The sequence below is a fragment of the Gymnoscopelus braueri genome, assembly GCF_963280865.1.
Source record: "Gymnoscopelus braueri genome assembly, chromosome: 17".
In the NCBI taxonomy this organism is placed as follows: domain Eukaryota; kingdom Metazoa; phylum Chordata; class Actinopteri; order Myctophiformes; family Myctophidae; genus Gymnoscopelus; species Gymnoscopelus braueri.
The window spans coordinates 23390156-23492655 of NC_137617.1; the positions used below are offsets into that span (position 1 = coordinate 23390156).

General features: G+C 40.8%; 5 protein-coding genes across 7 annotated transcripts; 3 read left to right on the plus strand and 2 right to left on the minus strand.

The window, feature by feature from the left end:
- Positions 1 to 11254: 11254 nt before the first annotated feature.
- LOC308104249 (uncharacterized protein) lies at positions 11255 to 12586 on the plus strand (the record flags this gene model as incomplete). Its single annotated transcript, XM_080454632.1, has 5 exons — positions 11255 to 11605; positions 11864 to 11957; positions 12061 to 12093; positions 12272 to 12325; positions 12489 to 12586. Exons 1-5 carry the CDS (start codon positions 11495 to 11497, stop codon positions 12584 to 12586), a joined length of 390 nt encoding a protein of 129 aa, XP_080310758.1. The 5' UTR covers positions 11255 to 11494.
- Positions 12348 to 23363, minus strand: kat7b (K(lysine) acetyltransferase 7b). Of its 2 annotated transcripts, none has more exons than XM_080455868.1 (14): positions 23185 to 23363; positions 22631 to 22784; positions 22101 to 22349; positions 21889 to 21971; positions 20246 to 20329; positions 19537 to 19635; positions 19226 to 19336; positions 18413 to 18604; positions 17935 to 18024; positions 17223 to 17363; positions 16879 to 16972; positions 16002 to 16148; positions 15204 to 15310; positions 12348 to 13462 (listed from the first exon to the last, which is right to left on the minus strand). In XM_080455868.1, the coding sequence occupies exons 1-14, from the start codon at positions 23200 to 23202 to the stop codon at positions 13361 to 13363; spliced, it is 1671 nt and encodes a 556-aa protein (XP_080311994.1). In that variant the 5' UTR covers positions 23203 to 23363; the 3' UTR covers positions 12348 to 13360. The 2 variants fall into 2 exon arrangements, with proteins under 2 accessions (XP_080311994.1, XP_080311995.1); XM_080455869.1 differs by having other exon boundaries at positions 23174 to 23363.
- Positions 23364 to 24410: 1047 nt separating this feature from the next.
- Positions 24411 to 27106, plus strand: ptges3l (prostaglandin E synthase 3 like). Its single transcript, XM_080454999.1, has 7 exons — positions 24411 to 24543; positions 24786 to 24899; positions 25053 to 25119; positions 25503 to 25601; positions 25878 to 25967; positions 26487 to 26549; positions 26851 to 27106. The coding sequence occupies exons 1-7, from the start codon at positions 24479 to 24481 to the stop codon at positions 26857 to 26859; spliced, it is 507 nt and encodes a 168-aa protein (XP_080311125.1). The 5' UTR covers positions 24411 to 24478; the 3' UTR covers positions 26860 to 27106.
- Positions 27107 to 27526: 420 nt separating this feature from the next.
- On the plus strand, positions 27527 to 36006 carry aarsd1 (alanyl-tRNA synthetase domain containing 1). Its single transcript, XM_080454691.1, has 12 exons — positions 27527 to 27637; positions 28390 to 28518; positions 28904 to 29063; positions 30675 to 30732; positions 31248 to 31404; positions 31633 to 31749; positions 32496 to 32626; positions 33006 to 33072; positions 33181 to 33272; positions 33364 to 33418; positions 33510 to 33604; positions 34149 to 36006. Exons 1-12 carry the CDS (start codon positions 27599 to 27601, stop codon positions 34285 to 34287), a joined length of 1239 nt encoding a protein of 412 aa, XP_080310817.1. The 5' UTR covers positions 27527 to 27598; the 3' UTR covers positions 34288 to 36006.
- Positions 36007 to 36907: 901 nt separating this feature from the next.
- LOC308104002 (myoferlin-like) lies at positions 36908 to 75862 on the minus strand. Of its 2 annotated transcripts, XM_080454247.1 has the most exons (54): positions 75643 to 75862; positions 74704 to 74759; positions 73877 to 73968; positions 67335 to 67443; positions 67122 to 67215; positions 66559 to 66719; positions 65861 to 65989; positions 65629 to 65691; positions 64679 to 64729; positions 64505 to 64535; positions 64086 to 64201; positions 63764 to 63890; positions 61804 to 61907; positions 61588 to 61656; positions 61425 to 61468; positions 60135 to 60217; positions 59804 to 59842; positions 58921 to 59045; positions 58569 to 58682; positions 57795 to 57972; positions 57436 to 57560; positions 56723 to 56832; positions 55985 to 56177; positions 53707 to 53862; positions 52630 to 52761; positions 52280 to 52443; positions 50961 to 51075; positions 50735 to 50837; positions 50163 to 50296; positions 49576 to 49746; positions 48311 to 48389; positions 48019 to 48096; positions 47657 to 47838; positions 46993 to 47151; positions 46737 to 46838; positions 46286 to 46447; positions 45964 to 46129; positions 45513 to 45589; positions 44534 to 44545; positions 44349 to 44447; positions 43652 to 43780; positions 43282 to 43437; positions 42936 to 43027; positions 41899 to 42069; positions 41556 to 41704; positions 41241 to 41380; positions 40922 to 41010; positions 40719 to 40814; positions 39792 to 39933; positions 39550 to 39649; positions 39056 to 39249; positions 38830 to 38939; positions 37658 to 37805; positions 36908 to 37304 (listed from the first exon to the last, which is right to left on the minus strand). In XM_080454247.1, the coding sequence occupies exons 1-54, from the start codon at positions 75728 to 75730 to the stop codon at positions 37266 to 37268; spliced, it is 6147 nt and encodes a 2048-aa protein (XP_080310373.1). In that variant the 5' UTR covers positions 75731 to 75862; the 3' UTR covers positions 36908 to 37265. The 2 variants fall into 2 exon arrangements, with proteins under 2 accessions (XP_080310373.1, XP_080310374.1); XM_080454248.1 differs by lacking the exon at positions 59804 to 59842.
- Between the last annotated feature and the right edge of the window lie 26638 nt (positions 75863 to 102500).

Here is a 102500-nt window from a genome sequence, read left to right on the forward strand (position 1 = left end):
AACACATACCATGGACGGCCATTGCTTGTGAATAGATGACTCCGGGCCAACTGTTTGCTGCTCGGATACCACGAAATTTGCAGATTGATTTAAGGGGCAATTATGCACTTGGCTTTTGAACCCCTGAGGCTTTGGGAATGAATTGGCGATTGGCTCATGGACAAAGTAAGCACATCTGACCAAACGAGGCCGTGCCATATAGGCTCAAAGTGTCGGAGAACCCACATGAGCCTAGCCAGTAAGCACATCTCTAGCGGGGCCATTTATGGGCCTCGCGGGACCCGTGGGTTCTGACCCAAGTGGCTGCTGGGAGAATCAGAAGAAACAAGGAACAATTACTGTGATGGAGAGAGGATTCCACTGACGTTAGAGATATATAAAGACTAAATGTCACATCAGGTCCATAGCTGAGCATTGTCAACTGGCACCGATTAGAGTTGAGGAACAAGGATTTGTATTTGTCATTCCAACAATGTGCTTTTATTTATTTTTATCACTGTGTGTTTGTCATTCCGTTTTGTTATATGGACCCTGAGTCTGAAATAAAGATTGAATTGAATGTAGGAACATGAAAAGGGGTAAAACAGGTCCCTCAGGTCCCAGTACATAAAATCAAATATAAAAAAAATATATATATACAATATAGACACATGCAACATCCCACATTGAATAGGCAAATATTAATACATTTGAAAAGAAAATACTGAGAGAGAGCTGGACATGCCCTGAAGTGACTATAAAAAATAAAGTAAAATGACAGCAGTAGAAAAGTTAAGTGCAAAATTTTGGGAGGGGTTCATAGTTTGTTATGAATGTGCTATGAATGTGATATGTGATACAACCTTTATGCACTTTGTATGGTTTCATTTCTTGTTTGCATTTCTTTTTAATTGGGGTTCTTTGCACACATAAAACATAACTTCAATTTATGTCAAATCAATGTTAACATAAAGCATTTTTAATAAGCCGTCAGTAAATGGTTGCAGTATGATTTTTACCAGTATTATTACTATAATACGCAGTAAGACTGCATGTTATTACATAATCATTTAGTGGTTACAAAATAATTACAGCGTAACCAAGTAATGTAAATACAGATCCTGGCAACACAAGTAGGAAGTAGTGAAAGGCATGACTCATGTTAATTCTGTACATCAAAGAAGAAACTCTTGTACAAGTTGTACATAAGGAGAAAGAAAAGGTATTTATTAGCTTGGACTGAATGAAGCCTTGGCTGAGATTCAATCTTTCAGTGTAGGCCTATTATGTCATTGCTACTGAGATGCATCAAAGACATACACTTACAGTACATGAAAAGGCCACAATAACAAGAATAATGTCTGATTTATACTTAGTTGCACTGTGACGCATTGTGAACTTGTGAGCTATTTTCTGTGTGCAACATGAGGCACAACCAAGTGTAAATCAGACATTACATTTCGTTCGAGTTTAGGTGTTGTGTGTTGATAAATAACATCACAGGCATAACTTTCCATGAATTAAAATTCATGGAAGTTATGGAATACCACTATGCATTTTCGGACGACTTCTCTGGCCGCCTCCCGTCCTCTCTCTGGCCGCCTCCTGTCCCGGTCCCACCCGGCCGTTTGTGTTTGTGGACGCTCCAGTGAACCTGTACCACCTGGCTGCACCTCTGTAAAGTGGAACCACGCAGATAAGGCCTCCAACAGAGGCCTGCCCACGTCTGAGTGAGGAGCCGGTATAGAATGCCATTGGTGATGACATGCGATCTTTACAGCGTGTTTGCACTGTGCCGTGCTAGCTGTGTAAAACAGTGCTGTCATGCGTGACCAAGCACCTGCATTTCCGGCAGAGAAAGTCAACAGCGAAGGCTGCCTAGAAAAACATGATCGGTATTAAGGTATATGAATAGTGCAATGGGTAATGCGCACGGGGGCAGTTGGCTGTTAGTTTGCATGTGCATGTGTTTGTTAACAAACTACAAGAACGTGTGCATACATTGTGTACAGCAGTGGTTGTCAAAGTGGGGTCCAGGGGTCCTTGGGGGGGGGGGGGTTCCAGGGGGACACAAGCACATGCGTACGTAGAGACACAAGCACATGCAGGCCCGCATATGCACGCAAATACTGTACCATTCCAGATCAGCGCTTCTAACCCAGCCTCTTTCATAGTTCCTGACTGGCGTGGCACATTCCCATGCCACCAGCCTGTCTGGCATTGCCACATACATAGAAACAGCAGCGCCACGGTACCGGCCCAAACCCCCCTCCAAGTCTGGCCCAGCCTGCAATGGCAGTCAGCAGGACTTCACTCTCAAACAGAGAGCCTCAAAGCGACCCAAGTTTTACAGCTCTCTGGAGGAACCACTGCAAAGTGCCACAGGACACCAAACAGGAAAAACAACTTGAGGGACGAGCGAGTAAAAGCATTAAGACCAAATTCAACCGTGCAAACTCTGATGATAATTTATAGCTCAAATGCAGACTGGGCTTGTGTACGCCTACCATTGTATAGACGCAGACTCCTCCGAATGAGTGTCTCCTGTTGCGGTGCGGGTTGCTGCAATGTTTGGTGACTGCCCTGAAGATTAACAAAACCTGGTAATGGCCTATTTCTGATAAGTGATTTCAATAGATTAGACAAGCACAGATTGATAGGTGCTCACAAAGACACAAGCCATAAAGTAGTGCTTAAAAGACACATATGACTTATCACCATTAATTGTGCCATGTGCACATGTCGTAGTCGTCTTAAGTGCTCAGTAAATAGGCATTAGACAAAGGGCATAATTCAACTGACAGAGATGACACACAGAGGATGTTCTAAAATTCATAGCATGTGTTGTCGTGTGAAGCCCGTGTGATTCCATTCTGGGGTTTGTAATTTTTCTGCTTGATTTAAAACATTAAATGTCTGTTTACAATTTTGAGTGAATTTCATTTCTCAGACACCCAGAACAATCTACACAAGCCTTGAGCATGGCAGTCAATAATATATTAGTCGCTTTCTTTTATTCATTCCTGCAAAACTGGAATTGTGGAAAAGCAAGGCTTTAATCTACAAGTGGTTTTAATTCAGCCACTGAGAACTACAGAAGGTCATAGTGTGAAACAAATGTTTCATTTCTTTGTTGGCAGAAACATGCTGAGACCTGAATGCCTTTACTTAAAAGCTTACCAATAACAGAATGGACAAAACCACAAAAATCTAAAACAAATATTATTCCATGTCACATTCCCACCGACCATGGCATTACGGTACGTGCACATTGCTTTAGTTTTGGTAACTTTGTTCACCACAAACAGGGGAAAAACAAGGTAATGGATTGTGAGACATTTACAATGCATTGTCCTGTTCCTTAGAATGCAGACACCCAAGGGCAACATAAATTTATTTAGAGCACTTGTATGACTCCTCAAAATTACTCCAATGAGGCAGCAGCAATAGCTTGGCATTGAGCCAGCAGTGATACTGCTTCTGGCCTTTGCTAGTTTAAATGTTAGACAATACTGCCCCCTGCTGTTTGGATATCACCTGTTAAATTAACATCAACAGCCTATTGTACATAAAAACCGAAGGTGAGTGAATTCAAATGTATATCAAAATCCAGATAAATTATATTATTGGCTTGTCTAATCAAAAAGGGAACAGCAATTTGTCAAACACTGTTTCATCATAGGGCATAGAGTTCAAACCTCACCTCATAATAATAACCATTGCCATTACAAACTCACACATTATTACTGTGAGGTGAAACTCATTCAGGTCCAGGTTCCTGTATATATTCCTTCATGTGCTGAGAAAGCAACACAGTACTATGACAAAGTAGGCTTTATGATATCAGGATAACAAAACCCAAATCCCATTTTGTTTACAGAAGTTGAATGTGAATGTTATTGTAAATAGCCTATTCAAAGGGATTTCAAGCTGTTGAACCAACACGTATCATACTGTAGGCCTAGTGTGCACAGGCATGTGTTGTGGGTTGTAATAATGACAGAATTACATTTTCATAAATATTATGGAGCTATGGGAAAGGGAATACAATCTCAAGTGACTGATGATTGGCCTGAACTAATAAAAACTGCTGAAATATATCATTTTGAATTGAACTGTATACAAAATATTTTACGGGGATGTTGTTGTCAAGTGCAATGATCTGAGCAATACATACATCGGAGAATTAGGAGACACAAGGGGCCCTGGACACGGATGGATGCATTAAAAGCAAACCCCCAACCGGATTTACAGTTAACATACACACAATTAAGGGCAACAGCAAATACTAGGACATACATTCAACTGGCTTCTCAACAGGATTTACAGCATCCAGTACGTACACACAATTACGCACACAGCGTACTAAAACATACATTCACCTGCATCTCAACAGGATTTACAGAATATGTACATGTACACACAATTAAGCCAACAGCATATGAACAGAGACATACATTCACCTGCATCTCAGCAGGACGTACACTCAAAGCCAACAGCACAATAACAAATAAGCAGACAGGCAGACAGCTTCTCAAGCTATTTTGCACTTGTGTTTTGGATTTCTCCCAACAGACCTGAAGGGTCCATATTGAATGGAGTACCCAGCCTTTAAATCCTACAGATTAACTTGCTTCAAAGGTATCATGATGTTTCATTCCAAGTGAATTGACGTGAAAGACTACTGTAAGCCTTTTGACTATGAGACAAGAAATGCAAAGTTAAACACCCTATCTTGAACCCTAGAAAGGTTTAAGTGGTAGCAGGAGCAACTCACACAGAGGCTGTGAGGGTCCCTGGGCTGCAGTGGGCTGGCCTTGGCCCGGTCAGTCTGTTCAATAATCCACAATGGTCATAACTAAAATAACACATAACAAAGTAACACACTGCATTCTAATGTATAGCCACAAATGAAGCCTGACCAAAAATATATATATATATATATAATACTCCTGGCAGTCAATTTACATTAATTCCTGAATCTTGTCTTTTACCAAAATCAGATGAATGAATCTAGACTAACAGCATTCATGGTATTCCTATGAATGCTAGGAATACCATTCCTAGATTAATCAGGAACAGTACTGGCGGAGACCTGTGCTCCGAGGAGCACATTTTCTAGTCTAGTATTGTTAATGTACTGCACAGGCTAAATATGAGCTGCTGTAGGAACCAATTTGTCATCTCTCATATGATGCCAGAAGTAATGTCATGGGGGCAACAACTTGGAAAAGTCAAACAAATTTGATCTTCTACAGACAGAAGATGAAGTGTGTACGATACAATTTAGACTATTGCAAATACAATGCACTATAATGCACTCTCCAATGCTCAGTAGTCAGTGCTTTGAAGTGCCATTTCTTTAAATTCATGATTCAGATGACAATGTTTTGAATCTTAGCCTAGCCTTGCTTAGCCTGAGGATGTAGCCTGAAATATCAGTTATCAAATACAGTTGTAATACTACTTCTTTTCATACCTTGTATTGTTGTGAGTCATCTTCTCCCATCACGTTATTTCTCCACTTAATTGCCTCACCGTCTCATCCTCTAGTCATCTTCATCATCCTCATCATCGTCAGATCAGTCTGTACTCTCACCATGCACACACAGCATAGGAGATCTCCATTCTCCACCAAGCCTAATTGAATTACAAACAATGACATACCCTCTTGTCAATTATCAACATAATTGTAAGATTAGGGTCTATATCTTAACGCAGTAGCCTATGGCTAGGCCACAGTCAGCCTCTGACTCTTGGCAAATAGCCGTTGACATTGCATTAATGCATTTGGTTCTTTTCTTTTTTTGTACTTTGTGACAAACCTGTTAAATGCTTGACATAAAACTGACATGCCCAACCTCCTAGGCCTAATTGTTAATATAGTAGCCAAGGCTCATATGTCATATCACTCCTATGCCCTCCCGTGAGGAGGAGGACTTATTGCGGTGGGACTGGCGGCATTAACGTTGCAGCGCTCCGTTTGTAGCCTGTCCTACTCACCCAGAGTCAGCTATTATCATCTAGTTTCAGATCCATTTGAAGGTTCTGGCAGAAAACGTGTATTTAGTCAAATATCTCCACTTTTACACGCGTTTTACACGGACCACATTTCCTCCAGTGAGTACATGCGAATGGCACACAGTGACAGGTGCGTTGCGGTTAATTAATGGCACCTGTCTGTATAAGTTATTATAGTAGGCCTAGGTTTAGGCTAGCTAGACAGTTGTTGGCGATAACAATAACAATCCAATTAGTAACATAAAGGTAACCTACTGAAAGTCCTACTATATTTCAATGTAGGAGTTGTAGACCTACTTAAAAAACTCCACTAAAGCCCACTTAGTTCCATGAATGGACTAATTTGTCCATGTTAAGATGGATCACAGATTGTGACGAGATAGTGGGCAGGCAGCAGGTCTAGCAGCCCAGCCTCAGGACCCATTAAAGCAGCTCTGTCAGACCTATACGTGACGATAGGAGGCCCTTGTGACTAAACTCATCACGTTTCAGTATTTGTGGACCTCTGCCCATCTGATAACATACAATATCTGTCAACAGGAGATTACAGGCCCTGGCTCAAGCAGTGGGTGTCCTATTACAAAGACTGAGGAAAAGATGTTTCTAAGCAGTCTCTGACAGATGCAATTTGGATGAGGTGCCCCTGTTTTGGTCACATGGCGCGCCCCTGTGGCAACTCCTTGTATGAACAGCATGTAGCCCTTTTGATCTCAAGAAAACATGAGTTTAAAACATACAGGGTGACCTAGGCTAGGCATTATAAAGACCATCTCATAACCCCCACAAGATTTGCAACAGGCTATGTGTCCATCAGCATCCTTGAACAAGACATAGATTTTGTGTGTGCCTAAACACCTTGCAGGTTGCTCTGTAATTGCACAATAGAATGCCTTAAAATAAAATGTCCTGTGTTAGGTTAAGCAGGGTATGAAAATAACAAATCTTCCAGGATGGTGGTATTTAGAAACGGTCACATGATTTCAATTAGGGGAGGAAAAGAAGAGATGATGGCTTTTATTAACGCAGACCACAAAACAAACGATGCACAGATGAGGCTGCTGTGTCCAATTTCTCTGCCTGTTGATCAGTATTATACAGTAGGCCCGATTTCAGTTTCTATAAGTGATAACTGCCGTTACAATAGTGTTGTTAGAACATTCAAAGTGCGATCGAGGCAATAAGAATGACAATCAAATGACAACCCTTTGTGTGATCCATGAAGGCTGTTAAGGAACCATTTAGGGGAATCTAACAAATGAATTAAATTATTTCCCTGGATACTGTGAGCATATAATTTCATCCCTGAATCATGGCCTAAATCTTACCAGCTGTGAAATGGGTCTGAAACGGTACATTTGTACACTCCCAGAGTTAAACGAATACCCAGTGGTTTTACAGTGTACAGAGTCAGGACACCCTGTTCTCAGTCATATTAAGAACTGCAGCAGATACTAGAATAGGTTCTGTCCTCCCCAAACCTCCAGCATGTATGGCTCTTTTATACCCATCCAAGGACATAGTGATGCAATTTCAAAATTTTCCAAAGTCACTATAAAAACCATTATAATATCAAACTGAGGACACATTCCAGATGGGGCTCAATAAGGCAAGGGAGAGTCAAGCTGTCCCTGTGGTACTGAATGAATAGTGTAAAGCCACTCATGGGGTTTCATTGATGCTACTCCAGTGGCCATTTGGGAAATTCAATAGTCCTTACAGACAGGGGGGTGCAGCTGTTACAGACACTTAATTTGTGTCTTTCTGTTCCCACGCATATGATTCATGCACATGATTCCCGTGATGATCCACCTGTGTGAAGTGATGAATATGGCACGCATCTGGGGTCATCAGGGTTTAACAATATTGTATAGACTAGATAAGACAAAAAAATATGCCATTTTGGTCAATGTTGATGAAATCTGTATAAAGCTAGTATAAAATCTGTTGACAAAAAATTCAAGCACTAGCTGCTGGATATCCCTGTGTCCTGAATGGCTGAGAGGGCACACAAGAAAAACGTAACATTTTTACAAAGATTTAAATGTGATCAAAATCAATTTCACATCAATCACTTGGGATACAAAGAATCTACACATAATGTTGGTGTTACCTTCATTTGTTAGCCTACTCTGTCTGTAAATTAAAAAAAATGAAAAATAAAATAAATAAGTGTGTGTGTGCATGTGTGTGTCATGTGTATATATATACCCAGCGTTGCCCAGGTTATTGTGGGGGAGAAATAGGACAAAGTAGGACAAAGAGGCTAGTCGTCAGTACAGCACGTAGCTGTGATGCACCAACTGCGGACTGTTGGGGGATCTCCATATTTGGGCATATCTGTACAAACAGACAACTTCAACTTTATTATATTATCCTACTGTATATTAAAATTGGCTTATGGGAGGGCCGGCCGGCAGACCACGGCCATGTCACTCTGACTCAGTCATAACCATAAACAAACCCAATACTCCCATAGACAGGACCACAGGCACGTCACTCTGACTCAGACATAACCATAAACAAACCAAATACGCCCATATATAGTCATGTCACTATGACTCAGGCATAACCATAAACAAACCAGATATGCCTATATATAGGCATTTATGGAGGTCCGGTTGTCCAGAGCCACAGATCCGACCACTATGCCCATACAGTATATGGTCATGTGCATATATGGGACTGAACGACTCGGCGACTCAAACTCGGCGCAGGCATCGGCAAGGACTTGAGGGAGTGCGGTTCCCGCCGCCAAGTCGTTCGGATATGTGGTTGTCCAGGACCGCCGATCCGACTGATATGTCCATATATGGGCATATTTGGATATCCAGTTGTCCAGAACCGCCAATCCAACCAATATGAATATGCCAATATACAGGGTTTGGGCATAATGCTAATGACATCACGGATCTCCATATATGAGCACAAAAGGGACACAGACAGGCGGATACACCGGCTACTCTGACAAAGCCTCCGACACTGACTCGGACATATTGGTCGGATCGGTGGTGCAACGTAGGTGTGAGGGCCGTGTAGCAGCCCGAACCTCCAGTATAAATAAATAGCTGGGGTACCTAGCGTTGCACAGGTTATTGCGTGGGTGAAATAGACATAAAGTACATGGTGGCCAGTCTCTGACATCATTTATCTATGACGTCATTGCCCGTTGTCAGAGTACTTCGAATCCTAAGAAGCTATCAATCAATCATGCATCATAAACTTATGAAAAGGCCTGTTGGGCTGTGACTGTGCTTAATAACATGGAAATACAGCGTTCTGCCATTACACAGGCTCTTTGTGCAGGGGACATTTAAAATGCAAATTCTTGGCCCTTCGAACCCTTTTTGATTCACTACTCCATGTTAGCTGTGGGCTGTGCACACACAAAGGCTGTTCAGGGGTAATTGCCTTTCAAGCCAAATTGTCCTGGGCTTTTTCTGCTTCGAGAAGCACCTGTAGAGGGATCAAAGCGTGTGTCAGGCCTGTTTCGAGGGGGTGTCCTTAGAGAGCCCACCGATTGACAAGTAATTGCCTCTCCACAACTTTCTATAGCCGGAGTGTGTTGTGGAAAAGAAAAATTGGCGAAGGTTTCAGCCCGATCAGAGACCCATTGTATTGTATTCCATTATGAAATTAATGTTAGATATTTCCAAAAAGTTAAAAACATAATGTGAAATGTGGATCTCTGCATCCACACAGAAATGGCAATGTAACCAGCCAGTGACATCAGTAATCTATGACATCAGTCGTCTATGACGTTCCTGTGACATATGACTCCAAATTTAGGCAAGGTTTCAGCGTGATTCCCATTGACTTCCATAATAAAATGAAGTATTTAAGTAATTAAGTAATTAAGTATAAACATACGGTTTGTGAGATTAGCTCCATCCAGACAAACACACACACACACACACACACACACACACACACACACACACACACACACACACACAACCCCTCCACGCCGTAAAAAGTAAAACAGAGCATTTAAATAGTTACGAAAATAAAGATCAAAATGATTTATAATAACAAAATACCCAGTGGTGATTGAAAATAAATGTGTTTATTACAGTACTACCACTTTAGTGAATTTGTGCAAATATTTGAATAACTTTAAATATCACTGTCAGTAATGCAGACTGAATTACATATACAATACACATCATAAAAGGATGATAGCACTTCCTCATATACTGTAGGTCTATTTTATGCTGTTTAACAATACTAAGTACTTTTTATTTTCTTCATAATCCTTAAAGTCCATCATTCTGTGCTGAACACCGACATATAGGCCTACAGTATTTGACAGCAACAATAGAATATATGAAAAAACACCAATGTAAGCTATTGCTATGCTATTGCTATGCTATGATGACAGGCTAATTATTTGGTACTAGAAATGAGGTTCCTCTATAAATAGCGGTGAAAGTACGGGAGGTTTGCTGAAGCCTTTAAAGTTGACCAATATCCACTTATTACAAAACCAAGAGTGCCTGCTTTCCAAAAACATCAACATCACTTTTCCCCTCATCTTCACAGGGTCACATCACAACACGGTACGCAATGGAAAGCAATCACATAGTATTGAATAATGCTTCACATATCTCTCGGTCAACTATAGAACCTATAGGTCATTACTGGGCTTGCCCTGCTTTAATAAGGTTAGTTTGTAGTTCACTAAGTCAATTGGCTGACTATTAAAGCGTGAACCTCAAAGCAGAAGGCTGTATTTACAAAGCATTGTTCAAAGACCTGAGGCGCCTGCTGTCCTGGGTGATATCAAAGAAACCCATACACATCACAATGATAAAAGAGGCAGGAAAGGGGTATATTTTCTGACCAATAGTCCACCGGGCATCTAATAAACATGGAATTGAATTACGCTTGTGAATGGTCAATATTTAAGACAGGCTGAATGCTATATACTGTAGCCTCTGTGCGTACTATTTGCTAAGGGGAATCTCTGAAACTCCCACATATTATTGTGAGAAAAACTTGAGCAGCAGGAAACTGGTTGAACAAAACTGTATTTTTTTATGACTGGAATATGGTGTGATTTTGCTTTCATAACAGACGTGATGTGATATTTAACTAAAAAAGTAAAAGTGAGTGTTTACATGAGTAATGGTCATGACATTGTAAAATTTGTGAGGCTCAATAACAAAAGTTGGCTTGAGTAAATCATTGTAGCTAGCTACTACATATCCTTTTGCTCTGGATGAGTAATGTGGAAAACGTTCCAGCCTGCCTTCAGATCAAAAGAAAAAGCAGAGGGTCTCTAATAATTTGAGCATGTTTAAAGGGGGAGGGGACTAGCAGCATGGAGTATGGGGGTATAAATGGACCTTGGATACAGTTTGATCAGGCAGTATGAGTAAGGACATTGCATTGCATCGCATCTATCGGGAAAGTTTATTTTTTAAATATATTCTTCTTGGTCCATACCACTGATAGAAAACTAGGCGCTTTACTACAAGTAAACTAGAAGCCCTAAATGGATAACTGGAAGCTACAGCTTGTAGTCGTCTTCTGTGCCTTGGTGCAAGCCTGTCAGGGACTCTCTTTCAATATAAATAAGGAGAAATGGCTTTCCAAAGACTGGCAGGTGAGTGTCAACAATCTACTGTTAGCTTTCAAGGAATTATATCGAAATGCTAGTCTTACAGATGTATTGTACTTTTTAAAGGATATTATTTCTGTTCATGTATTATTTAAAGCAATAACACTGCATCAATGGATTACTTGATAAATCTTTAAATCTGATATTTAAAATATCAATGAATAAATGAAGTGATTTATTGACATTTAATATTGATATTATAGATCATAGATAAATGACATGTGCTATTTTTGTTCCCTACAGGATGACTCACTGGAGGCGAGACTGGACAGCTGGACAGCTAATGGAAAGCGATCTAAAGTACCCCACTTTTATGGACTCATGGGCAAACGCTCAGGTAGTCACAAGCATTTTTTATAACTTACATGATATTTCTTGTTTAATGTTATAGAATATAGTACTGTACATACAGTCCAATAATTAGGCTTTCTGTATCACAGGTACAGGACAACCTATTAAAATGGGCAGACGAAGTAAGTGGAGTGTGATTGAAGCCAGAATGGTCTAAAAATATCCCATATTCAGTTGTTCACTGTTCTAAAATTAATTTTCTGTAATTGCCATTATATTAAAAAGTTGCAATTGTGTCAGGCTAATAAAAGTATGAGTTAGTGTATGGTGAATTAATGACTATGCTTTCTGCACCTTTAGGACATAAAGGAGAGGTGTTTGTCGGCCTGATGGGGAGAAGCATTACTAGCGGTGGTAAGAACAAATAAAACCAAGATAAATCTCAAGGCAACTTTATTAATAGTAAAAAAAAAAGAGAAGAAAAATAATAAAGCACCACTACACATTAACAACTATCATTACAGCCAAGTTAAAACCGTCCTATTAAAATGTTGATAAAACGTTTTGTTTATTGCAGAGTCTTTAACCAGAATAATTCCAGTTGCAACCAGCAGTGCACTTGATGTATCACAGGAAACACATAAGCAAGGTATCTTTGTAGATAGAAAAACCTGAGGCTGTTTTATTCCTTTGTGCAATTTGTCAGAGTAATAGTTAGGACACATCAATGACATCCCAAAAAAAACTCTAAAATATCAGAATGATTTTATGAATATTTTTCTTGTTCTTCTTTATTTGGCAGATTCACAACAAGAGGAATGGGCCCAACTCAGTTATTACTGAAACTTGACCAGGAATTATACATTTACATGATCTTAAAACATCTTTATGCCAACCAAAAAGAGCCACTGCAATACATAAAAAATATCACTCCTCAGAGAACATTCTGTTCGGTCCGGATTCAAAGGTCATGCTGATGATATTGTATAGCCCAAACTAAACTTCAAAATGCACTTTTGAATAAAAAGCTGCTGCAAATGCTGCCATGTATTTTTTTTTGTCTGTGTGACTGGGAAAAGCAAAACATTCATGTCATCTGCCATATTGGATTAAAAAAAGAAAGAAAGTCAGCAAGTAGAAAGACATTCAAAGCTAACAAGAGAAAGGTCAATTCAATTCAAATTCTCTCCAACCTTCATTGTTTGACAATATTTCAAGTCAGGAACACTTTGAATTGTTACTCATGGCGCTTAAAACATAAATATGCGTTCAAATATGAAATAACAAATAAAAAACTTTTTAACATGTAATGAGAGGGCTACTGGGATATTTCCGGACTTAAAGACGGAAACAGAGAACACTGATAATTATTGATAGACTGGTAGGTTCATAGGCTACTTGTGGCTGGTGGGGTAGAGTTCATTCAGCAGCCTGCCTGCGGTTTGGAACCTATGTCCCTTTGGGTGGGGTCCATTTTAGTGAGCTGGGGTCGATGGTTTTGTTGTTATTGCCTCGCTTAGTCTCCTTTGCCTTCCACTCATCAATCAGGTCCTAGGATGAAAATAACCACGGTGAAGGTTACCTTGTTAATTTATGAGACACCGAATGACATCAGTTTAATTACCCTTGTGCTCTGCATATTCTTACCCTGTATTATGTTATGGTTTAAAAAAAGGGGTGGAAAACTTTGATGATGGAGAGGGCCACTAAATTGCATAATGCATACCTGCACTCTCACCAGTAGAATACTGTAAACCCTATCACTCAAATAAACCATAATGGTAACACATGTATTAATGAAGGGATATTAAAAGGTAGGGCAAGTGATCTTTTTTGGTTAAAACAAAAGGGGAAAAAAGGTTAAAGCACTGAATAATAATATTCTGAATAAGTAATCATTGCTATCGAGTGTTTGTTCAGTAACAGGGGTCTCCCTGTCTCTCCAACTCTTTGATAAAATACATTTGCAGGTGGGTTGCCAATTTCAACCAATCAGGAGAGAGAACCATTTATCAGCTTCAATTTATAGTGTTTCAGTTCCAATTTTGTCTGCTCATTTCTCTGTGTCATCACTTCCAATTTCACTTGTTTATCCTGTGAGAGTTTGCTCTCCTGGTTGGATATAATTGGTATCCCGAATTGATATTTTTGTTCTGTTTAATAAAGAGCTGGAGAGACGGGGAGACTCATGTTACTGAACAAACACGCATAGCAGTGGCATTTTGTGGTTCCACAGATATAAACCCCATTCATTTTTCCCATAGAGATTTCCGAAAATATCTATTTTCATTATTTTAAGCCTGGAACTAAGCCATCCAAGCTCCTAGTGAATCATGACCTTAAAACATTTGATTCTGTGTCGCGGAATCAAATGGGAAGTCTCTATGGGGGAAATGAATGGGGTTTCTATGTGTGGAACCACAAAATGGCTGCCACAGCTATGCCCTGTAGCAATGAGTACCATCAGAATATAGAGCGATTTAACATTTATTTTAACAAACAAAATTCACTCACCCTACCGTTAATTATTCAGTGTAAAAGTTAGTAATACTTATATTAACTTTGTGAACTTAAATACAAATACATTGGACATAAAAAAATACAAAACAATTGAATACAATCACTGTACTGTAATTAAAACAGGTCCTGTAAACTTGCATGTTTTGAATTGGAACAGCTGAAATCAATAATATATCAGTATTTGGATGTTGACCAGGTTTAAAAATGTTTTAGACCTCTACCGTAATGACTACGCCCCAGTAATCCAACAGACTAGTGGTTCTCACCACATGGGAATTCAAAGACCTCGTTGTTGTCCTTCTAGCCATCTAATCAGAGACTGTCTGTGCTCTTTAGGGCACACCTCCTATAATCCTATAACAATAGCTAACGTATCTGTCTGTCTGCATCGGCACTTTTTGGGTTCCAACATTACCGGTGTTCCCTTTTAAACTCTCAGGAAACACGGCTCTCTGCCGACCCTGGGGACCCAGAGGTATACAGGTGTTTTCATTCTATTTAAAAGAGAGGAGTTGGTTTCTTTTCAAATTAAAAAGGTTTTGAATCGTGACTATGAGCTGTACGACCTCTCTTTTAAACAGTTATAAATCTCCCGTGGTCAGCACCTCTTCACTACTCGTGTGTTCTCCTGTTCCAGTATTTGACTGACAATTGCGGTTTTCATTCTAACCATCAATCGGGGGACTAACTTAGACCTGGGATGCTGGGTGAGTGCAAGGGTCCTAAGCCGTATTGAGACATGTTAACATAGATCAACTTATTAGTATCTTACCTGTCTCTTCAATACCAGGTGCTTTCCCTTCCAGTACTTGAGCATTTGAAGAGACTGCAGGGTGCTGACGATGTCCACTGGATTGACCGCGGTTTCCTGACTTATTTCTGTATACACCATGCAAATATTACAATAGTGAATCATTCTGGCATATGACTATGACACTGGGTGAACAGAATGAGCAACTGTATATATTAAACAGTTGGCGATTCAATGTAAAATCCTTCTACATAGTCATTTTGGTCCAAAGGTGCGAAGAGAATGCCTTATTTTTAGATTATGTATATACTTGGACATAGATGTATGAATTCATCCACACAGGTTGTTTTAAGTGTCAAACTAGACCTTGGGGAACAGATCGCTCCACATAAATACTGGATGACAGTGTAAAACAATAACACAGTCTATGCCAAATAGACAATTCGTCCCATTTGTCAACCTGCTACCATTATTCTGCTACACTTTTCGGTGAATTGTGGTGGATAATGCATCGACAGACTTCAACTTCCTTATTAGCTCTAGGGCTATCACGATCATGACATTTTACTTGACGATTGATTGTCATACAAATAATTGCAATTAATGATTTTTTTGGCATTGAACATCAGAAAATATGAATACATATTTATTTTAGCCTTTTAGGCTTTGTAAACAAAAAATGGATGAACATTTTTCAACATGGAAACGATTATGCAACTATTATGCAAAATAAATTATGCGATTATTTAAAATACTACGCAAATATGCAATAATTGTGCCATGCCTTATTAGCTCTACACAGTGTTGCTTCTCACAAACCTTTGATGGAGATCTCCTTGCCCTGGAAATTATACATGTATCTGAGCAGCACTTCCTTCCAGTAGCTACGGTAGCTGATGAGGCCCAAGTCAGACAGAGGCCTCTCTGGAGAGCCAACCTTCTCCTCAACTTTGGACAGCAGATAGCCTGAACACAGCAAGGAGAGAACAGTCAAAAGAGGATCACTTAAAGGGGGATAGTGTTCAACTTAATTAGTGTCGTCTACACAGAGCAAAACAACAAGCACACCTTGAGTACTGACTGGAAAAATCTACTGAAATAAAAGAATACTGCCACACACGCTAGTTCCGATTGCAAAGTTAACTTAGATAAAAATTAGGTTTGCTGCTGATATGTTGACATCACATGATGACTTTTTCAGCGTCTAATATTAAAGTAATTTTATATTACACGCTGAAGAAGGCATCATGTGATGTCAAAACTTTAGTTCCAAATGGAACAAAAGCCTGACAGTAAGAGTGAATAATTCGTGCTGGCCAGCAGAATGCACCCACTTCGTAGGGAGTCTTATTATACACATTTATATTGTAGTTGAGCAGCACCCAATCTACCTTTTTTTGTTTGATGTAGCATGAAGGCACACATGAACTCTTATAGGTTATAAATAAACTTTGCATGGGAGCTAGAGGATGTCACAGTATTCAGTAAACCAGAAAGCAAGCAACTCTTTCCTGTAACCAGAAAACGGATAACCTAGATTGTTCTTGACAAAACTAATATTGCATGCCAAACTATCCCCCTTGGGAGATGGAGCCGCGGTCCAAACAACAGTTCAGTAAGCCTTCAGTGAGATGCAGTTATTTTCCTACAATGACAGCATCTGTAAAAAAAGAACTAAGGACATGTTTTTACTTACTGAAGTCGATGAGCATCTTGCCATAGCCCTGCCTCATGTACTGTGGCATGGTCAAGATACAGGACACGTTATAGTTGAGGAAAGAGTTCTTCTCCTGGACACGGGGGAAATAGGATACATTAGTTGTTTCTTCCAATAAAACTATATTTCACAATGGAAAATGTTTTATTTAATACATTTGTATCAATAGTTGATTGCTGTATCTCATACAATATTTTTTACAAAAAAGTTACTTAGTAGAACTAAGTTCTTGTTAACCATGTGCTAAACCTCATCATAGTGCCCTGGCAGAAGGTAAAAAATTAAACAAACAACAAAAAGCAAACAAAAAGTTCTGTCTTTACCTTGGAGAAGTAGCCCACTAGATGACAGCCAGTATTATCTGCCTCCGTCATGACATAGAAGAGGAAAGGTTCCACGTCATAATATAGTGTCTTGTGGTCCAGGAAGAGCTTGGCAAGCAGACAGAGGTTTTGGCAGTATATCTGGGGACAAAGCATCATTTACACATTGGCCTCTAGTTTGAGGGTGATAAACTAGTACCATGTTTTCACAGGGCTCCACTTACACACAAACTGAAATTGCATCCCTCTTCACCTTTATTAGGAAAACCAGATCAACTGGATAGGGAAAATAAAACAAATGTTCTTGTCCTTTTTCAAAAAGGCCCAGCTTTTTCAGAGACAGCTGTTCCAATTCCACTGCTGTCAAACTTGCGAACCATCAGTAACATTACTTCCCTCAAAATAGAAGGCATTGTTTTTCAATAGTTTATTATTTACTTTTCATGAAATAAACTTCAATCCATACTGTACATCACAGTCAGAATTATAACGCTTAGACAATATCACAATGTTCCAATGAGATCACATAAGAACAGTGGTGTTAGAACAGCGACTGGAGCAGGACAGAAGAGGATCATTTTTATTCCATACAGGTCTCACTCTCAACAAGGTCTACCTGTCCTGAACACCACCAACACATTGTCTTTGAGACCAGAATGTATCTAGCCATGGACAATTTAGACAAGACACAATGTCATCGCATCACACCAACCTTATTCTTTTTACCGTCGACCTCAAACACAGATATGGCTCCCTTTCTGTAGACCTCATCTCCAGGTGGATGTTTCCATACACACTTGGCCTGGAAACACATTAATACAGCCAACATATTATATAAACAAATGCATTAAATATACATGATATAAATAACAAATGTTTCACATACATAAAAACAACTATAAAACAGGATCGGATAATATTAGCAGCAACAGGTATTAGATTTTGGACATAATTTATTTTATTCTTTTAGCTAATAAAGTTTATTCTTTATGTTTCCCCCCACGTAAAGTGACTGACCCTTATAATGCTATATACATCTTAAGTATTATTATTGGGATTTTTTATGGCTGGCTATGAGGACCAAATACAACAGGAAGGAATTGATGCTCTTAATGGTCCTGCAAAACTGTCCGTGTATATATCCTTGAAATGTCAGCTGTGTATGGTGAGTTGGTGACCCTAGCTCTTACCATATGTCTCCTGAGGATGGTCTGGCTCTTCATGTACTTGAGGCAGAACTCACAGACGTAGAGGCGGCCCAGGCGTGCATACTCCTCAGGGTAGGGAGAGTGGTACCAGGTGTCCAGCTCGTAGCGGCCGAACAGAATGGTCTTGATCATGTTACTACCCTCTGTGATCTGTCCCTGGATACGCAGCTTCTCCTGTTGAAGGGTTAACGTGGGGTAGAAGAAGCTTTACACCTGGAATAAGTCTGTGCTTTTCAAACACAAGCATTAAGAGGAAAACCTTTTTCTTTTTTTTTTCATTTAGAGTAGCCAATTATTTTTACCCCTTTTATCACCCCAACTTAGTCATTATGCCAATTGATTCCTCCCCAAACAGCCAACTGTGTTTATATAAACGCTCGGCCAAGTCGGATGCACCACGGTGGATTCAACCTGCTAGACTCTGCTGTGATGGGCAGGTATTTTACAGCTGTGCCACCTTAGCAACTCTGCTCACTTTCACAAAATAACAAAGAAGAAGGCAAAAAAATATTAATGAACACAGAAAGCAGCTGAAAAAGTGTAACAAAACACTGCTAATCAAAAACGACATTTTGGTAAAACACTACCAGCTGTTTGATCTACATCAGCAACAGGTGTCACAGTCATTCATTGAAGCCCATAAGTAGTGTTCCACAAGTGTTTACAATTGTCCAGCTGGGTGGAAATAGTAGCCAGCCGGGGACCCAAAATCGTAATAACCACTCACTTCAGTCTAGAAAAATATTTTACAAAAGGTGTTGTAGACAGAGATATTGATAAGTAACAGTCTATTACCAGGTCCTCAGAAGCTCGGGCCTGGGCTTTCCTGAAGAGCTCCAGGTCATATTCACTGGTGATGTTCTCTAACAGAGGCTCTCTGGTGTTGCCGTGTGTCTGGCGGTGCTCCTGAGGACCACACAGAAACAGGGGCAGAGATTGAGTTACAGTACATGCCCACTGGGAAACCCCTCTTCACAGTGCCAGAGAGTTATCCCACCCATCATTGTTTTCAAAGGAAAGGACACACAGTTGTGCGTTCTCAACCAGCAATAGGAGGTTAGCGTGTGTTCACACGCAAAGCAAAAGGAGTGTTGATGTACATGTACCGTGTGCTTCTCCTTCTGCTCCTTTTGCAGTCCAGAGTTTCTCCCCTTCCGCATCTCAGTAACCTGCTCTTTGCATCTGCTCTGCTTTGATGTGGGGGTCTGAGAGACGTGATACAAACACATCAATCATTGACATTCATTTATGAATGAAACACGTTCACGACACTCCCTATCAGCAAGTCAATTGGTATTTAGCAGACACTGTTATCCAGGACAACATACTCTAAATGCAACAGTAGAATAAGTTTCAATACCAACATCATCCACATCACGAGCATTCAACAATGACAAGAACAAGAGTCTGACCATAGTAACCAGACAACATTAGTTAAAGGGGTACTATCACATTCTTTTTGTAATTTCATTAAATTATTGATAGTCATCATAGTCGATAGAAACATGTCCATACGGTCTATGGTCGACATTACATCAACCTCACTCGTATTTTCTTTTGTCAAGATCGCTAATAAGGACAATATCACAGCCACTGACGGTAGCAGCATAAAACCAAGATGTTACGTTTCTTTTGCTCATTCATGGATTTGACCTCAATGACATCACTGGAATAACATGTCAGCACAACTTTGACAGGGTTTCAGAGACATACAGAAAACTCCTTATGGATTTTTAGCCCTACTAATATGTAGATGATGTTAAATTCTGATAATGTCCCTTCAAGTTGGTGGCAATCACTTAAAGATGAGAATACCTGGTGCCGGGTGGCGTGGCGTGTGTTGCCCTCATCCTGTCCCTTTATGTCCTCTTCCTGTTTCTCACGGCTGACAGCTTTCACCTGGGGATGAATATGAATAAAAAGATTGGAATTTATGCACGCAAAAGAAAATCTGTACCTGAAATTAATGTATAGAACAGACATTTCATTTACAGCAACGCTGTGCTAAATGTGTTAAATACAGAGAAAAAATTATCAATCTACGGGGGCCTTCATGATGCATTTGTTCAATATTAAGATGCATTGTCACATCAAGGTTTACAAATGTAAAGATGAAAGAAGTGGGTGAAATTCAATTTTGTGCAAGCTCCATCATTCTTGTTGTTTTCAGTAAGAGGACAGAAAAAGAAGACAAGGAGCAAGGAGGAAAAACAAAGTGGTAAAGGCAAACATGTCAAGGATAGGCAAAAATCTAAGATATCTACATAATAACACATAGCACATCCAGCTGGTACAGTAGGTAGACATAAGGTGCATAAGGTTTGACACAAAGGTGGTGGCAGAGGCACTTCGGTTAAGTTTGGTAGGTCCACATAGCAGCAGGTACGTACATCAGATTAGACATTAAAGTGTGAGAGTATCAGCGCATTGTCAGGTTCAACCATGTAGTCCACAAGGGCTGTGACTTTCACAGGTAAAATCCACACAATAGATCCACAAGGAAAAGTAAAGTCCATGGCCAGCCTGTTGACAGGCTCACATAGAGCGGAAACTTTCACAGGTCAAATTCACATGGTACATCCACAAGGAAAAGTTAAGTCCAAGGCCAGCCTGAAGAAAGGCGGTGGTCAGGCCTTGTTCAGCAGTCTGACGGTAGCCAGGTGGAAGCTGTTCAGAAACCTGGTGGCCCTTGATACTGCAGTAGGCTCCTTGCCTGGCCGCGGTCATAGGGGTGTGAACAGTTTGTGGCTGGGGTGGTGCCTGTCCTTGTCCTTCCTTGATGATGTGCTGAGCTTTGACTACACAGCCAGGTTGGTTGTGGTATTCACTGTAACAAGTGTCATCGGATGCTCCAGGAAATACAGTGACTGAACACAGCCATGCCGGAGGCATAATGCTTTAGAGTCGTCTGTCCGTCCCAACGTTGTGGACGCAAAATTGCGCAAATCTTAGGAGATCCTGAGGGAACTTCCACGTGGACTCAAGGATGAACTCTGGTCACTGTGACGTTCATTAAATTCCTACAGACTTTTTTATACTATATTAGTCACTAGTCAGTGGACAAACTCATAGACAAACAGCAACTGGCTAATCTGGACTAAGCAGTGCTACAGACTATATTTTTATCTACCACCACCATCCAATGTTATTGAGGCATTCTGCAATGTGACGTCTCTGAGGAAGAGTTTACTGTATGGTTTCAATCACCAGATTACACTGTATGTTTCTATAGACTCATACTTACTGCTTAGACTATCATGGGGGCACAATCTGTCCATGGCATGCATAACAGCTTGTGTTAAAGATAAAGCAATACTCATGCTAGTAAACTAATATACCCCAACACTATGTAATAATAGAACTGAGGCCAATTTTGGCCTCAGCATGGGTGACACACTTAAATGCATGAATTGTTACCATTCCAATTCATGAACATAACAAAGAGGTTTCAGATTCACCTTGCATTCGTCAGCAGAGAGGTTGTGGTAAAGAGGGCATCCGGATACAGCAAAATGACGTTCATGTTTCCCTGTAAGGTGACCTGGAACGAAAAAAAGTGCAGATCAACATCAAGCTTAGAACAGGGGGATTAACGTCAATAACATTCACTTCATCCAAATGGTGTCAGTCTAGTTGAGTGGTTGTACCAAGAGTGGCACTTGATTTTTACCAAGGGAGTTACACCCCGGCGTGGGGCATTTCATGTTGAAGTTGTAGGTCTCATGGCAGCGGCGGCGCTTAGGGCGATGGGAGAGGTCCTTGTCCGAGTCCCTGCTGGCTGCGTCTTTGGCCTGGCTCTCATCATGAGAGGCATTGGGGCTGGAGATGTCCAGCTCAGACTCTGAGGAAGGGGCATTCCCTGTGGGCGTCAACGGTGGAGACTCGTCATGGTCTCCAGCTCGTTTCAAATCTGGGGTATCTGAAAGGAGAGTGGAGAAAACACCATTAAACCCTCTATTCTTAGTCAAAATGGACCAGAGTACTTTTCCGTTTACACGTGCAACTGTACTTTTCCGACGATTTTTTCCGTCTACACCAAAATCCTTCACCAAAAAATCCTTCACCCATCTACAAGCTCACGGCGCATGGCAACGCAACATGTTGTGAGCTTGTAGATCTGCTATTTTTGACCCCATAGTAGGGATGCTGGGGTTCAAGTGGTTAAGCGGATGGTAACATTTGACAGATAAATGGGCTGACCCTGAGAGCTTTGGCTAAGGCGTGTGGATGCTCTGGTGAGGCGCTGTCTCTTGGACATCATGGTCCCATCGCTTTCTGAACTGTTGGTCTGCTCCCTCTCAGCAGAGGAGTCAGAGTCCTCGGTCCCATCTGAACCACTGCCAGCCACATGTCTCTGTCAGGGAGACAAATCACAAAACAAAGCATGACATTCCAATACGACCATTCAACAGCACATGATGACATATTGAACGCAGCCAGACAGCTGCTGTCTGTCACTCTGTGCCACTGCAAGACATGTCAACAATGAATGACAACAGCATGCTAATTATGCTGAATTCCCTGCGGACGATTATGAGTGAGCAGTTAAGATGACAGATACAACTTATAACTTGTATTGTTTATGTTGGTAATTGTATTGCAAATCTACCACTGTCGTTGTGACCAAACCCACAGCAGGCCAAATGTTAAGATAGCTCCTGTTAGCAGGCTAAGCGACTTAGCAACCCTTTATTAGTTAGCTGAGCATCTAAGCTAAGCTAACCTATGTTGGGTGCGACCTACATTTTTCTTACCTGTCGCCTACGGGGCATATTTTCCTCTAAGAGAGTTAGTTTTTATATCCCTGATTTTGCGAACAATATACGTTCCCAAAGGGTGTGACAGCGGCTGAAAAGAGAGTGTGTCAAGGCTCGATTTTGATCTTCAAAAGTTTGTATCTACAGAGCATAGGATACAGGGCTCTCGCGCCACAGCTTCCACACACAACATTGCTTTTCCGGTCTGACTTCCACAGTATCACCACTAGGGGGCGATTTGAGTCTTCCTGCCCTACAGAGACACTTAGTGGCTGTTTGCTATTACTGGACTGTTCGAGAAAAATACATGCACTTATGTCATGTGCATCCAATCAACATTCGACAATTAAGGTCTAATATTTGTTTTACAATTGCTACAAATTACTACAAAACCTGTATATTCCTAAAACCTAATTGCTCACAGGCCCTCATTGGAAACAAGACCGCAAGGACTTTCATGAACGGACCTGTTAAAGGAATTATCCTTATTATCCTTATTCAATCATTTTCGGCATAATCAAGAAGTTGAAGGACACATTTAGGTCGGATAATCATGTACTTTAAATATTTTATTTTTTAACAATTTTGGACAAAATAGGCAATTTTACACCTGTATTCCTTATTTTTTTATGTGAGTTATAATTTATGTTTCTATATTTTAGGCTTGTTCAGTTGTTGAAATCCAACTACCTTCCAGGTTCAAGGTTTGTCTGGGTCTTTACAGGACAGTTACATACGCTTAAAGAGTAAATTACTTTTGCTCAGACATCCTTGGCAATCCAGCCTGGTTCCAAACATTAATTAATGCAATCATGTAGGCCTATGTAAAACCATAAATGGCATAAATAAAATGAAAGGTTGCCTCTAAAATTCACACAAAACAATGTGGGGCTCTGATCATCCAGCATCAACCTGTGAGAATGCCATCTGTTGTTGTTGTTTGTTTGTTTGTTTGTTTGTTTGTCTATTTGTTGACCTGAGCTGAGCCCCTTTAACACATTCCCCCAACCCTCTTCAACCCCCTCCCATCCAAATGGGGGTGATCCTGGAAACCAGCAGATTCCTCAGCTTTCCCGAGAGTTCCACAGCCAACCCCCAAAGGGTTGAGGGCGGGGTTGAGGGAGTCATGTGTGTCCCCCAAGCAGCTGAGTGGCACAACTGGTCTAAAAATAGTGCCAGAGAGAGATACCAGGCGGTTTGTACCACCTCTCTGTTCTCAGTTCAAGCACTCTCAGCAAAGAGGGAATACCATACAAAAAGCTTCTACCTTCTGAATTGTCCACAGAACGAAATGGCTAGTTCTGTACAACCAATGAAAAAAAACAAGGCTCCATTGATTGCCAGGCCAGAGGAGAGGTAAGTGTTGTGAGTTAGTTTGTCACTATGTAATGTTAAATCTTGGTTTGGCGTCTCTGTGTCAAGAGACACCATGTGCCTCTAATGTGAGTAAATCCTCATGAGTAAGCATACTATAGTCTCTCTTGAATACGGTCATAGAGTGCTCTTGAATAAACTTTCATGAAGATCATCATTGACCTAATACTTGAGCTTGAGTAGGCTATACCACCAATAATAACAGTGTTTTTGTTTCCTAATAGCCAACCAGCAAAGTTTATATGGTTTGACAGGAAAAAGTATGTCACTGTCAACATCTTGGTGCAGAGACCAAAGAATGTCCTGCTTGATATTCAGAAGGAAAAAATTACTCTATGGTGAGTCAAGAATAATTGTTTCTCTCCCTTTTTCTTTCTCACTCAAATCTATTGTAGCCTATCCTCTGTGTGTATTGCAATCTCTGTGTGTAATAATATTATTGTATCCTCTGTGTGTAATAATCTGTTGTATCTTCTGTGTACCCACAACAGTTGCAAAAATGATGATGATGACGTCATCTACAACGAGTTGAACCTCTATGACAAACTCATGATCGGGGTAAGCATCCACTTTTTTGTATTATTCACTTAAACCCCGGGATCCATATTCTGAGGGAAAACATTCGCAGAAAATAGCAGATCAACAAGCTCACAACGCGTTGCAGCGCGACGCGTTGTGAGCTTGTCGATCTGCTATTTTCAGCAAATGTCAATGTTGAGCGAAAACAGAAAAGACACTATACTAGCATAGAGCCCTGAGGGACTCCCCTCAACCATATGGGGTTTAAGTGGTTATGTGATCCTAAAGCAAATGTTTAGGTCAGGTGACACATCTTCTTATTATACATACATTGTATCAAAATATTAATATAATAAAGAATATTAATGAAAAATGTAAAAGGTAGCTATATTTCCAGCTAATCCCCCCCTCTTGCTCAAAAGGATTGCAGTACGAAGGTGTATGATCGTTGCATCCGTATGTTGCTAAGGAAGCACACGCCTAATGTCGGATGGCCTCGACTCCAGAAAGATGAGGCCAGGGTATGTGCTTTGAAAAATCAACAAGACATACAGTAAAACTTGCTTTGAAATATATTCATTTACTATATGTGTTGTCCTGTAGTCCTGTACTTGTACTGTCAGTGTTTGCTGTTTGCGGATCTACAAGCTCACAATGCGATGAGTTGTGAGCTTTTAGATTGGTATTTTTTTTGTTATTTTTTGCTATTTGTCACATCATATGGTGACTTATATAGGGCTTCATTGGTTAATAGCCAACACATTCATCACGTGGTCTTTCTCCATGTTTCTCTGTAGCCCAGTTGGATCGCTACGGACTATGACAATTGGAGAGACTGGACAAATGAGGATGATGATGGAGAGGAAGAGTGCAAAAATTATCTGGATGTGAGTTGAGCTTAAGGGCTTATCTGTAAGATCAGCTGGATCTCAATGTACTATAGCTACAGTAAATCACAGTTGATCTCAAAGTACTGTTAGTGGCTATCTCAGTTGGATCTCAATGCACTGTAGCTCACTTGATCTCAATGTACTGTAGCTATATCTCAGTTGATCTCAATCCATTGTATCTCAGTTTATCTCTGTGCTGTAGCTATATAATATCTGACTTGATCTCAGTGGGCTGTAGCTATATAGCCTGGTAAACCCTCCCTCCGGAAATCTCATTTCTATTTCCTGGAATCAAATAGAAATGAGATTTCCGGAGGGAGGGTTTACCAGGCTAGTAGCTATAGTATATCTCAGTTGATCTCACTGTACTGTAGATATATCTCAGTTGATCTCAATGTGCTGTTTCTCTCACATTTTGTCTAAAGTTGAAGTGGAAGTAAAACAGCAAAATACTCATTGTAAAAAAAAAAAAAATCAGTATTTTACAGTGTATAAAGGTTTGGTCTTCCTTTTCAGATGATAGCTGACATGGGCAACAAAAACGTAGGACCAAAACCTTCTATGGATGATTTCAGTGATGTAAGTGTAGTAATCTATAATATAACCCCTCCCATCACAGTACTCCAGCCTTATCATTGTTTATTTCCTTATATTACTAATAATAATAATAATACATTTGATTTACAGTTTCTGAAATAAATACTTGACATAGCAACTGTAATAATATTACCCAATTTGTAAAATGAATGATATGATCATGATAGTAATATTATTACATTATTCATACTTATGTTATGCTTTACCCCCAACACAAATTATATATTCCAATATTATCCTAACATGAAATAATGACTGTGATCACCTTCTTCTTCTCCCTCAGTCTGACTGATCGTTGTTTCCCATGGTTGTTTCTGGATCTGCACGTGGCTGGATCTTTGTTGACTGCCATGAAAAGTGCACTGATTATGTCTCACCTAGATCATGTACTAAAAAGTGAACAAACTGTACATTTGTGTTCACTTTTGTGCTGACTTTTAAATGTGTTGGCTTGTCCAAAAAATCAGTTTTTACTAATGTGACATTTTGTATGACATACATTATTGCTTTGTGCATCTGCATAGAGTTGAAATAAAATGATTTTAACCAACTTCTGTGTGAGAGAAAATGTATTGGTTTTGGTGAAATACAGTCATTTAGGCAAACCAGAGACATGAACTATAGACATTGATTGGCCTTGCACAGGGTAGAGCTTGGCCCTCCATAATGGTTCCTAAGATGCTGTGAGAATTCATAATACATGACAGACAGACAGACAGACAGACAGACAGACAAGATTTGCATAGTTTAATTTCTCAGCTGAGCTTAACCCAAAGACAGGCCTAATTTACATTAGACTATAGTCTATATAACATTAACAACAGTCAACAGGCTAGAAGGCCATATAGTTATAATACATACTACTAATACATTTTATGCGGTTACAGTGGCGAAGTGGGCCCAGCGTATAACTTCGCCACTCTAGCCGCATAAAATGTGTCCTAACTTGCCCTCCGTACTTGCAGGCAGCTGTCCAGTAAGGACTGGAGTGAGTGACTGTGGTCTGGTGGTTTGACTGTCTTCATTTAAACATGGCTTTCCAGTGTCAGCGGGATTGCTATATGAAAGAGGTATGGAATTGTTAGCTGCATGCGATTATTCCACGTTGCAAGACCAGAAGCTTGATTGAAGCTGGAGAACCTGACAGCTCTTTCATCCATACAAGCTAACAGTAGCTAGCGTTAGCACGGTGCTAGTTTATAGTTTTATGGAAAACACGTGTTTTACTGTCCAGTGACATACCTTACTTGTACATTGTAGCCTGTTAGTAAATGAATGCAGCGCACAGCCTAATGACTGTATTAATAATAATCCTATCATAGTCTTGGATCAAGTCTATCATAGATGTATTTAATCGAGTCGAGTGACTTTTACTTTCGTATCTATGATAGATATGCAAATGTCAAAATCGATTAAATACATCTGTTTTTGATTGATTGAATACTTTATTTACAGTTTGCAAAGACAAGCACAGCCACAGGGATGTACAGTTCAATAGAAGGTCTGCTAAGAGGATTTTAAACCCAAGAAAGCACTATGGCTTGGAATCTATGATGGTCTTGATCCAAGGCTAATCCTATCATATAGTAACACTTGCTTAAAGCAATAGGTGTATAGCATGTTAATAACGCTGTTATTACTTACTTTTATGCACACACATTAAGCCAGCTTTGAAGTAAAAGCCCTCATGCACCTGATGCTTAAGCATAACAGACACACAAAGCTTGGCCAAATTTAACTAAGAATCGCAATCCACTGTAAGGACACACAGCAGTTGCATGTCAGCCTTTGTCTTGCATTAAGTTATATTATTCCGTTGTAGTTTGTTACCTCAGTGGTGTCCTGCTGCCCTGCCGAACTGAAGCAAGAAGTCAATGGAAAGAAAGAAACCCTGAAGGGATTTAATGTCAAACTCCAAGACACCATCTTGTTTCCTGAGGGAGGTGGTCAAGTAAGCAGAATTTGCAGTAATAACAATATGTGTATCATTCAATTTCAGTACAGGTAATTAAGCCCAAGTTGTAATTGGTTATGTTTTAACCACTAAACCCTCTATTATTCAAAAAAACAAACCTGAGCTGAGTTACAACTGTACATGGACTGCTTTTTTTCTGTCTTAAAACCAAATCTCTTTGCCAAAAATAGCCGATCTACAAGCTCACTTGTAGATCGGCTATTTTTTGGCAAATGTTCCCCCCAGAATAGGCATGCTGGGGTTCAAGTGTTTAAATAACACACACACACACACACACACACACACACACACACACACATTTGGATGAATTCAATTTACAGTATAGTTGGCACTTTTCATGCCCTGCTTTGTGCTTCCTCAGCCAGATGACCATGGGCTGATAGGAGACGTGTCAGTGTTGAGGGTGACCAGGCAGGGGGCTGAGGCCGTGCACTTTGTGCGCTCTGCTCTGGAGGAGGGGCAGGAGGTGCAGCTGAAGGTGGACTGGGACCGCAGGTTTGACCACATGCAGCAGCACTCGGGTGAGCTGAAATTAGGCCAGGCGTTTATTCATATCTATAACTTATTATGCCATGGTTCATTGTCTCCGCCAGGCCGAAAGGCATGGCGAGAGAGTATGTTTTTCCCCCTGTCCGTCCGTCCGTGTGTCCGTGTGTGTGTCCGTCCGTCCGTCCGTCCGTCTGTGCACACAGACGTGTGCACACACACTCCCTGGATGCCAATTCAGAACCTCTGCCCCACATTTTTCTCATGGGCCTTTTATAGCGCCACCAGGAGAACGATTTGTGCAAAACATCTTTTTTGACAGTACTCCTACAGATTTTGTACAAAAAATACGCAAATCGGTACACAGTATCTCTATAGTCATTAAACGAAACGGGTCTTTCAGATTTTTCATATTCCATCCTGATTGGCTAAAAATATCTTCCAAAGTTTGCAGGAGTGCTCCATTTTGAACAAAATGCCTCAAATCATGAACATAGCATGCAATTTCCGTCAAGTTTTGCACGCACATTCCCATTAGGCCGAGAAAGAAATACCATTTGACATTTTTCAAATCAGCCTCATGGTGGCGCTATAACAGGCCGATTCGTGTTTTTACCTATAACTGCACCAATATGTGTAAAACTTTTTATGCACACTCCCTAGAGGTCATGGAAAAACCTTTGCCCTGCATTTTTCACATCTGCCTTTTATAGCGCCACCAGGAGGCCGACTTATGTAAAACACATTATTTTATTCTACAACTTCCAATTTTATCCAAATTTCACGCAAATCGGTACACATGATCTCTATAGTCATGTGATCAAGACAGATGTGTTTGATTCTTCATATTCCATCCTGATTGGCTAAGATTGACAGCTAAAGTTTGCATTATTGGCTTGCTTTTAATAAAATTCCACAAATCATGAACGATTGCGGTCAAACTTTGCACGCACATTCACACTATGTTGAGGAACAAATGCTACCCTTTTAACATTGGCCTGTTATAGCGCCACCAGCAGGTCTAATTTAGAAAAACTAATGTTTTTAACAAAATGCCTCAAATCATGAATGTAGTCAGTGTCCGATTGTCGTGCAAGGCCTAAGAAGAAATGGCACCCTTTTCACATTGGCCTATTATAGCGCCACCAGGAGGCCACAATAGCGTACCTGACCTGTCGGAGACCTGTGCTCCGAGGAGCACTTTTTCTAGTTCCTCATGAAACACAGAATAGTTATAATAATACTTATTATTAATAATATATTATTAATTTGTATAGCGCTTTTATAAACAGTGTTACAAAGTGCTTCACAAAACAAATACAAAACCAATCAAGATAACAAGAAAAAGATAAAATAAATAAGCACAGATAAATTACGTTATAAAATACACACTATCAAAAGACCTTGACATAAAAGAACGTTTTCAGAAGTGATTTAAAAGATGATACTGACTTTGCTAGCCGTGTATCCTCAAGCCTAAATGCACAGGCCGCAAAAGCCCAATCGCTCCAGGTAATAGTAGTGAAATATTCTCTCAGAATTTCCCAATTTCTGTGTATGTATTGCACTGAAACCCTGTTGTTTTGGCTGTTAGTACAGTTTGGATAAAAGCGTCTGATAAATACTATTGTTTTCTTTTCAATTAGGTCAACACCTGATCACTGCATTGGCAGATGGCATGTTTGGATACAAGACCACATCCTGGTATGTTCTTGATTTCACTTTAATGACACAAACGCAGGTTTAAGGGATTGTTCACCCCAAAAAAATGACTTATTTTCTATTAATTACACACCCCATGAATGGAGATCTTTTTAGTTTTTGTCGCATTCCTAAGCCAATAATTTGATGACCGGCAGAAAGATGCTGATGTCTCCCGTAGGAGACTCAAAGTTGACACTTTGAGTCTCCTACCGGAGCCGCCGCCGGTCATCAAATTATTGGCTTAGGAATGCGACAAAAACAAAAAAATCTCCATGGAGTGAGTAATAGAATAAGTATTTAAGTATTTTAAGGGTTAAATGCTATCGCTGCTATATCAAACTATATCAAAAATTAGAACATTTCCCACTTGATCAATCAAGTTCTCTCATCTTTCCGTTTGTCACTCCAGCAACTTGGACGCAAAACCTTAATTATCATCAGTATCAACTCTCCAGATCATTGTCAGACAGACACTCCTCTTTTGACCGCTGTCTCTGTGGTCTGGGCTGTTGCAGGGAGTTGGGGCGTCAGCGAAGCTCCATAGAGCTGGACACTCCGTGTATGAAGCCTGCCCAGCTCCAGGCCCTGGAGGAAGCTGTCAATGACAAGATCAGAGCCCAGGTCCCTGTCAATGTACAGCTTCTCTCTATAGACGACCCCGCTGTGGAAAAGGTAAGCACTCTGTAGCTCTGCCATAGCATTTTCTTTTATTTATTTATTTATTCATTCACTCACTCTTTTTCATTCACAAAAAACACAACATAGACAAAAAAAATAGTTTTGGTGCCGATTTATTTATTTTGTATAATTGTAATTTTATGACTAAAAGACAATACGTATATGGATTAGCCCAGCATGCTACCTGTTTTATATGACCAATAAGGGTACATCTTTACACAGGTGAGGAGCAGAGGTCTGCCAGATGATCATGCAGGACCTATTCGGATCGTTGATATCGAGGGTGTTGATGCCAACATGTGCTGTGGAACCCATGTGTCTAATCTCAGTCACTTACAGGTGGAACAACAGACTAACATGCACGGGCACACTGAAACACAAACACAAAAATTGTTAACTTATTAAACAAAGTTACAACAGACAACGACGAGTTATAATCACATATTAGTTTATTTAAATAGTCAGCCATGCATAGCCAATATACAAGAGCTTACCGCGGCAGGTCTGCTGAGAATCTTACAAGATCCTCAGGGTCTTTATACATGAGATGAATGTCGTCACAGTGTAATCCAGTACATTCATTAACGTTATTCGTAGAACAATTTACCCATCTGAGAGCTTTGACCTTTCCAAGTCCATGTCACATTGACTGGTCAAACCGGGAACCCCTGTCTTACATTTGCCAGTTCTTGTCTATAAGTAACCTGTTGACTTTAGGCTGGGATATCCTAAGGTGCTGTCTCACCATTCATGCATCTTAACTCGTGTGTTTAGGTTCTTATTACTGTGGTGGTCCGTGTATTTTGCAATGAGTCTTTCACAACTCCAGGTATGATATTACATTAGCTTGCTCAGAAGGTGAAAGTTCAGACTGACCAATGTCTCCTCTTCATACTGTTTTGCTGTGTCACTGTACCTCTACTAGTTAGCCTAGTAGTGCAGGGCCTTCCTTACTATTATGGCATATTGAGGGCCAATTATCAGATAATCAATATATATAATACATAAGTCTATAACAAAATCTATATAATTGATTAATTATAATATGTTTTCACCTTATAACACTTTCAAATAATTCCTTTTAGGTAATAAAGCTGCTCGGGACGGAGAAGGGGAAGAAGAATAAAACCAGCTTGATTTTCCTGGCAGGGAACAGGGTTCTGAAGTATGCTGAGAAAAGCTACAGCACAGAACGGTCGCTGGTTTCTCTGTTGAAGTGAGTTACTCTCTAGTCTACAGTACATGTCTACACGATCATAATCCCAAATGAGTGATTCCAAATAGGATTGCACAACCATCTGAAAAACAGTAGGCCAGTTAATCGCTGTAGTTTTCTACATTTAATGCTTGGCATACGAGCAAACATGCAAGTTCAAAGAAAACTCACATACTCAGAGTAAACCCAGAGCATGATCTAATTTCTCTCTTAAATTGTTCTCTCAAAGGGATAAAAGCCATTTTATGTTGCGAAGCTCTGTCAACACGTATCTCACTGAAGAACATCAACTTTCAGTAATGTGCAGAGTGCAGACCTAATTCCAAGACCTTGTGAAACAACTCGATCTGAGAAAATTCTCTTTCTGTCTTTTCAACAGAACTGGGCCTGACGAGCATGTAGAGGCAGTAGACAAACTCCAGAAGTCTGTTAAGCTGCTACAGAAAGTAAGCCAGAAAATCCTTTGAATATACCCTGGATTTCCTTTGTAAACGTACAGTAATCTCACATTACACTTATCGTAACTGCTAACAAACAATGGCTTCATCTGGCAGAGTAACCTGAGCCTCCTGCGAGACATGGCTGTCCTCATTGCAGAGAACTTCAAGAGCAACCCACAGAGAGGAAACTTCTTCAGCTTGCACAAGTGAGTGAGTCTCTTGAACAGCATATCCAACAGAATTCCCATTTCTTTTGGAATGGAAACTGTTATCGCTTATGTCATTTTCTGCCCATAGAAAAGAAGGTGATAACGAGTTCATGAACACCATTGCCAAAGAAATAGGCACAGAGGTAAGATTTCATCTTAACACAGTCTGAGTTTCTGTTTCTCTTACCAATAAGACCTTTTTGTCAACACTGACTTCTTACGGTCTGCTCGTAGGAAACATTGGTATTCCTGACCGTTGGAGAAGAGAAGGGACCTGGGCTGTTTCTGCTTGCCGGGCCCAGTGGAACAGTGACCAAGATGGGACCACGGTAAGACATACCACCAGATCTGCATACATGCAGTAGTACACAGGAGGTAGTGTTATAACATGAGAAATTATATATTATACTAGTGTGCTGCAGTTGGACCTCAGCCTCATGCCGTAGATCAGCACACCAGTGCAAATCTCAAGATTATTATTGCGATTATGCCACAGTTTCATTATCAATATTTATGATGAGAAAGCAAACATGAACCATTTTGTTACTAAAAGCGTCTGTTGCTGCTACATTACAAGTAAGGTACAAAAAAGGTGGATGGTATTGACACTCAATAAAATGAATTTCTGCCAGTCAACAATGCAAGATGAGAACTAACTGGGGATATGATTGAATTTGGCACGTCAATGAAAAGGTGTGGGACGTACAGTGCTTAACTTTCTTAATGTCCTTTACTTTGCGGGTGGAGTGGGTTAATAATTGTGCACACAATACACATGATTATACTTAAAATGTTAGAACTCAAGTGACTGTACCCCCCCCCCCCCCCTTTATTGTCCTCTGAATGCTGCTGTACTGCGTCTGCCCTCTGCAGGGTGCTTGAGATACTCCAGGGGAAGGGAGCAGGGAAGAACGGGCGCTTCCAAGGTAAAGCTAACAGCCTGGCACAGAGAGCAGAGGTGGAGCTCCTACTACAGCACTGCTGCAACCATCACACTTCAGAGGAGGAATAAACCCTGCACTGACTAACACACTGTCAAATCCTCAGTGTTCATTTGTCTCTGAGAGTGTACAAATGTAACCAAATGGATCCATAAGGTCCATTTGGTTACATTTGTACTACAAAATGGATACAAATGGATAAATAAACACTGAGAATTTTACTGTGTATGGTCTACAATTCAGAAAATCTCAAACTAATGAACAATGTCTGACAAGAGCGCACCGTTATTGGAGATGTGACTAGATTACCTCAGATTTTTCATTTTTGTTTTTTGTGGTAACACACATGTACAGATGTGGTTAATGTGATGATTTTGCCTTTTTAAATGTACATGATTAGGCATCTGCATAATACATCTTTAATAACAATCAGCCTTTTTCTTTGTCCAGGTTTTTCTAGATATGTGATCTCAGAATCACCTGCTTTATGTGTACAGATGCACACACTAGCTATTGGGAGCTGACAAGTCATTGTTGAGAAATAGGATTTCATGTTGTTCGGTAAAAGCACACTTATCCCAGGAAACTGACTTGTTTTCAGCTACAAAATATGGTCATATTTCAAACAGAACTAAATGCAACAAGGAGAAATATGCATGAAAATATGGGTTCCCAACCTGAGCACTTGAGTGTATTATTTGGTGCAATTAACAACTTGAACCCTAGCGTCCCAAATTCTGGGACGAACATTTGGTGAAAATAGCTCATGTACAAGCTCACGTGTTGCAACGCTTGTAGATAGACTAATTTCGGTGAAGAGATTTGGTGTAGATTATGTAAAGGAGCAGATCTAGTATAAAACCCTTGGGGACCCCCGTGAACTTAGTATCCAGGGTTTAAGTGGTTAATAACGCAAAACAAGGCCATTTGTTAATCAACACCCATGAAATGAGGCAAAAACATACAGTAGTTATATTCCTTCCTACTCACTGCATCAAAGATGATTTCAATGCCAAGGTGCTTCTGGGAAGGCTAGTCCAGAACTATACAATAAAAAAACGCATATATTTCTATGACATACTGTATGTCAACATATTGCTGATGAACATGATCAGACCAAAGCTTTGGTCTTATGGAAGTAACCTACACAAAAACAAAACACACCACCACAGTCCAGACCAGCACCATGCATCCTCCTCATCTCGTAGTCAATACATTGTCATTTCTTTAAATCAGTACAGTGAACAGTATTTATCTAATTATTTTCCTCAGTGCTGCTTCATGACAACAGGGGGCGGCCTATTGGGGATCTCTTCTCAATCCTATCACTTCCTGCTGTGAGTGTTTTGGTTTCAGAGCCAGTATCTTCCAGTGGCAAGGAGATGGTAATGTCACACAGGAAGTTAAAGTTGACTATTCTGTCTGCTGTTTATAAAGGAGGTGGATGTACTGCAAGTCAGTTTGTTGTCATTGGGAAAGGTGTCATTGGCAGACAGCCACCTGCCCTACCCACTCCAACACAGATCGGTGCTTTGAACGCAGCAGCTGAATGTGTGACAGCTGCATGCATTTCTAATAGTGAGCAGCTTCAAGGTTAATTTCGACAACTCTCGCTTGACAAAAATGGTGCATTTCCAACTGAATACAGTATCAATGCAACATCTACTGGTGTCGTGCTAGAAAGTATAAATTGTTTTGCAGCTCAAGCTGGGATTAAATGGTTGTTCCCCTGTCATAAACTTGCTACTCTGAATCTGTGGAGAGATTTATTATTGCTTATTCTAATGTCATAGAATAAAGAAAAAAAGCTGAATAGAGATGAATGGTTTCTTCAAAGATATTCTAAAATGGCCTCAACACATTTGTTGGTACTCCTTTGAAAATATAACAGATTTAAAACTAATTACTTCAAAAAGGTGCAGTAATGTTTTGTGGGTGTGTGTGTTTAAAAGTGTTAAATAACTCTTTGATAGCAATCCTTGTTAATGAGTGTTTGTTCAGCACTATGGTCTCCCAGTCTCTCCAGCTCTTGCATTTTCAGGTCGGAATACCAAATTCTTACTAATTATTACCAACAGACAATAGAGCTCTAACTTTAACAAACAAAAACGTAGTTTTAGTTTTTCAAGCTTCAAGTGCAGACATTTTTATCGTTGAGCCAATAGAGCCGGCCTGCTTGCTCGGGGGATAAATAATCTTGACCATCATGTCAAACTTTGTGTCTGATCCTGTGTCTAGGTGAGACATGACCTTTGACATCTAAATGTCTCAATAGAAGAGCAGGGAGAAGAGCAGGGAGACAAAATACAACCACCCCAATTGTTTTTAAATTATATTGTATTAACATACTCTACCATACAGATTGGACAAACTGACATTCTATTCATTTAAAAAAAAAAAGGTACTTAGTGAGGCTTTAGGGCTATTTAAATATTGTGAGTGCACGTGATGTCACTACACTGAACATGGACCAGAAAGAGGAGATCATTAAGAAAATAATTGACACTCTTGGTAAAGGTAAAGGCAACAAGACCATCTCCAAACAACTTGATGTTCCTGTGACAACAGCTGCAAACCGATCAAACCTGAGACAGCTGGAGCAGTCTGGGGCCAAACTACATGTTAACAGCTGCAGAAGTCTCAGAGCTACAGAAATGTTTTGATTGTCCAAAATAATAATGGTCCCATCACTTTTGTCCATTCATTTTATTTATTTTGGTTTTATTTAAAATACATTTAATACAAAATCAAGAGATTTTCAGAGAAAATTGTGCATTGAAGTGCAAATGTGTAGATTTGTGCGAGTAAGAAAAATGGAACATAGTGGGGGAGTGAGCAAATATGAGCATGTCTGTATGCTTATGAAAGGACTGAAAAGTGTGCAGAATGTGTTTTGCTAATGTGCAAAGGTGCATTAAGTTTCTCCCATTAAAAGTGAAAAATATATTAAGAAAATGTAGTTTAACGCTGTTAATTTATTTTGAAGGTGTATCCAGTGGCCGTGGTCTCGTGAGAGGTTTAAATTAGCCTTTGGCTCCATTGCATCTCGTCACTGATATGGCTTCACTATCTTCATTGAGATGTAGTTCTGGAATTAACAAAACAAAAACAAAAACAATCAAATCAGTACTTCTTCAGATCACTGTCATTATTAAACACTCCAGTGTCTGTGTGTTAAGTGAGTAAGAAAACATGTAATGGACAATCCCATTACAATATAAGTTGTTTATAGTTCCTCGATCATCAATACTTACATTAGGTATAATTAATAAAGAATGAAGATGACACGAATTACTCTGAATGACAACGCACGTAAAAGTATTGAGCCTCATGCATGCTTTTTTGCAGAGCAGTGGCTCAACCAGTGAGTCAGGACCCAAAAATGGGTCACAAGATGGTCTGACAGGGTCATGGATGTGACACCAACTTTGCCATCCTTACCGGTAAAGAGTAGAGGAGGATGCCGATGAAGAGGAGCAGTAAAATCAGAAGAATGAGTCCGATGAAGAGGCACCTGAACCTTCTCCACACGATGAACTTGCAGGTTTTAAAGGGGCTGGTGAACCAGAAGAAGGATGTGTCTGGACGTCTGGTGGTTATTTGGGTAAAAAAAAAACGGGCAAATATTTATTTTGACGTGCAAAAACAGTTATGAGAGTATGTATTGTGCCATACAAAAAACATGTTTTATAGATTTATTTATAGTCAAACATTCATACTATGAAGCAAACCTCATAGCCTTGCATCTTCTAGATCAGTTGTTTTCAAACTTTTAGTGCTCAACATCCACTAGTAACAAGCAAGTCAGAATCTCAAGGGACACCAGTATTCAAAGTGAAAATAGCAGATCTACAGGATCGTGTAGATGTGCTATTTTCACTATGTATGTTTGAAACTAAAATACAAATTAAATACAAAAATAACAAAAACAAATTAATTATAGAATTTGCCTCTGTATTGGGAAATGAGTGCGCACTAGGGGTGTGCCGATATATCGTCCCGCGATATATCGCGATACGTTTTCGTGACGATATGTATCGTTTTGAAGGAAAAAAAATCGTAAAAAAAAAAAAAAAAAACTTTTTTTTTTTTTTTTTTACAATAATAATAATCAGGCATGCAAACAGCCCCGAGGTGAAAAGAGTGACAACATGCTGTTTTTTTCGGGTCAGGTGTCACACTATTGCCCTATTTGGATTCAAAACGGCTATTGTTGCTGAAAAGCTACAAGTTTGCGTCTGAATAATGCAAAAACAGAATTATTTGTTTGCAATTTTTCTCCCCCATATATTTTCATAATAAAAAAGTGCGTATCGTATCGTATCGAAATCGTATCGAAGTTGTGAGCCAAATATCGTATCGTATCGTTTGGTGAAATTAGTGTATCGGCACACCCCTAGTGCGCACAAAGTACTGTATGGTAAATTAAACTTTTTGTACAGTTGTACATGTTGCAATAATGTGTAGTCGTCCCAAAATCCCAAGGCACACCTGGACTTGTCTCACAGCACACCAGTGTGCCTTGGCACACCGCTTGGGAACCACTGTTAGATGGACTGGAATTATTGTACCGCTCCAGTGAATACTGAAGTGAATATATTGGGCTTTCTTACTTTGGTGGGTCAAGCTTGGGGTTCATGTTGGGTTCATCCCTGCCTCTCCCTGCAGGTTTCTCATCGGAATCCTGTTCACTTACAATCTCCAGTGTCATCTCCACCTTGCCCTATAAAACAGGGTCAAACAGATAAATAGACCCAAAATAAAATGATAACATAATAACAGTAAGGAGTCCTGTATTATTAGCACAGTTATGGAAAGGCCATGTTTGCCTCTACTTACACCCAGAACCTTTTTACCATCCTGTTCTATTCCACAGGGCCACCAGCCTCTCACAGACTGCTGTGCAAACAGAGACTTGGATTGATCAGCCTTCCGTGGTACTTCAATATCCAGACACTCCATCATTTCCAGTTTGCACTTCTGTGCACTCTTGGCTGGAGGAGTCAGGTTACGCAAGTCAAGTTCCACTGTACCTGTGGATGCCATTACAATGTTGTCAGATCACAATCAACCTATGGCAAAGTGATAGTTTAACTCAAGAGTGTAAAAATGGGGGGTCATTTCAAACTAACACTTTTGCTTTAGCTGTTCAGCATTTATAAAGGATATGTTCTGCACCCTCCTCTGTGCGCTTCATTCAATTTATTACTGAAAGTAAATTATTACAGGACTTGATGCTTGGTAATAACACATTTGGACAGTTGTGGAAACGAGTAGGTAAATAAATTCAGACCATGAAGTGTATTTGGTTATCATTTATAAGAAAGCCTCACCTAAATAATCATCCAAAGAGAACTTGTCATTGTCCCAGATTTGAACAATCAGCTTAGGGGGGGTCCTGAACTCCGAATTGTCAAGACTCCAAAAATGTTCCTGAAGAGAAAACGCATGAAATTTTACCAAATTACATCAATATAATTAGAATGACATTTATACACATCCAGTCTTATCTGTAAACTTCTTCAAGAAAAGTCTTTTTAAAGTAGTTTTTTTGCCTACTCCAGCTGACACTCACCTTCTTGGACACCAGGCAGAGCTGTTCAGCAGGCAGGTAGTCAAACTCGTAGATAAACCTCCAGTTGAAGTTGCCATCTCCGTCCAGAGACCTGTAGTGGACATCAGTCTTCTGCTTGTCCTCCTCCATGCCAGGCATCCAGCTGGTAGAGCGAATTATAGATTTTACTTGTATTTGGTCCATATAAGTAAGTAATAAACTCTTAAAGTGACAATGAAATGAAAGATTTCCACAACAACAATAAAGAAATCACACATTTAGAGCAGATCAGTAGTCATAATGAAGACATACAGTACCAAACCAAACAATAGATGCCTTTTAGAACATATCAGTGGTGATAATGAGGACATACCAAACAATAGGAGCCAAAATCATTGGAGAAATCAATTATTTTCTATTTGTATCCCTCAAAAGTCCCTAAAAAGGGACCAATCTTAATGACTTCCTGGCAAACACAAACATACTGCATGATTGCATCAGCAAGCCCTTAACAATAAATATGAATCATGATTTTATTCACCCGTGTTATTCCCATAGCCCCTCCAAACAGACCTGCTTTTAATTATACAGGGATGCTACATTTTGAATTTCATTCAAGATGACAGTGCATTACTCGTATTAAACTTAAACAGTATTAAAATATGTATCTATAAACATTGGAGGTGAGAAATAAGTAATGCAGTTCATAAATGGGCATCAGCAGTGCCTCTCTGTACAACGAGATACAAAGAGTCAGCTGCGCTCCGAGCCGTGTTGTGTGTAGAGCCCTTCATCCCATAGCCCGAGGGAACGGGACCGTCGGCTGAGACTGATTGATTAAGCCAAAACACGCCTCCGTTTCTGAGCTAAGCTTAGCAAAAGGTTTGCATAGAGCCATTTCATGACGTCTTTAATTTGCAACATTAGGTGTGTTGTCCATCACCCTACCCTTTGACGTAGATGTCACTCATGTGTTCTCCAGTGATGCTCGTCTCATCCAAAGTGACATCTTGGGTGTTCCAAATAACCACTCGCAGAATATTCCTGAGAAATTCAGAAGCAATCTTTGTTTATCCGATGGCATATAAAAGCACTCAGGTGACCCAGGCAGAGAATGACTATACAAGGTAAAATAACAAAATACAGCATACTTCTTAGCCTTGCGTGGTGTGATGTCAAAGGGAGCTCCAGGGACTCCGATTCTTTTTGGAAAAACATCCACCCACATCTGAAGCCTCCCCTAAAATGAGACAATGTATGTATGTTGTGAGCTTATAGATCTGCCATTTCCCAAAAATCTTGGAAGAATGTTAAACATTTGATAGTATATGAAACATTTTAACAACAAAAATCTTGTATGCTGTGGTCCCTGGCATAAAGTATTTTCAGATAGTGGTCCATGGCCATATATGTTAATTTGGGGGTCCTTGACATAAAAATGTTTGAGACTGTCATGTCATGACCTCTGACCTGAGAGAGGGTGGGCTGGAAACTGCTGTACAGAGTTCTGGTCTCAACATGTTCAGGGACCAGACCCTGTGTTCTGAGGACATGCAGGCAGACGCGTTCCCGAGCTTCACCCAGATGATGATGCACCTCTTTGTTCAACTCTGCATGTGAACAGACATTACACACAACACAACATTATGACAAACTGTATGCTTTATTTTGTCAATGATCATAAATATTTGTATAATTGACTGTCAAAAACAAACACCAGCACCCTCTTACCACAGCATTGTACTGTATAAATTAAAGTTTTGAAGGTTTTTATATTGACATTACCAAACTGAGCCAGCGTGTAATCTTTGCCGTTGAAGGTGAGCGAGGTGCCATTGGCTTCAATCCTGGGTTTGGACAGGCCTTTGAGTCGAGCCAAGTTCTCCAGCATCAGAGACGGCTTCAGCTGGTCCCTCCACTGGTTGACACCAGAACTACATCAACAGAAACCAAGAACATTTATTAATGGCATTACAGCACCCAATCAACATGAACTTAACTGCCAATAACAGCAGTTGACATTCTATTCATTCTATTTTTTATATCATTTAATGTTTCATATTTTGACTTTTTCAAAAATAAGAATTCCCTCAACGTTGCATATTACATGCCAGCACGGTTTCCTCACATGCAGTAAGTCTGTGGCACGCCGCAGTAGGAGTTATATCGGGACAAGAAACGGTTCTCCAGGTCAATCACCGTCTCACCGACCTTCTCATCGAGAGTCATTACGTCGTAGTCATACACAGAGATCTTCAGGTCCTTGTCCTGAGGTAGGAAACACGTCATCTCAAACATCCTGTCCGACAGAAACAAAATGTTATTCATTTAGTGGCACACTTGTAGAACATATGTAGGAGAAAGATGGTGAAAACAAATTTATAAAAACATGCAGGAACTTAAAGGTAGGGTAAGTGATTTGCTTTGGTTAAAATAAGTGTTAAATAGCTCTATATTCTGATAGTACTCATTGCCATAGAGTGTTTGTTCAGTATTAGGAGTCTCCTTGTCTCTCCACCTCTTTATTAAACAGAAAATGCATTTTCGTTTCAGTTTCAGTTTCATTTCCAATTTTATCCAACCAGGACAGAGAACTCAATCAGGATACAGATTAAACAAGTGAAATTGGAAGTGATGACACTAAGAAATGAGCAGACAAAATTGGAACTGGAACACTGTACAAATTAAGCTTAAAAATGGGTACTTTCTCCTGATTGGCTGAGATTTTGACACCTACCGAAAAATTTATTTTCTGTTTATTAAAGAGCTGGAGAGACAGGGAGACATCTGTTACTGAAAAAACACTCTATAGCAATGATTACTATCAGAATATAGTATTTTAACCTTTTAACAAAATACTTTTTGTTTTAACCAAAAAATATCACTTACCCTACCTTTAAGATGAGAAACAAATGACTAACAAAATAAATAAAACAATTACTTTTGATTTCAAAACAGAAAGAAAAAAGACAAGAAACAGGTAAAGATGTGGTATTAGGTAAATATGTGGTGTCAAGATACAGGATGTTGTGATCCTTAATTAACACTACAATTTTATTGTAAGCCATCAGGACACCGTATGGGTGCTGTATTTTCAAAAAGGACTGCATGAAAGTGATTAATTTCTTCATAGTTTATTCATTGGCACTGTATAATGTACAGTACCTTCCAAACACGGGGTTGATAGTGTTGGGTATGTAATGGTCTCGGTCTTCAATGGATTTCTTTCCCAGTGATATCTTGATGTATGGATCACACTGAGAAGGGTAGAGACAGTACGTTTTTAAAAAAGCGTGTGGGCACTTGTATGTTTGCTTAATTGCCACCCAATGCTTACTGTATACCAATCAGCGAGCATCTCATACCTTTGGTTAGTTTTACTCACACAAAAATGAACACGATTAATAAAATATAGTAGTAAAATGTGACCATGATAAAATACAATGATTTAAAAAATCTGGGTAGGTGAGATGGAAAAAAACAAAACAAAAAAGAGAAATAAAACTGATACCTTGCCATTGTTGTCTTTGGGCTGCAGCTCGAGGGCTCGGACCACGTAGATTCTGACCAGACACTCCTGGGGTCCGCTCTCTGGCAGCTCTCTGAACTGACGGGGCGGGGCTGTCACGCCTGGGTCATCTGGCAGAGGGTACACCCTAAATGAACCCTGTGATAGCATACAGTACATGAAGAACAGAGCGTCAGAATATTTGTTATGTCCACACGGGTTGGTCATCTGGGCCCAGATGATTCATTCTATGGAATAGAATAGTGTAGTACGCTGTAAAATCTTGAGTGTTCATTTAATTGCGGTAGAACGTGGTGATTTTACAGTTTATATAATGGTGTGAAAAGGGGAGAACCCGAACAGGAACCTTTACCTTGAACTCTCCGACCACCGTGGGGTCGTCGTCTCCGTGTTCGTTTTTGCCTCGCTGCAGTTTGAATGTGTCACAGAAGTCGGTCAGCCCGTGGAACTCTGGGACATCCTCCAGTTCAGTGTTGTACACCTGACAACACATTGTCAGATTCAGTTGATGTATAGTTGTGCAACAGAAGGCCTACTTCACAAGCCAAAATGTCAATGCTTTAGTTTTTTAGTTTTTTTTTAACCATCATACCTTTGCATAGAGGGACAGAGAGGGAGATCACATTGTGTTTCATTCCAAAATTAGATATAGAAATGTAAGACTTAATTCAACATTTTTTGTAGATAATATTTTGACTGGTGTTAGCGTTTTGTAAGAGAAGGACTCCTAGGACTCCTCCTCCACTTAAGCTCCATTTTATAGTTTATGGAACGACGGTATTGCACAATAATAGCAAAAAAAGCTATAAACTCATTATCTACATACAAGCTTACAAGGTGTTTAGCTTGTAGATCGGCTACTTTTAGAAAATAATAATATAATATGCCCACAGTATGGGATGCCAGGTTGAAAACAATAAATGATAAAACAAAGCAAAACATTATTTGAAAGATATAATGTATTTGTAGCCAGTTTGTGAAAGCAGGAAATAAAGGCATTCGCCTTTACCTTTAGTGTGTCATATCTACCTTTAGTGTGTCATATCTACCTTTAGTGTGTCATATCCTTTCTTCAGGTATGGACCACATTTCTCCTGATCTCCCACAGAGGCATAGAACTTACTCCACCAATCAACCGTCTCCTTTTCCTGATGAACAGGTTTAATCCCTTTAACATTTGTGCATACATTATGTTGTATTTGATTTAATATAGTTTTATCATCATGAATCTTACCTTCTCTACAAGCTTTTGAGAAGAAGGATGGGATGCAACATAAAACAGATAAAAAGGTCAGTAGTCAATAAACAGTAAAGCATGAACAGTATTACTGTGAATGTAGGTATAAGTAAGGATTAGACAGCTTCAGAGCAAAATTGATGAGTTGCAGATTAAAGTGATCCCGTGATTGTGATTGGAAAGAAACAAATTATTTGTGTAAAGTGTACTCAAGTGCAATCACAACCACCAGGCTAAATATTCAGTGTCTGTAAATAACCAAGTGATTTTGCATTGTGGAGCTAATGAAGCCAATGTGGAACTACTGAAGCCATTGTGGAAATATTGAAGCCATTGTCGAGCTGTCACTGTGAATTAAGCAATCTTAAGTCTCTGGAGAGAGGATATCTTTTCATTAGGTGTGTCATTAGTCAGCCCTTTGGTGTCATTGGTGCCCAGCTGTGTGCATTAGCAAGCCATAAAAGTAACCATACATACAGGTAAGGAAGGGGAGGCCATTTTGTTGACTGCAGTTGACATACTGTACATAAACTGCAAGTCAGAGTGACAGGAGCATCAGATTTGACCAGAGGGTCAAATTCTGCCCTTCTTAGTAAATTGAACAAAGCTATGCAAATTAAAAATAGCTGTAAAATGTGATCATCAGCGAGTCATTCAGTGAGTGAAACTATGATTGGTCTGCATTTTATTAGATAATCTGCATCTGATTGGTCTACATTTCATTAGATAATCTGATTAGATGGTTAATGTTTAACATGTTAAATATATTTAACTTTAAATATATTTAACATAAGTTAAATATGTGTAAGCTTTGAGTCAGAATTATATTAAAACAGTTAGGCATTTATTCAACAAATGTTAAATATTATTTAACATTGTTGTTTTTTAATACAAGCTTAATACAGGGAAATGCTGTACATACATGTATTGAATAATCAAGATGAGGATTTACAATAGTACAGATTCATTAATCTACCTGAGTTTCTAGTAGTGGTCTGCTCTCCTCCATGTCAATAGCAACGTGTCCGGCTGGAGAAGCCATCATCAAAGACACTGTCAATGGTGGGAACACATGATTACTTTCAGCGTGTGTGAGTGGGGACTACTTTCAAATGTATGCCAGTGTTATGTACTGTACACATGTGCATGTTGTGAGCATGCAAATGTCTGATTTCCTTCTCATGTGTGAGTATGCATCAGTTTATCCGTCTCTTTAAGGATGTGTATATAAGACTATTACTACATGAACATACAATACAGTATTACTTAATCACACAATGATATTGCTCGCTGAAAATAACAGACCTCAAGCTAACAATGCAATGACGTACAAATTAGGTTCAAGGCTGGTTTCTTGCTGTGTGCGTGCGTGTGCGTGCATGCGCGCGCGCGCGTCCGTGCGTGCGTGTGTGTGTGTGTTTCCTTACTCTTGGAGGCCATGGCCCCCTCTGCAGTGATGACATAGGGGTCGCATCTGAACTGCTCCAGAGAGGTGATTGTACACTGACCCACCACAGGCTTCCTGCCGAAAGGACGGTGGTCAATCACCTTCAGCACGATGGGAGGAGTGTACATCTCATCCTTAGGCAGCAGCTAACAACAGGGGACAAATTGAGAAGAACATAATCGTGAATCAACGGAATGACCACATCTCAGGAAGAGAACAGCTTGAACCATGTACTTTTATCCCATCCCAAATCCTGTTTAAATGTTTATCCCATCCCACCTCAAACCCCCCCTTCACTTTACCACTTTGATGAAGAGCACAGAGGTGGTGAAGTTGGGGCTCTTCTTCATGCTCTTAATGACAGCCGACTCTACCCTCTGTCCCCCGCACTCCACCACCAGGCTGGGAGACGTCACACCGGCCAGCTGGTACGGCTTCATGTTCCTCAAGCCCCACGCAAGGATCTGGATGTGGAAATGCACACACACAGATTCAGAGAAAGTGTGCTCGTCTGCTTCTAGAACTACACATTTCGCTGCAGGATCACGTAGGATCGAAGTCTACCAGGCTCGTTCCTCCCCGATGCTACTGCCCTACTGCATCTGCTATTTTTGACATTTGTTTTACCTAGGACATGCCACAAATACGGACGACAGGTTGGAAAGTGGTCAAAACTACAGAAGGTGAACTGCTGACGGTACATTTTATAAATACATTTCTCTTTTGTGTGTACTGCATGTCAAATAGTTTTACCTCCACAGCCGTGAGCTGCACCACAGGCCGGATCCCCTGAGGAACCATGTAGAGGTTCTCCGCTCTCTTTGAAGGAACAAGAGGAAGGTCTGATTCACCCGCCTGGAGAGACGGGACAAAAGTGTGAGTGAGAGAGACAAATGTTTTCAATTCAATGTACAATTCCTTAAGATCCAGTATTATCTTGTGTACATTACACTGCTGACAAAACATTGTGATTCTTGATCCACTCATATAGATATTCATAATCAAAAACCTGGGTTTTAAGGATGAGTTCAGCTGCCACCAGTGCCTCTCCTGCCCTCTGTCCCCTCTGGATGATGGGACACCACTGCAGCTTGGGGGTCTGGTCCACCCCTGCGTTGAGCTTCACCAGAGGAACACAAACACTCCGTCCCAGCATCTCATCCTTACCCTGAGAAAGAGGAACATTTACAATCATTCCCTGGCGTGGTAAGCCTGAGTGAGTATGTTAAAACACCTAAATGAGTGTTCAAGGCCTTTAACGGATGCGGATTTACAAAAAGTGCAACAGTAGGATAAGCTTAGATGTTGGCCTAATGTTGATGGTTCAAAGTGTTTGTCACATGCACGTACAATACAGCAGTTAGCAACATTAAAATCAATGTTACAACCAATCAGCATGGATGGCGTGCAAGGGGTTAAGTCTACAGTCAAGATCTACCTAATACTATTTTATGAATAATTATAAGGTAACTGTGAATTAATAGGAAAAGAAATGAAGAGTTTTCTGGAACAAAACATGAAACGCATCACAGCCACTCATTACTATGCAACTCCTGGACATCTGCATTTACTAAGAGAATCCAACAGAGGGTGCTATAGATTGCAACAATGCAGCCTGGCAGCACAACTACTTTGAATACTTCAATAGAGAACTCATCTACCAAGAGACCTACCACTTGGTCCATGTCATAGAACTCCAGGATAACGTCAGGGGGGCGGCGAGCGAGGTTCTGGGGGTCTCCGTAGATCTGCACGTCATCGAAAATCAGAGTCTGGTCCCAGGTTGGGTTGAGTGTCGCTCGCAGCTTCTCTGTTGTCTTACTGACATGCAGGAAGGACACGTGTGCATATGGATCTGTGAGGACAAGTAGAGGGTCATACATTTTGTTACGCTTTCTTTTTAAAATATCAATTGATTCCTTTGTCCGCATTCATCCCTTCATCCAGAAAAAACTAATATTTGCACAGTACATACATTATTCGATTGCATTTCAATCCTTTTGAAGAAGTATTTGATCACCGTTTAGGAGCTTACCAGAAAAGCTATCTTTGTCCATGGACACCATGTTCCTGGCCTGATATACGTAGACACGTAGATGGTACATGTGTGATTCTAAAGAGAGAAAACACAATCAACATGACTTTCTGTGGTGGTGCGTTGCATATAATCGCCTATATTAACCACTTAAGCCCTATTTTTTTTATAAAGATTTATAAGGACATGCCCAAAATAGGGATGCCAGGTTGAAAGTGTGAGAAAGAAAAGACAGTTTGTGTGAGTGTATGTGTTGTTGCATACACACATACACTGTGCTTCCGTCACTTACTGTCAAATGAGCAGGACACCATGGGTGTGTTGGCCCCAAACAGCTTGGTGGCATCATCCTTGCCATCTGTATCAACGCCCTGCACAGTGAACCAAGATGACATTATCGTTATAACTATCTAAAGCCGTAATCTGTACGTTTCACTTTATACATCGTTTCCCTCTCGTGACAAAGAGAGGTAATTACAACGATGTCTGAACAATAAAGAGGGCAGTGCATCTAATGGCACACACCGGTGATGTAGCCTTATCCAAGTAACAAATCCAGAGTAATTTCCAGCAATCCAGCAGAGTAAATGTTAACAATAACATTAGATCGCTTAACACTAGACATTAGTCCTATAATAAGCTAATTGCCTGTGATCTTCTTACCAGAAAGTAACTGTTTAGCTATTGCAACGTTAGCTGTTAGATAAGAGCAGTGGCTAAAGTTAGCAGCATGATCTACTACAGTATGGAGACCATCTCTACCCACTGCAGATGTGCTAGTTATATTGTATTAACATATTGGAGCGACAGGAAACTGAGGGCAGAGAGGGGGACAGACATAATGAACAAACAAGTAAGACGCGCGAACACTGGAAGCGAACGCAGCTCGAACATATTGTGTATTTACGGACTTGTAATCCGTGTTATTTCACCGTGATGGGGAGAGAACATTGACATTGTGTGTGTGTGTGTGTGTGTGTGTGTGTGTGTGTGTGTGTGTGTGTGTGTGTGTGTGTGTGTGTGTGTGTGTGTGTGTGTGTGTGTGTGTGTGTGTGTGTGTGTGTGTGTGTGTGTGTGTGTGTGTGTGTGTGTGTGTGTGTGTGTGTGTGTGGGGCAGGCTGCTGTGCATTTTAATCAGAGCATTGTCTAAATTCCTGCACTCTGGCGCACTCTGGCGGCTGCACACAGGCAGTGCAGCTACTATATTTCAGCACAGAGTTTCCAGTCACATGGGGGCGCGAGCCAATGAGAGCGCGGCTGCACACAGACACACACACACACACACACACACACACAACCCGAGCATGGTTACATAGTAAGCTCCACTTGGTCGGAGGCGCGGCTTTGCCGCGCCTCCTTCCACGTTCGCAACAAGATCTTCAGCCAGGATCAAACCAGAGACGTTCGCGCAATTACAGTATGTGGTCTACGCACTATCCTGTCTGCATAATTAAACAAAATAAAAATATATGCCAAACTGGCGCCCCAGTGTGAAAAACAATATTGCAGATTGTTTGTTCACAGTCTTAAAGGAGAAAAGAGATGACTGTCACTCACCAACGCCCCCTCCAGTTTGAAGATGGCTGAGGCTCCAAGGCGGTCTTCTGGCGCCATCTTCCTCCTCCAGCGCCTGCGACGGAAGGTGTCTGATGACCGCTCCTTCCTGTGGAATTTCCAGCCAATCAGGGAAGAGAACTCCCAGCCCTCTACATCACCATGCTCCTGCCGCTGTGATCAAAGATTATCATGCATCAATGAGAAGCTCAAAACTGGTTACTTGGAGCAATTAAAACAATTCAATCAAATGTGTGTAATGAATTGTCATCAAGCATATCTGACACACTGTTGAGTTTGCTTTTACAAAAAAAAAAACCTCATTTTAGACATACCAAGCAATTACAATGTATTGACCAAATTCCTCCTCTTGGACCATTCAGGTTGATCTCATCTTTGTTTTTAACAGATTTTGTGCACAGTTTTTGCTTTTAGTCGTAGAGACAGGAAACTGAGGACAGAGGGGACGGACATGCATGTTTCCAGCCACAGTTGAACCAGGGATGTAGCAATTATGTGGTGGACACACTATCCGGTCAGCTGCTAGCATGCCTTTATCTTTTCTTACAGTACTGTCCCCATGTGCTGACCTCCATAGTAGGCAAGGCAGATCTCTTGCGGGGCCGGACTAGCCTCCTCCTGCGGTGGACATGATACATCTTCTCTGCAGGCACCCAGGACTTGGGCTTGTCATCTGGAGGAATGGTCACCCCATACTCCCACCCTGGAGCACAGATAGATAACACACACATACAGTAACCGAAATCACACATCCATTATTGAAACAATAACCATTGCAAAACGATATTGTTGACTCGAAAGCATTATGGGTTATTGTCAGCTTGTAATAAGCAACGGTTTGATAATAGAATAATGTATGTTAAACATGAATGCATGTTAAACATTGACTGATTAACTACAGTTAACAAAAATGAACTACAGTAAACAAAAAAAACAACAACAAAAGGACAGGCATCAATAATAGCTCATCTTTACAGATTACCAGTTATTATGATTGCAGACATTTCATCACTCAACATTTACAAATACACAGATCTGATTAACTACGCCATGTAACCATTTATGTTGAGCAACGGTACAGAGACCTAGTTGAGATGTTAAAATAGGGGATTTGATAAGGTATTTAGTAGCATGTGCAGACCTTGGTCATCTACAGCTCTGTTGTCATCTACAGTCCACACATCCTCCCAGTTCCAACCTGGAGGACAATCAAACTCCTTAGGACTTTGGCTCTTCTCCCCGTTCTGTCAACAACAACAAGAACTCAGCTGTAGTGGATATTAGGATATTTTAGAACTGATCAACAGGTTGAGGGCATGTGAAAGTGAGTGAGTGAGTGAGTGTGTGTGCGCGAGCGTGCGCCTCACCACATCAGTGTATGACTCGGAGGCAGGTTTCCACTCCCCACCAGGGAAGCAAGTCTCATTCTGGAACACCTCGTCCAAAAAGTCAGTGTGTCCTGCATCTGCCTCAGTCAACAGACTGATAACAACAAAGCATGTTTATTTGTAGCACATTCCAACAACAAGGCAATTCAAAACATTAAGCATCAGGGCGCTCGGTGGTCACAGTGGTAAAGTAGCTATCCACCACCACGGAGTCTGGGGGTTCGAATCCACCGTGGTGCATACAGCTTTGTCGAGCGTCTATACGAACACAATTGGCCCGTGTGTGTTCGGGCTGGGGCGGCACCTGTCAGCGGGGAGTATTGGGCAGAAGGAGTAGGACGAAGGCTCTACAACTACGTCACTGGTAGGTCAGTAGGATACAACAGCAGTGACAACACACAGCAATGTGTGAGGGGAGGAATCAATTGTCATAACGACTAGATTGGGGATAAAATAGTGGTAAAAAGCTAAAGAATACACTCACAAAAACTAAAAACATTAAGCATCAAGACATTAAGACCTAGAGCAGTAAAAGCTAAAGAACACAAAGCCATACAATGAGAATCTGAGAAGAGGGCTGCATTAATATTTTACATTTAAAAAAATCTGAGCAACAGCAGCAATTCTAAAATTAAAAGCTCCAGCTTCATGATCAGATGCAAAAAAAAAGGGGGGGGGGCTACAGGGAGGGCTGGCAAGACGTGGTATTTTGCCAGTAACTTAGTCAGAAGAATGTTAACAGTGAAGCCAGCCAGTGCCTCATGGGAGGCCTTGATCGTTTCCTCTGTTTGTATTCAGAGAAAGAATTAACTGCGTTCTGCTGGGAAGAATAATATTCAACTGATATCACAACCTCTAAAATTACACTGCTGTCCTATTAGAAGACTGATTTATGCTGTAATGGCTAAACCATGAATTTGACTTTCCCGTTTTCGTATTTAGGGCAGTAGAGATCTATGGATCTAAAACTCACTCACTTGTGGTAAATAACCATATTCATATGGCGGCCATTTTGCTCTTATGTCATACTTGGGGGGGAAATGACACAAGAGCAAAATCGCTGGCATGTGAATATGGTCAATATAGTCTCAACCACCAACAAGTGTTTGATCTTTTGTACGGATGTATAAATTGATGATAAATTGTTCTTTTGTTATGCCATCAATCAAATTCTGACAGCAGCAGCAAGCAAATTTCCCCTTGAGATCTTACACTAAATTTTAATCTTAAATGTTCTCATCCCGACTCAAACATCCCAACTCTTGTCAAATGGATCTGTCATGATCCTCGGCTCTCACCCTTTCTCTGGGTCAATGAACCAGTCGCCCTCCCACTCCCATCCAGTGGGGGGCATGAAGTACTCTTTCTTCAGCTTAAGCTTGCCCGTCACGTCTGAGAACTTGTGCTTCCCAACCAGTCCAGTAGTCCCCCACTTCCCAAACATCTCAGCCTGGTTCTCATACTACAACACAAATGATTATTATTATTACAAACTTTAGTGCTCAAACACAAGCAGCAATGTTTGTAAATATGAAGACAACGAAGATTGTACGTGGCAGAAAGCAAAATATATAGTATATGTCCATAAAACAACAACCGGGAGGAATGAATCGATGGAAAGTCCGTTTCTGCTCTAGCAGCTACCTACCAGCTCAGCAAAGACGCTGAAAGTTCCTTCAGAGAAGGAGTTGAACTTCTTCTCGTGTGTGGACAGACCCAGCCACATGTTGACTCTGATTTTCACCGGCACCTTCAGCCCCTTGTTCTGGTCCATGGGGTACTGGGACAGACCATATAAAAATCATTAGACATTATGGTTTCAGAGAGATGGGGGACAATACAAGTTGGTCTAAATCCCAGCTGACCCAAAAAGGACTACAGTAAGTGCCATAAATATGCTCAACCGCAAAGCCTAATTCTAACTTTGTTACCATGTCGCTCACCAAAAATAACTGAAAATGTATACTCAGTATGACAAAGTATAAAAATTAAGACTTAACTGTTCACCATACCATGAACTTAAGGTATCTTGATGTTTATATTTTATGTCTGATACGTTTTCTATGTATTTGATCTATCGTTACAGCAATCTGGGAACCCATTGTCAAATAAAAAAGGAAAAACAGCGCCCTCTGCTGTTTATCACTTTTGCATTTGACTCTGGGGGGGGAATTAACTAGACACATGCTCACTGGAAACCTGGGTTTGGACATGCCTTCAGCCCTCTACTTCCGGTGGTGCGCCTATGTTTTCATTCCCACTAACAATATTTGTCCACGGAACACTAACACCATTTCTCCCAAAGAACATGGATCGTTTTGGTTATAAGCCGACTTGTTTCTATGATGAAAGAACAAGTTAAAATGTGAATATCTTTCCGTGGTTTTGTCGGCTTTGAGGATGCTATTGTTAAATGAGTTTCGGTTTGTTTTCAGTGGGAAGCGAGCACAGTAGCACACAGATGCAAATCCCGCACCTGAAAACTGAAAGCAGAACAAAACAGTTCCTCTTGCAGATGGGAGCCAGTGTCTCACGTTACTTACATATTTTAGTACTTAAGCTATTGGGGGAAAAAAGCTCACAATCACAAACCATCGTAATGTGACGTGTAGTGAGCTTGTAGTGCTACGTTCGAGAGATAGTGAAACATTTGGACAAACCTTTTCAAACGTTTTGATTAAAATAAGAACTCCAGGTTGAAAGTGGTTAAGGGTTACATCTGCACCTGCATGAAGATGGTCTGTGTCTTTCCGCAGTGCTGACCACAGGCCTGCTCACTGTATGTGGAGTAGAGCAGCTGGTGGGCTGGGATGCGACTGTAGGCTATCCTCTTCTCTCCTCTCAGCATCCAGATGATCACGTCTGGCATGCTGTTCTGGGGCTGGACACACAGATGTAAATACAGAATAAATTAACTGGATGTGACACAGTGCAGTACTATACAACTTAACATGGACCAGGACAGATGATTTACTGCAGGGGTTTTCAACAGGTGGTCCATGGACCACTGGTGGTCCGTGAAGGTATTGCATGTGGTCCCTGACCATGCATTTAGAAATGTACTGTAGGAAAGTGACAGGTCAGAGGTCAAGAAATTCAACAGGCAAGGGAGTTCAAGAAGGGGAAGTGTACCGGATTGCCTGATTGAGGAAATGTGCCCATATAATCAGTGATTATTAAACGGAGTAGTGTCACCGAGTGGTCTCAATGTTTGTTGTCAAAGGACTATGTTTATTAAGATGTAAGCAGCTGTTATGTACTGAATGTTTTATTCCTTGAATTATTTATTTAAGGGAAGATTATTTGCCGTTTTGCCGTAAATTCAGTTTACAGTATATATTTGGCCCCAATGCTGCCCAGACAGGCTTTTATATTTATTATTGTCATTTTCAGTCGAAAGAAGTACAACACTACTGCCCTGGGTAAATAGATTTTCTTTTTAAAGGAAAAAGAATGCAGCTTACTGTATTATTCACAAATGGATCAACTGTTGGAATAAAGGAGAGGATGTTACTCTCCGTCTTAAATTGACTAAGACACAAAAGTAACTTTTGTTAAATAAACATTTGACCTCTTATTTTTTACCATTTTGGAACCAAAATAGGGAACCGTTAGGAACCGGAATCGATAAGCAGAACCGGAATTGGACACATAAAAATCGTAACGATACCCATCCCTAATTATTACATGTGTCTGCTCACTCATACATAAGATACAAATCAGAAATATCAGTTAACGTGCGTTTAATGGAATGTTGGATTAAGTAAGAGGAATAATGGAATAAAGGTAACCGTGGGAATAGATCAGTGGTTCTCAACCTTTTTTGAGCTCTGGACCACTAGCATATTTCAGTTAAATAGACTTATGAAATATTATTTAAACATATTTTGACAAAAAAGGTATTTTATTTATGTATTTACATTTTAAAACATTTCCCCATGGACCACCTGCAGGTCTAATTATGCCATGGACCACTGGTAGTCTCGTGGACCATTGGTTGAGTAACAGTGGGATGTAGACATGGATGCATTGCAAGTGTTGCCAAAGCACTAATCTTATCCCAACACAACAGTGGTCCCTAGGTTGATTCTTAGTCAGGGTGGTGGTCCCTCGTTCACAATCAGTTGAAAACCCCTGATTTACTGCATGCAAGGCATCCTAATACTATTCAGTCAGCATCGATGGTGTTTCATTCTCTATATTCAATGATTATCAAAACATTCACTGGTGTCTTGATGTACTGACTAAATAATCACAAGTCTTTGGAATCATATCCCGCTATGCTCACAATGTTACCTCTCTGTCTACTAGTTTCTATCATCTTATATAGCAGCAATGGCTTGAAAAAAATAAAACATTAGGTGGATCTCGGGATTCACATAGGAATGGCTTCAATGTGGATCTCAGACTTCATGTGGCCAGCCAGTGACGTCAGATGTCTATGATGCATCTATGTCATGACTTTGGGCAAGGTTTCAACCTGATCTTAGCCCCATTGACATTCATTATACTGTAGTTAAATAAGTTCCATATTTTAAGTATAAACAAGGGAACCAGGAGACCTGGTACTGCCAGACCCCTAGTGGTTGAAATCTGAATGGCCGGGCTTCACATGACGTGTGTCCCTTCTATGCCCATGTATGGACAGACTTTTTTGGGGGACAGACTTTTTTTTGGCTGGGGCCGGAGGACAAAGTGACAGACTTTTTTTTGGCTGGGGCCGGAGGACAAAGTGACCATGCCCATGTATGGACGAAACAGGTACAAAGCCTCATGTAAGCCCGACCCCTTGGGTCTGGCAAACATAATGTGAAAGAAGGTACGGTACTAAGTTTGCCTACTGACAGTGTGCACAAGAAATATGGCGCAGATCGGTACAGCGGTTTGTGAGATTAGCTCCGGACAAACAGACACACAGACCAACCCTCTTATCCTATCCTGCCGAGATCATATTGACTGACAGAGTGCTTAGCAGTCCATTTCTGTATGTGTCATCACTCTACCTCCTCAGCCAGCAGCAGGAGTTTGTCCACCCATGTCTCTATGTCTGCCAGTGTGTCTTTGATCTCTCTGGCCTGCTCCCTCATGTTTCTGGCTCCGTCCCGGATGGTCGCCAGGGCACCGTCTCGCAGCTTCTTGATCTGGATGTCCAGAGCCGTCAGGTTGGGTTGCCCTTCTATCTCTGGAATGGGTAAACTGGAAGACAACAAAGACAGGGGTTTAATTATGTACTGTATGGTGTAATTTCTAATGATAAAGCATGCATTTATCTTTGGATGCAAGATCATCAAGCAGGGATCTACTGAAAATAAATGCTTTCAAATAATCATTTTTCATTACAGCTTGGTTGTTGGAGAGTGAAAGACATTTTGTTTTCAACTTAAATTTACCATGACCAAATATGAACCATTTAAAATCTTTCCTCACACTTATCTAACATTTATTTATCCAGGGAAAGTTGAGCTATGTCAACAAAACATGCTCTTATTTCTGATAACACCCTGTTTGACATTTACACGGATACACACAGCGATACCCAGGACCTTTCCAGTGCTAGCACAGCATGGTGAGACTGAGGAAACTGTGAGGAACCTACAGTACAGTGTAGGACATTTAAAGTCCTTGGATTGTGAAGGCTAGCACTTTTAACTGCAATGGCTAAAAAAAACATCCGCATTTTTATTTTCCATTTTCTAACATTGATCACGGTGTCGCCTGGTACCACATCCTAGTAACTTTACCTCTCTAGGTCCTCGATGAGCTGGTCGAGCAGCCTCAGCCAAACATCGGTCACCTGCTTGGCAGACACCTTGGCCAAGATGCCGGTTTTAAACAGTTTGAGGTTGGATTGCTACAAGATGGGAGAATAATTTCCCGTTATTCCCCAGCAAGTACACACTTGTATCATGACTGACTAATATTACTTCATAGACAAACCCTCCAGGTATTACTGTTACAATAATAAAACAAAGGCCTGTCTTGATATGTTTGTGTTGCCAATGCTTGTAAGAGGCGATTCACCATGGACAAACAGTGGCAAGGAAAATACTTCAACGTCATGTTCCTGATTGTTTATCCTCTTTTCTAATACATTTTATATCTGTGTGCTACTGTATATTCTTTGTTTTGCAAAATGGGGGAAAGGGGAAAAGTTGAACAATTTCCTTTTTTGTATCAATAAAGCATTCATCTAATCTTCCTGTCAGGATCATTATAGCAAGCATCCATCTTCTGTCCCTCGCTCTCTCTTTCTCATTCAATAAAGCAAGCATGCATATTTTCTCTCCGTCTCTCTCCCCCCTCAGTTAAAGGATTAAACCTTTAAATTCGATTGCGTCGCAGTTTGCCAGTTAATTCTGTTGGATCAGACCTTAAACCTGGTTTTACTAAACCCACGATTACAGCTAATCTTAAATTAAATTATGCAATGATGTTACAATCCAAGTCATCATACCAGGCGGTGAGTAATGTAGAGTATGATGTTGACAGCGATGAGGCGGTGGCTGATGTCCTCCCAGAACGACGTGACCACCACCACTGGCTTAGTGTCAGCCCACGGCAGGTAATAGTAGTGGTTACCTGGTCACATTATGCACCCATTGTAATTCATCATGATAATAACAATATTGATATATTACAGCGCTTACAACACTTTACAACACTTCGCATGCATGTAGCTTTACCAAGTGTCACAAAAAAAATAAGGAAGAGAGTAAAAAGCAAACATAAATCATATAAATTGACACTCACAGTAATTCCTGAATATTCATTTAACACTCACAGTGCTGCATGTCAGATTTAAGCACCACTCACCATCAAAAACAGCACAGCTGTACTGGGTGGTGGAGGACAGCGGCTTGCAGGTGGTGTCCAATTTGTTTCCATAGTTACCGATGCTGACCTCAAACTGAATTGGCTCACCGGGTTCCTGTAGCATGCTGGCGCTGTGGAAGACTGCACACAGACAGTATTTCCTCCTCCGCTGGTATTTCTGGTTGGAGGACAAGAAAAAGGTGGAAGAAAGGAGAGACAGGAAGAGAGAGCGAGAGAGATTGGAGTTGATAGGTGGAGTCAAGACACACTTCAGCTTTTGACCTTCTTCAATGAAACAATTCATTTCAAAAACATAGAGATACACAACTTAACTCTTTAACTGCCAGAGTAATAGTGTAATAGTGTGACGCTACTGCCAGCGAAAACGAGCGATTTTACCGCGATAAGCTTTTCGCACGGGGGAAAATTATCCGGTCGCGGTAATCCGTTGCAGAGCTGTGGCCAGTTAAATGTGTCTTATTTTTTCCAAAAGACAACAGGAACGGAGATAAAGCCATTTTCCCACAACAATAGTAACAAGCGTTTTTTTTTTATTACGCCAATTCCGGGTCTGTCGTCATCTGGCAGTGAAAGCATCATTCATATGGTAGCGAACAGCGCCATCTGGTGGAAAACCACAGAAAAAGCGATTGAAAAAAAGGCTGTGCCATGGCAGAATCTGACGAGTTCCCTCGTCCCTCGTGGCAGGCAAAGAGTTAATACCTGACCACATCATGTTAAATCAACATCACAGATGTAGCTGCAGCACCATACCTGGGCCACCAGGATGTCATCACTGTGGATGCTGTCTACAGTCTTGTCTGCTTTCTTATCAGCCTTAGTGGATAACTCAACCAAGACCCTGCCCCTGTATGCCACCCCTTCTCCCTATCCAAACAAAACAAAAAAGTGGGTTATCATATGCATAGAAAAATCATTAAATTAAGTGAGTCAGCTAGAAGAAAACAAGGCTGTTCAAATTAGCTGACCAGATGACCTAGTAAAACCAGGAAAAGCCTGAAAACACTTTGCCATACAATATTACCACGAGCAGAGTCTTCAAACATATTTACGTAATTTTCAATCTACCACCACAGAAGCAATACAATACACTGCATCTAATTACCTTGCCGAAGTTAAGGTCCTGATAAGGGTCTATCAGGCCAGAGAACTCTCTGGGACTGCCATACAGGTTGATGTAGCAGGGACCAAATGCAGGCAGAAAACCCGGCTCAGACTCCCCTGTGATAACTGGAGTACGAGATATGAAAGCAGAGTTAACCTGTCAATCATGAAAACGAAGCTAAGCTAAGCAGATTGCCGGTTGGGGAGGGTTATGATTAGGGAGGCACGATATTGAAATTTTGGCCGAAATCTGATTACCGATTAATAGTCAAATCGACTATTAAGGATACCGGTATTGCTAAATGTTTCCAGTAGGGTTTACCTTACACCTGTTATACAATAACTGTGTGGGTGCAGACTTCTAAAAAACTAATTTCTAAAACTCCTACAACTTAATGTAGTAATTATACTTGTTGACCCTTTTGAAAGGTTACCCAGAAAACACCGATCAGATCTGCAGCCTTCATCATCACAAAAAGCATTCAAACGTGTTTTGGCTCGATACCGATATTGCGGTTTTAAGGCAGATATTGCTGATACCAATATAATGCCAGATTAATCATGCATCCCTAGTTGTATGTTAGAAGATTGTGAGGGACGGACAGCTGCAAGAATGGTGGATGCAAATCATAGGATGGGTATTAAGCAAGTGGAAGTGGCAGATGCAACTCAAACAACATGACGACATCACAGTTAGTGGGACTTAAAAACACTTAAGGCTCACGTCAAAACAGCGCAGACAGTAGCATTATTGGCAATGCTCACATGCGGTAGGCTTACACATTGTGTTACACACGCAGATATACAAGCTCATAGCCAACATGCACGTCACTTCACATGTACATGTACATGCTACACAGAGCAATAAAGAGCACATGTTGAACCTTCAAATGATGGATTTTCCCCATTTTCTGCATGTTCCTCTATACCAGGAGAAAAAGGACAATTCAAGTACCATTTGTGAGTAAGTGAAATTAGGTTCACAACTTTGAATATAGAAATACACACAATTCATCCTTTCACCCAGAATGTTTTATGTAAAAAGAACAGCTTATATCTTATATCTAAGGGATACAAAAGCTAATCAAATTGCAGTATTTGGCATAAATGGGCTCTTGCTGTATTAAGCGCATTACTGTAGATGCACCAACTATATTAATGTAGGTATTATAATTCCAATGATTATTGTTAAAAAATGGCTTAAAATATTTATACCTTCTACTTCTCCACCAGAAGAAGCAATCTTGGCCAAGTTCAGGTACGTGGTGCCAATAGCATCATTGTTTGTCAGACGATCCCTGCAATTAGACAACACAACCTTTACCATTTTTACTGATGTGACCCTCCTACAGCATGTTCAACTGTTAGACAACAATGACCTGACATTGTGTGTTGGTGCACTTACTGTGCCACTCTCTAAATAAGTAAATAATAGTGCTACAATCAGATTCAGTGGGTTATTTCATCACCTTCTGTGGAACACCCAGTTTTCCTAACCTTTCCCTTGCACTCGTTTCCCTTCAGCCTTCCTGGATGTGAATGATTACGCTCTTAGTGCAAAGGCAAGGGTGACTGTGCCTTTACTATCAGGGGTCCTAGACTCTGGAAAAACCCCTCTTAAATGTCTTTTTAGTCAAAAACCTTTTTTGCAAACCAAAGTGAACAGCCAACAGATGAAAGAAAAAAGAAATCCCAAACATTGTCTCCACTTAAAACAGCTCTTTAATGTAGAAAATACAAAGTTTAGGTCACACTAACCTTCATCAGGTAGCACACCAGATTCCTGATGAAGGTTAGTGTGACTGAAACTTTGTATGTTCTGCATTAAAGAGCTGCTTTAAGTGAAGACAGTGTGCGGGATAATTTTTTGTCCTTTCAATGCACTTTTTAAAATGTATTAATACACATGTATTCATGCACTGATTATCCAGGACGACGGACACAATTTTGCTAGCATGGACTATTAACTTTAATCTTTTTTCAAATGACTTTTCCATACTTTCCATAATAATGTTGACATTTCATCTTTGGATTCTCAATGTTTTTTCACACTGCACATTTTGCACACATGTTTTTGTTCAGTTGCTCATTTGATTAGATTTATCTTCAGATGTATGTAAAGCAGTTATTATTAATGCAGTGCATACGTAATACTGAAGTTTGTTTATGCCATGGCTGTGCCAGCAGGATCTCAGCAACACGCTAGGAGGGGAAGGGAGTGGCCAGTTTAATTTGAGTCATAGGCAATGGCAATACTCTCATGAGGTTGTTAGTGGGACATGGGTGGATGAATTACACACACACACACACACACACACACACACACACACACACACAAGTGACCACACTCCAGTGAACTGAGGGAAAGATTTCCAGTCATCTATTGTACTGAGCCAACCCTCAAATAACTCCGCTACAGCTGCAGAAACAGCACTCTCAAAACAGAACTGAGTGAAGAAGACTCCCAGTGTTGTAAAACTAAAATAGTCAGTATGTTTCACTTACCAGTCAAAGACAGTCAGTTTGATGCGCTCACACATGGAGGGGAACTAGAGCAGAAGACAAAGAAGAATGAGTGAATGCAAAATTAAATTTGACAGGAATTTTATTTGTTGAATCATTTATTTCAGCAATTCAGAACACAGTCGGGCGTCCTGTGATCAGTTACCTTGACTTGGAGGTTCAGAAGCTGGTTCCATTCAGGGTTGGCATTCTTTTCAATGACCGGCGTACAAAGCTAGACAGAGGGGGGGGGCATTAAAAAAAATGTTTTGAATGTAATGCTACCTACGGTACGTACCAACTACATATAACCATCCAACTGTTCTTAATCAAAATTGTTCCTGGAATATGAAAGTTTAAAAAAAACTAAATTAAAAAAAACCTTTTTGCCAGCAAAGCAAGCCTCCAGGAAGGGATCCACCAGGTTCTTCTTGTTCCCATCCTTTCCAAAGATTTCTTTCACAGACTGGATGAACGCATCGTCCACTGAAATGGGTGATTCACAAGATAAACACAGAACAGATTGAGGAAACACAAGCCAAGCACAGATTGAGGAAACACAAGCCAAGCAATGTTTAGCTTAACTGTTTTCTGCAATCACAAGCCTCAACATGAGATATGTCATGAGATCATGAGACATTAAGACAACATAACAAAAAACAAAACAATGTGGGGGTCAATAAGCTAGCATAATTAAAACATTCATATGCAGGTCATTCCCAATTTCATGAAACCTTTAAAATGGTCAAGGAGTCCGTGAATGCCCTGATTTGATCCATTGTCAACAACAGACTATCAATATCTTTGACAATATTGTACATTTCATATTAATTACATTGAAATAGTCATCCATCCATTTATAGACTGCCAATAATGTTACGGTTTAGCTTTTTCCAATTCAGGAGTATCATTCTTTTAGCCACCAGCAGATCTAATGACATTAAATGAAATATTGCTTTGGAATGAATGTGGTCTGGTCTAAAATACTGAGCAAAGGGCAGGCGAGGACATCGATATGGAATATTTCACTGAGAGCTGCTACAATTGCAGTCCAAAAGGGTTGGATCTTGGGACACTCAGTGGCTCCTTTTCCACCAGTATTTCCACAGAGTGTTTCCACTGAAAATGTATTGGTTCGGAACCCTAAAAGTTGGTTCGGAACTGGAACCAATTTTTTTTTTTTTTCTTGACCTGAACTGGGAACCAAAGTGGGGGTGTCACTATTCTACAGGTTGGAAGATGCAGATGTGATATAAACAATGGCAAAAGCAAGCGAAAAATCATCATAAAAAAAAAAGAAAAGGGAAACTGTAACTGCCACTGACAATTGAATTTTCCCAGTGAAATGGAGACTTCAACCAGTCATATTCGACACATTGCTGAAAAACTGGTGGAAACACAAGCCTGTCCGCGGCCGGTACCGCAAAAGCACCAAGGTTCCAAGAATCTAGAACGTAACCATTTCTAGAACCAAAGTTATTTTGGTGGAAAAGGGGCCACAGAAATGTGGCAAAAGTGACACGTCGTGCGATCGGAGTCTAAATTAAGCTGAAGGCATTAAGCATCGTACAATGTTTTGTATGTTGTGGATGGTGCTCCATTGCCGTTAATAATCAAACTAAACAACATCTAAATATTGCTTAACTTAAACCTTTTTGCTCTTTGGGGAGCGTAGGTCATTCATTAACTTTTTCTAGCTGGTTCAGTGTTGTGCAATCATCCAAGACATCCAAGATGTTCCTTATTCCTCGAGTTCTGCCTCGACAGACCTTCTCCAGCTGTTACTGGGTCTTCCTGGCTTTCTTTTCCCCTATCGGTTCCAGGTTAAGGCCTGTCTGGACGTGTAGGAGGGTGGTGTGCCCAATCAGCCCCAATTCCTGCATTGCATTTGTGTTTCAATTTGTTCTTGTTGTGTGGTATAACAGAGCTAATATAATCTGGTTCGTATAAAAGGGGTACCATTTATAATGGTTGTTTTAAGCACTACAGATTTGATTACTAAATATTACAGAAACCGTGGTAAGCTAAAGGCCTCTTTCACAGTGCCGAAAATGACAATATTGTCTTTATAAACTTGCCCTAGAACGCTATACTGTAGGTGAGGTGACTCTCTCCAAATGTTATCACTTAATGTGTCATCAACACGGAGTGTTTGTGAGTGAAGGCTAGGTGTACAGTATGAGAAGCTAGGTGTACAGTATGAGAAATATATTGTTTCAAGAAAAAATAGCATTCCAAAACAAGTAGTTCACTATTAGAATAAACAGAACTCACAATCTTGAATCATTATTATTAGGAATTGTATATGCCCAGCAATTCTCATTGTGATAAACTGGTCTTACTCTGGGGAATGTCCTCTGCCCTGAAGACCTTGAGTGACAAGGTGACCCATCGCAGAGTTACACCTGCTGGCATGAGAATGTTACTCTCTATATCATCGTGGTCATCATTAGCCTCCCTTTTCTCTGCCTGTGTGTGAGAGAGAAAGAAAGAGAGACAGACTAAGGGTGAGAGAAAAATATAGCCAGGCATACAGCATTCAACTTATTTCTATGAGAGTCGACCATATCCACATGGCAGACATTTGGCCGTAGCTTGAATACAGTATGTTCATTGAGAAAGCAGGTACTGTAGGATCATTAGTCAGAGTGAGGGCATCCTTACTGGAGGCTCGTCCCCTGTTCCCACCACGAACAGGCTGACTTTGAGGTAACCCTTGGCCCCCTGGCTGGAGTCATCTGGGTCATTCAGCAACAGCCATTTTCTCATGATACAATGGGCTGCAATGGAAAACACACACAGTACACTCAAACACAGGTAGTATGTAGATGCAGAATATTTAAGCACATGACACTTACCTACACAGCATTGCACGCACGCACACACACACACACACACACACACACACACACACACACACACAGTGAAGTAAGAGAAAAACTATAGTGTGTAGGAGTAGTGCAAAGTAAACACACGCTTTCGCACACAGTCTCACTCCCTCACAATAACCTCCATTGACCAAATGTAAATGACACCGTGCATGCAAATGCAGTTTGTGGAGCTGTGTGTCGACTGTAGCTTACAGGGTTCATCATAGATGTAACCAACATCCACCTGTCAGAGACAAGAGATTATTCACATTAATGATTATGAAGACATTCACTTTATATGTCACAATGGTAGCCTAAAACTTTGAGGAGTGCACCAGAGTGAGAGACACTCAGTAACAGTAGAGATACCTAGACAAGAGTATGTACCTTGTACTCCCCCATAAGACTGTCCGCTCTTAGAGAGTAGGAGTTGTACACCTGTGGAGAGGGAACATGACATTTGAGCACCAGGACCATGGAATACTTTTAATGTAGGCTGAGAGACCCTATGGGTTGTGTATGTGATTATTCAAGTAAAAGCTACATACAGTTGTGTAATATGTGAATTCATTATGGTTTTAGTGAAGGATCAAATAATTATTTCGTGTGAAATAACATCGGTCTTATGTATCTTGCCACTTCAAACAGGCATATAACAAAGACTAGGCAAGCATAGTTAAGCTAGACCCTGGATAAAGGCGTGAATATCTGTTGACTGAAACCTACATTATGACTTCCACGATACTGGTAATCTAAACTGTTGTGTTCTGGTAAAAGTGAACTGGAAGTTGACTCATTCTTTCTAAAAAGAATAAAATATCAAGTTTCATAGTGAATGCATTCATTTAGCCAACTATGAACCAACAACAGACGTTCCTGCTTGAACAGACTCCTCCATTGGTGAACAATTATCTAGATACCTGAATCTCTGCACATTTTAAAATGCAAAGTGAGAGAGTATGAGTGATGCTCTAGTTAAATCATACAGATTTATTAAAGAACCAGTAGAAACACCACAGGGAAAATATATTATAAATAATATGAGATGCCTGCGGCCATGGGATAATGTACTGTAGATGCATACATTTCCAAGTAGCACATCAGTCATTCAATCTGTCTAAATGGACATGGACTATTCAAGGCCGGCCCCAGGGTCCGACAAAATATTCTGATATGAATTACGTATGCCAGCAAAACAGGTATGACAGCAAAACAGGGTCACAAATTGACTAGACACTGCTTCTTTATGAAGGTCACAAACTGAGATGGCTGGGACAGCCAGGCATGGGAGGTATATTTAAAGAATGCATAGGATTCTAGGAATTAACTTTACTTACTCGAAAGCTGATGTATTTTTCAAGCAGATCTGATGGTAGCATGTGCACGTTGAAAAAGAACATCTGGAAAAGAAAGAGAACATTTGGATTAGATTATATGTACCTTGCAACCTGAATGCTGTATGAAACAGCACCCTTGTCACATACTCGTTAAATTGAGCTTCTAATTACAATGGAAGAAACTCATTTTAAGTTGAACAGTCCTATATGGCTCACAGTGAAGTGAGTGTACCTCATCAAAGAATGGACTGTTTCCCATCTTGATCCTTGTCCTGTGGGTGTCTCCACATACGTTCACCTTCACCACCGGCTTGATGTTGTTGCCCGACAACTGGCGAGCCTCAATAATCCGGACACGGATCTGAAGGGGATATACATGAGTCAATATATGAATGAAAATGTATGTATACATAACAATTCCCATTGACACGCCATGATTCATAAAGATAATATTGGCTTATGGGAAACTTTTATGTGTATGAGAATGCCAAACTTGGTTCAAGAGTAGAAAAGGTAGCACTTAGAGCTGGGCGATATGACTTCAAATCAATATCACAATTATTTCAAATGTATGCCCCAATTATGTACAATGAAAAAAATAAATAGGGAAAAATAGGAGATATACAAGCTCGGAATGTGTCGTGATGCATTGTGAGCTTGTAGATCAGCCATTTTGCCATTTTTGTATGCCACCATTGTACACAAATTATAATACAGGGTTAAGTGGTTAATCAGACTAATCGATTTAGTAAATTAAAATAAATCAAACATCAGATAAAATTGTTCGTGTCCATTCGTTGATATCACTTGCTTCTCGGTTATTCGTTTTCTTGTCGATTATTGGTTCCAAATATCTGTTATATTTCCGAAATATTTCCGGTTAATTGCCCAGCCCTAGTAGCACTGTAGCATTAATTTAACAAACTTCACCTGGAAGTCCTGGGGCTTGTTAGTCAGTGTGTGGTGACTCCGTGACCTCCTAGCCAGCCGCTGGTTGAAGTTAGGAGGCTGACCAGGGGAGGAAGGAGCCCCTGTTGTGCCAACCAGACCCCCATCTGCCACGTTCTCACCACCCTCATCACCACCACCAGCTAAGGGGTTTTAAAACCAGAGATACAGTATTAATATCTTACTTAAATAGATTTTTATTTTTACAACAAATGGAGAGTTCCATTTCAAAACCTATCCATTTTGGAGTAAAGACATTACCTGAAGGTTATTCATATTTTCACAAGATATAGAATACAGTGGTTTGTGGCCACTTTCTGGAACTTTAGTTGTCTGCAAACTTTCCATTTCTTTTTAGCCCTATCGAATATTTTTTTAAATTTTAAATGCAACATTTTGCTAAGAGTTCAATGTGGTGCAAACATTTTTAACCATATTCTTTTAAGACCAGGAGGCTGGACGATTAGCAATTTACAGAGCATGGCATTCATAACATGAGCTAATCTGATTAATCTGCCGTTTCCTTAACGACCTCTGGAACCTACCAGCATCCACTGTGGCATTGCCTCCATGGGGATCATTTGGGTTTGACCCAGCATTGGCTGGAGGATCATAACCAATCACAAGGTCGATTGTAGACTGGAAAGAAAGTGATCGCTGGTTTATCAATTGTGCTACCATGACATGTATTATATTTATCGTAGGATTAAGATGCAGGAAAACTAGTTGGACATTAGCAACATAGTGATGAAACTTACTCCGATACTTTGACCACTTTCATTGACCAAAGGCACATTTTTGGATGGCAGTGATCTCACTTGACCTGATGCGAGGTCTCTCAACGAGATCTTGGCAGAACCAAGGAACCTGCCAGGGAAAACACGGAATACAGATCAATAAACAGATAAATATTGAGTGTTGAAAAGATGTTATGTAGTGTACAGTACATGATACCTATTTGTATGTACTGTGATGGATTCAAGTAAGGGTTGTCCATCAATTAGTGAAATGAGGGAAAACTCGAAAAAGTGCTCCTCAGAGCACAGGTCTCTGTCAGGTAAGGTAGGTTATTGTGGGCCAGCAATGTTCACAATTCGCCAACCAGGATGGAATATGAAAAATCGCATTTCTTCCTCAACCTAATGGGAATATGCGTGCAAAATTTCACAGCAATCAAACGCTGCATTCATGATTTGAGGCATTTTTAATCGGTATCGTGGAGGAACGTGTGAGTGAATCCATATCATCAGTCTGGCAATGCCAGGCTAGCAAAACATAGTCTGCGGGAAAAAGGTCCTACCATTCCAGTTGCTCTAAATAAGAATAACATGCATTGAAATTACGTATAAGAGAGAGAGACACACACACACACACACACACACACACACACACACACACACACACGTATGCTGGATAATGTCACAGCCACAAAAGGGGCACTAGGAAGGGACTCCACCCAGAGCTAACAAACCCTACCCAGGGAGGCAAACCAAACACACCCAGGGACTTAGATTCAGTCAGCAAAACACAGAAGCTATAAAAAACAGAACCTATCAAATACAGATTGTGCCACTTACTGTAGGAAGATCATATGAGCATAGTACACCGTTTTGATCACTTAAAACCAAGAGTAGAACACAAACCCAGAAAAATAATAAGCTGTGTTTTGGCAGGATCATTTACCGGAAGCAGCATTGTGTCCAAAGACACTCAGTATACCTAATGGAACATACAAAACTTCAAATAACATCTCCTTAGTTATTCTTTGGGTACATAAGGTCTTGAGTCTTGACAGGGTTCCAGTACTATAATACAAAGCATCTTGAGATAAAGCTATAGATCCAACCACAGCTACCAGTTACAGAGAATACAATTTTAGAATTCATGTGCAACTTTACATAATTAGAGTCAGACATGTCTCCACTCGTCTCCACCCTCATAAACAGTGAATTCGATGATCAGATAAAAAATAGATACAAGTTTTCTATCACCTTAAGTTATTCTTAAGCGGTTTGTCAAGTGAAGCATTATTGGCTAGATATTATTTCCTGAACACAGGACTACTGGTTATCATTTCCTGGACAAAACATTTTTGGGGCAGACAGTGTTATTAGATGGATACAGCATTATTGTCTTGGCAGTGACCAGAGCTGTAAATAATACAGAGTCTAAAAGGGAGGGATTCTCCTGTGATTTGGTGATTCCATCTACCTGGAATGCAACCTCATAAAATCTGATGGGAGGCCCTAATCTTACCAAGTTCTGGTCTGACATTTAAAGCTTACTCTAAGATGTTTCAAAAAGTCATCACAACCCCATTTGTGCACCATTTGGTTTTACACCAGAGACCTGTTCTATATACGAGGCAAAGCATACGTAATCATAGCCTTTACATCTTTGCGCGCAGGGAGACTTACAGTATCCTCCTTTCATGAAAGCTTTACCACCTAACTTTACCAGATGGATTAAACGGACTATGCATTTCTTGAAACTAGAGAAAATCAAATACACGCTTAAAAGGGTCAGTTAAAAAAAATCAAGGAGATTTGGACCCCCTTCCTTGACTATTACGAAAGCTTACGGGTACCATTTAACGAGGAGGCCTAAGTGGGTGGAACAGCAAGGTTCATCTTTCCCTCCTTCCCTTCCCTCTCCCCTTCCTTTCTTTCCCACTTTGACCTTTTCTCTCTCTTTTTTTAACACACATTTTTTTTCAACAATAAATATATTTTACATATCTTGTTCCAGATTTGTATGTTTGAAACAAAACCAATAAAAAAACAGTAAATCTGATGGGATGACCAGTAATCCACAGCACTCATTTCCCAGGCATTCTCTTGCAAAGGGGCTTTTGGGAAACTCTGGGGTTGTTCCCTCAATGCATGAGACATTTCTTAGTAAAGCCATTTAATTTGATTCCCAGTCATTTAATGCCAACTAATTCAAATAAGTGATTGGTTGGTTAGTTTGTCGATCGATCAGGCTGATGGACCAGATTCTGAACTTAATAACTGAATCAATTACTGAACTGAAACATGACATGGATGCGTTGTATAGCTGCATCCTAACATACCTTGCAGTGATATTGCCCTAAAAACAAACAAAGCCAGAAACTAGCCAGAACCGTTTACTTATTAGTTAAGAAAGTGGGAAGGGTCAGTGCTACTGTTTGACTAATACTCAAACAGTCATTGTGTTTGACCATGAACAAAGGCCCTCTTAATACTTCCACGCAAATGACAGAGGCACAGACCCAAAACAGACTTGTGACCATTGTCAGAAACTAGTGAGTCAATGGGAAATATTCCACCACTGATGAATAAACTGCCATGTCCTTCCTTACAAAGGGAAACAATGAAGCACCGAGCTGGTGAACTAATCTGTGCATGTTATTTGCGTAAAATAAAGTGAGATTTTTCCATTCTCCAGGATGTTAGGTGTCCACAGTCAGGTCAGACAGGGGGATCCATCTCCATAGAGTTGTCACAGAAAGTAGACAGGTTTCCCCTGAATCCCCTATATCCGTCATTTCCCAAGTGTTTCCATGTATGACGAAACCATGGTATGTGTCAGCCAAATAACTAGGATCACCCATCTGTGAAGGGAGGGGGGGGGGTTCCAACACAAGCATCCTTGATATCCTTGGCTGTGTTTTAATCTATAACGTTACTCCCTTCTGCTGTCATCAAGTCATTTCCCTTCACTGGTTTGGAGAGATGGAGGAGTGCGAGTGAACTGATAGAGGTATTTGCTTACATTAATCTCAGAGGATGTGAACAAGCTTGGTCTAGTGTGTAGCAATTCATGTTATGCTTCCCTGATCACAGCTATTACAGAATAGAATTGCTAGCATTCAAGAGTACACATAATGTCCCACTTTAATGTTATTTAACCTAAAGCTATGATGCACCAAGGCAAATACACACATTGGTTATGTGAATTTTTAGGGATGTTGGATCGACTTACATTCATTCTGCATCTCCTAGCGCTAACCTTAACCCTAATAATTACATACCTAAACATAACATTATGAAATTGCAGTAAAATCTATTTGGGGTGTCAAATTATTAAATTATGTCCCCGCTAGTTTGATGATCAAATCTTAGCCCGTCAGAAACACTCATATGTTTTCAATTATCATTTTTCCCATATCAAGTAAAAAAATGTGTAGCCTCGGGTGAAATAAAGGCAATGCTGGACATCCAAAGACTCAAAGTTTTTTCCCTCAAGCTATCAGAGCTCTGAACAAGGACCCAGCTGTCTTTAAACTGTAAATATCCGGTCAACAACACAACACAGTATTTTTTGGGGCAATCTCTTTGCATCATTTAGTTTTTCTTCTTTCCATTGTATCTACGTAGCTCAGAATTATTCACCACATAATATTTACTGTTATTTTAAGTGCACTATGTATATACTGTTCATCCTTCTGGTGCATGAATGTAGTAGAACTACATTCTGTATAATGTATCTTCAGTTGCAACTTGCCAATTTACTTATCCATTTATATAATGTATATTTTCCATTTTGGCTGCAATATATGTAGCTGAAAACAACTTTCATGAGATGAAATTAGTAATTCCTACTTTATATTGTACTAGATAACCAGATTTGTTATAAAGTTAGGTAATACAATGGCTTAAATAAATGCCATTAATTGAAGTTTTACGGAATATGCAACGCCTTGAGTGAGCTGTGATGCGCCTGTGAAACATGGAACAATCTATTCTTTGACATGAAATGGGAAATGATAAAACAATATCTATTCAGTCAGTATAGCCTATACTTTTGTAACGTTTTTTTTTGTGAGATCTAACGTTCATAGTGACAGAACACTATGCAACCAAAAAAAACAAACAGAAGTCTCGCTAGACGAGATTGAAATCTCGTCTAGCGAGACTTCTGCTTTTTTTGTGTTTTTGTGTTCTGTCACTATGAACATCAGATCTAAAAATAAAAAAGATAAACGTAAAATATGTGATCTAACGCAAGGCCTATCCGCGCACGTTTTAAGCTGTGGCGGACCCGGGATGGAGTTATGAAATTTGTCTACTGTACCATTCATCCTAAGATATCATAACATCATAGAAAAGGTAAGAAAACCTTAGTCCAAAATTCTCCTTTAAGTCACAATTCCCAAAAATATGATAAAGAAGTTTTACCAAGGAATCACTCCAAACAGGGCTTTTTAGATTGCTCAGAGTGCAAATCACTCTCTTCAGGCGAGTCCGGTCTGGAACTGTCTAGCATCATTGCCACATGGACTGCCCGTTTCAGCTCACCCTACATTTGAATTCTGAATCAATTAAAGTGATGCGTGACTCCTGGTGCATTGGTTCTGCCTGGCACCGCCAGGGAAAAATGGAACTGTGATCTTGCGAGGCCAGCTGCTGTGCAAGGTTACAGGGTGCCAGGGCCACTGAAGAGCTCATGAGACAGATTATTATACTTTTTTTTTTTATCTGAAACTATCATTTTCACAATCAAACATTCGTATGCGTTTGGAATAATTATTATGTTCAAATTTGTCATTTGTTGACAGCCCTGGTGAGGTTATTCACTACCATTATAGCCTACAATGAGGCACGGTCTGAACCCTGCTGGCAAAATGAAATTAAGAGTAATGGCAGACATTCTGAGCTTTAACCTTTCACAGCAAAAGTAAGCAACTGCCATAGCATCAGCATTCCTCTCAGCTCAAATACCTGATGCTCACTGACGAAAACGATCAAATTCCTGACTCAAGGAGATGCACGAGACTGGACTGCAATTAACATAAACAGTCTTATGACCATCTCCTGGCCAGTGTAGAGAGTAGTGTTCTAAAATTCAATGAGCACAGATAGAACAAGTTTAAACTCTTCTGTGTTGTTGCCAAGGTTACAGTGGAGAAACAGCAGCTGCAAAACTATTTGGGAAAACCAAGCAGAGAGCGACAGAGACTTCCTACTCTACTCCCCCCCCCTGTTCACATCATTAGGGAGGGAGTGTGTCAGCAGGGCCGGCCCAGTGGAAAACTTTACTAACTTTACATGGCAGACTCATGTGCACTCATGAGCTAGATTCGCTTATGAAAAGCACCTCCCACAGTTATGACTTAGCCAAGCCCTGGATAATACTGTAAAAATGTATGGTATAGTCACAGGCATAAATAAACTGAAAATATACATGGCCGCTTTGACACACTTCATGTGACACTCTAGTTTTGATATATTTCGATGTTCTTAGCACAGACAAGACTTTGATCGCCCTAATTAGCAAAACCCTGGAAACATTCTCTGTGGTTTATTCTACAGTAGATTGGTCCCATATGTGACTCTGTCTTCACTGCACTTTGGAAATAAACAACCCGCCTGTGAATGAGTTTGAAGCATCACAGAAACTTTTGAGTTACTCTGTTCCACTCTGTCACTTTGTCAGGGATCAATGTTTTATAACTAAGCTCACTTTTAGCAATAGCCTTGGTAACACTGATGTGTCCGATATTTCTCTGTACACTGCAAATCTTCAGGACACTCAGTATTTTATAATGTAGTAGACACAGTAAAATCCAACATGGAGTCTGGTCAAAAGCCTCAACATATTCTCTCATATTTCAAAGCCATCCATTCTGGCTCTCCCCCTCGTTCTGAATGTTTTCCTTTCCTCCACACAGTCATACTCATGCCGGAGAGCGATAGAGAGAAGGGAAGACAAACAGTGCCTAAGCCATTCATTCATTGTTGCCTAACCAGGATCCCAGCTCTTGCCCACTCAGCCCGTACAAGTCTCAGCATGGCAAGCAGGCAGGGCGTGGGTTATAGAGAGACCGGGTGCACCGGGAAGCAAGACAACCAGCCTCTCTGTATTAGGAACAGGACTCAAATATTGGCTTGAAGTGCCTATCCAAACGTATCATTTGCCTCAAACATTACTGTGGCATTGTAGGTGATAAAAGTATAAAGTCACAGTGAAAAGAGGTGACCGAGGGGGACTTTGGTATGCATTGTTCCTTAGCACGAGCCTGACTGATATATTTGTCATCCGGACGGTTAGCCTATCACAAATGTTATTACAGCGAAAACCTCTTTTTATATAACTAATGCTGAAAATAGGCTTTTCTGAAAATAGACACACACACACACACACACACACACACACACACACACACATACTTAAGAAAAGGTTTGCAGTGTGATCCATGAGGTGGGGCCCAGAGTGTCTGTCGCTCTTACAACACTTCTATTTCATCAGGTGAAAGCAACTCCAGTAGCCAGGCAGTGGATTTAAAGGGCTCAAGTTGTGGGGGGGTCTTACTCACTTATCTTTCCCAATAGTTTCATAGTCTTTCACAATGACGTCGATGTAGGAGGAAGAGTCCAACGCAGAGCCTTTCAGATCAAACTCAAGCACCTGTAAGGCATAACGACAGGAGACAAACAGACCATCAGCTATGGATACACAGATGCCTCTAATGCCTATATTTTGCCTCTTGAACAAAAATGGTCGTCTGACTGCACCGCTTGTCGCAAATAACTGATTGTCAAGTAAATAAATCAGAAATCAGTTATTTTCATTGAGTGACACTGTTGTATGGTGAATTGTGAATTAGCCGGCATTAAGGAATATACTTGTAGGTACAAGGGACTAGCCTAGTAGCATATAGGCATCTATTCTTCCCCGATCTACCCTGTAATTTGAACACTGTACCACCAATAATGGATATTTGTATTGTTTATCAGGGAGAAAATAAACTACATTTTCCTCCAACATGGTGGCGTGTCCCTCACCACCCTACAAACATTCCATGACAGGACTGCTATTGACACAAGTCGTCTTTTTAGAAAGAGATTCTGTATTTAAATGTGATTACGACCAGAGGCCTTAATAACCTTGCTAGATAAAGACAAATACAATTAATAATTTTGTACAGGACAGTAAGTATCATATCACATCACATCCCCACGCTTAATCATAGACTATGTAAACATATATCCCATTTACAGGGAAGTCAAGTTATATCTTGGAATCAAATGGATTAAACATGACAAATCAATTTGTCTTTGCTGGAATGCATAAGGTTCACATGGTGTGTGTGTGTGTGTGTGTGTGTGTGTGTGTGTGTGTGTGTGTGTGTGTAAAGATTACCTCATTCCACACTGGGTTCACCTCACTGTCAATTGATTTGGTTTTCTTCTTTTCATCTGAAAGTGTAATGCATTTTTGTGAAAACCAAACATGAAAGCCTATAGCCTACTGTAGGCTACTGTCAGTTTCTCGTTGGTACATGATTTGACATCCATGCAATACACTCAGGTAATTATATAATTTGATCTGTCTGGGCAAGGTGGGTGACGCCTTATTGTGCAGTTCTATCCAATGCATACAGTAGTAACACAGCATCCCATCCAGGTGAGTTACACATCACCGTTTGTCAAAGTGGGGTCCAGGACAGCTCTGTAGCCTAGCTCTGAGTCTGAGTGTGCAAATGGAATTTGGTTTGGTCCAAATTACATGTTTACCAGTTACATGGCAATCTTGTCAGGAGGCAGCAGTCAGTGTCCACCGACCTCTGCTCAAGTCCATGACAAGACGGAAAGTTATTTCTCAATAACTCGATTTCAGAGCTCTATGTGGCTCAGTTCATTTACCAAGGGAGGGTCAGAGACTGAGTAGTAGATACCTACAGTCGTATGGGGCCAACTCTTTGCCATTTTCATCTTAAAAAAATGCATTAAAATGAACTTAAATTTATCCCATGTATAAATATGATCATTACCCGGTTTGTAACATGTAGATGGAAGTTGTCTATTGTACAAAACGCCACAACTATTGCATTTTGACGTTACTTCCCCGACCCCCATAGTCGCCGACAAACCTTCTTGACGGCAGTCATATTGACAATTAAGTAAGCCTATATAATTACTTCCTCCACAGGTGTTACCAATTACACTAATTAAAGCTCTTTTGAGCGTGTAGCAAAGACAGCCTTCTAGCATGCACCCGGACACTGGTTTGAATGGAACACAAAGGGATAATTACCTGGAGTAGTAGTATTACATTTAGACAAAACTCAGTCTCTCTTACCTTTGAAAATGATAGATGTGACGGGATCAGGGCTACTAAAACTCTTCTTAGGCAGTGCCTTGGCGGATTCTACTACAACTCGCAACATTGTGGAAAAAATAAATAGCCTAAAAACTACAAAATCAGTGGAGTTTAAAACTGTCTCAAGTCATTCCACAGGCTGTGCGGCAGCATCCTCACTGCCGCCCCATCACTGAAGACAACGGGCAGGAGAGTGGAGGAAATAGCTCACAGGGTGTAATTTAGGGGAAAAGAGGGCGGGTCACGAGAGTCGAATTATCCTGACTGGCAGCCAGTGGTGGAAAAAGTACTCACATTTACTTAAGTAAAAGTATCAATACTGCAATGTAGAAATACTCTTATTGCAAGTAAAAGTCCGGAATTCAAAATGTACTTGAGTAAAAGTACAAAAGTATTAATATAAAAATGTACTAAAAGTAGAAAGTTCTCATTGTGCAGAATTTCACAAGTTTTCAAATGAATAAAATGTATCAAAATCTTTTGAAAATGGCACATCTACATGCTCACAATGCGTTGTGAGCTTGTAGATCGGCTATTTTCAAATGGCCGATATAGGGCTGAAGTGGTTAATGTGTGTTTTGTAATAATAATACAAATTTACAAAGTAACTAGTAACTACATGAGTTTTCAAATACTTGTAGTGGAGTAAAAGTACAATATTTGCCTCTGAGATGTAGTGGAGTAGAAGTAAAAGTACTGAAAATTGGAAATACTCCAGTAAAGTAAAAAAAAAGACCTAAAAAAGTACAGTACTTGAGTACATGTAATTAGTTACTTTACACCACTGCTGGCCTGGCAGCGCCCTGCTACAATGCTGCCACCATCAAAGCCCCCAGAACCCAGTGGTTGCATTGAAGCGAAATGGACATGCTGGCCATTCGTAGGTACTGCAGCTTAAACGGACGGGGCCACTGCACAATGTACGAGCGAAAACTGTTTCGACCAATGGGCTCGACTCACGAGCTTGCGCACAAGCTTGCGCACGGGGCCGCGCACCTCTGTGACGTAAAACGCGTCACTTCTGTGACGCAGAACGTATCACAGTGGCCCCAAATAGGCTACGCCCATCACACTTTCCAACCCGGAAGAAGGGGTGAATTCGCTTCATGCGCTGAGTGAGCAACTCAATGCAAGTGGATGGGAGGGGATTTCGGGTGCCCTCTCTCTCTATGGCCACCATAGACAAATAAAGGTAGAACCATTGGTAGAACGCCTCCTCCAACTCTGGGGCGTCTGTATCGCGGCCGCCATATTAGAGGGGGCACGCTCCCTCTACTGGCCAATCAACCACAGCGCGTCTTTTCCGAGACTTGGCAGAATCTAGTTGTATGAAATTAAAAATACATACAACGGGATTCTTTTCCAGTGGTTTTCAACCAGTGGTCCGGGGACCACCAGTGGTCCTTGAGGGACCCAGCAAAATGTGTTAATAGCGTCACAATCATTTTTAACCACTTAGGGACCAGTCGACCTTTACAGAAGGGGGTCCCTGGAGGAAAATAGGGGAGGGTCATGCCTTTCTAATTTTAGTACAAGGGAGGGTCAGCTAATTTTACTTTGAATCCAAGGGAGGGTCATGCAATTTTGATTTGATAAAATAGTCCGTTTTTTATTTTATTTACCTTTTTAGTACAGCAGAACAGTGGTCAACCCCTCTCTATTTCAAAGGATACAAATGATTCAAATCCAGTAACACCTTGGTCTATTTATAATCAATGACGGTCGAACAAGCCATCAACGCACAGCAAGTGTGAATGACCCAGTCAAATCTATTCAGAGTCTTAACAATCGTGGTTGAACAATTAAGCAACACTTCATCAGTTGTTAGGCATATTAGAGAGATGCATTATCCCAATTTCCAACACAGAGATATCCTCTTTTAAGTGTGTTTTTGTTGCTCATAGAATTACATACACCAGGTAGGTTATAATGACAATTTATAACTGGGTATTCATAATCATTTGAAGTAATTCTGTGCATGTGATTCATTTGGATCTATATGGACAGTTGTGCATAGATGCCAGCCTAGCTCCACAAGTAAAACCAGAATCATCAGGCCATAATTGATAGCTTAATTTGTTACATGTAGGCCATGGGGTTTCAACTGATTATGAACCAGGGACCACCACCCTGACTGAGAATCAACCTGGGGACCACTGTTGTGTTGGGAGGGGGGATATGGGCGTGGTGTGGGGGGAAAAGCTTGAAATTAAATAATGACTGTTATGGCCTTAATTGAATTTGTTAATTTGAGGTGAATTACATCAAGCCCTTAACAGTCATTATTTAACTGAGATATGCTAGTGGTCCAGAGCTCAGAAAAGATTGAGAACCACTGATCCATTCCTTTCCCGTGGTTGCCCTTATTCTGTTATCTTAACCTTCCATATTAAACTCATGTTAACTGATTCATTGCAACATATGTATGAGCAAGCACATGCAATTGAAATGGGCACATTTCCTACTAATGATGACTCAACCAGGTAAACTGGTAGTTTCCCTTGAAATTCTAACTCCCATTTCTGTGGAAGTTCTTGACATCCGACTTCCAAGTAACTGACAACATTGATGGGTCATCATACATCATACTGTTTCTCAACTAGTGGCCGATAATAACTTAAAAAAACGATTACAAAGTGCTTTGTACACACAAATAAATACATTTGTGCAAGCTTAAGGGAGAAGTGAAGTTCTCACTAACTATAAACCCATTGTTTCAGAGGACAGATAGACACTAATATAACAAATATAATATAATATAACACTGCATAACTATAAATTCCACAAACCTCATATTTTTGTCATCTGGACTTTACCAACGAAGTGCAGCCTAGTTATTTCCAACAACTAAAAAAAAAACTATAATACCAGATACAGTATAATACCATGTAAACAATCTTAGAGTAGATGTAAGCCTATTTGAGAGTGCAGAGGCACAATTGCTTTGATGCATGTCACATTAACGAGCGTCAACGAGCATCAGCTGACACAGAGGGGAGGTCTGCAGTGCTTTAAACTGAAAATGACTGGAGTCTGTTTCATTTCTCTCCAAAATACCTTGAATATGATGGAAGACATGATTAACTAGAAAAAGCGCTCCTCGGAGCACAGGTCTCCACCAGGTCAGGTATGTTATTGTGGCCTCCTGTTGGCTCTATAATAGGCCAATGTGAAAAGGGTGGCATTTCTTCTTAGGCCTTTTACCGCAATCGGACACAGCATGCATGATTTGAGGCATTTTGTTCCAAAAGGGTCAATCTGAAAAGGGTGGCATTTCTTCCTCGGCCTAGTGGGAATGTGCATGTGAAATTTCACGGATATTGCAAGCTGTGTTCATGATTTGAGGCATTTTGTTCAAAACAGACCAATCCTGCAAACTTTGGAAGCCAACCTTAGCCAATAAGGATGGAATCTGGAAAATTGGACAGATCCGGGTTGATCACACGACTATAGAGATACTGTGTACATATTTGCATGACGTTTGGATCAAATCTGTAAGAGTAAAATAAAAAAAATGGGTTTTGCACAAATCGGCCTCCTGGTGGCACTATAACAGGGCCAGGCCCATGTGAAAAATTTGGGGCAGAGGTTCTGAATTGGCATTGAGGGAGTGTGTGTGCACTGTTTCGCAGCGACCGGGCCAACGGTGCCGGAGATTAGCTGCTAACGGACGGACAGGACACAAGGACAGGACACACGGACGGACAGGGTGCAAAACATACTCTCTCGCCATGTCTTTCGGCCTGGTGGAGACAATAAAGACTATTATACAAGACAATAAACACATCTTCATATATTGATTGAATACTTAATCAGACAGAAATATACACCAGCAGGTAAATAGCCTGGAAACCAGACAAATCTGCCAGTGCAAATCCGCCCCTTGGAAATGCACGTTCCACACAGAGATTCCAGATATTAGTCTGGCTATGCCAGACTAGCAGGTACAGTATGTACATGAGGTTAGACATACGTTGCAAGGTGGTAACACTTGGGTGTAGGTCCACATTAGCAGCAGGTCTGTACATGAGATTAGACATTAAGGTGCAAAAGTGTTCACAACACATTGTCCGGGTCACATAGAATGGTAGTCTGCATAGGGGGGCGGTAACATTCACAGGTAAAATCCACATGCTAGATCCACAAGGAAAAGTAAAGTGCATGGTCAGGCCTTGATCAACAGTCAGCAGCCGGGTGGAAACTGTTCAGAATCCCGGTGGTGTTGCCCTTGATACTACATTAGGCTTCCTTGCCTGGCTACAATGATAATAATAATACATTTTTATTTATAACGCAATTTACCTTTTTGCAAATCACAAAGTGCTACAGGGTTTAAAAACAATGGCAAAAAATAACAAAGGCAAGACAAAAACAAAAAACACATTTGGCAACAACAAGACCCTTCTTTGGGTAAAATGTATATTAAAAAAATATAGAGTAAAAAAAACTAAAAAGACTAAGCAAAAGCTTTGTTAAATGTTTTGACTCCATTTTTCGGGGCTCTCAAATGGTCAGGGAGGGCATTCCACAGGCGTGGGGCAGTGGGGCAAAATGCCCGAAGTTTGTTCATGGGGGCAAGGAGAAGGTTGGCGTTGGACGAGCTAAGGTTCCGAGTGGGGGGTTGTGGTTTGAGAAGTTCTTTGAGGTAGGGGGGGAGCATTGCCGTGGATGCACTAATGAGTCAGAAGGGAAATCTTGTATTCAGTCCTGAAAGTGATGGGGAGCCAGTGAAGTGAAGGAAGTGAGTGTGATGATGTGGTCAAAATGTCGCATTCTCATCAGTTGTGTCAAGCCAGAAACAGGATTGTGTCAAGGAAACTGGCAACAGTAAATAAGTCTGTTGGAGTTTTGCCTAAAGGGAATTGGAACCCACCCCGTCTTGTTCCATCTGTGAAAATGTAGTTTGGGTGTCTAGTCAACCTACAATGCTCTCATTAGGTTGATAAAGTCATGCTGTTGCAATACTTTCCTCAAATTTCCGCATTCTCATTTATTGTGCATAGATACTCTTTATTGATCCCTGTGTGTCATCACAACCTAAGTGTGAAAAACACGACAGGAACAGCTAAATAACTTAATAACAATAGAAGTACAAAAATGCAGTTGTGTAAAGTGACTAAGAACATTTACTGAAGTACTATTTTACTATTTTTGTAGTAGGCCTATATTACTTCTACTCCACTACATCTCAGAGGCAAATATTGTACTTTTACTCCACTACAACTATTTGAAAACTTTAGTTTAGATGAATAGATCAATTAACATGACTTTTTCTCCTCTGATGGGTAGCGTAGCCTTAAGTTTCAGGTAGTTATTTATAACACTGATGTCTCCGATATTTCTGTGTACACTGCAAATCCTCAGGACACTCAGTGTTTATTAGAAGAGGTTGTGTCCTGTATTTTCAACACAGTACGCTTCGATATTCATTCCACTCTAAAGCAAATCACGGATTATTATCCTGTCTCAAGTTACTGTACTAAAAAAGTACAGCTTTCGAACAAACAACCTACCCCAGACGGAAATGTAATTTAATTCAGCCACTAGAGGGCACCAAAATCCCATACTCTGAGGAGACTCCGTCAAGTATTGTCTCATCATCTGTGTGTACTTTTACCACTGGGAAGTAGTTTAATGGTTCTCCTGGATGCGAATTGAGAAGCAAGCTGCATGCAAATGCTCTCTGATCACGTCCAACCCAGATTATGGCACAAACAAGGGGTTGAATTCGTTCTCCTGCTATGCAACAAACATGTGGAATGTCCTAACCAAAAGTAGTGAAGGAGTGTAAAACCCTACTCTCCTTCAAAATTGCCCTGAAAGAGTACCTTCAGGCAGCTGCAATCCAAAACTGGCCCCTGTAAGAGTCATAACATTGTGTCAATAACAGTCATGTCATGGAATGTTTGTAGGGTGGTGAGGGACACGCCACACGCCACCATGTTGGAGGAAAATGTAGTTTTCTCCCTGATAAACAATACAAATATCCATTATTGGTGATACAGTGTTCAAATTACAAGGTAGATCAGGGAAGAATAGATGCCTACATGGCTATTAGGCTAGTCCCTTGTACCTACAAGTATATTCCTTAATGCCGGCTAATTCACAATTCACCATACAACAGTGTCACTCAATGAAAATTTCTGATTTCTTTACTTACCAGATGACAAATTGTGTTCAAGAGGCAAAATGTAGGCATTAGAGGCATCTGTGTATCCATAGCTGATGGTCTGTTTGTCTCCTGTCGTTATTCCTTACAGGTGCTTGAGTTTGATCTGAAAGGCTCTGCGTTGGACTCTTCCTCCTACATCGACGTCGTTGTGAAAGACTATGAAACTATTGGGAGTGATCGTACCAAATATTTCATACGCCACGAGCTGGTGAAACCTGGGATCATTATATTTGATGATTTCCCATTGGGCTTGGAAATCATCCTTTGAATGCAATGAAAGTAATGAATGACGACTCGGCGGCGGGCACTGCACTCCCTCAAGTCCTTGCCGATGCCTGCACCGAGTTTGAAGTCAGTCGGTCCCATATGACCATATATGGGCATAGTGGTCAGATCTGTGGCTCTGGACAACCGGATCTCCATATATGCCTAAATACTGTATGGGCATATCGGGTTTGTTTATGGTTATGTCTGAGTCATAGTGACATGCCTGTATATGGGCGTATCAGGTTTGTTTGTTTATGGTTATGTCTGAGTCATAGTGACATGCCTATATATGGGCATATCGGGTTTGTTTATGGTTACGTCTGAGTGACGTGGCCCTCCCAGTAGCCAATTGTAATATAGGATGGCTTGGTAATCAATCTTCACAGCACATAAGGTGGGTTAGATCTGTGCATCATCTGTGTTCATCAGCAGAAGGACTTACAACGGCTGGAGGATATGTATCAATGTCCTGAAGTGATTGAATAATGCCATCATTCAAATACTTTACATGCATGCAATTGTTTGCGTCAGGACTAAGGTGCCTAGGGCACATGGCCTGACAACACTGCTTTAGACACTGAACAAGCTTTTCTTCATGATCTACTGTAGCTGAGGTTGATTGGTCTCGCATTTCTTTGATTCCATCGGTTGATGGCGCCTTTTGCTTTTTTCATGACCCCTTTCTTTCTTTGATCAATAGACATGCTCCTTTCAAGTAAGTGAGAATCAAAAATCGATAAAATCCCTGGTTTACTGGCGACTTAGCTGATGTCATAAACGCACGCAATAAGCAATGGTTACTGGCTAGGAAAACTAAGTCTGACAACTGGCTTTGTTTTTGCATTTTGAAGGAACAAATGTAAAGTCCTCTGGGCCAGATGGACTTGACCACTTATTTTTAAAAGTTTCAGCCTCGATTGTAGCTCAACCCATCACTGTCCCTTTTAACCTTTCGTTACTGTCTTTTTCATGAGTGGAAACAATTGTGTTTTTCCTTTACTGCTCGTAGGCAGTTGGTGCAGGGCCTGTTCTGATCTCAGCTGGATTATGGCGTCATTGTAGGTTTGCTATCCCCACAGTATTCGCCAAATTGTATCCCCTCTATCATGCTGCTTTGAGATTTATGTCTAACTCTGCCTTCAGGACCTATCGCACTTTGTGTGGCCTAGCTGGGTGGTCTTCTTTAGCTTCATGTCGACTGCAGCATTGGTACATCTTCATCTATAGAGCTATCCTCGGCAACCTGCCCTCTAATATATTCTCCAAGTTCAAATTGATCACTTATTCCCATAAACTCAGATCCAATGCCTGGCTGCGTTACTCTGTCCTCCCCTGTGGGCACTGAGGGCGGCAAAGGAAGCCTAATGTATTTTGGACCATGGGCTTGGAACGACCTACAATCCAGACTCAAAATGCCTTCTTTGGTTTCTTTTGGAGGTTTTAAGAGGAAGGTTAAGGAGATGCTTACCAACTTCTGCACCTGTTTTGACGCTTAGCTGGTTCCTTTTTTTGCGTTCTCAGGGTTGTATAGTATTTACTCAGTAACACAGATCTTCAAAAACTAAAAGATCTGCTACAGAAAGTAAAATGTTCCAAGATAGAGGGCCATTTAACAGGATTGGCTTACCTGAACTCCACACGGTGTGTAAACCCAATTGTGCAAGTAAATAATGCAGGATAGCCACTAGCCAGTATAAAAGACAGTACAAATACACATTCCTCTCATCTCACTCTTCAACAGCTTCATCTTTAAAGAAGCAAACCCCATCCACTGAAACTATGCTGTGGACTCAAATCCATGAATACAAAACCTTCCTGAAAGAGAACAACATTTGTTTTAGTTGCTGTTCTTCAATTGTACACCTTGCCAGAAACAGCAAAATAAATGCCATGATTGGGAGAGCGATGGGCATGTCTCGGCACTGCACTGAGCCACATGTCCCTGCAGCAGAAGAAGGCAAGGCGTGGAGGAACAAGGCCCGATGCCTCAGCCTGTTGTTAACAAATTATGCACTTAAGTCTACAGCAAAGTTGTTAGCTCTCAGCCTAAGATATCCAAAGGGACGTTCAGAATCAGAGCAAGCATACCCCATCCTAGATGATCAGAGCAACATGTCCCACTCCCTAGCCAAGTCAGAGTACCTGGGTCGTCCAACGTCTGTGGGAGAACAACAGCAGGGTTCCAGGCTATGTCTTTGGATTGGAGTACTGTGGCAGCATGATGAACCCTATTAATTAATGTAAATTATATCTAATATTGTGATTCATTATTTCATTAATAAGTAATTACATATTTATCAGCATGTTAGTTTATCATGACTGAGGCAGAGTTGATCATGTTAACACATGATTAGTTAATGCTTATAGTTACTAGCATTAATTAGGATTAATTCATGGTGTAAAGTGTTAACAAAAAGCTCTCAAACTAAAACAAATTAACATGATTCTGATGGTGCACACGGTTTTCATCATTATCTGTATTGTCTAAATGTACGAATGATTAGCAAAGATGGCTGAGGTCACAAACTGCCTTGACTTATGTGCCTTGCCTTGGCCAGTGGTGGACAAAGCACTCAACCCCAGTACTTGAGTCAAAGTTTAGATACTGTTTTTGAAACAGTGGTTAAGTGGTCAATTCATAATGTACTTTTTCCCGTCCTAGAAATGTAGTGGGGTCAAAAGTACAATATTTGTCTTTGAAATGCAGTGGTGTGAAAGTATCAAAAGTGAAGTAAAGTACAGATACTCAACCAATTTACTTAAGTACAGTACTCAAGTAATGTACTTTGTTACTGTCCTCCGCTGAGGACCACTCATGCATGCCCAGAGAGAGAACACAGAATGCTGAGACATATAGCCTACCTGATTGTTACAGAGTCTGGTTGCCCTTAGCAATAGGCCCCCACAGGAGTTTGGCCCCCAAACTTAATTTACCCACTCTACTTTATTATTCTGTTCCAGAATAGTTTTTTTTGTTGTAGTATGAGTTGTCTTGTGATCATAATACAACGCTAACAGTACATAATATGTACAAGTTAAGTTCAGTATGTTACTTACCATACAGTAAATAAAGTGTGTTGTCCCAGTGCCACCACTGGGGAGCGCTGCGTTAATTCTGTAGTGAACGATTCAAAACAGCATGGAGAATGGACAAAGCTAGAGAGCTCAGTCCACATTGCATTGCATTGCATAGTATACAGCATTACGGCCCTATGTGAGAATCTCACTGCAGGCGGCTAGGACAGGCCGTAGGCCTATGAGAATCTCACCGCACCACATGCAGGTAGGAAAGGCCAGATGAAAATCTCACCACAGAGCACTTGAAGTTCCTGGAAGAGGTGTTCACTCGCCACACTGATCTACAGATGCAAGACAAGACAGAAGGAAGATGACATTAAACATGGAATGAGCTTTGAGGATTTTCAGGGCTGAGGTGCATAATTGGCCCAGATTGCGAGGTTGGATGGGTGGAGAGGCATGCATAAGCCTCAATATATTATACAATATTTACTTTTCTTAACCACATGAACCCCAGCGTCCCTATTCTGGGTATGTCATAATAGGCAAACATTCAGCGGAAATTGCAGATTTACTGTATGTGAGCTTTTATATGTTGAAGGTCGGTGAACACATTTGGTGTAGAGGGGAAAAAAGGAAGGAGCCAAGTACAGACCCCTGGGGGATTCCGGTCAATTAAGTGGTTAATAATATCCCAGTTGAGATATTATGCATCCATGGGCCCATGAAGAGTAGCCTATACGAGCATTTTAGTCCTGATGCCATATTCCTGATTTATCCCATTTAATCTGTCTGATTAAACAAACTGATGTGGTACCCCTGCTGTTTTTCATGCCAGTATTCAGACTCAGAGCAGGGTTCTCCATTTCTATGGTGGGATAGTGATGGAGGAACCCATCTCATGTTGTTCCTGAACTCCTTGAGAATGTTTGGCAATCCTTTCAGTGAATAAAAGATCACCAGGAAGATCTATATTCCTGTAAGCCTGACCTCCCTCCTTTCAATTACAGTACTGAACTCAAATTGGAGTTCTCTCATACACATTGTTTCCGGTGGGCTCACATGGAAAATTGTGTAACGGAAAAGCATAATAATAAATAGTGCGTCATGCTTGTATGATTGTCTCTTACCAACCACATTTTACAATGACCCCATCCTTGACAACAGGACCTGCCCGCTGACAGCCGAGCCAACCCACAACAACTGCCTGTTCGTCTGGTCACAACCGCCTTGGTCTCCTTCCATCACCATTCACCTCCAAAACCTCCACCAGGAACCAATCAAAAGAGTCACGTACAGTATGAGTCCTACACTGACCTCATCGTGATATCACCAGGAAGTGACACTTCTTGTGGTCATTACGGTCAGGCAGGGTGAAGCCTTACTTTTGGAGGATTCACTATTTTCAACCTGGCATCCGCATCCCTATAGGGGAGAACGGGGTAAGATGAACCACTTTTTACTTATGTTGACCTCTAGGCAAGGAAAAATTAGATGGAAGTAAAATCTAAACATCTACTAAAACTTCAAGATGTCTTCTATCAATTGAAATAATGAGTGTGCATCTATGACAAATGGTTGTAAAAATATGGGTTCTAAAAAAAAAGTGGTCATGTGGTTCAACTTGCCCCAGGTAAGGGGTAAGTTGATCCTAGTCAAGGGGTAAATTTACCCATATGATATTTTGCCTTTTCAAGTTTAAACTTGAACAAATAATGTATTCACGTACCAACAATAATTTAATAACACATTTCCCTTTTGCAAATAGTCTTATTTATTTTCTTAATGGTATTTAAACAATATAAAACCAATTAAATAATGTTTGTTATTCAGAACCTTTTAATATTTGCAATTGTTAATACGATATTGAAAACTTCTCTTAAATGAGTGTATTCATCCAAATGAAAGGTCATACAGCATCATTTGAGAAGCAAAAACATAATATAAAATATGAATGGTGATTAATATTAGGATAATTGGTTCAATTTACCCCAAGGCATTTGGTTCATCTTGCCCCATGGCCACCATTTTGACCTAACCTGGCTAGCTTAATGCTTCAGGCTAATATTTAGCTAAATGATTCACATGGTTTTATACATTGGAATATCACCAACATGCATGATATATAAGTTTCAACCTGGGTACATTTGCTTTAAAATAAAAATCATTATACCAGAAAAGTAAAAAATTAACTTTGACCAGCAAAAAACACTTTTTTGTGTAGAAATATGCTTATCACTTTGCCCATGTGTCTCTCAACTTCACAGCCAGGTGGAAAGGATGGGTGTGTCCTGATTTTAAGGTCACATGACAACTCATGTGTATAGTTTTAAAGATACAGGGGGTGGTTCAATTTACCCAGAGGTTCATCTTACCCCGTCCTCCCCTATGTCATTATAGATGAAAATGTTGAGAGGTTTTTCCAAAATGTTGAAAATAGCAGATATACAAGCGCACAACGTTTCACATCGTGACACGTTGTGAGCTTGTAGATCAGCGAAATGGATGAACAGATTATTTTATGGTAGAAGAAACTTGTTGTGAACGACTGTTGTGATCCTGGTGTGTTGGTGTGGTACAGTTTTGCCTTTAGTTTTGTGCTTAGTGTAGTGCTGTCATTTTGATTGGCTCAAGATGGGCAACACCCAGCGTTTATTTATGGATTTCATTAGATTAAACTGGAGGTCAGACGGACATGTTTGGGACAGAGTCCTCTGTGACCCAGTAGGGTGAGTCAACTCGTACTCCATTAGACGCCGTCTGCTTCCATGGCAGTGAAAGAACCCACACAGTAGACATGAATTATCCCCTGAGCTAAAGCTGTTTTATCTGGAAACCAAATATCAGGCGTGAGCCTAGTTTGCTATATTAAAAAAGGTACACTCCCATCCACCCACCATTCCACACTCTAGTAGAAACATGTCGTCTCTGACTGGAGGAAAGGGATAATTCTCATATATAAAACACTATTAAACTAGGTGGTGATATTTCCTACTAGCCATGAATTTTTTAATAGATTGTTTTGGAAAGGGCACATTGATTTTATGGTCCAATAAACTGTCTGGCTTTGGTCAATTTAACAATGAAGCTGCCAATAACAATTTCACAGTACAGAATAATGAGACGAGCCAACTAAATTGGTAGTATTCGAACAGTACAGTAGATGCGTTTTACTATCCAGACTGTGAAACACCAAGTCAGTAGTCACAGAAAGCTCAATTCAACATCACTACACGTAGCATTTCCACCGGACTCCCTTTTAACGTAAGATAAGATGTGAAAATACTTTTTTCATTACAATGGTGAAGGGAAGTAGAAAATCATGAGTTATGAATACAAATATGGCAAAAAAAGAAAAGAAAAAAAAACTAACTTAATTTACAGATTTATGTAGTGTATTTACAAATTCATAATGTAAACAGCAGGATATGCAAATTAAAGAAAACAAAAATAATTGTTAGCTATTCACAGATGTCTAGTCTACAGAGTATGTGTACTGTAAAATACCATCTTTGTTTAATTGTCCATCATTGCCTGGTACTCTTCTGGTGTAGGCTACTTTGCAGGGAGTTACTCTATAGTTTTGACTGCTTTGACTACAGCATGGCTCTGAAACTGGTGGTAACTGGTTTGGATCCATGTGGTCAGACTGTGGAACCGATATGTGCCTGCCAGTCCATCTGCTCTACTGTAGGGTCATTGGGTCACCGTACTGGATGCTGCTATCTGCCACATCAGGCGTTGTGATGTGTGTAACCTTCTACTGTAGATGAGATTTGGGGATATTCCATCAGCTGTGGCTGGCAAGCAACTCCCTACACCAGTGGTTCTCAAACATTTTCATGTCAAGGACCCCCAAAATCATGCATGAATCTCTATGGCATAGTATATCAGTACAATATAACTACCAGCACATCAGCAGTGGTCTCCCTACTACTCTCCCATTGAGGAATATAGACCCTGGTGTCAGGTAGGACACCTACTGGTTGAGAAGTAGTACTGCCAAGCAGGGATTCTGTCGTTCAAGAGCTGTAGAACAAGTTTGGTCTGAAACCTAAGATTGTAGCTTTAATATCCATTTCCAAGTCTAAGTTAATTTTAACGTTTGTGAAATGTTGAAGAGCAGACTGTGAAATCTAAACATTAGTTGAGGAGGTAGCAATATTATATATAATAATATATATATGAGTGGAACAGTGCATATGGCAAGAGTCACTGGAGGAGTAGAGGGGACTGATAATTACAAAACTGTTTGTAATTAAGTTAAGTTTTGTCAAAACATGTAATAATGAATGAATGAATTGCATTTTTATAGCGCTTTTCCAAGTGCTCAAAGCGCTTTACAATGGTTCATTCATTCATACAGGTGTAACATAATACATGTGGATTATGAACTGCCTGGTATTTGTATTGTAGTGCTTTCTCCACTGGACCAGTGCATGGCTGGTATCAACGTCCAGGGAGTCAGCTTTGCCCAGAGGTTTTTTTGAGAAATGTATTGGCCCAATCGTTCATAAAGAATTCCCCCAACAGGGAAAGGTGCATTGAACAGAAGAGAAGAAGTCACAACTCTATCACCAAAACCCTCCCTGAAAATCTGCTGCAATTTTGCTCAGCATAATTTTTATGTGTACACACCCTTGATACATACTGCGGCCCCTGGTTCTTTAGCTTGCTTGCCTGGTTGAACAAGAACTAATCAAATTGTGAAACATGAACAAGACACACCATGACCCAGAATCTGTTGCTACATGAAAAGCCACAGAGGAAATCTTTATTTTTATGCATTCAAATTCAGTTATTTACAGTTTTTCATGCTGGGCAACAAATACATTCACACCATTATAGCTTTAAAGTTAACTAACAAACAAACAAACAAACACAGCTGTTTTGTACATACAGTATGCTGATGGCATCTGTGCACCTGAGCCAGACATGAACCATTTCTCTAGACAAAACAGAAGATTTGCAGACAGAGATAATTGGCATAAAAGCTTGAATACTCAGTCTTTCAGTTTGGTTTGGGGTATTTTGCATCGTATTGAAGGAGGAATGTTTTTTTGATTAAGCATATGGCTTGATAGGCTACAATTCAACATCAGCAGAGACATACAGAAAAATGAAATCAATAATAAAATAATTTCAACGTAACGGTAGTAAGTAAAATATGGGCACTGTACGTTTTTGTTCTTATTGTAGCTTCACAAATCAGGATACCATTTGAATTAACTGAGGTTTATTTTTAAATTAGGGAATGGGCCACTGGCACACGCTGTGTCCATGGCGACTGGCTTGTTCTTGTAAGATCTGGAGTCATAGTGGGGGTAGAGGAAGGTTGTCAAAATATTCATGTGGAAAACACAAGTTTACACCGGTGACAGTTGATTTGTGGGATCAGGTGCACAGATGAGCACAGGTAACATCTGGTTTGAATGGACTCTTTTCACAGCAGCCAACCAAACGTCAGCTGGACTGACAAATCTCAGTTTCTGCTGCAGCATGCAGATGGTCGGGTCAGAGTTTGATGTAAAACATCATGAATCCATGGATCCATCCTGCGTTGTGTCAGCAGCATAGGCTGGTGCTGGTGGTGTTATGGTGTGGAGAATGTATTCTTGGCACACATTAACCCCTTTCAACCTATCGTCCCTATTTTGGGCATGTCATTATAGACCAAATGTTTCTACATTTTTACCAAGCTTTGAAAATAGCAGATCTACAAGCTGTATACAGTACATGGTTATGCCTTATTTCACAATGTATAAATCCAGACACTAAGCTACCCACCGCCCCTCAACTGCTGGGTGTTATCTTTATTGTCTCCGCCAGGCCGAAAGGCATGGCGAGAGAGTATGTTTTACCCCCTGTCCGTCCGTACGTCCGTCCGTGTGTCCGTCCGTCCGTGTGTCCGTCCTGTCCGTCCGTTAGCAGCTAATCTCTGGCACCGTTGGCCCGGCCGCTGCGAAACTGTGCACGCACACTCCCTGGATGCCAACTCAGAACCTCTGGCCTAAATTTTTCAGATTGGCCTGTTATAGCGCCACCAGGAGGCCGATATGTGCAAAACACATTTATTGATACTACTCCTACAGATTTTGTCCAAACATCACACAAATCGGTACACAGTATCTCTATAGTCATGTGATCAACACAGATTTATCCAATTTCCCATATTCCATCCTGATTGCCTAAGATTGGCTTCCAAAGTTTGCAGGATTGTTCCGTTTTGAACAAAATGCCTCAAATCATGAACGCAGCTTGCGATTTCCGTGAAATTTCACATGCACATTTCTATTAGGCCGACGAAGAAATGCCACCCTTTTCACATTGGCCTGTTATAGCGCCACCAGCAGGTCTAATTTTGCAAACATATTTTTGGAACAAAATGCCTCAAATCATGAATGCAGTGTCCGATTGCAGTGAAAAGCCCTTGAACAAATGGCACCCTTTTCACATTGGCCTATTATAGCGCCACCAGGAGGCCACAATAACGTACCTGACCTGGCGGAGACCTGTGCTCCGAGGAGCACTTTTTCTAGTCTAATATATAATTCCTTATTAGTATTCATTTTAATTGCATTATATAATTATCTTTTTTTAACTTTCATATCATATCCAAAATTATTTTTATTGTTGTGTCGTGTTACTGTTAGCACAGTCTTGTGGACCTTTTATGAGTAGTGACAAATAAACCCTCTTGAATCTTTATTCTTGAATAGGGCTTACTGTAAGTGGTTAAGCCCCTTAGTTACAGTATAAAGCATTGTTGCTCATTGTTGTGCATCCCTTTATAAACACAGTGCACCCTTTTTCAAATGGATACTTTCAGCAGGATAACATGCACCATGTCAAAAAGCATGCATCATCTCAAGCCGGTTCCACAAACATGACCATGACTTCATGTATTTGACTTCAGTTGTGCAATGCACTGCACAGTCCCACATTCTCAATCCAGTAGAGCACCATTGGGATGAGGTGGAACAGGAGATTTGCAGCGAATGTGTGGCCAACAAATCGACTGAAACCTGCATGATGCTATCGAGTCAGTATGGAATAAAATCCATAAGGAATGTTTCTAGTTCTTTGTTTCTCTGAAAGCAAAACGTTGAACCCAATTGAAACCTGCCAGTATAACTGTAGTTAGCTAATACAAAGGCAAATGAGTGGATCTTCCCATTGCTGTCTCAGAACCCTGAGACAGCCAGGCAGACACCGTAGTAGAGTATCAAAATATAGACCACCTCCATTGAAGCATGGCAACTTCCACTTACTGTTAAGCCCACCTCAACCAGGGAAAACCAGGCCTCATTTGTTGTTGGGATGCATAATGTAATCGTTCAGCTGAGATTCAAATCTATATGGCGATTTCCGACCCTATAACCAGCCAGGGTCAGTGACAGGGGGGCATTGGGTTGCATAGATTGTTTAAGATGGATTGTACAAGATGGCAGTCTATGCAATTAAAATAAAAGCTGTTTCAGCATGTTTGTTAGGCCTACAGCACCAAAAGCTGCTGCTTAAAAGAGGCCATTCTTTTCTATTCTTCTCTATCCAGTGGTCTATTCAGTCAAACTAAATACTACTCAATCCAGTATTTAGTTTGACATCCTCTATGTGCAAAGATGTTCATCCTTTTACTTTAGATTGTCCCAGTTTAAGCATTAAAAAAAAGGAAATGTTTTATGCAATATCCTTTTTGCCTTTGCATACTGTAGCAGTGTTTCCCAGCCTGAGGTCTACAACCTTTTCTAACTGTGTTTCAGTGATGACATACTGTAATTACTGTAATTGGCAGGGTGGTAGAGTGGTGTGTGTGTACTGTATACATACAGCAGTCTAATCAGAGACTGAATCCAAAGGTCATAGCTGACCCTGTGCATGGACCTGCACATGAAGGATGGTCACCAAGAGGAACCTTTTCTTACTTTATACACACAGGTGTATTTCTCAAGTTTTCCCTTTAATTACAATGCACTGAGAGAGCAGATACAACCCCTGGTATGATTAAATGGCAATAGGAGCAGAACGAGACAAAAGCTGAATCTCTTCAGAACACACACCTAACATGTGCTCTCATCGACACACACACACGTTTGTGTATACACTGGCATGATGTACTGTATAACATTGGCCTCAAGCAATAAGTAAAAGGTTTTTGCCAATATAAGCATGTGAGCTGCAATGTGAGACAGAAGTGTGGGTTTGTAGACCCAGTCGTGCTGTTAACAGTCTCCAACTCCACTGCCACCTTTCACCTCCATCTCCAAACAACATCTGCCCATCTGTGGTTCAATTTGCACCTCGACGAATACAGTAGCAACTTTCAGTGTTCCTGCTTGTACAGCAGACTATGAACCCTTTTCCTCAGGCATAATGTTTCTCATTGCATAGTGCCTTGTGTCAGCAGAACTGGCTAGGCTTTTTGACAAAACGCATTCAGTCAAAGCAAAAAAGGAACAGTGTTTTCTTTTCAGAAATGTATACCGACGAATGACGTAAAACACGACTAAATGGTTTTGTGTAGATGCCACCTGTGCCAGCGATTCCATTACAAGAAATCTACTGAGCTGTTCTAGGCCTACCTTTCAATTTATAGCTGACATGTGAGATTTTGGAGGAAAAATTGTAGTCTTCTGACTGACTATAATATATGTATGCCCTCAATGCACGAGACTCAAAGGGGAAACCTATTACCAGTAACGTAACGCACCCCCAACCAATACCACCTTATCCCATCAGGACGATGGTATACTGTACCGAGGTGTAATGTGTATTGTATTGTGTATTGTAGCTGACATGTTACTCGGGTGACATGTACTGTTTGTTGTATTGTTTGTGTTTTTCTGTGTCCTAGTGGCTGTATGGCGCAAAAATAATTTCCTCTAAGGACTAATAAAGAATCTATCTATCTAGAGTTTTTCACACATCTTTAAAAGATCAACCGACTGCATTTTTTAGGGGAAGGCGATTCCATAGAATGGGGGCTACAACTACAAGCCTAAGTTTTTTGCCTACATTTTGGGACAGTTAGAAGGCCTTGGTCAGAAGATTTGAGCAATCTCACAGTGTCCCGAGGGCACAATAATTCAAATATTGGGGCCAGTCTGTAGTTTTCTACTACATTTGAAATATATATTTTAATCGATTTTTAATGGATTCTGCAGTCAATGGGTAACCAGTGTAAAGGGCCATTCACACTGAGCACTATAAATATAACTATAACTATAGAAATGTAGTTTAAAAAATCGTTCTAAGTCAAGTGGTGAACAATATAGTTGTAGTTATCTTTATAGTTATAGTGCTCAGTGTTAAAGGCCCTTAACCCAGCAAGCACTAGACTAATGTGTGAACTGTGTCGAGAGACAGAGCAGCAAGCTGAGCAAGCCAGATGGGAGGAAACAAAATCATTCATGTTTTTTTTATGTTAATAAGAATTTAATTTTGGCAATGTTTCTTATTTGAAAGAAACACGATTGGACGTTTTTTTTTTATGTAATTCAAAGTGCACGCATTGGTCAAAGACTTGTAACATTTGCTGCTAGAGGACGAATACACTGCTGTATTTTTCAGTATGTACAGCACAGTACCAGTAGGACGTAATAGGATGGTTAAAGGAAAAAATATAAGTCAACTCTTATATTGGAACATGGCTTCTCACAGCCAGTCCAAACCAAGTGACAGCAAGCTGTCGCTTGTAATGATCTCTGCTATTATGGATTTATGTGCAGTGAAAGCACTGAGTTAGGGTTAAACTGTGGACTTGGCCTTCCGCCTGTGCCATTCCTAGCTGGCCACAGCTATGTCTCGCTCCACGGCACATCTGTGTTTAGTGGCGAGGAGAATCATGCCCCGAGGCCACTGCATATGTGTTTGTTTGTTTCCCTGTGTATGTGTGCACGTACGGGTGCGCCTGTTGAGTGTGTGTGTGTGTGTGTGCGTGTGTGTGCGTGTGCGTGTGCGTGTGCGTGTGCGTGTGCGTGTGCGTGCGTGCGTGCGTGCGTGCATGCGTGCGTGCGTGTGCATGAGCATTTGCTGGGGATTCATACACTGCAGTCACTAAAAATGCACCTTTCAGTGTGATAATCTCCCCATAATTTCCATAATGTCCTTGTATAGGCTAGGAATAACAGCATCCCTGGTTTCAGGAGACACATGAGGTCAGCTCTAGGACATCTCCCAATACACAACGAAACACACAGGAGGTGAGAGGAAAAGTGAATGCATGTGTGTGTATGGGATGGGAGATAGTGTGTGTGTGTGTGCGTGTGCGTGTGCGTGTGCGTGTGCGCGTGCGCGTGCGTGTGCGTGTATGTGAGGGGTTACTGGACACAAAACACATACTGTATTGCCTACTGTATACCTTCTTTACACACATGAGCCTATACTAGTTGATCTCAACTCTGGTCCTGGGCCCTCGGACTGGGTCCCTCAGGCCCAATGATGCAAACTAACAGCCTACATGGATGCAACTCTCTTTCCATACAGTCAGTGTCAGCATTCCCTCCGGCAATCGTGGAAAGCTTGCGAGAGGGCCCTGGTGAGTGTGGAAGTGCTGGAGTGTGATGACAGGTTATTTCTCCTCACTGCCTCAGTGGACGTTACTGCTGGGCTGTGGACGGACAGCAGAGATCGCGTGGGGTCCTTTCTGCAAGTCCAGCCCAGGGAATGGTTTCTTTCATGCGGAACAAAGGTAGGCCAGTGTGTAGATTAGTGACCATTAATATATGATGAGCTCAAACTTTTGTCATTAACTGTAAGTTCCACACCATGTCATGGTAACATTCTGGGGATTTCAACTGTTTTGAATACTGCTGGTCCTAAAACAGAAAGGGACATCACCCATGCTGATCTCACAGAGGCTTGAGTCTTTTATAGAAATCTAAGTTTGGTTATAGATCATAAACTCTGGCTTGGCTCTCGGGGCGATTGCTGTGGGCTTTGCTGTATTTCTGTAACGCAATGAGAGGAAAGTGGACCGTAAAGGGAAGGCCTGCCTGAAAAGGTTGAATTTGAGGGTTAAAGTAAAAGGGAAAGTCAGCACATATACTTAAAAAAAGATAAATGTGACTTTGTATAATACAGTACAGTATGCTACTGTATGAGCAGCATTGGTCAAAATCATGATGTACTGCTTTTAAGCATTTCAAAGGTTTGAAGGTTGCAAGGGTAAACTGCTGTTGACGGCTTATTGTAGGTGATAAGCTAAGTTCAACCATCATCAGTGTGTGTGTGTGTGTGTGTGTGTGTGTGTGTGTGTGTGTGTGTGTGTGTGTGTGTGTGTGTGTGTGTGTGTGTGTGTGTGTGTGCGTGCGCGTGCGTGAGCGCGTGTGTGCGTGCATGTGACATGTCATTTGCAGTGTTCATGTGTGTTAAGGGTTTTTGACAAATTCACCACATCCACATCCCAGGGATAACAAACCGTCGCTAAGGGTGACTTCACGTAACCAATCACAGTTCTCTCTCTCTCTCTCACACACACACACACACACACACACACACACACACACACACACACACACACACACACACACACACACACACACACACACACACACACACACACACACACACACACACACACACACACACACACACACACACACACACACAAATACCGTCTCTCTAATGCACAGTTCCATGAGGTAATAATCAACACTGGGAATCCAGTAAAAGTAGGCAATACTTCTAATAGTGTACCCATGGGTGCACCATGTGTGAGCCAGCTCAAACCACAGGGACAGAGAACAGTTAAAGCCACCCTAACCACATATCCAGCAACAAATACTGTATACAGTATATCAGATAGGACTCTCTGGGGATAAACTCTTATCATACGGAAATAATAGGAGGTACAGTGGTTGCCTGGGGTTTGGAAGTTTCCCGGTTTGATACCGGTTCCCCCCAGTTCCCCCCGGTTTCCCCCCCAGCATTGCATCAAAGTGTCCTTGAGCATTGATTCCATGGAAGCGGCTCAGTTGCTTCCTTCTGATTGTAATAATTAGAATGGTTTACATACAGAGGTATGTGCAAATGTACTTGGACACCCAGAACATTACTCTGTAGGTCAAAATATTTGATCAGTTGATAAATCACTTCCTTAACCACTTGAATCCTATACACTTAGTTGACCAGGGTCGCTCAGGGCTCTATCCGCTCCTTTTCTCCATCTACATGTACACCAAATCTCTTTGCTGAGAATAGCAGATCTACAAGCTCACAACACGCTCGCATTGTGAAGCATTGTGAGCTTCTAGATCTGCTATCTTTGTTCACCCTAGAATAGGGACGCTAGGGTTCATGTGGTTAATGAACTCTCTGTGCTTGTGTTTTACACACATTCATTCCCTGGAGAAAAGAGCAGTATCTTCTGGCCAGTGACACATGAGGACAAACAGTTCCATGTGACAGAAGAGATGGACGAGGAGGAGGAGGAGATGACAGAGAGTGACCAATCAGGAGCCAGCAGGGTTAAAAGGTGACGCATCTGACCTTGTCGGCCGGGGTCAAACTTCACAGGAGGAATGTCAATTCTGAAGGTAACCATCCACAGCAAACAGGTGCTTTTCAGATGCACGCACATGTGCACACGTGCACTAACCCTACTAACCGCACACACAAACACACACACACACACACACACACACACACACACACACACACACACACACACACACACACACACACACACACACACACACACACACACACACACACACACACACACACACACACACACACACTCATCCCTCATTCTGACCTCCAGTCACATTTGGCTGTGCACAGGGAATGTCCCGTCCAGTAATTACCTAGAGTACACCCATAAAAATTCTTTTGTGCATTAAAGCATGCGCACATGTGTATGTGTGTGTGCACGTGGATTGGTACACGAGAGCATCAGTGGATCGGTAGAAAGGGGTTAAAACTAGTGTACAGGTCACCGTGTCTTTCCAACTCCATTAAACCTGATACTCTGATTCAATCACGGCCAATTTCACCACTTTATGAAGACAGGAGCCCCAACATTCCTGACATTCTAGAACACCGGGCTCCGCAGAGCAACGTTGGAACATTTGGGACAATGTTCCTCTCCAGATACACTTGCCAGGGTTTCAAGCACAGAAATGTACTTGTGCAATGCATACATGTGTTCCTGTGTACAGCATTGTGCGCACACTCACGCATAAGCGTGTATCTGCAGGACAATTCTTTCCCTCTGTCTGTCTGTGTACTGCACTTGCCAAAATAAACGATTAGTTATGCTTTCCCTGTAGCCGCGCCTAGCCATGCGCGCGCATGCATTCACACACACACGCGCACACACACACACACACACACACACACACACACACACACACACACACACACACACACACACACACACACACACACACACACACACACACACACACACACACACACACACACACACACACACACACACACACTTACTCTTGAAACATATTGTCTCAATGTCCTCTCACTCCAGTACCACAAAGCCAGGCAGAATCCATCCAGACCCTAGAGAGTCCTGATCAGCCCCAACAAACCAAGGTACCTCGCACAGACTCACACACACAACATGGAAACTCTATTCACCCTCTTATCCATCCATCTCTCCACCCTAAACTTCTTGCATGTAAAATGGTAAAAACAGTAAATGGTACATTTGTATAGCATACTTTTTTGTTGTTGCCTATAATACCCAAAATAGGGACACCAGCTTGAAACAAGCTTTTTCCTTAAACTGCAACCCGGGCTCCCCCAAGCATGTGTGGATGTGGATGTTCTCCCTTCCTTGCTGCACAATGCACATCCTTGAGAGTGATCCAATTTCAGACTGACTTGGCAAGCAGACTGGTGTAATTAGATCAACTAAGATGACTTAAACGGAACCCCTCTTCTAAAGTACAACTTATTTTTCTCATACATTTCTCAATTAAAAGGATGTTTTTGTTTTTGTTTCGTGACAGTGATGAGAGCTGTGTTGTTTTTTCGAGGCAGAGCATATTAATCTCTACCAATGTATGTGCCTCCCACCTACAGTATTTTGAATCTATTATGTAAGCCCTGCATGCAGGAGTTGTATACCGGGGCTATAGCCGTTTGCGGTGACGGTATGTGGGTTTGTGAGCGTCCAGTGGTGACTTGTATAATAATGCTGGTCAGTATAAACATGACTATAAACGGTACGATCAATGCTGGAGGAATTCATGTGACAGGCCAGCTCCACAACTCCACATCCTCTCAGACCCAACGCTGTGGTCGCTGCATTCCACAGTCAGTCCCAAGTTGTCCAAAAAAGCCTGATGGATGACAAGGGATAATAAGAGAGGGATGAAAGGAGAGAAGAGAGGAATACTGCTGTTCTATTTCAGACACATCTGGGGGATAAATAACACTCAATGTCCTCCAGTGAGATGCTGGAGCATGCTTGGACACCCTGTGCCATGCCTCCATACATTTCTTTCTTTCTGAATCGTGCGATATGTCATCCTTGCTCCCGTTCTGAGTTTGCCTGCAATGAGGCTGTTCTGTTTTGTCTACAATCTTTCTCTCTCTGTTCAGTTATTTCCCTCGTCTCTTTGGTTTGGTTTTGTCCATCACACCAAGGGCTTTTGTCCTATTGAAGTGAGAGAATTCATCTGACCGCTCCTCTGGGACGCCCACAGGAAGGAGAAAAGAAAGGAGTTAGCAAAAGAAAGAGTGTCAGAAAACACGTGATATTATCCAGACAGCTGAATGCCACATTTATGAGAAACATTTTGTGAACGTGAGGTTCAATATTAAACGCTAAAGCCATTTTCATTCCTCATTCTTTCTCCCTCTCTCTTTCTCTCCTTTGTTCACCCTCTTTGTCTCCTTCCAGGACTAAGAGCAGGTGCCTCTACTTCAGGCTACATAAGCCCCTGTACTATAGTGACGAGCAGCGTAGCTCCATATAGAGTTCTAAGGAGGTCTGTGGATACAGATGGTCTGAATGGTCACTTCCATATTCAGTACCCACTTGAGTCCCACTCAAATGTCTTTGAGCTGGACACTGAAACCTAACCTGCTCACATGCAAGTCCCAGCATTAGTTAAATGTCTTGCCCTGGCTCGCCCTGGCTTTGGGTCAAAATGTCCTTGAGCAAGACACTTAACTCCTAACTGCTGTACCGTGCATGGTTGCCTCCGCTATCTGTGTGTGAACGGGTGAATAATGCACATGGTAAAGCGCTTTGGATAAAAGCACTATATTCAGCAAATGCACCATTTCATTTACCATTTATGTTTGAGTCCTATGGCGTTAGAGAGAATGTAAGTAAACGCATATGTGGAAAGAATGTTATAAGCCAGTCTTGGCAGCAATGATAATGCTCTTTTGTGCCATTCTAAATACACTGTTGGCAGGCTTCCCAGTTGCATAGCACTAGTTATTGGACTAGACTAGTGGTGTCTATTCTGTCAGGTACATAGCTGAATTTAACTGCTGTCCCAAGGTTAAATAAGTCCACGATCAGATGGCCGGAGTGAAACCCAGCAGATCTCAAAGTCCTCAGAAAAGAAGTTGAGAACCAATAAGTAGACAGTCTAGCTTATTGAATTAACTAAATTAGCTCTAGCAGCTAGACCCTAATACAGCAGGCTACAGTCTAAAGGGCTGTCCACACCAAGAACGATAGATAACTATAAATATGTTCAAGTGGCATAGTCCACATCATGCTTCTAGAAATGTGCAGAATCTGTGCATGTGTGCATGTCTGTCCGTCTCTCCATATATAATGTATAATAATGGAGATCCCTGAAGAATGCATATATGAGCATAAAATGGACACAGATAGACAGAGATCTCCATATATGGGCATAAAAGGGACACAGATAATGGTACAATGGGTACTTTGACAATGGGTGCAACGGATGTGGCCAAACCAGAGGGGCATCTTTGGCATCACTTTTACAGCGATTTGATTATTAGAACTACAGAAACTATGATCAATCATGAACATGATTAAGGAACATTATTGTTCATCAGTGTAGAAGCTCACATCATTATCATTATACTTATAGTTATCACTCTTGTTGTGGATTGTTGTGGATGGATTTGAACTCATTTTAAATCCTTTTGCATAATATCTCAATCACACACAGTGATAAACCTGTTTGTCTAAAGGACTAATTTACTTGACTCTGATTGCTTATTGATCTCTGCAGGTTGAGGTATTTAGCAGGCATCTCACATATGCATTTCAAGATCACCAACATCACAAGCCAAAAACAGTCAGCCTTGTTGCCGGGCTTTGAGTGACACTCCCTGATTATTCAAGTTGCTGTAGTGTCAGATGGACTTCAGACAGACAGCGAGAGGCATGGTGGAAATGTCACAATCAATGTGACCTATGTGCGTCAATCCCTCCTACCCAGCGCTATCAAAGGTTTCAGGCCAGATCACGCTGACATTAAGCCATAATCTCTATGACATATTCATGCCCCATTTGTCTTCAATAAACAACATGACCCCAGTCAACATTATTCTGTTGAACTGCATTTAAGTCTGAGCTACAGGACTCAGAGATCTGTTTTCTCATATTCAATTTTGTAAAATTGTTTGCATGTGTTAGTTTCCCTGTCCTTCCAGCCTGCATGGGTTATTTTTAAGCGTTATTGTGGATATTTTAGGTGGGAAGGGGGTGGGAGGAAGTGAGTGGAGCAAAGCTGTTCTCGAGCAGCAGAGCACAGCATGTTTCTAGGGGATAAATACAAACAGACACAGCTGGGCAAGTAGACATAACATGGATACGCTTCAGCCCCAGGGACCTGTGTGATAACAAGGGTTTATCAAATGATGACAAAATATCTGGACTGTTACTGGAGTCTTATCTTCTATTTGACAGCGTGTCATCGTGTCCTGCTGTTATAAGTGCACAAATAATGTGGCAAGTGGCCCTGACTGTCCTGCTTCCTTGGTAACATTTTACCTTACATATGTTTCTGTGGAATTAAATACAAGGGGGGGAAGAGTCTATTTTCCCTTCAGGTTTAAATTTGGCAACCAGGACTGTTTTTCTTTTACTGGTTTGACAGCTGTCTGTCTATCAGCCTATAAAAGCATATTTTCACATCTAACGTTTGAGTCATCAGTCATGTGAACAATAGCTTCTCTTGTTTTCATTGCAGTAGTCTTCTGAAAAATGTTCTAGGGAGTCGTTCATCCCACTCAGACTGTGTGTGTGTCGATGCGTGAATAGACAGAACAGAAGCATTTTTACAACATGGCTATAGTAAATGGCAGGTTAAAACTGTCTGTTGCTAATTTGCGACATCAATCAAGCATTCTCTCAGGCTGTTTTCTTTTCAGAGAGAGTAAAAAAAAAGAAAATGCTAACACACGCCCTGGGGAATGA

Excerpts from the sequence above, each read along its gene's own strand:
- kat7b (XM_080455868.1), bottom strand. Across the intron at positions 16,149-16,878 it reads CAAGATGCTCATCGACTTCA|GCTATCTGCTGTCCAAAGTT; the intron begins GTAAGTAAAAAC and ends TGCTGTGTTCAG. Across the intron at positions 15,311-16,001 it reads CAAGGAGATCTCCATCAAAG|AAATAAGTCAGGAAACCGCG; the intron begins GTTTGTGAGAAG and ends TGGTGTATACAG.
- ptges3l (XM_080454999.1), top strand. The coding sequence starts at position 24,479 with ATGGCTAGTTCTGTACAACCAATGAAAAAAAACAAGGCTCCATTGATT. Across the intron at positions 25,602-25,877 it reads TCCAGAAAGATGAGGCCAGG|CCCAGTTGGATCGCTACGGA; the intron begins GTATGTGCTTTG and ends GTTTCTCTGTAG. Across the intron at positions 25,968-26,486 it reads AGTGCAAAAATTATCTGGAT|ATGATAGCTGACATGGGCAA; the intron begins GTGAGTTGAGCT and ends CTTCCTTTTCAG.
- aarsd1 (XM_080454691.1), top strand. The coding sequence starts at position 27,599 with ATGGCTTTCCAGTGTCAGCGGGATTGCTATATGAAAGAG. Across the intron at positions 27,638-28,389 it reads GGGATTGCTATATGAAAGAG|TTTGTTACCTCAGTGGTGTC; the intron begins GTATGGAATTGT and ends ATTCCGTTGTAG. Across the intron at positions 33,605-34,148 it reads GTGACCAAGATGGGACCACG|GGTGCTTGAGATACTCCAGG; the intron begins GTAAGACATACC and ends TGCCCTCTGCAG.
- LOC308104002 (XM_080454247.1), bottom strand. The coding sequence starts at position 75,730 with ATGTTGCGAGTTGTAGTAGAATCCGCCAAGGCACTGCCTAAGAAGAGT. Across the intron at positions 58,683-58,920 it reads AGGACCTTAACTTCGGCAAG|GGAGAAGGGGTGGCATACAG; the intron begins GTAATTAGATGC and ends TTGTTTGGATAG. Across the intron at positions 40,815-40,921 it reads ACACCACGCAAGGCTAAGAA|GAATATTCTGCGAGTGGTTA; the intron begins GTATGCTGTATT and ends TGAATTTCTCAG.